The 122500-nt window shown below is 43.5% G+C and overlaps 3 protein-coding genes across 6 annotated transcripts; 2 read left to right on the top strand and 1 right to left on the bottom strand.

The window, feature by feature from the left end:
• Nucleotides 1-13276: 13276 nt before the first annotated feature.
• On the top strand, nt 13277-15862 carry LOC119775553. Its single transcript, XM_038273569.1, has 2 exons — nt 13277-13424; nt 15180-15862. The coding sequence occupies exons 1-2, from the start codon at nt 13376-13378 to the stop codon at nt 15746-15748; spliced, it is 618 nt and encodes a 205-aa protein (XP_038129497.1). The 5' UTR covers nt 13277-13375; the 3' UTR covers nt 15749-15862.
• Nucleotides 15863-26427: 10565 nt separating this feature from the next.
• On the top strand, nt 26428-73472 carry cep162 (centrosomal protein 162). Of its 4 annotated transcripts, none has more exons than XM_038273565.1 (31): nt 26428-26542; nt 27526-27579; nt 29715-29812; nt 30027-30129; nt 34427-34489; nt 36441-36536; nt 40440-40617; nt 40761-40807; nt 40889-40959; nt 42474-42498; nt 42748-42828; nt 45632-45811; nt 51917-51998; nt 53061-53298; nt 53364-53490; nt 53574-53701; nt 53771-53905; nt 55911-56042; nt 59861-59973; nt 60056-60137; nt 60205-60292; nt 60369-60508; nt 60597-60701; nt 60774-61001; nt 61077-61247; nt 61610-61907; nt 64292-64424; nt 64500-64641; nt 64720-64818; nt 67527-67661; nt 73250-73472. In XM_038273565.1, the coding sequence occupies exons 3-31, from the start codon at nt 29753-29755 to the stop codon at nt 73421-73423; spliced, it is 3654 nt and encodes a 1217-aa protein (XP_038129493.1). In that variant the 5' UTR covers nt 26428-26542; nt 27526-27579; nt 29715-29752; the 3' UTR covers nt 73424-73472. The 4 variants fall into 4 exon arrangements, with proteins under 4 accessions (XP_038129493.1, XP_038129492.1, XP_038129494.1 ...); XM_038273564.1 differs by having other exon boundaries at nt 42748-42852; XM_038273566.1 differs by lacking the exon at nt 34427-34489 and having other exon boundaries at nt 42748-42852.
• Nucleotides 73473-73886: 414 nt separating this feature from the next.
• Nucleotides 73887-98476, bottom strand: LOC119775552 (cytochrome b5 reductase 4). Its single transcript, XM_038273568.1, has 15 exons — nt 97925-98476; nt 97569-97722; nt 89811-89911; nt 87358-87442; nt 83027-83102; nt 82897-82954; nt 82729-82822; nt 82270-82302; nt 79501-79623; nt 79277-79417; nt 77846-77992; nt 76975-77125; nt 76810-76896; nt 76579-76740; nt 73887-74282 (listed from the first exon to the last, which is right to left on the bottom strand). Exons 1-15 carry the CDS (start codon nt 98006-98008, stop codon nt 74228-74230), a joined length of 1551 nt encoding a protein of 516 aa, XP_038129496.1. The 5' UTR covers nt 98009-98476; the 3' UTR covers nt 73887-74227.
• Between the last annotated feature and the right edge of the window lie 24024 nt (nt 98477-122500).

Genomic DNA, 122500 nt, shown 5'->3' with positions numbered 1-122500 from the left:
CATCCATCATCCATCCACCATCCATCTATCCATCCATCCATCCATCATCCATCTATCCATCCATCCATCCATCATCCATCATCCATCCATCCATCATCCATCCACCATCCATCCATCCATCCATTCATCCATCCATCCATCCATCATCCATCCACCATCCATCCATCCATCCATCCATCATCCATCATCCATCCATCCATCCATCCATAAAATCAATCGTGTTTTTTAATCAAAATCCTTTGGCTAAAATGCCATCAGAACTCTGATAATATTAAGTGTGTCTCTGCCCCCCCCTTCAGTGTCCACCATATTGGATCAGTCCATTTGCTGCACATGTTCAGAAAGGTCCAAACAGACAGCAGCAAACCATTTGAAAACAAACCATGCAAAGAGCAGTGTTGCCAACTTAGCGCTTTAGTCGCTATATTTAGCCACTTTTCAGACCCCTCTAGCACTTTGATTTCTAAAAAGCTCCTAGCGCCAAATCTAGAGACTTTTTTCTGCTACTGGAGACTTTGGAGACAACATCTAAAAGCAGCGAACTCTGCTCTCCAGAGCGAGTAGATTGGTAACCCCGCCTCCTGCTCTCTCCTTGATTTTCAGCTCCAAGCTAGAAATTAGGTTAATAATGTAAATGTTTGTCAAATTTATAAACACTTGTTAGCAAAAAATATATCTTTGACTTTGGTGCAGAAAGCTCGCCTAAAAATAGACATTAGGTGTAAAGATCCAACTGAGGAAACAAATAGTTCCTGTAATTTAAATGACTGAGTAAGGGGAGTGATTAAAGACATTTAATAGACTGACTGTTTTTGAAGCTAATGGAACATTTTGGATTTATTTGCTTCAGGATTCCCTCATTTTCAGGGCCAGTGCTGTCCTATAAATCACCCTGTTGGCTGTTTTCTCTCTCTGTCATTTAATGAGACTGAGAATAAAACCCAATCCTTATCAGGCACGGCGTCTGTGGTCAACCATTTCTTCTAAATGGGAACAATCTCCGCTTGTTTTTATAGCCCAATAAGGCCGGTTGGTACGGCTGAACGTAACTGCAAAGAAACCCAACTGGAAAACTAACAGTGATGTTTTTGATCAGTCAGTTTTATTCAGGCGCTTTCATAAACTATCCAAAGCCTGTAGCCCAGTGGTTTCCAAAGCTGGGCTCTTGGCCAGACCACAACTTGATGCTTGGATGCTACATTATTCTATATACTGCAAAAACAAATTTAAACACAAAACAATATTTTGAATTTGCCCTTAATTTAAACAGGAAAATAATATTAAACGAGTGTTTTTACTGTAAAAGTAAGATAATTAGATATCATGCACTTGAAATAAGACTGAGTTGTTCTTTTCAAAATATTAAATGTAAATCTGTAGATCTTCTATCAGTGCCAAGGCCGAGAAGAGAGGACCCAGTATTCAGACAGACAGATATTTCAGAAAACGTTTATTTAAAAACGACGGATCTGCAGTGAAAAACAAGGGCATCTAAGGCAGTAACCTCTGGTCTTAAAGTTCAGTCTGTGCCCACAGGAAGAGGTGGATTCCAGCAGGACGGCTGCCGACACGACGCAGCAAAACCTGCCCAGAGAGTCCCAGATACTAAAACATTGAACTGGCAGGAGATCAGATCCAAGCGGACGAAGGAAAGCAGGACAATCCAGAGGTTGAAGCCAAAGCTGGTGTCAGAGAGGTTCACAGGTGTCCAACCCAGAAGATCAGAGATCCAACAAGGTACGGAATAGACATCCAGGTTGGTGTCAGGAAGCAGTTCCAGGTTCTGTAAACGGGCAGAATCCAGCAGGAGTTAGAAGACAGCTCACGCAAACAGATCAGAACAGGAACAGGCAGTCTCAGAGGTCCACAGGCAGGATCAGGCAATCAGAACAAAACTTAGGTACGCTATCACCAAGAATTCCAATAATCTGGCAATGATGACTGGAAGCATCTGGATGGAGGGGAAAACAGTAATTCACGGAAAAATTAAGAAGAGTGGTCCACCTTGCCACCTAGAGAAAATATGAGGTTCTCAGGTCACTATCTTTGGAGCTGGCTGAAAGGAAACCGAAGGAGGTGGCAGGAAAGGATACACACTACCATTCAAAAGTATGGGGTCACATTGAAATGTCCTTATTTTTGAAGGAAAAGCACTGTACTTTTCAATGAAGATAATTTTAAACTAGTCTTAACTTTAAAGAAATACACTCTATACCAGACATGGGCAATGTGGAGTCAACAAGTCATCTCCATGTCATGTATTTGTTCTACCCAGCCACTGAAGCAGGTGAGTCCAATCTTCACCGTGAATTAACCTGTGCAGATTGGACTCACCTGGTTAAATGGCTGGGAAGATTAAATACATGACATGGAGATGACTTGTTGACTCCACATTTCCCATGTCTGCTCTATACATTGCTAATGTGGTAAATGACTATTCTAGCTGCAAATGTCTGTTTTTTGGTGCAATATCTACATAGGTGTATAAAGGCCCATTTCCAGCAACTATCACTCCAGTGTTCTAATGGTACAATGTGTTTGCTCATTGGCTCAGAAGGCTAATTGATGATTAGAAAACCCTTGTCCAATCATGTTCACACATCTGAAAACAGTTTAGCTTCGTTACAGAAGCTACAAAACGGACCTTCCTTTGAGCAGATTGAGTTTCTGGAGCATCACATTTGTGGGGTCAATTAAACGCTAAAATGGCCAGAAAAAGAGAACTTTCATCTGAAACTCCACAGTCTATTCTTGTTCTTAGAAGTGAAGGCTATTCCATGAGAGAAATTGCTAAGAAATTGATGATTTCCTACAACGGTGTGTACTACTCCCTTCAGAGGACAGCACAAACAGGCTCTAACCAGAGTAGAAAAAGAAGTGGGAGGCCGCGTTGCACAACTGAGCAAGAAGATAAGTACATTAGAGTCTCTAGTTTGAGAAACAGACGCCTCACAGGTCCCCAACTGGCATCTTCATTAAATAGAACCCGCAAAACTCCAGAGTCAACATCTACAGTGAAGAGGCGGCTGCGGGATTCTGGGCTTCAGGGCAGAGAGGCAAAGAAAAAGCCATATCTGAGACTGGTTAATAAAAGAAAAAGATTAAGATGGGAAAAAGAACACAGACATTGGTGTTGTGGATGGAAGTTTGAGGTGTTTGGATCACAAAGAAGAACGTTTGTGACACAGAAACTGGGCGGAGCTAGGCAGGTGAATAAAATGAGTAATCAAACCAGTCATCAGCACTAAGATCATGACTATCAGTCTGCTGTGGAGAGGTTGATCTCTTCCTCCATCTTCTGCTGAGGTAACAGCATCAGAGCTAATGGCTGAAAGAAGCTGATAAAGAAGGTCGGCTCTGTTCTAGGAACTCCTCTAGAAACTCTGGAGATGATTTCATAGAGGAGGATTCTTCATTAAGTGTAGAACATTCTGGAAAACAGTGACCGTCCTCTTCATCACACTGATAAACATCAACATAGCGTCTTCAGTCAGAGGTTTCTCCAGATCCTCTGTAAACATACCTCTACAGGAGATCCTTCCTGCCTAAAGCATCAATATCTACAACAACTGGATGAAAGAAGTTGATGAGTTATTGCAGAATTTCAGTTCTTTTTTGTGTCAGCAATGAATGAAAAATGAATAAAATGAATGTAAATCATCTCTTTCTATTGGCAGACTTTCTTATCTGCTCCAAACCAAGCAAAAAACATTTATTTAAAGGAAAAAATGACTTATTTCTATTTTATTTTAGCTGTGTTTGCCTGTCATTTAACAGTAAGTTTGTGTGTTCTTCTTTTTTCTGTATGGATTCTCCTAGTCTCCTTTTTGCTCATGAACATTTGGACGGGTCACCTCCAACCATCTGGTTCTCCCCTCCAATCTTTAACATCTTATCCAGCCAATCAGAAGGATAAAATAAACCATAACAGACTATTTCCTTTCATATGGTGAACATAGAGGGACGATCTCTCCTCAGACCTCCTCAGATCACCTCCGTTTTTATCTCGTCAACGTTTTTGATGACTGGTTTCTGAGCAGAAGGTTTTGTTTTGGTTTATTTCCTATCATTTTGTCTGTTCTTCTTTTCCTCCAAATATTTGAAAAATATTTTTTCTTTGTTTGGGTCACATACTTCTGTGGGATCTGAATCATGAAGTGATGAACACTCTTTAAGACTTTGCCTGCTGAAACGATGCTTAAATGAACAAGTTGCTCTAAACATCCCCAGATTGTTGGTCAATCTGTTTTCCAGATTCTCCCTAATAAATTCTGCTCATACACTGGATCATAATTATCAAATGATCTTTTTCCTAAAACCTGGTGATGATGAAACAAATTCATAGTGAATGAAGGTTAAAAATGTGTCGCCCAGCTCTCTGTGTTAGCATGGTACAAACTGCCGGCATCTCATCGGTGATCCTCCTCCATATAACAACAGCAGCTGATATGTCATAGCAGGATATCTAAAGGCATGTCAGTCTCCTCGCTGTCAGCTCAGCCCTGAGGGTGAACCCAGCGCTGCACAGACTGGGGCCCGATGTCTGCCGCTTCCCTGCAGTCATTTTTCTTTCACTCTCGGCGGACGTTATGTGGTTTGTCCAGGAAGAAAGTGATGGAGTAGACTCCTCAGGCATGGCCCTTCCTTTGCATGGGAGCTATGCAGACAGAAATAATCAGTCACTGAGCTGAACTTCAACATGATGAGTTCTGGACAGACTGTTAGTATCTCTGCGATGAGACATTTTCTCATCCACTGATCTCTTAGTTGTTTCATCTATCTTCATTTTATCCTCCATCTCACAGGTCACTATCTCTACCCTGACGGAGACGGATGAAAATCTAAATCTGTAAAACAGACAGATCTCTCAACACTTCTGGACTAAGCATCCATCAGGTGGTCATTACTGTCTGAACTAATATGTTTGATAGAAATGATGGAGAGGGGGTGTTACTTGGAGATTTTCGGACTTTGATTTTCCTCGCCAGTGTGTCTAAATGTTCATCATTTAACTGAACATCTTTCTAGTTCCTCCCTGTGGTGATGTGACAGTTAATCACACCATCTCTGTTGGAACATTTTACAGGTGCAGAGAGGTGCAAACACCCTGAAAATACATAAATGTGCAGAAAATTAAAGGAAAAGTCTGGTCAGTAAAGAATAATTAATGGATCATTACCTGTACCTAAAACTATCCAACCTGAATTCCATTAATACTCAATAAATTCATTATTCTGCATCTTGCTACGCAGAAGCAGCAAGAAAAACAGCAAGAAAAACAACAACCATGGAGGATGATGATGATCAGTTCAGTTTATTTATATAGCGCCAAATTCACAACACATCTCATCTCATCCAGTCAAATTGATTCAAAGTTTTCTATCTAAGGAAAACCAGCTGATTGCATCGACTCATTGACTCTTCAGCAATCCCTCACACTAAGCATGCTTGTAGCGACAGTGGAGAGGAAAAACTCCCTTTGAACAGGAAGAAACCTCCAGCAGAACCAGGCTCAGTGTGAGCGGCCATCTGCTGAGGCCCACTGGGGTTCAAGGAGACAGAAGCAGACATAGAAAAAGAAGCATAGATACAAAAGGCAACTGTCAACCAGCTCCACAGGCGGCCCCGTCCAGGAAACACACAGCCAGGCAGACGAGCTCCGAGCCAGCTCCCATGTCAGAGGATGAAGAGAGCACATCCAGTTAGTCACAGTCAGAGACACAGGACTACACTGGAAAACAGGCCAAGCTCCAACATCTAGAAACAAAGGTGTTGATGGCAGCAGCACAGCTGATATTTCTCTCCAGGATGGAGTCACAGCCAAACAGGAACAGACCAGATGAAGCTACTATGAGAAAAAGCAGAGAGAGCAGAACGTTAGAGATTGAACTAACAGATTCTGCAGAGTGGGAGAATAGAGATAGAATGAAGCAGAATTCAAAATCAATTCAATAATTTAGAGAGATATTTAGGGTTTAGGGTCTCATTTATAAAGCTTCTATACGCACAAAACAGGGCTTGAAACTTGCGTTCTCCCCTTTCTACGCAAAGGTTATTGTTTACCAAAAACTAATTTGCACGGCCAAAATCTGACCCAGGCCCGGCCCTAAACAATTTGGTGCCATGGGCAAGATTTTAGGTGGCGCCCCCTTGCATCACTGTACAGTACTTGCATGTCTGCTTGTGTAAATATACTCACAGGAAACTAAAAAGCTTTGTCTTGGACATTTTTTATTTACATAAAACAATAGTCACATTCAAAGAAGCAAAAAAATGAACATATGAAATGCAATATAAATGGCTTATATAAAGGATTACATTTAAATACCCCCAAAAAATTGTAAACAAGTGATAATAATTTAAATGCAATATAAATATTGCACTGTGCAAAGTAGTGAGTGGGCACAAAAAATAAAATGATTTAAATAAAAGAAAAACATAACATGATAGTTCTAGTGGTGTTTTTAGTCTCCCTTAACTTGAATTACTTCAAAAACTGTATACTCTCACATGACTACAGCTTTACTCTCCTGGATTTTCTTGAAGCAAAGTCATCTACAACATCATCATCTGACAGCTGATTTCAGACCACATGATTAATGCTTTGATGAAAGCTGAGACGTTCTTGCATCACAGTAGATCTCAGGTCAGTTTTAATCAGTTTAAGCTTGGAGAAGCTTCTTTCAGCAGCAGCCTCCGTAACAGGAAGAATGGCAGAGATTCTTAGAGCAACCCACATGTTGGGGGAAATTTCTGCTAGTTTCTTCTCATGCAGGAAGGCTAAAAGTTCCAAGTTTGTCATGTTCGTTGATGGCTGTCCTGGGTCAGAGCAGCACTCAAGGTTTGACACTTCTGCAGCAGCTCTTTTTCTTTCTAAGCTGGGGAAATCAAGGAGCACACCAAACATGTTATTCACTTCTCCAAGATTCTGAAATCTCTCATCAAGTGAAGAAATGGCAGCATCCATGACTACATTAAAAATGTGGTTTCCATTTTTTGTAGTGCATCTTGAATGGGTTCATCTGGACACTCAGAGCCAAAGTGAGTTTTTTTTTAGCCTCCACATTCATGTCTTCACACATCTCCTTTGCTATTGTCTGTGCATCAGAAAATCCAGTGTTTTGGTAACTGGTGAGGGAATCTCTGGTTTTCCTCAGCAAGTCGACAGCGACGTCAAGCTGCATGGCGGGTGATCAGTTTACTAACATGCCAGATTTTACAGAGAACGTCATACCAGAGGTCAGAATTTTGAGATTAAAGTCAGAATTCTGACTTTCTTTCCACACTAAACTGAAATAAAATTTAAAAATCAGTTAACTTTTTTTTTTCCAGTGGCCCTATTCCTCTTCCGTAGTTTAGGATGCTTTGACATGGGGAGATTTTAGATGCAACATAGACCGAAAACCTTTTTTTTTTTTTTTTATTAAAGGCTTAGTACACCCAAAACATGATTAGCCTTCATTTTCTACTCACCCCCATGCTGAACAACACCCTGGAGTACTTTTTTGATATCTCAAATGCATCTGGAGATCTGGGAGGCTTCTTGCTGTCTGCTGACATTCAAATAATGGAGGTCTATGGCGCCCGAGGCAGAAAGGTCCATAAAAGTCCACAAAAAAACGTGTCAATATTCCTCCATACTGCTCGTCCAATGTATTCCAAGTGTCCTGAGTGGGTAGCGTCCAGAATTTACTCGAAACGAAGTCATTTAGAATGTTTTTAGAGCATAAACAGTAGTGTATAGGATTTCCTGAAAGCGCGCGCCTGCGCGTTCACGACGCTACGGAAGCCGGCAGACCAAACCAGATGAAAGTGCGCATTCAGCGTCTGCTCTGCCAATAATGCAAGCGTAGAAGAAGAAATGTGCTGTTTACCTGTGCAAAGAAAGAAACAACGAAAGAAAAATGTCTGAGGACTTCAGTGTTGAGGAAGAGCATGAGTTCTTTGCCGAGCTGAATGCGCACTTTCATCTGGTTTGGTCTGCCGGCTTCCGTAGCGTCGTGAGCGCGCATGTGCGGGCTTTCAGGAAATCCTATACACTACTGTCTATGCTCTAAAAACATTCTAAATGACTTCGTTTCGAGTAAATTCTTGGTGCTACCCACTCAGGACACTTGGAATACATTGGACGAGCAGTATGGAGGAATATTGAAACGTTTTTTGTGGACTTTTATGGACCTTTCTGTCTCGGGCGCCATAGACCTCCATTATTTGAATGTCAGCAGACAGCAAGAAGCCTCCCAGATCTCCAGATGCATTTGAGATATCAAAAAAGTACTCCAGAGTGTTGTTCAGCATGGGGGTGAGTAGAAAATGAAGGCTAATCATGTTTTGGGTGTACTATTCCTTTAAGGTATAGATACTGGCAGGGCGCCCCCTGGTGGTTTGCGCCCTTAGCATTTGCCTATACTGCCTAAGCCACAGGCCGGCCCTGCAAACACTCATTGGTTAGCTAAAGGAAACCCTCAGAAGCAAGCAGGTGTTCTTCAAACTGCTAACGTGAATTGTCTATGCCATGCTACAATGTGGGATTCAGAAAAAGATGTTGAAATGTCTGAAAGGTCGGACACAGGCGAGAGCGTATCGGGAGACGGAGACGGGGGGGCGGGGTCATTGATGAGATTACGGGCTCGGGACACGCAGAGCTGGGATGAAATGTCTTTTATGGAGGGAAGAGGAGCCTTTATGCTCTTCTCTGCAGTAAATATATTTAATTGTTAATTTAGGATAATTGTTTCATCAAATTGATTCATGCATCTCAAGTCACATTAAAAATCAGTAATGAACAGTGAGTGACAGCGTTAGCAGTTCTACAAAACTATCATTGGGTTACGTTGTTTGAATGATCACATTTCACATCAAAAAAGAAGATAACATTTCCACGGCTTTAGTCTTGAAATAAAATCCAGAGTCTCTGTGTTGAAGAGCGAGTCAACATGTGACTGAGTCAGAGAAAAGACCATCAATACACGATGCTGCAGAACCCACTGAAGCAGAGCTTCAGCCCTAATGCTTTATATGCAGCGGTTCTAATTAGGTCTGCAACAATGAATCGATAAAATCGATAAAAATCGACTTTTAAAAGCGTTGGCAACGAATTTCATCATCGATTAGTTGTGTCACGCGATTAATGCGTCATCCGCCGCCATCATCATCACATCCACTTGACTGAAACGGGGGAAGAAAAAAAATGTGGCAGAGCGAGTCAGCGCTGCAGGTGCAGTGTTGCCAACTCAGCGACTTTTCAGACCCCTCCAGCAACTACACTATATTGCCAAAAGTATTTGCTCACCCATCCAAATTATTGGAATCAGGTGTTCCAATCACTTCCATGGCCACAGGTGTATAAATTCAAGCACCTAGGCATGCAGACTGTTTTTACAAACATTTGTGAAAGAATGGGTCGCTCTCAGGAGCTCAGTGAATTCCAGCGTGGAACTGTGATAGGATGCCACCTGTGCAACAAATCCAGTCGTGAAATTTCCTCGCTCCTAAATATTCCACAGTCAACTGTCAGCTGTATTATAAGAAAATGGAAGTGTTTGGGAACGACAGCAACTCAGCCACGAAGTGGTAGGCCACGTAAACTGACGGAGCGGGGTCAGCGGATGCTGACGCGCATAGTGCGAAGAGGTCGCCAACTTTCTGCAGTCAATCACTACAGACCTCCAAACTTCATGTGGCCTTCAGATTAGCTCAAGAACAGTGCGCAGAGAGCTTCATGGAATGGGTTTCCATGGTCGAGCAGCTGCATCCAAGCCATACATCACCAAGTGCAATGCAAAGCGTCGGATGCGGTGGTGTAAAGCACGCCGCCACTGGACTCTAGAGCAGTGGAGACGCGTTCTCTGGAGTGACGAATCGCGCTTCTCCATCTGGCAATCTGATGGACGGGTCTGGGTTTGGCGGTTGCCAGGAGAACGGTACTTGTCTGACTGCATTGTGCCAAGTGTAAAGTTTGGTGGAGGGGGGATTATGGTGTGAGGTTGTTTTTCAGGAGCTGGGCTTGGCCCCTTAGTTCCAGTGAAAGGAACTCTGAATGCTTCAGCATACCAAGACATTTTGGACAATTCCATGCTCCCAACTTTGTGGGAACAGTTTGGAGCTGGCCCCTTCCTCTTCCAACATGACTGTGCACCAGTGCACAAAGCAAGGTCCATAAAGACATGGATGACAGAGTCTGGTGTGGATGAACTTGACTGGCCTGCACAGAGTCCTGACCTCAACCCGATAGAACACCTTTGGGATGAATTAGAGCGGAGACTGAGAGCCAGGCCTTCTCGTCCAACATCAGTGTGCGACCTCACAAATGCGCTTCTGGAAGAATGGTCAAAAATTCCCATAAACACACTCCTAAACCTTGTGGACAGCCTTCCCAGAAGAGTTGAAGCTGTTCTAGCTGCAAAGGGTGGACCGACGTCATATTGAACCCTATGGATTAGGAACGGGATGTCACTTAAGCTCATATGTGAGTCAAGGCAGGTGAGCAAATACTTTTGGCAATATAGTGTATTTTTCAAAAAAGCGACTAGCGACAAAACTGGCGACTTTTTACGGTGTCACTGGCGGCTTTTGGAGACTCTTACGTGAAAGCATGTATCGTTCCTACTCTGCCGTGGGGCGCCTCCCCCATCCCAACCCTGTTCTCCTGCAGGAGTCCCTCTCAGCGCTGCAGTCAGAGCCGCAGGTTTACCCTCAGCGTCCAGACTGCAAATGAAGCGCGCATGCACCGGGATTGACGGCGCAAATTGATCACACTAATTAAAACAGCCTGCGCATTGTAAAGCGAAAAAAGTCGTAACATGCAACTTTTGTCAAAACAAATGAACATGGCGCGGAACCACCATGTTTGTTTGGTTTTAAAGTGGGGAAACGTAACGTTAGTTTCTCAGGTAGCTCATCTGATGCTTTCCTTACCGTGTTAGTAGGTTACAGACAGGGATAAGGTTGGCTACTTATTTTACTTTTAATTTCATTTACATTTGTTTAAGCAGCGTTTAGATTTACTTTATAAATAAATTAACTTGCAAATTATGAGGGCAAGGCTTTTAAAGTTTAAATCTTCTGGCAAAGATAAAGTAAAGAAGATCCTGCAATTTATGGAAGTAAAGCAGAATAAAATCCAGCAAGATCAGTAATATGTCAATTAATTATCTGCCACATTCCCATGTAAATATCTGTCTTTGGAGGATGTGTTTTTTAGCACCCCTAGTTCTCTCATTTTTATTCCAAATACAATTTATAATTTGAATCACAGGGCTAACTTTAACTGCTATACTTTCCTGTCTTAAAAGGCAGAACTCTTCTAGTCTAAAAAAACTAATTTGTTGAAATGGGGGGGGCCTATTGTTTGAACCCCTTAGGGGCTTTAAAAACAAAAATGTCTTTTTTTGCGCTTTATGAAACAAAGTAGCCTATATTTTGTGGATGTACAGCTACATTTCTCATGTAAGTTTGCGTAGTTTTAACAAACATTTATTTTTCATATTGCACCAGTACAGTTAATGAGCAACCTGTACATGTGTGCTTGTTTGTTCTGTCTAAAATGTTTATTTTGGAATAAAGAGGTTAATATAAAAAATATTTTTTGTCCGATTCATCGATTAATCGAAAAATAATCGTTAGTCGCAGCCCTAGTTCTAATGAATTACTGAATTAATCCACATTATGTTATAACCATGGGTGGAAAGGAACTAAGTACATTTACTTGATTGATGTACTTAAGAAAGTTTTTTAATTACTTATTTTACTTGAGTATTTTTTTTTGGGGCTGCTCATTACTTCTTCCTTTCGGCTCAGTTTAGCTTTTCAGTCCATTGTTGCTGTTTTTCTTTCTTGAAATGCAATTTTAACAATCCAAATAGCTTCCTTTAGGACTGAATTTGGACACCACTGGTTCAGAGATTAGCCTGACATTCCCCAAATGTGAGAAAACAGATATTATCGATAGTTTATTCATTTTATTAAGTTATTTTAGTAAGTTCTCAAATCAGAGTTGTAGTTTCTTCGTGGTAATAGATTAAACATTAAACCTTTACAGTTTGAGGAGAATCAAGGCTCTCCTGTTTTCTTTTTGGTTTGTTTTTGAATAATAAATAATAATCAAGATAGCTGTCTTTATTTTTTGTGCCGTTTTTATGCTGAAGTTCTTTACAAGTGGTGTAGAATTGGTAGCAGGAGGTTCTACGCATCAATACATCCGGTGGTTTCTGAAAAGTACAAAGTTCTTTAAAAAGACTGAAAATTACATAGAAAAATACTGATATTACAACATTTTGCCTGTATTTTTGAATACTAATACTTATTGAATCCTCACTTAAATATTTTGAAAATGTAATATTTCAACTTGACTGAGTAACTTTTAATTGTAGTAAAGTAAGATCAGACAATGAGTATAAATACTTTACTCAAGTACTACTGTTGAGTACTTCGTCCACCACTGGACATATGCAGTGGAGATTATTTTACTCCAAAGGTCTGAATGGGTGTGTATGGAAGCAAAGCAGAATGGCGATAGGGAAAGAAACACCTCTGTCATTCGGATTGAAATTTCTTTCTAAAATAAAATTTATTGCATAATATTTCAAGTAGAAAAGCTTAGAAAGCGGCCAGCGAGCTTTAGAACTCGCTCCTTTGCCTCATTAAAGCTACAGTGTGTAATTTTCGGCGACATCTAGCGGTCAGACTGCAGACCGCAGCAACATGATTATCTCCCCCCCACCGCTTCTCCCCCCCAACAGTACGGCGAGCGTTACGGGACAAAATGTCTTCCATGACGTCCGCATCACCTACCTTCTCAAGTGATGAGGTTTGTTTACATAGATAATTTTAATACTGCCATCTATTGTTCAGTACCGTCTCAGTTCATCTCTCTCAACTTGCCGTAGTTACTTTCGAGCGTAATGGGCGATCTCGCAATCGCTAGTTTGTTGGCTCTGCGCTGCCGTAGCGCAAAGATGTCTGCCTCCATGGCTGCGAGACCCGCTCCTATGTAATTATAAATAATGAATTCTAAGGCAACGCAAATATTAAGGTTAAGAGGCTGAGCTCGTAGATGATGATAAATAACATAGTTATGTATAATATATTACGTTTCTGACTGTATATCCCTGTAATTATTACACACTGTAGCTTTAAAAGCAGCTTTCACTGAATGAAACTATGTCATTGCACAAAAAACCTGCTTTTTTGTCGCTAATTACCTGCAATTAGCAAGTTTTTCCATTGACTCTCACGTACGCGCGCATGCGCACGCTCACCCGCTGCCATGGAAACCGAGCAGCTGTAAAAGCGGCAGCCATTTTTAACGGATCCTTTCTAACCTGGACCTGGAAGCTTGAACTGCTGCAGTCTGTGATTCGCTAACCTGTTAAAGATGTGCAGGCAACCAGAGGACAACAACTTGTGGGACGATCATCTGGAAGGTTTATTTCACTCCTTTACTATGTTAATTTAAAAAAAATTTAATTGAAAAATTATTATTTTAATGTTTTTTCATGAAGTAGTGACAGCTAGCTTAGCATCTAGCATCCATGACATCTCAGAGATTAAATGTGTTTTTTACTGCCTTTGTCAGAAATGTTAACAGCGATTTAATCATTTAAAAAAACATTTGTGTTTCAGAAAAACACCTTTGTTTAATTTTATGTGAAATGGAGCTAGGTGTATTATTTTTAAAAAATGCCCTGAAAATAAGTTTGCTCTGTATGGAAATGTTGTTGAAAATACATTAAATAAATATAAAAAGACATTAGAAGGACATTTAACATAATATATAATCAAGCCAAACTGCTTAGTTTCCTATTTAATAAAAGAAAAAGATTATTTTTGATTATTTTGGAATTTCACTGCATTTTAAATGAAAAAAAAGAGATGAAGATTCTCAAGTTGTTTAGTTTAGTAAATGTGTTTAGGAAATGATATGTTTTATAACCAGTGTTTAAAAAATATGTTTTTTTTTAAGGCGTATTATTATATTTGATTACTTTTCATTGGTTGGATATGGGAGGAATGATAACAGAGATGCAATGATGTAAAACAAAGACAAAGTTTGGTTTGAGAGAATAATCTATGATGAATTTAATGTGGAAATGGTTGAAAAAATACAAAAAAAATATTATAGGATCAAACGGATTTTTCTAAATATATTTGAACTTGAAAAGGAAGGTCTTTTTTAAAACATGCAGTGGTAAACATATTGGTCTCCATGGAAACCTTAGTAGAATGCATAAAATAACTTTAGGACTTATTAAGATGGCATATACTTGAAACTTTAATGGAAGGTCAAAGGTGTTAAAAAAAGGTTGATTTTAAAATCCTGATAAGCTGAGAAATTATAGATCTGGAATTTAAAGCTTGATGTTATCAAGCCTTTATTTCTGTTAATTAGGATAATTCAACGATTGATGATTATGTTACCAAATCAGCCAATTAAACTTTTTTTTTTAGAAATAAGGAAATCTTTCTAATAGACCAAAACTATTTCTAATTTGGTTGTGTGTGTTTAATGAAAACAGCTTTTACTGACAGTTTAAAATGTCCTTTAATCTGAACTAATCTTAATGTCTTAATTTCCAAAGTGGGGGTGTGTGCCCCCTAGTGGGAGCACAGTTTAATTGCAAGGGACGTGATAGAAATAAACTAAATAAATGAACCATTTTAGAGCTAATTATTTTTTTGTACTGATAACTTTCTGAAAATAAAATTCTTAGCCCTATTTAACAGTGAAATAAACATTTAGGTTTAAAATAAACTTCAAATTTCATGGTAGTCTTGTGATTTAAAGGATAGCTGGTGAGGAGCAGCAAAATTTTCCCCTTTACAACAATCAGTCCTCAGTGTGACGTTAGAAAAATGGTCCTCAGGCTGATGCAGAGACAGGAGAACACAATCATCTACACATTTGTCTCGTATATAAATGTTTGTCTTAATGTATTTTTACGTGTATGTGATCTTTTAAAATAGTATTTTATATCTTTACACTAACCAAACCACTAGCATTGTTTATGTTTTTTTATTGAGTTATTTTAGCTCACAGATTGATGTTCTTATAGATTAAATCTACTTAAACCTGACAAACTAACACAGGCACATCCAGCAACCTAAAATAAAGCATTTATTTCTTTTCATTTAATGTACCTTAATTAATGTTCCTGGTCTAATTATTTTTTTCCTCACAGTTCCTGACGCGGCGCTTCCAGTTGATCCTGACCCGGAGCCCCAGCTCTGGATAGAGGATGAGGGTAATTTAAATCTGTTTACTATGACAGTAGCGTACCCCGTTCTCAGTGAGGATGGTAATGAGGAGGTAGAATTCAGAGAAATAGTGGTGGAGTTAGAGTATGATGAGGAGCAGGTAGACATAGAAGCGTTGGTGCTGGAGTGTAACGAGGAGGGAGAGATCGTAGGCATGGACTTGGTGCGGAGGCAGGAGGTAGACGTAATAGTGGAGGAGGAGGATGAGGAGGAGTTAGATACTTATGATGATAATTTTAGGGCAGTTTTTGGTGAGTCTCCTGACACCACAACCTCTGAGGAAGAAGATCATGATGAAGACGATGGCCACCTTCCCCAACATCTTCAGTTCACCCAGAGGATTCCCTCCGACTTCAGCCTTCCATGGAACCACGAGGAGGCAGAGGAGTCCCTGGAGTGCCCAGAAGACCGCGTCTCCAGGAGGAGAAGAAGAGAGGAAGACCATGAAGAGGAGCTCCCTGCGAAGAGGCCTTGTCGTGACAGGGATGTTTAGGAGGACGAATTTCACCTAGATATAATTTATTGTTTGTTTTCATATCTGGCAGGTCTAGGGATGCCTTAGGTAGCGTCTTGCACCGTGGCTTTTCTTTACCCCGCTGCTAGATTTAGGTTTTTTTAGATGTTAAGGAGTCTGGCAGGTCTAGGGATGCCTTAGGTAGCGTGTCGCACCGTGGCTTTTCTTTACCCCGCTGCTAGATTTAGGTTTTTTTTTATGTTAAGGAGTCTGGCAGGTCTAGGGATGCCTTAGGTAGCGTGTCGCACCGTGGCTTTTCTTTACCCCGCTGCTAGATTTAGGTTTTTTTAGATGTTAAGGAGTCTGGCAGGTCTAGGGATGCCTTAGGTAGCGTTTTGCACCGTGGCTTTTCTTTACCCCGCTGCTAGATTTAGGTTTTTTTTAGATGTTAAGGAGTCTGGCAGGTCTAGGGATGCCTTAGGTAGCGTCTTGCACCGTGGCTTTTCTTTACCCCGCTGCTAGATTTAGGTTTTTTTAGATGTTAAGGAGTCTGGCAGGTCTAGGGATGCCTTAGGTAGCGTTTTGCACCGTGGCTTTTCTTTACCCCGCTGCTAGATTTAGGTTTTTTTTAGATGTTAAGGAGTCTGGCAGGTCTAGGGATGCCTTAGGTAGCGTTTTGCACCGCGGCTTTTCTTTACCCCGCTGCTAGATTTAGGTTTTTTAAGATGTTAAGGAGTCTGGCAGGTCTAGGGATGCCTTAGGTAGCGTCTTGCACCGTGGCTTTTCTTTACCCCGCTGCTAGATTTTGATTTAAGTTTTAGATGTTAAGAATTTTCTTTAGCACAGACATCTGAGGGCATGACAACTTAGTTTGGAACATGAGAGCTGGTTAAGGCAGAAATAATCTAGCATGTTCTACACCTAATATCAGAGCTGGATTGTCTGCCAGCTAACAGAAGACAACACAGACAAAGGATTGATAGAAGAACAAGAAGAATGTTCAACAAGAGGAAACACAGAGTGGAGGCAAGTTAACAAAAAAACAAATAAAAACACTAGAAGACAAAAAAGGAATCCTGGTTGAAAACCACAAGGAGGGAAACCAATCCAAGGAAACAGCTGGACGATGCTGCTGAGGACAAACTGGATACAATGGACAGAGACACAGCTTGTGGTGATCATCAGTTGAACCGGTCTCTGGGATGTTGGTGAAAAGGTAGAGAGACGACGCTTGGTAATTGATTTTAGAGCAGTTTGAGGCAGAGGACAGGACTGATGTAGTGATTTGGGTTGTGAGTCCGATGTGACTCGGTCTAGTTCTAGATGTTCCTCTTGTCAGTTTGTTTTCAGGCCTAGTTTGAGGGTAAAGAACCCTCTGCAGAAATCTTCTCCATATGATCTAGGCCTGTCCTGACCGCAGTGGATCTCTTCTGTGTTTTCTGAATCCCATGTCGGACCGAGCCTCTCCAAGCTTTGGGCCGTCAGAAGATGCTGATGAGATCTGCAGCGACCAAACCAGAGGAGCATCATCTGAGCTGCTGAGCTTTACAAAAAGGTAAGGAGCAACAATAATCCATCATTTAAACAGAAAGTTAACATTTCAGATGGCCTCACTTAGTTTTTAATGTTAATTTCAGACACTGTGGACGTCCTAAAGCAGAACTCCTGTGAGGAACCGGTACATCCAGGATGGTGAGGAGCTTCCCAGTCCCCACCTGAGGACGGCACAGAGAAAGACTGGAACAGAAAACACACGGAGTAAGACTTTATTAACATGACAAACCCACAACTCAAGCTTCCCAGGCCTGATTAAAAGCTAACAGTCACTCAAACACAGAAAGACCAAGATTATGATGAAAACAACATCCTGCCCAGATTTTAACTTGGTGTTGAGTCAATTCTGTAGATTAATTTGTCTTATTTTTTTCAGGGAAAGCTGGTTGAACAGCTAGCAGTGTTCTAGCAGTCGGATCACATTGGAACAGAGTCCATCCACTCGTGTTTGGAGGTATGTTGGTTGTTGTTTGACTAGAGAAGCATCACATGCAGACAGACTCTGAGGACACTTTGCTTTCATTGATGAAGGAGCTGAAGAAGAGGATGGAGAAACCAGACTCTCTCTCCAACGTTCTGGAGTCCTGGAGTAAAACAACGATGACGACCCCGCAGCTAAACCATCAGTCTGCTCCACCCAGTAGAAGAAGGTAACGAACCTTTATTGCTTCCAGATGTTCATCAGTATTGGTGAAGATACTAAAAACAGATCCAGAACAAACAGATTTAAAAGATACAACCATCCCATCAAGGCGGTTTAACCTTTAATCTTCATCTTTCCATCATGAATGGATGTTCACCTCTATTTGCATCTCTGTAACCAAGAACCAGAACCAGGAGTTCTGACTTTTCCATTAGACCACAGATAAACAGTCAGGAAGCAGCTTCTGATCCAATATGGGAGAATTTCCCTCCTGGTTGATCTCTGAACTTAGAGAAACAACCGACTGAAGACTCCAACAAATGCAGCATTTTCAGGCATTTTCTCCAAGCATCCATTGTTTACAGTTATCACTGCTGTTAACTTTAGTTTCTCCCTGTGTGTTTCCCTCTTCTATTGGTTAAAGTTTGACCTCTCCCAGTGTTCAGGTGTTTAAATGTCACAGATTAGCGTGTTGTTCACTAACTCCTGTTCTTCTTTCCCAGATGAGGTCATCTGCTCCTTGGCGTGGCGCCTCTGTGTCTGTTGGACGTCAGTAGATGGGCACTGACATGGAGCTGCTGGAGGTTCCTTCCTGCTTAAAGCTGGTTTTCCTCTCCACTGTCACCACTTCATTGCTCAGGAGGGACTGCTGCAAAGTTAACGACCGTCTGTGATTGGCTGAGCTTCCTTGGATTGAAGACGTTTCTCTGAATGTTAAACTGAATTTATCTTCACCATGTTGTAAATAGGATCTAATTGGATGTTTGTGTTTAGATTTGATTCTGTGTTCGTGTTGACTTCTGTTACGTGTTCCCGTATTAAAATTGTCATGTTCATTGCCTTTAGATGACATTTGTTAGGACTTGTTTCTATTTTAAGACTGATTTATATTAAATCCCCTTACTGGGTCTGGTTTTATTGAAGTATGCTTCCTGTCGTTCTATCTTTACCTGTTTTTCTCTCATAATAAAGGTTTGATTGCAGTAATGTGAACAGGATCTGTTTCTATTTTCTGGTAAAGTGTCTTGAAATAATTTGTTGTAAATTTGTTCTTTATAAATAAACCAAACTGAAGTCAACTGGAGAAAGTGTTTTTAATATTACTATATTCCAGCGTTTTGGCAGATTGGTGGTTATTATTGTTTCTCTGTTGGGGGGGGGGGTCTGACCTGACAGCTCATGTTAACAGAATAATTGTTCTTGTCACCTTGCAGTGTGAAAACAAATTAGCTCTAAAAAAGGACGGTGAGACGTTCCTCCTGCAGTTCTTCTCATTTTATTGACCTTATAGACAATCTGGGAGTTTAGCAGCAGAGCAGAAGGGAAACATCAACACTGAGCCACACAAAGAACAACAAACAAATATGGGAGAATAAATAAAGATTAATGTTAAAATAAAACAGTAAAAAATATAATCAACTAGGAAGATGGCAAGAATTAAATGTTTAGTGAACCCAAAGGCAAACGGCTTTGGTTAATTTGAATAAAACTTTTTTTCCCTTTTAATTATACATTTATATTTCTACCATACTTGGTCCCTCAGGGTTGCATTGCTCGCTCCTTTTAACAGAAACCAAGTAGTTCATGTTTGCGGCTCTATTTTCTATCAGAGGAAATGTGGGAAATGGATTTAAATGGATTGATGATCCCAAACTCACATTTAAACTGGTTTTGGAAGAGATAAATCAGCTTTAAATGAACATCTGGAACCTCGGCCATTGTCATGTCAGGATGAGCACGTTTAAGGCTGCGTTCACACTGCAGGCATTAATGCGCTGTTCCATTTTTTTGTTTAGGAAACCTGATTGTTTTGGGTGGTTGATCACATTTCCAATTATGTAATCTCCTTTGGGAACTGAATTCATTCAACTAAAGTGTCACAAAGGAACATGAAATGTGAACGGCAACGCAAAAAAAAATCAGATTCCACAAAGAATCAGAATTTCCTGCTTTTTGAACGTAGCCTGAGATTCTTCAAACTGACGCTCTGATTCTGTTGCCTGTCCTGATAGGGATGCAGCAGCAACACTTCCCTCTAACAGAGAGAACGCTCCAGCAGGAGCAGACTCAGGAAGCCGTCTGCCTGCACTGATAGCAGAAGCCGTTTGCTCTGATAACAGCATTGCTCACTCTTCGCTTCCCTCACCAGCTCTACGAGATAATCAGGAGAAGATTTCCTTCCAGTCGTCATGGAGGACTCAGGGCTCTGATTCCCAGCGGTGCCCAGCCTCTGCTGCTGCCTCCAGGCGGGGCCCTGTGGGGGCCTGGCTGATCAGATGTTCCTCTTTTACTCGTTTTATGTCGAACCAGATCCTATAAACATCACTGGAAGGTTTTATTACAGGGTTCTGACACCTTTACTTCTTTAAATGTCCTTGTTCTGCTGTTTGCCACAGAAATCATCTAAACTAAGAAAGGCCAGCGGCTCCTGTGGGCATTAGCAGCCATAACAGGAAGCCCAGGATTTCCTATCCTCTCAGGTGTTAATTGGATGGGCTGACACTGACCATCCAATGGGACCAGTCTGCTCAGAGCCTGTGCTCTACCTTCTCTGCTGGGAATATCAACCCTCTGCAACAGTTTTAACTTCTTCCTTGAAACTAGTAAAAGAAGACATCTGACACGATCACTAAACATGAGCAACCTGTTTGCACCCCGATACTCACCCAATCACTCACACAACTCTCTATCCTTGTGGGGACTCTTCATAGACTTCCATTCATTCAGCATAACTGTGACCCTTAACCTAAAGCTAACAGGTTGATAGATAACCCTAATCCAAACTAATCTCTGTTCACACCTTAGTGCCAATCCCATGGGGGGATTTAGGAAATTTGGGGCCCTAGGTAAAGGCAGGCAGGGGGCCCTCTGAATGGAGAAGACAGTACATAAAACGGACCCATTTTACAGATAGAGAAATGTTAATAGAATAGACATCCGTTATTTGTTCTAGGCTTTGTCTCTCTCGGTAGGTAAAGTGGCTAGGTTTGGCGCTAGGCGCTTCTTTGAAACCAAAGTGCTAGAGGGGTCTGAAAAGTGGCTAAATAAATAAATAAATAAAAATAAATAAATACTAAAGCGTTAAGTTGGCAACACTGCTCTTCACATATTATATTCGTTCTGATAGCTTTTTAAGGAAAGGATTTCTATTTTTTTTTTTAAAACATAATAAATGTGAATAAATAAGGAATAGTTGTATTAACGATACATATAAACTGCATTTTATGGGGCCCCTAGGAACTTTGGGCCCTAGGTAACTACCTACTATTGCCTAACGGTAAATCCCCCCCTGCCCAACCCTAAACCAGCATGGTACCCATGGGAACCAGGCATTAGTTCCCAGAGGAGCAGCTGGTCCCCACAACGTGCTATGATTTATGGAAAATGATCCCCACAAGGTGAGAAATCCCCAGCCAGCGCTGACTGGAGGATTGTGTGTGTTTGAGCTGATGAGGGAAAGAGCCCACAGGGAGGCGGGTGAAAACAGAGTTTATATGGATCCGTCCTGACCTCCGGGAGCCGCAGGAAAAGTGAGCACAGCAGAGTTTATCAAATTACTACTGATCTCTGGTGACTGAGTGCCCTTCAAGGCAAACACCTCAGAGGGAGGAACTCTGTGATTCACGGCTCCCTACTGCCACCAAGTGGACAAAATCTCATCAGTTCATCAGGGTGGTTTTTAAGAAAAGCGAATCTATTAAGCTGATTCATTGTTTCTAATTTCAGTCCATTATTTCATTGAAAAATGTCTAGAATTTATTCCCACAGCAATTCACCCATTCCCCAAGCAATTCCCCTGGAATGAAAGGAGGAAAGAGAAAAATGATATTATGATATTTGCTCCTTAATTCATTAAATAACAACTTTACATCAGTCTGGTAACTATTTACATTATTTACAGCCATCCTTTCTCCTCCTTTTTTATCCCTCTTCTTATCACCTCCTTCTTTTCTGCTCCATATTTTCTCCTCCTTTTTTCCTCATTCTTTTTACCTCCTTTTCTCCTTCTTTTCTTCTCCATCTTTTCACCTCCATATTTTCTCCTCCTTCTTTTCACCTCCTTCATATCTGCTCCATATTTTCTCCTCCTTTTCTCCTCATTCGTTTTACCTCCTTCTTTTCTCCTCCATCTTTTCTCCTCCTTCTTTTCTCCTTAATCTTTTCACCTCCATCTTTTCTCCTCCTTCTTTTTACCTCCTTCTTTTCTCCTCCTTCTTTTCTGCTCCATATTTTCTCCTCCTTTTCTCCTCATTCTTTTTACCTCAGTCTTTTCTCCTCCTTTTTTTCTTCTCCATCTTTTCACCTCCATATTTTCTCCTCCTTCATATCTGCTCCATATTTTCTCCTCCTTTTCTCCTCTTTCTTTTCTCCTCCTTCTTTTCTCCTCCATATTTTTTTATCCCTCTTTTATCCTCCATCTTTTTTACTCCTTCTATACACCTCCTTCTTTTGTCCTCCTTCTTTTCTGCTCTGCTCTCCAGCCTACAGAGGATGGTTTTATTAAATATGGACCAGACAGCTGTTTACCAACAGCTGCATTAAAGCAATAAACCAAAGACATCTTCAGAACCGGCCGCTCTGCATCTGGACAGAAAAGCTTCAGATAAAAACCCCCAGTGGAGGAATTTATAAAAGTCTCCAATTAAAAACCAACTGGTGATCTCCAATGGAGCATTTTACACGGCACCATCACCACAAACTGGTTTTTCTCGGTTATTAATGGGAGTGTTTTAAACCAGTATCCTATCTGCGGTCTGTCTGAAAATGTGTTCCATGTTTTTATGGAAAAAACAAGAGTAAAGACCATTTTTAGTGTTTTAATTAATGTTTTTAGTCTTTTGGGGAAGGTTTTTTCAAATGCTCTATTCATAGGAGGAGTTTGCCAGAACAGGAGAAATAAGTCAAAGGCGCGACTTCTAAATGTTTTAATCCGTGTAGCAAATATGTGGGTTTACCTGTCTGCAGAGACAGAGTGCAGGAGGGAGCTCACCTTGACGCCGTGGATCTGTGTAAGGTTAAACCCAGGATAAGGCTGGAGTTTAGATTCCACAGAGACTCACAGAACATGGAGGATTTATTCAGCTGTGGGGTTTTAACAACATTTTATGTTCTGTGTCAGATGAAGGAAAACTACAGTTTAACATTTAATGATTTTTAGCCGACACTTGTTTTTACCTTAATAGTGATTTTAATGTAAAATTGTGACACCGCGGTCTAATTCTGCATTATGAAAAATAGTGATTTGCAATATTCATGTTTTAATACAACGGTACGGAATTTAATTGTATTTAGTTCTAACTAAAATATTCCGACACATTTTTTTTTAAATTCATGGTTAATTGTAAAGATGTACTCATATTTGTGCAGGTCTTTCTCTCTGCGGGACGCCATTTCTCCTCTTGCTGAATGAGTTTGCAAAGTATTCTGGGAATCTACTTTGTTCCAAGGTCAGCTCCTGACCTCACTCAGTCTGAGGGATCATTTTAAGGGATGGAAGGCACTTCCTCCTAGCTTTTACAACTATTGGGACACACTACCCTTACACAGGAATGCACCAAACCGAGTGCAAGTGAGAGAAATGGGACTGAGCCTTCAATCTAGACTCAACTTTATTTATCTCCCACTGATCAGGCTCCTCTGTTGGGTGAAGACAGTGTGCAAAGGGTTGCTAGCATTGTCCATAATGTCCAGCAGTTTAAGTGTCCTTGTCTCTGCCACCGTCCTTAGAGGATCCAGCTTCCAGCTAATCACTGGCCTTCACCAGTTGGTCCAGTCTGGAGGTGTCCTTCATGGATGTGCTGCTCCCCCAGCACCCCACAGTGTAGAAGAGGACCCTGCATCTGCAGACTGGTAGAACATCTCCAACAGCTTATTGCAGATGTTGAAGGACCTCAGTCTCCTCAGGAAGTCCATCCTGCTCTCTGTCTTCCTGTGCAGGTGGTTGGTCTTTGTTAACCAGTCCAGTTTATTTTCCAGCCACACTCCAATCCACAGCCTCAGCCTCCGTCTCCTGCAGTAGTACCGGCTGCAGTCTTTGGTCCGCTCCTCCCAAAGTCTATGACAACCCAGTCTGTCTATGACCAGCTCCTTCATCTTGGAGATGTTGAGCTCCAGGTGGTTGGTGCGGCACCAGGTGGTGAAGTCCCTCACCAGACTCCTGTCCCTGACCCTGATACACCCTACAATGGCTGTTCATCCTTCTGGATGTGACACAGCTCAGAGTTGTAGCAGAAGTCTGAGGTGAATAAGAGGTGTGGAAGAAAAATAAATTACATTAGGATTTCTTCTCATCCGTAATTGGCGACAGTCAGAACAAACTGAGTCGCCGAGCGGCTGATTAGGGGAATCCTTGTTGACACGTTCAAAAGTTCAGTCCAACATGATCGGTCCAACACATCCTTTTGTTTTATCGACCTTCAAAACATGCAATGCAGCATACAAGAAAAAAACAAATCCACAGGTTCGAGCCGTGATAAAGCGCAGAAGAGAACTAAAAAAAACATCCAAAGCTTAAAGCCGTCAGCAAAAAGTAGACATCCCCATCACCACTCACTGAAACTCATCAGGTGAGCAAAACAGGTGATCTTACAAATCACTGCTGACACCATGTGATCAAACTATGCCTATCCACCACATCCGTTTTTGTTTCACTGCAAAAAGAAGGTTCTCCATTTTGCATTAAAACCACATAAAAAAATTAAAACTAAATAGCTGCTTGTTTTTTGGTTGGACATCCTGAGGGATAACGTGCAGACAAGAACTTTTCAGAATTTTGTTTTGGCAAGGCAAGGCAAGGCAAATTTATTTGTATAGCCCAATTCAGTACAAAGTCAATGCAAAGTGCTTTAAATGATTAAAATACAGGAAGATAAAACAGAATCAGAGCAAGTAGAAGAAAAAAATAAAAAAAACGCAGAAACAAGAAAGAACATTAAAAGCTGTTGGACTAAAGAAAATAAAAAAGTTGAACTAATGATGTTTCAGTTGAACTGTTTAACTAGAACAGTGGAAGGCAATCCTAAAAAAAATGTGTTTTTAGTCTTGATTTAAAGGAACTCAGGCTTTCCGCATTTTTACAGTTTTCTGGAAGTTTGTTCCAGATAAGTGGAGCATAGGAACTATTTTGGCTTCGTTTGTTTCTTTGTTCCCATTAAATAAATGTTGTAACCACTAATGGGCTGTTTCTCAATCTGTGTACTGGTGCGTCCTCGTGTGTTCGTGAAACGTCATCAGCCTCAGCCCCAGCACTGTTTTCAATGCACAAGAACAAAAAGACAGAGAACGTAAAAAGTCCCCCGATGTTGTTCTCGCCCCTCCCTCTTTACCCAGCATGCATCAGAGCAGCTTGCATCCGTTCTCCAAATTGACAGCTGTCCCAGCATGCAGCTTCCAGGTGAGCTTCCGATATCTGTAATCGGATTACATAGATCTGAAATTCATTTTTAGATATCCAGAATGTTTATTTTAGATAGGACTAATGTCAATTCGGATATCTGAAGGTAATAGCCCAATACACATGAATGGGGAAAGTATCGTTATTTGTACTAGTAAAAATCACATTTAGATATCTGAAGTCTTAATTTTAGATAGAAAATTCAAGTTAGAACTTACTTGTACAAATTTGTGTCTAAAGTAATTAAAATAAAAATTTTGCTGGTAAGAATGTAATTATTCTTCAATAAGATTCTAACTAGGATTGTTGAAATTGTGACCAATAATAGAAACTAATAGAAATGTGACTGTCAGCCTGCCTATTTGATCTTAAAATGGAGCCTCATTATTCTTTTGAAAGTTAGTCAAACAACGTTTTTAAGTATCTAAAACTGCATGTTGGATCGGCATTATTAAAATGTCGATATCTGAAATTCCAATTGAACTAGTCATATATCATTATTTGATATCTGTTAGGACATTTCTACAATTAGAAATATATGTTTGATGTCAATAATTGGATATTTAGAATATTATATTCATTTTTGATATCTGAAATAGTAATTTTGACTAGCAGTAAATCTATTATTGAGATCAGATTCAGGTTTAGATAGGAAGAATGTTATTTTAGAGATCTAGAAATAAAAGGCCAATACACATGAATGGAAACTGTGACGTCATTTGTACTAGTAAGAATTACATATTAGATATCTGAAATGTTTATTTAGACTAGGAAGAAATACTTTTGAGACATCAGAAATATATATTCAGTCAAGCTAATGAATGTAAAAACGCATACTTTGTAAAGATTTCTAGGCATCTGAAAGTTTATTCTTACTAGCACAATTATATGTTTAGCATCCTGAAATTAAATTTTCGTAAGCTAATATGTAATTTAGGATATCGATATGTTAATTTCTGACTAGTGGGAATTTAGTTTTGACCAGGAAGAATCTTATTTTGAAGATCAACAAATGGAAAAGAAGAAAGGACAGCGCTTCTGATAAATGTCAAAACGGCCTGCCATACAGGACCAGACAAAGCTCTATCTTCATTGGTCAGAATCACCTGTGACGTTTTCTTCGTAGCCAATCAGAGAGGCGTCATCCCGGCGGTTAGCGACACTCAAAACAACATGAGCAGAGCGAGGAAGATGAAGGTGTTGGAGCTGTTCTGAGGAGCTGCCATTACAGACATAGATCTGAGTGAGTAGAACAGCCCAGCAGTGAGGCCGCCTCCCCACCGAGGAGCCTTTATTAAAGCAACAGACCCGCTGAAAGCGATGCTAACTTCTGTGGCTAAGCGATTAGCATCTGCTAGCTGCATGAAGTTTAATAAACACAGAGGGAAAAGCGGCTGTTGTCCGTTAAATGAATAAACACCTCACCCACTGATCTCTATCTGTTCACTGAATAACCCGAAAAAAGTGAAGCCACTGGCCGCCATCTTGGTACTCCCCACTCCCACTGAGACGTGCCATAAAAATGCCTCCCTGTGATGCAAAACATTCACACTGATGATTAGCCTGAGTTATCCACTGAGTCTGATGTTAGGAAATAGGAAGTAATTCACTGTTAAATGTTAATTTAGTCATTCTTTATTCAGTGGATGATGCTGGAGTTTTTGGTTTATTTCATATTTAAAAAAGTCATGAGCTGAAATATATAAATATACTAATATATTGCTGGTTATATTGATGAAAAAATGAGCAACATTTTGAAAGGCTAATGCACAGACAGCATGGCAGTATATGGCCTCATTAATGCATCATCTGCATAGAGGGAAATACTGCAGCATTAACAGGCATGAAGTGATCATTCAGTCTGGATGTGAAATCTGGAAATGAAATGTAAGATCAGCTGATTGTGGAAGCAGCATCTGTACCCTAAGCACTGAGACAGAGGTATACTTTAGCTCTAACTTGTGTTTAACATAAAAAAGGAAATAAATAAATCCCATTTAGGGTTGGGTGATTTTCTGGCTTCATTTTTAATGTCTTCAAACTGCAGGACCTATAATATGGAAGCCCATTTCCGCCACTCTGAAAAAAGAAGACAAAAAAATCATCTCATTATAATGAGACAGTATCTCATTATATTGAGATACTATCTCATTATAATAAGATAATTTTTTTTTTTACAGAGTGGCGGAAACGGGCTTCCATACTATAATCTGCTTTTTTTAACAGGCATTTTTACAGCTTGGATGTAGTTCCACTTCTAATGCAGGTCGGCTCTCAGAGGTGATTATTGTTTTATATTTGATTTTATGATACAAAATTGAAAAAAAAAACTATTAATCTTATGTGGAATCAAAAATCGTAGATTTTATTGAAGCCATATCACTCAGCTTTACTTCCTTATATAGGTCATTACCATGCAAGCGTTGAGTTGCATATTATGTGTAGTTTCATAATGACTATGCAATGTGATGGGCCTATTTAATTTTTTTATTCTAAGTTAAAGTTAATCTACTGATGCTGTCAAACAGCCAGTATGTGTCAAAGTGAATAATTAATCTATATTTAAAATTCTTAAGTCCCCCTGAAAATTAGAACATCATAATTTTTCGATGCTGTAGCGCACTGATTGTTTACATTGCAATCGGTCTAACTAGGGAGTACCAATATGGCGGCGGGTGGCTTCACCATAACCCTGTACTACCAATGAGCAATCCAGTGAATAAACAGAGATCACTGGAGGTTTAACAGATAATATCTGCTTTAATGTGAACGTTTTATTATATAATCTAAGGTTATTTGCTTCCTTTTCTCTTCCTGTTGAAAAACCGCTAATGATTCACTGCAACATTTAATTTCACTTTGGGATTAAAGTGTTTTTTTTTTTTTTATATAATTGACTTGAAATGAAAGCATCAGAGATTGGCTGCTGGTAACCACAGTGGGATGACTGGTTTATTAGCTAAACTTCTAAAATGATTCATTTGAGATGATTGGTGAACATTAACCAGCAAGTTCTGATCTATCTGTGGGTTTTTAGTGCCTGAACTAACAGGCTGGTACTGCATGGAGTTCGCATGTTCTCCCTGAGCATGCGTTGGTTCTCTCCAGGTACTCTGGCTTCCTCCCACAGTTCAAAAACATGACTGTTAGGTAAATTGGCTTCTCTAGATTCTCCTCAGGTGTGAATGGTTGTTTGTCCTGTTTGTCTCTGTGATGGACTGGCGACGTGTCCAGGATGGACCCCGCCTCTCACCATAGACAGCTGGAGATAGGAACCAGCACCCCTCACCACCCCGCTTGGGATAAAGCATGATGGAAAATGGTTGGATGGAAATGAATGAGTCTGTGTGAAATATTCCATTACCAGCGTTTAATAGTGCAGGAGGAATAGCAGCCTGGGGGTTAGGGCGTAGAGCCTGGAATCCTGAGGTTCAGAGTTCGAGCCCCGCTCTGTGCGAGACCCTAAACCCCCCCAGGGCGCCTCACGATGGATGCCCACTGCACCCTAAGGGGATGGTTTAAATGCAGAGGTACATTTCTCCAATGAAATATCCATAAAGTTCTATTATTATTATTAAAGTTCAATGTTATCTGCAGTGAAGAAGCCGGTTCTCCAGTTTAATCCTAATTCCTTCACCACCCATCGGCGGTGGTAATAACCCACAGATCATTAACGTTACGTTCTCTGTCCCGACAGCAGAGGACAAAGGGAATCCAACAGAAATGCTTAAAATTCATCATAATCATCTTTTTTTAAAGTGTAAAAATAAAGTTTTTTATTGGTACCAGGATACTGGAAATGTGTTTCTTTTTTTCTCCGACACCTTTGATCACTGCTGCACTAAACACCATGAAAGCTGTACAAGATGAGATTAACAATAAAAGTTTCCTAAGTCTGAGAAAGTCTAAGGTGAGATAACCTTTAATCCGACTGGATGATCTGGTTGAACTATCTCTATAAAGTGCCTTCAGGCGACAGGATGGTGCTATAGAGATGAACAGAATTGAATTTATAAAATGCTTTTTTATTTCTTTCTTTGCCACTGAGACACCTAAAGATGGTGAGAACTCTTTAAAACTATTTTAGACAGATCTAAGATTAACATTAAAAAGAGTAAAACTGGAGTATTTTGTACCGGAGACCAAAAAGTGATGTAGGATTTTCCAACTGGAAAGAAACATAAAAAAATAAATTATTTAATAATAATATAAATAATAAACAGTTTCATTGGGTTTATTTTCTCTCCCTGTTTCCAGGCTTTTTCTGCAGAAATAAACTTGTTGTGAAAATGATCCATACTGCAGATAGGATGTTCCAATAGAAATTAAATGAATTTAAATGTTTAGACTTACATGTTACATCCCCTGATATGATGTTGTTTTAGACTATATAAAAGTCGTTTTTATTTTTTCAGTTTTGGTCCAGAACGAGAGGTTCAGGAGGAGACTTACGATGTCTCACAGGAGGAGCGAGGAAGAGCTGGATGCTGATTTTGAGAAGTTCCTGAAAGAGGTAGTCGTCTAGAAAACCCAACAGGAAGCCGATAAAATTTTTGCCAGAAATCCACAGCCGACAGTCAGCGAGCTCCAAACAGTCCTTCATGATGTGATTTCTGACATGATGATGATGGCGATGATGGCGATGATGATGATGATGATGATGATGATGATGATGATGATGATGATGATGATGATGTTTCTGTGGTTGAGGCTGGACTGTCTATCAGTCTGTTTCAGACGATTCTGTGGATCTAAGCAGCCCTGATCGTCAGACCAAACCGAGCCGCCAGAAACCGCCCTGGTGGTCAGATGACGAGCACAGCGGTGGAGGTAAGGACGCCTCAATCAGAGTCACCACCGGAAAACTAACAACTTACAATGTGATGGTGAGATGAAGCCTCATTGAACCGTTTAGCCTAATTGATTCAACGATCCCCACAGTTCATGAAGCTTCATGTCACCACCTACTGGTGGAGTGTAGAACTACAGTTAGTAATAAAATCTATTTGTTTTCCAGTTGTTTTTCTTGTTTTTTTTCCATTTTGGAATTGTTAATGATTGGTGTGTACAATGAAACAATAATAAAATAAGTTTTTTTAAGTGTAAAATGTCTTAGAAGAGAAAAATCATTTAAGGTTCACAGTTTTTCTGCCATTTTAGTGAAATAAATTGAAGCAGACAGTGAAAGTGTTTGTGCAAATTGGGCAATGATGAGCAAAATGAAATGTGTCATTTTTTTTCAAAATGAAAAATGTATCACAGCTTTTCGTTTTAATCGAGTTGGAAGTTATGTGTTCAACCAATCTTATGGCTAAACCAGCCAATCTAATTTTGCAGTGTTTTTAACTAATCTCTATTTGAACTAGGGCAAATTAAAACAAATCAGTCACATTAGCCAAAATACTTGTTAAGTTTTATCACAACTTTGAAGTCTAAAGTGGGTTTTGAACCAACAGCCTGAGGAATGGAAGTCAGTCAATGTCTTACAGCTGACAACTCCAGTTATGTTAACTATGCTCATGAAAGCAATACTACTTAAAACTAATGTTACAGCTGTAAGCGCTGGTTTGCTCTTATTTTGATCTTTACATGTTTAAACAAACTAGTTCTAACCAACTAGATTGGTTGTTTTTCCAACCAATCTATTCTTAGAATCTCCTCCAAACTCCCACATCTTGACTGAATAGTTTAAATGCCTGCTGAAGTTCCTGGTGATCTGAACCACTTCCTAAAGCGGTCACATGCTGTGGCGGGGTTGCTAGGCTTCGGACGTCATCTGTTTTGGCTCCTCCCCCAAATGAATCCCGCCTCGATACGCACCTCACGGAAACGCCCCCCTCCACTAATTGAAACATGCCTCGCAGCCTCGGCTCATCTCATGACATCACTACTAACAAGTAATGAAAACATGAGAAAGAGTTGAAGCAGGGGAAGTTTGCAGTGGTAGAAGTTGGAAATGTAGAAAAACGATGCCATCAGTCGTTCATCAAAGACTTAAACCTTCAAATTTCCACTAATGTCTGTGAGATCTCTGCTTAGCAGCCAGAAGGACGCCATAGAAACAATATCTGTCTGTAGTTAAAGTTTTCTGTCATTGTTCTAAAACCTTAGAAGACTGAGAGCCGTTTCTTTTTTTATTGCGTCGTTTTGTGGTTTAAATTTAATCACGTTACGTCTCGATAAAAGAAAAAATAAAGAAAATCAGTGGATCAGCTAGACTCCTGCGATGGTCCAGACCGATCAGCCTCCCAAGGTTTGCTCCTTCAGTGCTCTGCCGCTGGTTTAAAGGTATTAGGAGGATTTTTTACCTCCACTTAAAAAAAAAAATGCGTGAGTGTGCACGGGCCCATTGCTCCTCGTGCACGCCCTGTTTAAAATGTGCGGTTCTCGTAGCTCATACAAGCTTAATGTGTCCACATACAGCGGGGACTGTATAGTGAACTTTATAGTGAACCCAGTTAACTGCCCGTTCAGACAGATGATCACTACTTTTTACTCTGTTAGTCACGTAACTCCTCCTCCACTGCACGGTAACTGCGCCATCTTTAATATTAGTCGCTGGTGTCGGGTAGCGGCAGCCTATGGTGACAGCTGTGACAGCAAATCCCAGAATGCTTTGCAAGGAGAGCTCTCCATGCAAAGCATTCTGGGATATATCTGCCTCTTCTGAGGCCTTTCTTTTCTTCTCATACACTTTGTAGACACTTTTTCTCTTCCGACCCTCGGCCATTTTCAAAGAACCACGGTGAGAAAGGTGAGCTTCAATGACTGTCTGAAACCGTAGCTCAGCACAGATAACATGGCGAGCATGAAGGACAGCCTTACATGAACATATCACCAGAATGATTGACAGTTAGGAGGACCACTGATTGACATGATGCACACGGACATAAAAGATCCTCTATACCTTTAACACAGCCGTCAGTGACAATCAAAGCTTCTCCATCAATGCAGAACAATCATGATCTGAAGCACCTGCTGTTACCATTTTAATGTCAGAGTTTAACAGGACACTAAATCTAGTGTGTGACCTTAAATAAGCAGAAATTATTTGTTTTGGAGAATGACAATTGTCCACATATAAAAGGAAAAATCCGCTCATATTCAGAATCCAAACTTCTGAAATTACTTTAAATCTGAAATGATTCCATCCTGTTCAATAAATGATCAGTGTTTTTAATTCAGAGTCATTTTCATGTGAATGTGCTTTACTGGAGGCATCCATGTTTGTCAAAGAACACTAGAACACTACAGCGGTATCGGCTGTTGATCAAGTCCCAGTGTTGTATCTGGTGTTTGTCACAACGCGCTAGGGGTGGAACGGTTCACAAAATCCACGGTTCGGTTTGGTTCACGGTTTCATGGTCACGGTTTTCGGTTTGGTTCAGTATATGTTGATTGTTAGCATGACATGTTGGTCATGTTGCTGTTAGCATAAACAAAACGTGTTGCACAATGCTTGCACACTGTTGCACTTTTATCCACGACTTTCTTTCCGCCGTCATCGTAGGTCATTCTAAATGCAAGTGGTCCCATACAGCAGACCTATAAAGTGCTTCTGGCGCGTCTTCCAACTCCTGTTCTTTCCCACTCGCCATACCCACACAATTCTCCACAACAACTGATTTTTTTCTGCTACACCCGGCTACGCTGCTTCGCTTCTTCTTCTTCTTGTTTACTACTGGTGGTTGGCTTTGGTCGCAGTACCGCCACCTTCTGCTCTGGAGTGTTAACGCTTCGCCTATGAGAAAAAGGAGCAGCGCATGAACCCAACGCAACACACACGAACCGAGACAGTCGAACCGAACGGTTCGGACGGTTTTCATAAACCGTTCCATCCCTACAACGCGCTATTATCCAAGTCATCTTGAAAACATTCTTCTTCCAAATGTTGGCTACATATTACGGGTTTTTTCTCTGGCCAGAAGTTCGATGGCAAATCCTCCCTCTTCAAGTTGGCGATCCAACGACCAACCCGTCCGTGGAGGATCAGGAATCAGAAAGGTGGAATAAATAGTGTTGCGCCGATACCAGTATCGGGCGGGGCCCCAATCCAGCACTAAAAGGGCGGTATCGGTATCGGCGAGCATAGGGATGGAATGATTTATGAAAACCATCCGAACCGTTCGGTTCGACTGTCTCGGTTCGGTTCGCGTGTGTTTCGTTCGGTTCATGCGCTGCTCCTTTTTCTCATAGGCGAAGCGTTTACACTCCAGAGCAGAAGGTGGCGGTACTGCGACCAAAGCCAACCACCAGTAGTAAACAAGAAGAAGAAGAAGCGAAGCAGCGTAGCCGGGTGTAGCAGAAAAAAATCAGTTGTGGAGAATTGTGTGGGTATGGCGAGTGGGAAAGAACAGGAGTTGGAAGACGCGCCAGAAGCACTTTATAGGTCTGCTGTATGGGACCACTTGCATTTAGAGTGACCTACGATGACGGCGGGAAGAAAGCTGGGGATAAAAGCGCAACAGTGTGCAAGCATTGTGAAACACGTTTTGTTTATGCTAACAGCAACATGACCAACATGTCAGGCTAACAATCAACATGTACCGAACCGAACCGTGGATTTAGTGAACCGTTCCACCCCTAGGCGAGTTCCAACAAATAGGGCACTGATACCATTTTTAGAGTCAAAACTGTATTCCAGCATCCAGCTGCCATGCACGTGGGCATTGTCAGTTTCACTATAGCTCTGGTGAATTTCAATGGTGAAGTCCTCTGGAAATCTTCAATAATTGTTGTTGATTGCAGATGTGTCTAGTAGTTCCCATTGATTTAGCTTGGAAAGCGGGGAGAATGGCGCTAGGCTTACCGCACCGTGACGTCACTGCTGGAAGATGGCAGGAGGGAGGGGCTACTATATTTGGGCAAAGATGGCCGCTCCAAGACACCTTGATTGCGACAAAAATGATTGTTTTTATTTTTTCACTGATTAACGCTACATTCCTTAAATCACCATGAACGCATTAGTTTAAGGTATAAATGATGATTCTTTGATGAGCGGACTTTTCCTTTAACTGATTAGAACTGATCTGTTTATAGGTGAGTGTTTCCTTTGGACGTGGCTCTGGTTCACGTTCAGCCTTTCCTCTTTGATTCCTTTTCTCTTCTTCTCCTCCATTTTCCACAGCAGCAGAGTCATCCCAACGGCGGTTTATCAAAGACCCAAAGCCCCCGACTGACAACAACCAGGGTGAGCTCACATTGACCAACAGCTGTCCCTCCATCCACATGACTTTGGCTCCACTTCAGTCCAACTCTTAGTTAAAACCAGACTGTTGATGCAAAGCTGGGTGGTTTCCTGGGAGCTTTTATTGTCCAGCGCTGACCTCTGACAGCCTGTCATCATTAGATCTGCTGCTGTCTGAGGTCAGAGCTGCAGGATGTTCATTCGTTTAACTGACCTGTTCTAGATGCAGCTGTAAGTTAATGATCCTTTTTTCAAAGCAACATTCAGCTGGTAGGAGGCTGTTTTTAGGGGCTTGTAGTCGTTCTCTCTCCCACTGAACCTTTCCATCTTTAAGACGTCAGCCTCTAGGTCTTCTGTAGCTTTAGACGAACATGTTTGGTAGTGTAGTTGACCGTTTTGCTGTAAAACTTCTGAAGACACACAGATTAACATAATTAGATGTTCTAACAAATAAACTTCCTATTTTCTGTCTTTTAAAAAGTAAAAACCTTTAATTTTTACCTGCCAGTCATAAAACCCAGAGGTTTGTCCAAACATGTGAGAAGAGGCGGATAATTCAGGTCCAGAAAGTAATCACGAGGCTACGGAAGCCGGCAGACCAAACCGGAAGAACGTGCGCATTCAGCGTCTGCTCTTCCGATAATGCAAGCGTAGAAGAAGAAATGTGCCGTTTACCTGTGCAAAGAAAGAAACAACGAAAGAAAAATGTCTGAGGACTTCAGTGTTGAGGAAGAGCATGAGTTCTTTGCCGAGCTGAATGCGCACTTTCATCTGGTTTGGTCTGCCGGCTTCCGTAGCGTCGTGATCGCGCATGTGCGCGCTTTCAGGAAATCCTATACACTACTGTTTATGCTCTAAAAACATTCTAAATGACTTCGTTTCGAGTAAATTCTGGACGCTACCCACTCAGGACGCTTGGAATACATTGGACGAGCAGTATGGAGGAATATTGACACGTTTTTTGTGGACTTTTATGGACCTTTCTGCCTCGGGCGCCATAGACCTCCATTATTTGAATGTCAGCAGACAGCAAGAAGCCTCCCAGATCTCCAGATGCATTTGAGATATCAAAAAAGTACTCCAGAGTGTTGTTCAGCATGGGGGTGAGTAGAAAATGAAGGCTAATCATGTTTTGGGTGTACTATTCCTTTAACTCTGATACTGCGTTTCAAGCTTCAAAGACGCTTAAACACAGAAACAGTTGCTTTGCCGCTCTGGTTGTTTATCTGCTCTGTTCTGTAGCTTCAAGCTAGAGAGCAGCTCGGCTTTATTTACTGCATGAGTTGGAAAATAGTTTTAAGTCGTGCATACACAGTACGATTTTTTTGCTGCACGCAGCTACAGCTAACACTCTACGACGAAACCGCAGGTATAAAGGTTCACAGCTCACCATGTTTGTTTTGACCCGACGCTCTGATGCGATCTACCTGCTCACACTGTACGTCTAAAAACCAGGTGGGACTCAGCTCCGCAGTGAGATGGCGCTACTCGGACTAGACAGATTTATTTAGTCATTTTGTATACACGAGTGTAAACAAAATGAATACATCAAGACCGTTCCCTGCTAGGTTAATATATCTTTCACTAGCCAGAAACCTCAAACCAGCAGTCCCCCCCTTCATGCCATGAGGGAGGCTGTGTGACTCGTTCTTATCTCTCATGACCTTCCTTGGCAGCGTGTGATGCTAAGAACAGACATACCTCAACATTTTTTACTTCACACAGGATAATTTGGCGTCTGCGTCCATGTTGAGAATGTGACACTAGAGGGCAGTGTAGGTTTTTGGCTCCGAGTCCAATCAGCCCTCAGAGCATCTGAAGCCGCCGTAGGTCATAGCGGTTGATCTAAAGAGGTGTTGTGGAGTCTGAGTCGTAGAGCAGACGTATAGACATGGCAGCCAGAGGCTAATGAACGTTTGTACTGATGTCTTCTCTCATGTTTCTTAATGTCCAGGTCTCACAGGATCTGGAAAGGTTTTCAGGAAGTCTCTGAGAGGCTCTCAGCCTACTGAGGAAGAGGGGGACGTTACCGGCGGCTCAGAGAGAGAGCGTGAGTTCATGCTAACCAGGAGACGCGCTGGTGACCATCTTCATTCTGCTCCATTGTCCTCATCTATGGGGCCAAAATGGTAGCTTTAATATTTGCAAATGTGTGTGGAGAGTTGTGTGTCTGTATCTCGATTTGTGTGTGTGCAGTGGGATTTGAAAATGTGTAAATAAATCTGTGAATGTGTGAGGAGATTTGTGTGTCTGTACAACAATCTGCAAATGTGTAAAACTACTTGTGTGAAATCCGTTTTGCAAATGTATAAAAAATCCACAAATCTGTATTCAGATCTGCAAATGTGTACTGAGATTTGCAAATGTGTAAAAAATCCACAAATCTGTATTCAGATCTGCAAATGTGTACTGAGACTTGCAAATGTGTAGATCAATCTGTAAGCACACACAGAGACACTTGTGTCTGAAGTATTTTCGCTTCAAGACCCAGAAATACAGACAAATCATTGGTTACAAGTCAAACGGTTTTTCGGTTGGCTCTCTTTACACACGTGATTTTTGCTACTCTTCTGCTGCGTGAGATGCACAAATGCGTAGAAGGATATGTATGTGTATTTTCGCGATTTGTAACCCCTTGCGCAGGCTCGCAGGCTCACAGACAGCCTCTCTCTGCTGCGACAGTTCAGCACAACTTGCTTCACATACAGCCACATACATTACCGCCATCTACTTCAGTGGAGTGTGGATCGGGATGCTATGTATTTTCCCACTAAAAAATAAAAATAAATATTAACAATATTTACATAAATAAACTTATATCCTTTCTATCAATTTCGTTTTTTTTTCAAGATTGTTTATCAAATTACAAAAATAATCATAAGTAGATTTTTTTTCCAAAATATCTTGTATGTTTAACTGTAATTTATTTTCTTGCAACCAACTTAATAATTCCCTTCTCTCCATAAAATATTTATAACAAAACATGCTCCACCGTCTCCCCTTGATAACAAAAACCACAACCTCCTGTTCCCATTCTAAATAAGTTTCCATTTAACCCCGTGTTTCCGAAACTTAATCTAGATATAACCTCTTTTTTATTCCTTTCCGTTCTCCTCATTTCACCAATTTTCCTTTGAATACTATAAAGCCAACTTCCAGTTCTATGCTCTTCCCACAGCTTCTGCCATCTTTCCGTAACCTTTTGTTTAATAATAGATTAAATTTTTTCCTTACTGAATGGTATCAATATATCATCCTTGTCACGTCAACTCCCGCAGCGGAGGGAAAAAAAAGGTAGAGGCTGTCTGTGAGCCTGCGAGCCTGCGGTCAGGGCAGCATGTGAGCCTGCGAGCCTGCGCAAGGGGTTACAAATTGCAAAAATACTCATACAAATCCTTCTATGCATTTGTGCATCTCACGCAGCAGAAGAGTAGCAAAAATCACGTGTGTAAAGAGAGCCAACCGAAAAACCGCTTGACTTGTAACCAATGATTTGTCTGTATTTCTGGGTCTTGAAGCGAAAATACTTCAGACACAAGTGTCTCTGTGTGTGCTTACAGATTGATCTACACATTTGCAAATCTCAGTACATATTTGCAGATCTGAATACAGATTTGTGGATTTTTTACACATTTGCAAATCTCAGTACACATTTGCAGATCTGAATACAGATTTGTGGATTTTTTACACATTTGCAAAACGGATTTCACACAAGTAGTTTTACACATTTGCAGATTGTTGTACAGACACACAAATCTCCTCACACATTTACAGATTTATTTACACATTTTCAAATCCCACTGCACACACACAAATCGAGATACAGACACACAACTCTCCACACACATTTGCAAATATTAACGCTACCATTTCGGCCCCATACTCATCACCCTGATCCTTATTTCACATGGCGCTGCCTTCAGGGACCGTCAGTCAGGATGGGAAAGCCCAGAATCTCTGGTCAAAAGCAGAAGGGACCCGTTAGAGCGCCAGAATTACCCATAATGCAACAGACGGCAGCAACTGAGGCTGTTTCTCAATTCTAAGAACGCGAGTATGGACTGGTGTTCTCACTAAGTACGTTCTTGACAAGAACAGAGAAAGTATGGACCCAGCAGCGCGCTCGTGACGTCACCACATTCAAAGATAGTCCGGAGCTGCATTTTACCTCATGTTATTAATAGTCTCTGGATAATAATAAATTATTGCTTTTTTAATCTAGTGTGGTAATAATAATGAACACAGTCAGATAAACACAAATCAAATGAACATTTTTCCAAATAAAACAATCAAACTCGCCATCAGAGCCAACGGTCCTTCACACACGGCTATGCTGAGAGAGGACTGCAGCAGCCAGAGCTAACGTTAGCCCTGGCTGCTGCAGGCGGGCTAACGTTAGCCCTGGCTGCTGCGGACGGACTAACGTTAGCCCTTGCTGCTGCGGACCGACTAACATTAGCCCTGGCTGCTGCAGACGGACTAACGTTAGCCCTGGCTGCTGCGGATGGACTAACGTCAGCCCTGGCTGCTGCGGACGGACTAACGTTAGCCCTGGCTGCTGCGGACGGACTAACGTTAGCCCTGGCTGCTGCGGATGGACTAACGTCAGCCCTGGCTGCCGAAGACGGACTAACGTTAGCCCTGGCTGCTGCGGACGGACTAACGTTAGCCCTGGCTGCTGCGGACGGACTAACGTCAGCCCTGGCTGCTGCGGACGGACTAACGTTAGCCCTGGCTGCTGCGGACGGGCTAACGTTAGCCCTGGCTGCTACAGGCGGGCTAACGTTAGCCCTGGCTGCTACAGGCGGGCTAATGTTAGCCCTGGCTGCTGCAGACGGACTAACGTCAGCCCTGGCTGCTGCGGACGGGCTAGCGTTAGCCCTGGCTGCTACAGGCGGGCTAACGTTAGCCCTGGCTGCTACAGGCGGGCTAATGTTAGCCCTGGCTGCTGCAGACGGACTAACGTTAGCCCTGGCTGCTGCGGACGGACTAACGTTAGCCCTGGCTGCTGCGGACGGACTAACGTTAGCCCTGGCTGCTGCGGACGGACTAACGTTAGCCCTGGCTGCTGCGGACGGGCTAACGTCAGCCCTGGCTGCTGCGGACGGACTAACATTAGCCCTCGCTGCTGCGGACGGGCTAACGTTAGCCCTGGCTGCTGCAGACCGGCTAACGTCAGCCCTGGCTGCTGCGGACGGGCTTACGTTAGCCATCGCTGCTGCAGTCGGACTAACGTTAGCCCTGGCTGCTGCGGACGGGCTAACGTTAGCCCTGGCTGCTGCGGATGGACTAACGTTAGCCCTGGCTGCTGCGGATGGACTAACGTTAGCCCTGGCTGCTGCAGACGGGCTAACTTTAGCCCTTAGTTAGACGCGGAGCTCCGCTGGTTGCCACGGTCCTCTCAACACCTGAACTTTTTTTTTTTTTAATCAGTAAATGGTCCATATAGTGACGCTTAAAGTATAATTTTCTCGCCTCAAATGATCTATAAACGTACTTTTATTGAACAACAGCAACAGAAAAGAAAACTTTTAACTTAATCCTCTGAGCTCTGTGAGCGCTAACCTGGAAGCTGCTGCTGCCGCAGTGCATGCTGGGACAGCTGTCAGTCTGGAGAACGGACAAGTCTGCTCTGATGCATGCTGGGTAAAGAGGGAGGGGCCAGAACAACAGCTGGCGATTTTCTCTGTTCTTAGTCTTCTCAATCATGTGAATTGGAACCGTACTCGGGCTGAGTCTGATGACGTTTCACGAGAAGGCACAGGTACACAGATTGAGAAACTGACAGGGTGTCTCTGTCTCTGTCCCTTTGTTCCCTCCTTCGTCCCTCCCCCTGTGGTCCAGGCACCATGGAGCTTCCCTCAGGCAGGCAGAACCTTCCTCTGAGGATCCTCCCTCCATCATCTCCACTCTGCATTTCCTCAGAGACTGAACAGTTGTTGTTTGTGTGCAGAATCCGTGCTGGCAGCAGCTGGGAGGGTGAGCAGGATGGGTCTGGACACCCTGGAGGAGGAGGAGGAGAAGGCCCGGTTCTTCGCCCAGATCGAGGCAGGAGCTTCATCAGCTGTATATTACTCTCAGCTGAACAGAGAGATGGACTCCAGCCTTTCTACCTTCACCATGGACCTCAGGTTTGTAAACAGCTGGAGTCTGATGGAAGCCAGTCAATGGATGCTACCTGGACTGGTGTCATAAACTAGAGAACCATCTGTTGGTGTGAAGTTCCAGCTCCGCTTTGAGACTTTATGGACTGAAGAAGATTATTTCCTTCTAGAAAAGTGGAGAAAGAAGAAATGGAGCAGAGGGAAGCAGGAGCAGCAGGTAGGAGGAGCCTCCAGAGGAGCATCCTGGTCCTGGTTGAGCTTCTCTCTCCGTCTCTTCATCAGATCTCTGTTCTTGCAGCCCCTGCCATCTCCCCACACTACAGTGAGGATTTTGAAGATGAGGAGCGTCTAAAGGAGCCACTGGGGCAGGTTGGGAGATCCACTCTCTGTTCAGCCTCAGAAATGTCTGAGAAGCAGCTTCTCTCCAACATCAGTTTCTAACAGAAGGATCTGAACTCAGGCTGATGGGGATTCATCCAGTGTCATCCAGGAAAATAATCCCACAGATTGAAGCTTTCTCTGACAGTGACATATTTCTGTCCACCAGGTGGAGACACGTCCTTATGTGACATAATCTCAGCATCTTTAGCAGAATAGCGTCAATATTTCAGCACAAACAGAATCAAAAAGCTCATCAGATAAACCAAACACAGCCAACATGATAGATTAGAAGAATTCCCATCCGGCTGGATCCCAGCGATGTTCAGCATATTTTACTGGGCAGGTTGGGAGCGCTGACTCTTCACCATTAGACGTTTCTGCTCTTCATCTGCTGGAAACGCTTTCTGGTCCCTCATACCTGCTGCTCTCCATATCTGGAAGTTAATTAATAAACCCGATCCGGGAAATGGACCCGAGGAAGCGTAGAGTAGTGAGGAATCAAATGCTGCACTGGAAAACATCCAGTTCTATCCAGGTCTTTTTTTCTTTAAAAAACTGCATTTGTTCTTGAATTGAGGAGGTAAAACAGACATTTTGCCAACAGAACAAGACAATCCACATTTAAAATAACAAAATAATAAATATACTGATATTAAGAAATTGTTACTTATTTTTAGATTATTTTTCCAGTGTGATTGTCTGCGGCGTTAAAACAATGTTAAATTTAGTAGGTAAATAAGATGATTTATATTTTTACTCTTACAATAGATAATATTTAGATAATATGCACTTGAAATATACATATCAGCTGTGCTGCTGCCATCAACACCTTTGTTTCTAGATGTTGGAGATCGGCCTGTTTTCCAGTGTAGTCCTGTTTCTCTGACTGTGACTAACTGGATGTGCTCTCTTCATCCTCTGACATGGGAGCTGGCTCGGAGCTCGTCTGCCTGGCTGTGTGTTTCCTGGACGGGGCCGCCTGTGGAGCTGGTTGCCTTTTGTATCTATGCTTCTTTTTCTATGTCTGCTTCTGTCTCCTTGAACCCCAGTGGGCCTCAGCAGATGGCCGCTCACACTGAGCCTGGTTCTGCTGGAGGTTTCTTCCTGTTAAAGGGGAGTTTTTCCTCTCCACTGTCGCTACAAGCATGCTTAGTGTGAGGGATTGCTGAAGAGTCAATGAGTCGATGCAATCAGCTGGTTTTCCTTAGATAGAAAATTTTGAATCAATCTGACTGGATGATCTGGTGAACTGGAAAGTGACCTGAGATGACATGATGTGAATTGGAGCTATAGAAATAAACTGAATAGAAATTAGACGATGCAATTGTTTTTATTTTTTTTTTTTTAACTATAAATTGGCTTGTTGCATTGGCAGTGTCTTACTTACCTCCTCAATGAAGAAAAAAAGATCTTAATTAGGAAAAACGGACTCATCCAGACTTGTGTTCTTTGCAGTGTGATTTTCTGATCTTCACTAATCCGCCATTTTTTCTCCGTTACAGAAAGCGTCTCAGATTCTGGCCAGAGGTGAGAGCTTTAATATTCACTGCTGATGACAGGTGGCCCGGTTTGAGAGCAGACAGAGTGGGTTCTGACCCGGTTCTCTCCTCCTTTGAGCTCTACACACTGGGTCCACTGCCCCTCATTAAAGGAGTTTCTAGGAACATCGGTTCTGATTGCTTCACCATGAAGGAAACAAAACTCAATGAAATGTGAGATTTTCTTTCATCAGTTTGAACAATAACACCAGATAACAGATGGATGCTTATTTCTCAGTTTCTCTCTACGACTCTTTGGACGACACCTGTGGAGAAGACAGAGGGACGGACGGAGGGAAGGACGGAGGGAAGGATGGAGGTACGGACGGAGGGAAGGATGGAGGTACGGTCATCTACCTGAAAAACCGCTTTAACAGAAAAACCTGACCAGAACCATCAGAGGGGCTGGAAGTCTGCTTCTGTTTATGGTTTGACTCCACTGGTTTGGTTCCCTAGCAGCCGAGGTCCGACCCGCTTCAGCCACTAGGGGTGCCAGACCTGTCGCTCCAGGTTTAGCTCCTTCTCTCACATGTTGATTTTAAAACATGAGGCTCTGAGAAAGAAAACCAGGTTTTCTGAGGAGCTTTAAGGATGCAGGTTCTGGATTTCAACGTCGGCTTATCAATAAGAACAGAGGATTTATATTCCATTAGGTTTTAATGGTTTTGATCCATTAATATGTTATATGCATTTGGACTGAACAAAAACATGATTTTGCATGTTTAACATGTTTACATTTACAAAGTTTCACTATCAGATTGAAACATTTTCAGCTTCAAAATCTGCTGATCACTTTAGCTGAGCTGAGTCCCACCTGGTTTTTAGACGTACAGTGAGCAGGTAGATCGCATCAGAGCGTCGGGTCACAGCGTGAGAACAAACATGGTGAGCTGTGAACTTTTAAACCCTGCGGTTTCACCGTACAGTGTGAGCTGTAGCTGCGTGTAACGATTGAAAAAAAACAGGTGAACACATCAATCAGAACCTTTCGAAAAAAGTTAAAAACAATCCACTGGACTTTGTTTCCAAGTTTGAAGACGTTTCTCTTCCATCCAGGAAGATTTTTTAATCCAAAATGTCAGAAATAGCGTTTAGTTCCAGGTTTTATCCAGCAGCCCAACAAAGCCTGGTTTTAGTTTAGAAAACATGCAAATAGAAACGGATGAACGGGTCCCCCCCTTTGGAATGGGGGTCGTTTGGCTCCTTTGTTAGCCTGCAATGCCCGATGTTGCTCTATGGCTACATTCACACTGCAGGCCTTGATGCGCAATTCCAATTTTTTTGTGAAATCCAATTTTTTTGCAGTTCACATTTCCAAATATATGCGACTTGTACATGATCTCCGGTGTAAACTACATTCACACAGCTTGTGTCCCGCATTCGCAGTAGAGGACGCAATGACGTCACAAGCCAGCGTGCTCTGTGTTTACGGAAGTAAACATGGATGGTAAAGCTGGAGCGCATCTAGGGATCCTTCCAAACCTTAAAACCTACATTTTTTCTAGATGGTTAAAAAGAATACTGCTCTCCTCATCATCGTCCGCCATGGTTGTTGTTTTTGTTGCCGCTTCTTCACAGCAAGTCCCAGGATAGTGACCCTTGTTGGGTTGCATTCATCCGACCTGGCCATTCAGAAGCAGGTCGCATTTGAAAAGATCAGATTCGTATCGGATTCAGGACCACAGAGCCAAGCGGCCTGGGTCGGTTTGAAAAAAATGGGATCTGTGTTGTTCAGTCATGAAATGATCAGATCCAGGTCGCATATGGGCAAAAAAAATCAGATTTGGGTCACTTCAGGCTGCAGTGTGAACGTAGCCTTAGTCTCTAAAATGGGGGCCTTTGGGCGTCATTGTTGGCCTGGCTGAACCAGCGAGATATTCTGGTCCCCTGTACGGGGGTGGGGGGTTGCGATGATATTGGGAAGGAATCAACTCGCAACAACGCTGCATCAGTCAGAACATTTTTAGTTTCAAATAGAGGGGCACAAATTGGTCCGGGAAAGTTCCTAAATGGGATGTTAACCACGGTGGGAAGCCTGTCAGGGTTAACAGTTATGCTACGTTCAGGCCGCAAGCAGCAGAAGCAGCAAGCTAACATGCTAAGTCAATGGTTGATTGATCAAGGCCCAGCAAAAGGTCCTGCAGCGCATTTTGAGCTTCAGAGCATCTGACGCGCTTCAGAAGCAGCAGCTGCTGGAGTGGAAAAATGCAACTTTAGCTGCTGGACGCCTCATCAACCAATGAGAGAAGCTGATCTGGGAGCTGGCAGGGAGTCAGACACAGCACTGCTGATGCAGAGCGCTATGATCACTCCTCTGAAACAGTTTATTAACGCCTAAATTAACTTCAAATGTAGAAACCTGCCGGCAGAATTTGTTGGCTTTTATTATCCTGCTGCCTGCAGTTTGTAGCACAGACCTGAAAAACGCTAACATCTACTTCCAGCCGCCACCAACAGGAGGGGAAAACCCCCAAGAGGCGAGCGGGCCTGAGGCAGCTGCTGCTGGGGATTCCCAGTGACAGCGCAGCGCCGGTATGTGGGGGTCTGAGCGGCTCCCACAGAGAAATAATCTTTGAAGGCAGGATGGTAATCTGGATGAACTGATGCACAGACCATGTTTTCAGGAGGACTTTCTCACTTCAACATAGATTCTAACTACTTTCTACCCGCTGATCACAGCTAATATAGCTGCCATTGTTCCAGGCAGAGAAAGGATAGAGTAGCTCCGCCCAACATGCATCAGACCCACTTTATCACCGCGCAGCTAGAGCAGCAGAGATGCTTCAGCCGCGCGTCAGAACTAAACTGGTTCAAGCATCAAAAATGAAGCAGCGCACGTGTTTTAGCTGCTCCTGCTGCGCACGCTCTCAACGTAGCATTAGAGTCAAGTTAAAGCAGTGAAGCTTTGTCCTAATTTGTAAAAGTACATAAAATACAGTAAAATTCCTCATTAAGCTACACTTGTTCCAAAAGTTAGTGAAGTATTTGATGAAAAGGCTTCTGAAGTCCAGAGTTTGGCTGAGAGGCTTTTTAATGAAACACGAGGATGAGTGGATTGAAAAGCAGACATGAAGCTTTTCTGGCTGTTTGTTAGTTTAACCGTCTGCTTGTTGTGTCTTCAGGGCAGCTGTACACACAGAGTGGAGGCTCAGAGGTGGAGGCTCTTCAGGAGGCATACAGGCAGATCCACTCTGTGGACGACTCAGACCATCACCTGGGGGATAGAGGGGGGGCTGAGGGGGCGGCGCCTCCCCCCTCTCCCCCTCAGCAGTCTCTGCAGCCGGCTTCCACCAAGGACTCAGGTCAGACTCCGCTTAGACTGGAGCAGGGCTTCAGCCTGGCGTCCCAGCTCTGATCCCTTCTGCTTGAATCGCATTAAAATGTTCCAGCCAGGTTCTCTAGGAAGGCAAACGTCAACGACTGATCATCACCAACTAAACTTCATCAGTTCAGATAAATCCTGAAATAACTGAAAAACATCAGACCATCAGGACAGTAACGGACCTCTCTCTCAGTCTGCTGTGCTGTGATGTCAGAGGACGGCAGGTCGCTGCTCTCCATCAGATATAGACTCTGGGCTGAAAGCATTATTAATAAAATAGATTTGATCTAAATCCAGGCTAAGATCTAGATCTCAAAGTTCTATAGTCAACAAAACAGAATAAAATAAGAAGAAATTCTAAACTAATTTAAAATTCACAAAACTGATCATTTAAAGCAGGGGTCTTCAACGTGTTCCAGGCTAAGGACCCAAACTGATGGCGAGATGGAGCGGGACCTCCTAATAATATTGTATGAAATAGTGTTATATCAAACTGGTCCTACAGGTGCTGGTCATAAAATTAGAATATCATGAAAAAGTAGATTGATTTCAGTAATTCCATTTAAAAAGTGAAACTTGTATATTATATTCATACATTACATACAAACTCATATATTTCAGATGTTTATTTTGTTTAATTTTGATGATTACAAATGACAACAAATGAAAATCTCAAATTCATCATATCAGAAAATTAGAATATTGTGAAAAGGTTCAAAATTGATGGCCCCTGGTGCCACACTCTAATCAGCTATTTAACTCAAACCACCTGCAAAAGCCTTTAAATGGTCTTTCAGTCTAGTTCTATAGGCTACACAATCATGGGGAAGACTGCTGACTTGACAGTTGTCCAAAAGACGACCATCGACACCTTGCACAAGGAGGGCAAGACACAAAAGGTCATCGCTAAAGAGGCTGGCTGTTCACAGAGCTCAGTGTCCAAGCACATTAATAGAGAGGCGAAGGGAAGGAAAAGATGTGGTCGAAAAAAGTGTACAAGCAAGAGAGATAACCGCACCCTGGAGAGGATTGTGAAACAAAACCCATTCAAAAATGTGGGGGAGATTCACAAAGAGTGGACTGCAGCTGGAGTGAGTGCTTCAAGAACCACCACACACAGACGTATGAAAGACATGGGTTTCTGCTGTCGCATTCCTTGTGTCAAGCCACTCTTGAACCACAGACAGCGTCAGAAGCGTCTTGCCTGGGCTAAAGAGAAACAGGACTGGACTGCTGGTGAGTGGTCCAAAGTCATGTTCTCTGATGAAAGTAAATTTTGCATTTCCTTTGGAAATCAAGGTCCCAGAGTCTGGAGGAAAAGAAGAGAGGCACTTCATCCACGTTGCTTGAAGTCCAGTGTAAAGTTTCCACAGTCAGTGATGGTTTGGGGTGCCATGTCATCTGCTGGTGTTGGTCCATTGTGTTTTCTGAGGTCCAGGGTCAACGCAGCCACATACCAGGAAGTTTTAGAGCACTTCATGCTTCCTGCAGCTGACCAACTTTTTGGAGATGCAGATTTCATTTTCCAACAGGACTTGGCACCTGCACACAGTGCCAAAGCTACCAGTACCTGGTTGAAGGACCATGGTATCCCTGTTCTTAATTGGCCAGCAAACTCTCCTGACCTTAACCCCATAGAAAATCTATGGGGTATTGTGAAGAAGAAGATGCAATACACCAGACCCAACAATTCAGAAGAGCTAAAAGCCACTATTAGAGCAACCTGGGCTATCATAACACCTGAGCAGTGCCACAGACTGATCGACTCCATGCCACGCCGCATTGCTGCAGTAATACAGGCCAAAGGAGGCCCAACTAAATACTGAGTGCTGTACATGCTCATACTTTTCATGTTCATACTTTTCAGTTGGCCAACATTTCTATAAATCCTTTGTTTTTATTGGTCTTCAGTAATATTCTAATTTTCTGATATGATGAATTTGAGATTTTCATTTGTTGTCATTTGTAATCATCAAAATTAAACAAAATAAACATCTGAAATATAAGAGTTTGTATGTAATGTATGAATATAATATACAAGTTTCACTTTTTAAATGGAATTACTGAAATCAATCTACTTTTTCATGATATTCTAATTTTATGACCAGCACCTGTATAGTCCCTCTATTACAGATGGAGTAATGTAACTAAAGTAATCCCTCCCTGGGATTATTAAAGTATTTCTGATTCCTGGTTGATGGGACAGGTGTTGTGAATGAAACGGTGGCCAGCTTGAAAGAGCTCCTGTGTGTCTCTGAATGTGAGCATTGATGACTGAAAGACATCTTCTGCCTCCATTTATCTGTTTACTACAGTCTGTTGGATTCATGTTAATGTGGATTTAAAGACATTTCAATTAGAGGAAAAAATTCCAGGGGGGAATATAAAAAAATAGTCTAATCAACCAAAAATTTTGCGACCCCCATGCAGTACCTCCGTGGACCCCCTAGGGTCCTGCCATCTTCCAGCAGTGACGTCACGGTGCGGTAAGCCTAGCGCCATTCTCCCCGCTTTCCAAGCTAAATCAATGGGAACTACTAGACCAGGGGCGTCTCTAGGTTTAAGAGACAAGGGTGGCTCAGCCCCTAGAAGATAAAGCGCGCGCCGAATTTTTTCAGTGCACCTGCTAAGGCGTTGTCTAAGACAAGGGTGTAACTTTGTGTTGAAAGTTGGTGGGGACGGCTCATAAGGAAAGGGAGCTACCTGCGCGACGCCTTTTTTTTGTTGTTGGAAAGGATAAAGCCAAAAAAATGCGAATAACATTTATCAATTTAATGCTTACAGTTGAAAACATAACTGTTACAATATTCACTTATATATTTTGTGCAAAAAATATCACATAAATCTAAACAGACAGTACAAATCAAAGAAATCAAATAAATATATCAATTTTGTAGAACATTTATTGACAGTCAATTTTAGGTCACTTTTTAAAATGTATTTACTTTTAAACCAGGACTCGGACGAGATCTTATGGGACCTTAAGCAGAATATGATTAAGCAACTCCGTCTTTCTGTCAAGAACATCCACCAGCAGGGTATCCAGGGGGGATTTACCATTAGGCAATACTAGGCAGTTGCCTAGGGCCCCAAGTTCTGGGGCCCCATAAAACTCTGTTTCCATGTATGGTTAATACAACTAATCCTTATTTGTGCACATTAATTATGTTTTTGATAAAAATCCTTTGACTAAAATGCCATCAGAACGCTGATAAATAGAGAGGAAAAAGGGACAAGAAGAGAGGGACAAAACCTAGAACAGATAATGGATGTCTATTCTATGAACATTTCTCTATCTGTACAATGGGTCTGTTTTATGGGTTTACTTCTCAGGGGGCCCCCTGCCTGTCTTTGCCTTGGGCCCCAAATTTCCTAAATCCGCCCCTGAGGGTATCAATACTGATGATAGAATCTGGGAGAGCGGACTATGTTCAACCATCCATTTTCTTTAACCTTATCCCTCAGTGGGATCAGGAGGTGCTGGTGCATATCTCCAGCCACGTTCTGGGTGAGAGGTGGGATCACCCTGGACAGGTCACCAGTCTGTCGCAGTATGTTCAACCAGCTTAAAAGTAATCGCTAATCAGATTTATTATTTGCACTTTTACTAAGTGAACTTTCTAACTCCCTTAAATCTGAAATTCCAATGCCAAAATTTTTTAAATATTTTATCTTTGGACCCCCTGCAGAGTGACGTCACACCTGTAAGATCCTATCCTTACCTCCCTGCTAGATTGCAAAAAGCAGCTTGCTCATGAGTTGTCAACATAACACGCTAAATCTTAAATGTACATATAAAAGAAAAAGGGGCGCAGTGCTTGCTACTGAATGGCAACACTATCAAAGTCAGGAAAAAGTTTTAAGTAAAGCCGGGATTAAAACAGTAGCTACAAGAAGCTTCAAATAAAAGGTGTTCTTTATGTTCAACCTAAACACCAACTCCGATAGACCATCAGTAGAGCAGGTGTTTAAATTAATCAATCACTGCTGCGAAAGCTTATAGCAGTGAAAGCTAATATACCACAGCCATCACTTAATAAACGCAACATAAACAACCCTCTAAAAACGGAAAACTGTAATGGACTGAAAGTCCTGTTTTTTATGTGGGAAATTATTTGCGTGTGTTTTAGTATAATTCTGATATATTGGCGCTGTTGTCTGTTTCTATGGCAACGATACTGAATGTAGTGTAGCTTAGAGACCTGCATGGGTCGAGTTTTACAAACCCGCACCCGCCCGAACCCGTTAGGATGACTACCGAACCCGACCCGTCACCCGCGGATATCTTCAATTCAAATGTTATGGGGAGAGGGCGGAGGGGGGTGATAGGGAGAAAGCGAGAGGCAACAGATTCTTTTTTCTGAGTTTTTTGTCGGGGTTTGTGGACGGTGAGCAGCGGGGAGAACTTTTTTATTTTCTTTCTGAGGAGCGGCATGAATGGGGTTTTAATCAGATATACACAGCACCGAAAGCAAAATACGTGGACAAAATATTGGTGGGGACATGTCCACACCAGTCCTTAAGGAAGTTACGCCTATGATTGTTTAGATCAACTTGTCTTCTTTATGGCTTTTATTCGGTGCTTTACTGCATTTGTTTTGGGAAAATATGAGGGAAAAATAAATACAGAAAAAAATATATTTTTTTTTAAATCGCAAAATAATTATAGGGTGGCTAATGCCAAAGAAAGGGTGACTGAAGCCACCCTTAAATAGGTCTAACGACGCTTATGTACTAGACACATCTAGCCTCGTGAGACCATCCTGATCTCACGAGCTTTCAAGGTTTCACTCGCAGATCAGTCTGGAGACTCTCCGTTAAAGAAAATTTGGAGCCGTTCACCAAACGAACGTCCAATCAGCGTTGGCTTTGAGGCGGGTTGAGGTGTGACGCAACGAGAAGCGCGACAGTTCAGTCTAAAGAACATGGCGGCTTCAGCCGATGAAACTAGCGTTAGCGTGGCTATCGAGCAAGTTTTATGGGAATTACAGAGTATTTCTTCACTGAAAGAAGAGCAAAACACTGCTCTGGAGGCTTTTCTCAGAGGAAAAGATGTTTTTGCTCTTCTCCCGACTGGTTTCAGCAAGAGTTTGATCTATCAATTGGCTCCTCTTCGTCGTCGCTCTGTTAGTACGTCATATGCTTCGTTGATCTGATTGGTTTATTTGGCCCGTCTATGACCAACATAGGCCAATCAGCTAACCAGTATTTTCGCCCCTTCCCAAAATTACTTCAACGGAAGGTTTCTAGATGGATATGCGGAGCAAATCCATCTGGCGGAGTCAGGTTAAGACACATCTGCAATCAACAACAATTATTGAAGATTTCTTGAGGACTTCACCATTGAAATTCACCAGAGCTATAGTGAAACTGTTTAACAGTTAAACAGTTATTCCACCTTTCTGATTCCTGATCCTCAACGGACGGGTTGGTCGTTGGATCGCCAACTTGAAGAGGGAGGATTTGCCATCGAACTTCTGGCCAGAGAAAAAACCCGTAATATGTAGCCAACATTTGGAAGAAGAATGTTTTCAAGATGACTTGGATAATAGCGCGTTGTGACAAACACCAGATACAGCACTGGGACTTGATCAACAGCCGATACCGCACCGGACCTTTCCTTTACAGGAGACCTTTAAAAATATGGTATAAAAAGGAAGGTTTTAAAGTTTTAAAATGAGACCCAGTCTGCAGACCCCCCAGATGTGGGAGGGGACCGGTCTCCCTTGGTCCTGGGAACGGGCAAAAGGTCCCAGCTAGAGGAACCAGAGTACAAGAGTGACCTTTAGATAATGTGGGGCGTTACCGTGGAAGGTAGGCAGAGAGATGATGTTAATCATCCAGATACAGATGGGAGGAGCATGTTCAAGTTTTCACCACCACCAGGATGCTGGCTGCACATTTCTTAGTGTGGAGGAAAAAAAACAAAGTCAGCCGTTCTGCATCAGAGAGGGAAAGTAAAGACAGCTTTGAATGTTTCAGGATTCAGTGAGCATTTCCACAGCAGTCATCTAAATTCTTCATGTCTTTCCTGATGAACGAGGCGTTCACTGATGTGGGTAAACGATGCTCTCATGTTTTTCAGATTTGCCAACTGCAGAGGAGCTGATGAAGCCCATCCGGCCAGAAAACCACCGAGCTCAGAGCTTCAACCTGCCGGCTGCCTGGTTAGGAGTTACACCTCAGATCAGCTCACAACTGCTGTTATGGATCATAACCTTCTGCCTCTTAGCTTGGAGGGAATTTATATGATATGAAAGTGAACGTATGAGGATGTTTGAGTTTGTGTGTTGGAGAAAATCTTTGCCTTAGTTGTGTTTTTCTGAAGGTGAAGGTACCAGACCTGCTCGGGGCCCCGCCCCTTCTTATGACGTCACCTTATGGCAACTCCACTCGGACAAACTCTATTGCGCCCGTTTCTTAAGGATCAAGTCTCTTTTGGAGTCTTAACATATTATTACCTATATTTGCTATTATTCTACACTTCATCTGCGATCTAAAGTTACTGAAAGTAGAAAACAATCATTGTCAGTCTGGAAGGAAAGTCCCGCGTTCTAAGACAGACTGAGCTCTGCCATTTAACAAGGTGACACAAAAAGTCTCAGATTATTTTTATTCTTTTTATTCAGATCTGAGGTCAGAGGAGAACAAATGGAACATAAAGAGCAGAGATTTTAGACAAAGAAAACAGTTATTCTACTGGTAGAAAACGAACTGTTGTTGTTGACACAAATTTAAAAGTCGTGTAGCTTAATGTGGCTAACTGAGCGAGCTAAAAGAGGCTAACCTGTTAGCTACTGAGCACAGCTAGCCACAGCGCTACCCAGCTCTTTATATCGTGGTCTAACAGTTACTTTGTTCACCAGAAACAGAGTTTTTTCAGTTTTGTTTTCAATCAGGTAAAACTTCGTCAGTCATTAGACGCGTGAACACTACAGATGCTCCTAACTAGGAACACTGATGCTGCGGGATGTTATCATCGTTGTCTGGGCAACCACAGCCAATCATGTAGCGTAAGGTCACTGACAGGAAGCAGGACCAGAGCAGATCTGGTTCCTGCAGCGGCAGCAATTAAATGAACGTAGAGCTATGATAATAGAATCCCGGATCAGGATGATGAGGTTTCTGGTTATCAGTGGGAAGAGGTGGAAGCAGCTCTTTAACCATCAGTGATAAAACATCGGATTCTGGTTCTGAAGATCCGCCACTATCTGACCGCCTGCTTTCAGGGCAGCAGAGCTCCATCCTGACCTCAAGAAGACTTTCCTGGTTCAAACTCCTTCAAAGGAGCCGAGAAAGAGCGGCCCCACCGCAGGACTTAAAGGAGCAGCGAGGTCCTCCATCCACACCAGGTCCAGGTCCCCAGAACCTCCCCACCCAAAGCTGGCCTTCAGGGAGGGAGAGCAAAGACAGAAAAAATCTTCTTCTCAATCTCTGCCTGAGGCTGGAAACGCCAGGAACCAACGGGTGAGGAACGGTGACTCCACCTCCCTCTGCATGCTCCCCCCCCTTCATACATCCTCTCCCCACAGACGTCCAGGAGCTCCTCCATGGTTCCGGAGAGGAAGACGGCCGCTGGAGTTAAGGCTGGGGGTGGGAGGGCAGCTGGAAGGAGCAGAGCCGCCCCCTCCAAGCCCCCGTCGGATGGTGGTGCTGCAGGTCTCTGTTGTTCCTGTCATGATCAGCTCCTCCAGCAGGAGGCTTCCGTTCCTTCCAGGCTGATTGTACTGTTTGGTCTGCAGAGGCGGGTCTGGAGGCGAGCGGCGAGCTGGTGGCGTCCGTTCAGTCCCTGTTGGCTGTCCTCCAGCAGCAGATCCACACCGGCAGCCATGAAGCTGCGCAGGAGGTCAGAGCCCCTCTTCAGGCCGCGGTAAGAAAACGACTAACAGTGGAACGGTCAGAGCTGGACGTGTTTGTTCAGTCAGTTTGGCTCTTACAGGCGGTTCAGGACAGTTCTGGCGCCGAGGCGCTAAGAGTCCAGCTGGCTCAGAAGGAGGAGGAGCTGCAGAGGATGAAGGATGAAGTACAGGAGATGAATCTGCTGAGACAGCAGAACTACCTGCTGCAGAGCAAGGTACAGCACACATGTAGAACCGCTTCCGTAGGACCTGAAGGAGACCAGCAGTCCTCAGATTACCAGATGGGCTCTGCTTCCTCAGACCCCACTAAACAGAAGCCCCTTTTTCCCAGTTCTGTGCAAAAGAAGCAAGGTACCACCAGGCATGATAATTTAAATCAGTGCAGAGGAATCTATGAGGGTGAGAATCTATGAGAACGATTGTTAGAATGAAATGCATCCAAGAGGACTTATCAGAACTTACAGGATTAGGCCTCGGAGGAAAGAAGAGCAGCCGGATAAGATAAATGGAATCACAGAAAGATTTCCGTTCACCAGAGATGAGTTCAAATCTGCAGCCAATTAGATTTCAGTCAAATTTGATGATCTTCAGGACAAGCAGAAGGGACCTAAAGCACCCAGAAACAATGATGGAGGCACATGTGCTCACAGTCAGATCGACTGAGGCATCAGGTTATCCTTAGTGAGCCACTGCCCCCTGGTGGAAGCACAGAAGCAGACCATCTGCAAGCACGAGCAGAGGCATCAGGACCTTGGAGAGCTCAAACAGTGCAGTGGAAAGAAGGACCTTAATCTGCTACAGGAACAGCTTTCCCTCCCACAGGCAGGAGGAGCCTGATTCTGGCTGCAGGGCTTTGAATGCTAGTTAGCAGAAGCCTGACATTCATCCTGCTACATCAGAACATGCTGTCAGCTCCTTTGTTTTCTTTTCTCCTTGTCGAGTTAAATCAGTTCAGTTTAATTATATTAACCTCAGCACATGTCATCTCAGGTCTCCCTACAGAGACAATTCAATCAGATCAAGAAGTCAGATTAAAAGCTCAAAGTTTTCTTTTCTATCTGAAGGAAACCTGAAGCCAGTCTTTGACTTTACTGGATTCTGTCTTCCTGGATGAACAGGTAGTCAGAGGATATTCGATTGCATTGTCTTGTTGTCTCTTCAGCAATCCCTCACAGTGAGCATGCAGGCAGCGACAGTGGGGGGAAAAAGACCTCCAGCAGAACCAGCAGCAGGCTCAGTGTGAGCAGCATTCTGCTGAGGTCCACTTGGGATCAACTAGACAGAAGCAGAAGTACTAAACGAACATAGAAAGAACTGATGATTTAATACTTTCTATGTTAGAAAAACATATTAAGCTAGCTCCACAGGTGGCTCTGTCTGGGAAAGAACAGTTTTCATGTCAAAAGGATGAAAGATAGAATATCCAGTTAGCCACAGAAGAAGGTGATCCCATAGCTATGACTGGGAAACAGGACTAAACACTGAAAAACAGGCCAAGCTCCAACATCTAGAAACAAAGGTGTTGAGATTCTGCAGAGTGGGAGAATAGAGATAGAATGAAGCAGAATGATGAAAAAGGGGTCCCTATGTCCTCCAGCAGTCTAAGCCTATAGCAGCAGAACTATAGAGATAGCTCAGGATAACCTGAGCCACTCCAGCTGATGAATAGCTAGTAAAAATCCATCTCTGTTTGGTGACGTCAGAGGACGAACCCTGTTGGGAGTAGCTCAACATTCTATAATAGATACGGATGTAAACACTGAGGATTGTTCCAGAACATCCAGTCTGGATTGGTTTGTACGGTTGAACCATCAGCCAGTTCTGTCTCAGGTAGTGATGTATCACACCTCACAGATCAGAACCATCCAGAGCGGACCTCTAGCCTACAGTCACACTCTGGACCTGAGGGCAGGCCGCAGCAGCCCCGGTAGAAAACACACGGCAGGGAAACATGGCTGCTACGGGTAGTATACCTCCTCCACCACTGTTACAAGCAATCATCTACTATCTTCTTCAAGGTGCAGCTAAAAACTCCATCCACCCTTCACTGCCAGGGTTGTCAGGTCTGCCTGTTTCCAGCCCAACCCCTCAGTAAAATAAACAGCATGAAGTCCTCCCAACCTTCCGTTAAAACCATGAACATCAGATGATGTTCCAGATATTACGGTAACATGAAATGAAAGCTGTCTTAAAGCCATTTTTCCCTCTTTCATCCCTCAGCTGCGCCTTGCAGAGGAAGCCAGTCAGAAGAGGAGACGGGTGGAGCCTGCAGACCTCAGCTCTGAGGAGAAATGTCAGAAAATAGAGAAGGAGATCCAGGAGCAGGAGACGCTCCTCAGAGGTTACCAGCAGGTTGGTGTCCTCATCCGTTCCTCTGAACATGTCCGGCGGTCGTACAGCAGGCCTTCTAGAACATCCTTAGCTCTCAGGAATAAATGCCTGAGCACAGCCAGTCCCATCCGACAGAAAACCGTGACGGACGAGGTCGTGGTTTTCAGCGCTCATTGAAAGTCACCCGACAGGATTTTAGGCAAGGCTGCATGGATCCTACAGAGAGAGAGCTCAGGTCTGTTTTAGTCAGACTACGCAGCAATTCAGCAGCAATTTCATGGATCTGACAGGAAGAGAGACGCGTTAACCCTTCATACCCTCACAGAAACCAGAATAAGAAGGAGCAGACAGAGCAGGTCAGCGCAGCGTATCTCTCTCACCTCTTTAGGAAAAAAGAAAGAAAAACTGTGATAAACTTCCCAGATCTCTCTGAGAATCACCTCTCTGTCTCAGTCACCATAGAAACCGTCCCACAGAGTTTATTGCTGCGTTTTTCTTTTCTCTAGATGTAGATCTAATTATGTTTTTAACAGAAGTAAATAAAATGTGCTCACCCTGCCTAGACAGAGCCTCTCTATGCGCAGTCAGTGTGACATGGAAAGAAATCGTATCAGAGATTAAAAGTCATACGCTGCCGGTGTGTTCAGGCCTTATCAGGTCTCAGGGAAACAAGGCACCAGTTTTTGTTTTTTTATTCAGTGACATCTTTACCGGATATATTTGATATTAATCAAAGTTCCTTCTCACTGGAAAACATGAAAGCATATTAAAGACATCTTTCATCACAGTCATTGCGACCATTACCTGCCATTGATGTCCAGGCTTGACTAATATGTTTTCAACCACAATGAATCATGGGAAATGTGGTCTATGAGGGATAGCTCAGAGCCACCCTATAAATTTCCACTGATATGTTGCAGCACAGCGATGTGACGCGTTTCACAAGCAGCAGCTGCTGGACGCTCCGCATCAACCAATCAGAGAAGCTGATCTGGGAGAGACAGCACTGCTGATGCAGAACGCTATGATCACTACTCTGAAACAGTTTATTAAAGGAAAAGTTCGGTCAGCAAGAAATAATCAATGGATCATTATTTATACCTAAAACTAATAAGTAATTAATTTAATTTAGCTTTAATTGGTAAAAAAATAATAATAGGTTTTTGTTGCGATCACTGAGTCTGGGAGCGGCCATTTTTGCCCAAATATAGTAGCCCCTCCCTCCTGCCATCTTCCAGCAGTGACGTCACGGTGCGGTAAGCCTAGCGCCATTCTCCCCGCTTTCCAAGCTAAATCAATGGGAACTACTAGACACATCTGCAATCAACAACAATTATTGAAGATTTCCAGAGGACTTCACCATTGAAATTGTCTACTTTTAAGGCTAGGCTTAAAACTTTCATTTTTGATAAAGCTTATAGTTAGGGTGGCTCAGGTTATCCTGATCTATCTCTATAGTTATGCTGCTATAGGCTTAGACTTTTGGAGGACATAGGGACCCCCATTTCATCATTCTGCTTCATTCTCTCTCTGTTCTCCTATTCTGCAGAATCTGTTAGTTCAATCTCTAACCTTCTGCTCTCTCTGCTTTTCCTCAGAGTAGCTTTGCCTCGTCTGTTCCTGTTTGGCTGTGACGTCATCCTGGAAAAAAACATCAGCTGTGCTGCTTCTATCAACACCCTTGTTAATAGATGTTGGAGATCGGCCTGTTTTCCAGTGTGGTCCTGTTTCTCTGACCGTGACTGAGTGGATGTGCTCTCTTCGTCCTCTGGCATGGGAGCTGCCTTGGAGCTCGTCTGCCTGGCTGTGTGTTTCCTGGACGGGGCCGCCTTTTACAGCTGCTTTTTGTATCTCTGCTTCTGTCTCCTTGAACCCCAGTCGGCCTCGGCAGATGGCCGCTCACACTGAGCCTGGTTCTGCTGGAGGTTTCTTCCTGTTAAAAGGGAGTTTTTCCTCTCCACTGTCGCTACAAGCATGCTTAGTGTGGGGGATTGTATTTGAGTCAATGAGTCAATGCAATCAGCTGGTTTTCCTTAGATAGAAAACTTTGTATCAATTTGACTGTATGATCTGGTTGAACTGTAAAGTGCCTTGAGATGACATGTGTTGTGAATTTGGCGCTATATAAATAAACTGAATTGAATTGAATTGAATTGAAATTCACCAGAGCTATAGTGAAACTGACAATGCCCACGTGCATGGCAGCTGGATGCTGGAATACATCGGGTAAAAGTGAAAAAAAGAGTTATTCCACCTTTCTGATTCCTGATCCTCCACGGACGGGTTGGTCGTTGGATCGCCAACTTGAAGAGGGAGGATTTGCCATCGAACTTCTGGCCAGAGAAAAAACCCGTAATATGTAGCCAACATTTGGAAGAAGAATGTTTTCAAGATGACTTGGATAATAGCGCGTTGTGACAAACACCAGATACAGCACTGGGACTTGATCAACAGCCGATACCGCACCGTGACAATGTCACTAACCAGTAGGTGGCAGTAGTGTTCTTTGACAAACATGGATGCCTCCAGTAAAACACATTCACATGGAAATTACTCTGAATTAAAAACATTGATCATTTATAGGGCTGGGTATTGTTCAAAAATTTTCGGTTCCGGTACCAATACCGATACCTTCACTTCGATACCGGTTCCTGAACGATACTTTTTTCGATACCAGTTTTATAATATCAATTTGAGAAAAAAAAGAAAATTACACAACATAAAAAAGTACAAATCTTGAGTTTTATTTTAAGCACCGCTGGTATGGGGGGGTCTGAGCGGCTCCCACAGAAATATTGGAAGGCAGGATGAACTGACTGCACCGATTAAGTTTTCAGGTGTATTTCCCCACTTAAAAACATAATAAAACTTCTTTATTCCCACTGATCACAGCAAATATAGCTGCAAGGCAAATAAAGGATAGAGAAGCTCCGCCCAACGCGCGTCAGAGCCACTTTTGCACCGCAAAGCCAGAGCAGCTTCAGCCGCGCGTCAGAACTAACTGGTACAAGCAGCAAAAAGGAAGCAGCAGACGTGATTTTGCTGCTCCTGCTGCGTCCAGTTTGAAAGCAGCATGATTCACTCCGCTCTGGCTTTGCTCTGCCCACGGGCTGCTGAGAGGAGGATGGTGGCGCCGGCTGCGGTCCGCTCTTCTTGCAGTCAAACACCGAGCAACTTTCTGCTCTTAAATTGTTTCCGTGCACGATATATTGCAATGCGCACTATTGGCATCAGTCTTAATAAAGTGAAGCCACACTTTTGACCTGGGGGGCATTTTAAAGGGGTTCCGCGACGCTCACAACCAGTTCACAACAGATACACATGAACCCTGGCTGTAGGCGTGACCACCTGTGTATTTTTCCTGGATGACGCAATCACGTTAAGTGTTACAGCCAATCACCGAAACTTGGTACCGAAAGACGAGGCATGTTTCGATACTCTGTAGAACCGAAGCATTTCGGTCGGTACCATAAAAGAACCGAAGTTCGGTACCCAGCCCTACATCATTTATTGAACAGGATGGAATTTAATATTTAAAGTAATTTCAGAAGTTTGTATTCTGAATATGAGCGACTTTTCCTTTAATGCCTAAATTAACTGTGGGGGTCTGAGCGGCTCCCACAGAGAAATAATCTTTGAAGGCAGGATGGTAATCTGGATGAACTGATGCACTTCAGGAGCATCAAAGATGAAGCAGCGGGCGCCTTTTTGCCGCTAAAAGTGTGTGCGGTGTGGACGTAGCATAAGGGTTCTAGAGGGGCGATCAGTGGGAGTACTGGTTTCTGGTTCTGCTTTGGGTACCGTCTGTCTGGAAGCTGTGAATCTGAACATGTTTTCAGGAGAACGAGAAGCTGTACCTCCAGATGAAGGCCCAGCAGGCCCAGAGCAAAGCCAACCAGGAGGCCATGTTTACGGAGAACCAGAGGCTGCTGAACGAGCTGGCTCACACGAGGTGGCATTAGTTCATGGGAGCAGAATCCCCTCGCTCGTCCTTGGTGTCCGCTCACCATGTGTCTGACCTCCATCCCCATCAGGGAGCAGCTGAGGAACACCTGGAGGCCCGTGGATCAAACCAAACAGATCTCTGAGCTGCAGGCTGAGATCCGCCTCCTTCAGGTCGGTGACGGTGCAGCTGAGGTGGATCCAGCGGATCTCCTCCTACCATCTGTGTTTGTGTTTGCAGAAGAAGCAGGCAGAGCTGTCTGAGGAGAAGCGCTCTCTGGACGTGGAGCTGCAGCTGCTGAGGAAGGAGCGAGACGAGGGAAGAGCAGGTGAGCTTTCCACTGTTGATGGTCAGCCTCCCTGCAGGTCTCTGCTGTCTCCATGGTGACTCTCCATGTGTGGCAGGAGAGAAGCTCTCTGAGGCGGAGGAGGTGGCGGCTCTGAAGAAGAAGCTGCAGTGGTTTGCTGAGAACCAGGAGCTGCTGGACATAGACGCCCGGAGGCTGAAGGAGGCGACCGCTGAGATCCTCCGCCTCCGAGATCAGGTGGGGTTCCCTCTTTACCGGAACCCACTGGGCTTCAGAGAGGGAAGCAGGTCGTTTACCGACGATCAGCAGCTGGTTTCTGTTACAGGTGGAGAAGCTGAAGCAGGAAACGGGCCAAGGAAGCAGGAAGCAGCAGAGGAAGATCAGAGACGGATCTGCAGACAGGAGGAAAATGCAGGAGCTCCAGCGACAGGTTTGAGATCAGAGCGGTCAGTCAGTGCTCCTCCACAGGCCTTCATCACCTCGCTGTTCTTTCCTCCACCAGGTCAAGGAGCTGGAGCAGATCCTGAGGAGCAGGAACCCAAACTCTCTCCCAGCTCTGATTTATGCCGCAGCCACGGAGGACGGCGCCTCCGCCGGGACGCCGCCGCCCAGCCGGGTCAACGCGCTGCTGGAACGCAGAGTTCAGCGCCTGGAATCTGAACTGGAGAGTCACGACGAGGAGGCCAAGCGCAGCCTGAGGGCCATGGAGCAGCAGTTCCACCGGATCAGGGTAACCAGCCTGGGTCTGTGCTCTGCCCGCCCGCCCTCTACCTTCCTGTTGGATGACTCTCTCTCTGCTCTGCAGCTGCGCTACGAGCAGCAGATCAGTGAGCTGGAGCAGCAGCTGCTGCAGAGACGGCCGACCGAAGCAGCGGCACCTGCAGCGGAGCTGCGGCGGGAAAAGATCAGCCACCAGGAGAAAGAGGAGAGTCTGCAGGAGCAGATAGAAGCTCTGCAGCAGCAGCTCAGACCAAAGGTCAGCAGCTCATGGTTCGTTCACATCGACCAGGCCTAACGCCACCGCAGGTAGAGGCGCCTTCAGGAGCGAAGCAAAGCCTGCGGTGGAAAGTGTTTAAAGAAGAAAGAGAGTTTAAAGATCTGAACCTTGAAACGGAGATGAAGATGCAAACTAAAAGTTCTAGCAGTCCGTCAGGAGAACCCTTAGATCAGTCATCATCTCCTCAGCTGCTCCTGTCCTGTGGGAGGAAGCTGGAGTACCCAGAGAGAAGCCACCCTGATCCAACTGCATGTTTAGGATATTCTCTCTCAGAACAGAAAGATGGATGACGGATGGGTTAGGATATGTGGTCGCTAACCTAACTAACTCCTCCCATCCAGGTCCAGTCCAGCCCAGGCCGGCACCAGCGCCAAGCTGAGGCTGCGTTCGGCGCCAGGATAGAGCGACTGAACCGAGAGCTCGCCACCAAGAACCGAAGAATTCAGGAGCTGAACCGGACCGTGGAGAGGCTGAAGGGAGAGCGGCGAGGCGCGCCGTCCGCACCGCGCCGCTCTGCGGAGAGCGGACCATGCGCCGGGCCGACCGGACCTCAGCAACACGCAGCAGGAACCAACATGGAGGAAGAAACCTTCCCTGCTGCCCAGAACGAGAAGACTTACCAGCCCACCGTGTTCACAGGTCTGACATAGGAGATGATGGAGCATCAGTGGAAGGCTTTATGGCTCTGAGGGCCCAGTTAAACCAGTATACTGGGTTTCATTTCTCCATCTATCTGAACAGACTCTCCTCTGGGTCTCCATGGAGACGGCTCAGTAATGGATGGGTCTAAACTCTAAGCAGGATCAGGTCTGCAGTAACGTTTATTGGAGCAGAAAGTGCCCCGATAGGTTCTGGTTCCGACCGTCATGAAGGATCCAGTTCTGTCCCTCAGAACTGGTCTTGGTCGTCCAAGGAAGCCGGTTCCATTAAGTTCAACCAATCAATGTCTTTATTGTCAACTACAATTTACATTTTAATCAAGATTTCAGTTTCAGTACAAACTGTTCATCACATAGAGTGGGGTGGGGGGGCTGACGGGGGAACTATTTACTGAGGCCATGTGAGCAGTTCTTCTGGGCCCTTCCACCATAACATCCAGGGGAGTTTTGATAAGGGGGGGGGGGGGGGGGGAATCCAGAATAACACTTATTGTTTTGAGACCAGGCTGCTCAGGAATGTTCAGCCTTGACTCTTTTCTTGCTGGCTCTATGTGGCAAATCCTTTATTCCAAACTTTTTGGGCTTTTCCGCCTTGAAGCGAGCGTGCACATCCAAGATATTATCCCATCTCACCTTTGAGTTCAACCAGCCTGCGTTCAATCATAGCCAGCATACGGCTCATCTACCAGTTTTACTCATTCACAGCTTTCTGAGGGCGTCAACCGCTGCCGGCAGCCTCATCATCGCCCAAATTCCAGCCAACATCCTCCGTAATTGTAGATAGATTGTAGATGTCCTCCAAATCCAAACAGGAGAAATCAGAGTATGATAAATCAGGAATTCATACATCTTCAATATCCTCCACTGAAAACATTGTGAAACACACCATCCTCCAAGCCTTGCAGGAGTCCATGGTGTATCCCATGAAGTATGTCCCAGCAGAACAGGACGGCTCCCCTTTCCCCTGTCTTCCAGTTGAATAAATGAGATTAATGGCATTGAGAGAACAACAAGCATTGTTTGAGTTCAGGTTAAATGAAGAGAGCTCAGAAAGACAAGACACAGCAAAGCAGGGACAGAGCAGGAACATGTGACCTTCATGAGTCAGAACAGATCATCCAAGTTCTGGGCTTTACATCAGTCCTGTTCTTGTAGTCAGTTCTGTGGTGATGAAACTGAGTCTGTCCAGTTAATGGCAGCAGTAGATCCACCAGCACCTTCATCTACTGGACCGAATGCAGCAGAGTCACTGCTGATATCTATGGGTGTGATGTCGGTCCTACAGAACTTACCTGGTACCGCCCTGTTGGTTCCGTACTCTATTTTCTCTGGTCCCCTCCCTGATCTGACCAGTGATGACATGTTTAGCCGCATGTCGTCATTCAACCGCTGGTTGTCTAGGTGGTGCCCTGAAAGCAACGTGGGCTACATTAATAATTGGCAATCCTTTTGGGGAAAGCCTGGTCTGATTCGGAGAGACGGCATCCATCCCACTTTGGATGGTGCAGCTCTTCTTTCTAGGAATCTGGCCACATTTATTAGTCCTCCAAAACCCTGACCCCCCAGGGTGCAGACCAGGAAGCAGAGTCCTAGTTTAACAGACCTCTCTGCAGCTTCTCTACTGTTACCCACTCTTTACTCCATCCAGACAGTGTCTTGCCCACGACCAAAATCTAATAAATTAGCAAAGATTCCCAAAGGAGTAAATCATGATAATCTAATTAAAATCCAAATAACTCCAATTGCTGAAGAGTCAATGAGTCGATGCAATCAGCTGGTTTTCCTTAGATAGAAAACTTTGAATCAATCTGACTGGATGATCTAGTGAACTGGAAAGTGACCTGAGATGACATGATGTGAATTGGAGCTACAGAAATAAACTGAATTGAATCATTACAGCAACTTCTTTTTTGGGGGGAGTTTTTTTCTGACAGTAGGCTGACAGCAGAGGGGGGATGAGAGAGGGGGAGGTGGGACCACAGGTGGGATTGGAACCCGGGTCGGCCGCGTGGAGGACTAGGGCCTCTGTACATGGGTGGTGCACGCTAACCACTTGCTTATTTTGCATTTTGGTCGTTATAGAGATTAATCCATCCCAGCCCTGTTTACTGGTATTCCTTTATCTGGGAAGTAAATTATTAAATGTGGAACCAGTATCCCTGGTTGGGAACCGGTCCCTGGCTAAATGAGGACTGTGAAGGGAGGAGATGCACTTCTGGACCAGAAGGAGCCTCTGGTGGACCACAGCTCCTGATCTAATGTCTGATCTGTGCCTGAAGAAGACTAAACTGTCTGATGATGCGATGCTTTTAGAAGCGCAGCTCCTGTGGACTGATCTCTGGACCTTCTCCCACCTTCTGGTAGGAAGCCACATCTCCGAGGTGCTGCAGGAGAACGAGGCTCTGAGGGAGCGTGTGGAGCAGCTTCAGCTGCAGAGTGAGAAGGATCAGGAGGAGCTGCAGGCCAGAGCTGCTCGGGCAGAGGAGGAGCTGTCCAGGTGAGTATCCTGCCTCTGACGCCTTGTTCACCTCCAGAAGGAGGCTAACCAGCAGGCTGGGACGCTCTGCTGCAGGCTGAGGGAACGCTCTGCGGAGCAGCTGTCCTCCATGAAGGCGGAGCACCTGAGGGTTCTGGACCGCCTGCGTGCCGCCCATGCTCTGGAGCACTCCTCATCCAAGGTGGCAGAACTGAGCAATAAGCTCCAGACTCAGGAGGTACCGGTTCCATCCAGCCCAACGTCTGCAGCACAGCAGGAACGGAGCTCACTGCCTCTGCTCTGCATCTCCTGACAGGTGGCCATCAAGCACCTGCAGCAGCAGCTGAAGGAGCTGCAGGAAAGTAAAGAGGCCCTCTGCATCTCCAGGAGGAGAGAGGAAGCTCTGCAGAAGCAGGTCAGCTGATCTCCACTTCCCTATGAGCTTTGCTAGGTGACCTCTGAGGACTCATCATCTTCAGGTTCTGATTTGTTTGGTCTCTGACTCTGATTTGATGTCCCTGAACAACAGAAAGCAGAACGTTTGTGAGTCAAACACAAGTTTACAGGTTTAGATCTGATGCGGGGCTGAAGCTTCTTTGCTGCTCTAGCTGCGCGGTGACGCGCCTCAGATGCTCAGAAGTTAATGAGGCGCTCAGAACGTGCTGCAGGACGTTTAGCTGCGCCTTGATGCGCGTCAACCATTGACTTTGCCTGTAAACCTGCTGCTTCTGCTGCTCGCGGTCTGAACGTAGCATTATGAGTCAGGGGCTTCTACTGGCTGGATTCCTGGGAACTCTCCTGTGATTGGCCCATAAACCAGGAAGTAATAAAAGGTTACACAGCGTAGTTCCAGTGCATCAACGTTGTTGATGGAACGCACTGACTGTTTATAGGAAATGGAACTATCATCAAACCGGATGATTTGGCTTAATTTTACAGTAAATGTATCACTTCTTGGATTTCTATAGAATGATTTAAAGAACAGTTCTTGTCTGAAACGGTAGAAAATAACTTTTCGACTGTTCTGAATCAAACACGCTTCACACAGCAGGCTGCAAATGAGCCTAAAGCGGCTGGTTATCGGCGTGGCGTTACCAGGTGATGGAGCTGCTCCCTGGACAGTAACCAGCATCCATCAGGGGTTCAGGAGCTGATTACGCCTCCTAGTGGCGCTTTTAGCCAATCACAGCAGCTGGCCTATATCCCATTCTTGGTTGGTTTTACGTCTCGCAGAGTTAACTGATGAATCAAAGTCGTACCAAATCTGGTCAGCAGGATCACGCAGACATCTTTCCTTTGGCTCGTCTGGTAAAGGAAATAGAGGCTATTCCAGCTCCTTGTTCGCTTTGCTCCAGCCGCCTCTGGATGAGGTCATACATACCGCTGCTTTTCATTGGTCCAAATATTCCAAATGTTTGGACCAATGAAATGTATTTTCGTGAGTTGATGAATTTCCAAATCTCGCGACCAATCATCTTGCAGGATTAATAAACCAATGAATTGTTCTGTGTATCTGAAACCACGGCTTTGAACCACTAGTTTGTTTTTAGGATTAGTCATTCCTCTTTTATTGAACTATAGTGTGAATAAAAACGTACTGCTATGGTTATGGTGCGTCCTTCCTGGGTCCTCAGGTGATGGACTGAGCATGTCCCCCCCCCTCTGCAGCTTTTGGTTTATGCTCCTGTCCTCTGATGCTGACTGTGGGTCTGTCCTCTGATGCTGACTGTGGGTCTGTCCTCTGATGCTGACTGTGGGTCTGTCCTCTGATGCTGACTGGGTCTGTCCTCTGATGCTGACTGGGTCTGTCCTCTGATGCTGACTGTGGGTCTGTCCTCTGATGCTGACTGGGTCTGTCCTCTGATGCTGACTGTGGGTCTGTCCTCTGATGCTGACTGGGTCTGTCCTCTGATGCTGACTGTGGGTCTGTCCTCTGATGCTGACTGGGTCTGTCCTCTGATGCTGACTGGGTCTGTCCTCTGATGCTGACTGGGTCTGCCCTCTGATGCTGACTGTGGGTCTGTCCTCTGATGCTGACTGGGTCTGTCCTCTGATGCTGACTGGGTCTGTCCTCTGATGCTGACTGTGGGTCTGTCCTCTGATGCTGACTGTGGGTCTGTCCTCTGATGCTGACTGGGTCTGTCCTCTGATGCTGACTGTGGGTCTGTCCTCTGATGCTGACTGTGGGTCTGTCCTCTGATGCTGACTGGGTCTGTCCTCTGATGCTGACTGTGGGTCTGTCCTCTGATGCTGACTGGGTCTGCCCTCTGATGCTGACTGTGGGTCTGTCCTCTGATGCTGACTGTGGGTCTGTCCTCTGATGCTGACTGTGGGTCTGCCCTCTGATGCTGACTGTGGTTCTGTCCTCTGATGCTGACTGTGGGTCTGTCCTCTGATGCTGACTGTGGGTCTGTCCTCTGATGCTGACTGGGTCTGCCCTCTGATGCTGACTGTGGTTCTGTCCTCTGATGCTGACTGTGGGTCTGTCCTCTGATGCTGACTGTGGGTCTGTCCTCTGATGCTGACTGGGTCTGTCCTCTGATGCTGACTGGGTCTGTCCTCTGATGCTGACTGTGGGTCTGTCCTCTGATGCTGACTGGGTCTGCCCTCTGATGCTGACTGTGGGTCTGTCCTCTGATGCTGACTGTGGGTCTGTCCTCTGATGCTGACTGGGTCTGTCCTCTGATGCTGACTGGGTCTGTCCTCTGATGCTGACTGTGGGTCTGTCCTCTGATGCTGACTGGGTCTGTCCTCTGATGCTGACTGGGTCTGTCCTCTGATGCTGACTGTGGGTCTGTCCTCTGATGCTGACTGGGTCTGCCCTCTGATGCTGACTGTGGGTCTGTCCTCTGATGCTGACTGGGTCTGCCCTCTGATGCTGACTGTGGGTCTGTCCTCTGATGCTGACTGGGTCTGCCCTCTGATGCTGACTGTGGGTCTGTCCTCTGATGCTGACTGGGTCTGCCCTCTGATGCTGACTGTGGGTCTGTCCTCTGATGCTGACTGTGGGTCTGTCCTCTGATGCTGACTGGGTCTGTCCTCTGATGCTGACTGGGTCTGTCCTCTGATGCTGACTGTGGGTCTGTCCTCTGATGCTGACTGTGGGTCTGTCCTCCTGCTTAGCTCACCCAGCTGCTGCAGGAGCTGAAGGAGGCCAAAGAAGCTCAGAGCTCCGAGGTGAAGCTTCTCTGCAGCCTGGAGAGGAAGATCATCAACATGGAGCTGAGACAGGAGCACAGAGAGAAGGAGCTGCAGCAGGTACCCTGAACGTCTCCTCAAACATGGCTTCCTGCAGCAGCTTTTCCCGTTAGACCAGAATGACTGAACATCAGAAACACACTTTCACAGAGGAGGAAGGAAGCCAAATGCTGATAGTTAGCAGGTCGACCCAGGATTGAAAAACATGTTAACCCGATATTTTCAGTGACTTTGCCTGTAAACCTGCTGCTTCTGCTGCTCGCGGTCTGAACGTAGCATTATGAGTCAGGGGCTTCTACTGGCTGGATTCCTGGGAACTCTCCTGTGATTGGCCCATAAACCAGGAAGTAATAAAAGGTTACACAGCGTAGTTCCAGTGCATCAACGTTGTTGATGGAACGCACTGACTGTTTATAGGAAATGGAACTATCATCAAACCGGATGATTTGGCTTAATTTTACAGTAAATGTATCACTTCTTGGATTTCTATAGAATGATTTAAAGAACAGTTCTTGTCTGAAACGGTAGAAAATAACTTTTCGACTGTTCTGAATCAAACACGCTTCACACAGCAGGCTGCAAATGAGCCTAAAGCGGCTGGTTATCGGCGTGGCGTTACCAGGTGATGGAGCTGCTCCCTGGACAGTAACCAGCATCCATCAGGGGTTCAGGAGCTGATTACGCCTCCTAGTGGCGCTTTTAGCCAATCACAGCAGCTGGCCTATATCCCATTCTTGGTTGGTTTTACGTCTCGCAGAGTTAACTGATGAATCAAAGTCGTACCAAATCTGGTCAGCAGGATCACGCAGACATCTTTCCTTTGGCTCGTCTGGTAAAGGAAATAGAGGCTATTCCAGCTCCTTGTTCGCTTTGCTCCAGCCGCCTCTGGATGAGGTCATACATACCGCTGCTTTTCATTGGTCCAAATATTCCAAATGTTTGGACCAATGAAATGTATTTTCGTGAGTTGATGAATTTCCAAATCTCGCGACCAATCATCTTGCAGGATTAATAAACCAATGAATTGTTCTGTGTATCTGAAACCACGGCTTTGAACCACTAGTTTGTTTTTAGGATTAGTCATTCCTCTTTTATTGAACTATAGTGTGAATAAAAACGTACTGCTATGGTTATGGTGCGTCCTTCCTGGGTCCTCAGGTGATGGACTGAGCATGTCCCCCCCCCTCTGCAGCTTTTGGTTTATGCTCCTGTCCTCTGATGCTGACTGTGGGTCTGTCCTCTGATGCTGACTGTGGGTCTGTCCTCTGATGCTGACTGTGGGTCTGTCCTCTGATGCTGACTGGGTCTGTCCTCTGATGCTGACTGGGTCTGTCCTCTGATGCTGACTGTGGGTCTGTCCTCTGATGCTGACTGGGTCTGTCCTCTGATGCTGACTGGGTCTGTCCTCTGATGCTGACTGTGGGTCTGTCCTCTGATGCTGACTGGGTCTGTCCTCTGATGCTGACTGGGTCTGTCCTCTGATGCTGACTGGGTCTGCCCTCTGATGCTGACTGTGGGTCTGTCCTCTGATGCTGACTGGGTCTGCCCTCTGATGCTGACTGTGGTTCTGTCCTCTGATGCTGACTGTGGGTCTGTCCTCTGATGCTGACTGTGGGTCTGTCCTCTGATGCTGACTGGGTCTGCCCTCTGATGCTGACTGTGGTTCTGTCCTCTGATGCTGACTGTGGGTCTGTCCTCTGATGCTGACTGTGGGTCTGTCCTCTGATGCTGACTGGGTCTGTCCTCTGATGCTGACTGGGTCTGTCCTCTGATGCTGACTGTGGGTCTGTCCTCTGATGCTGACTGGGTCTGCCCTCTGATGCTGACTGTGGGTCTGTCCTCTGATGCTGACTGTGGGTCTGTCCTCTGATGCTGACTGTGGGTCTGTCCTCTGATGCTGACTGTGGGTCTGCCCTCTGATGCTGACTGTGGGTCTGTCCTCTGATGCTGACTGTGGGTCTGTCCTCTGATGCTGACTGTGGGTCTGTCCTCTGATGCTGACTGGGTCTGCCCTCTGATGCTGACTGTGGTTCTGTCCTCTGATGCTGACTGTGGGTCTGTCCTCTGATGCTGACTGGGTCTGTCCTCTGATGCTGACTGTGGGTCTGTCCTCTGATGCTGACTGGGTCTGTCCTCTGATGCTGACTGGGTCTGTCCTCTGATGCTGACTGGGTCTGCCCTCTGATGCTGACTGTGGGTCTGTCCTCTGATGCTGACTGGGTCTGCCCTCTGATGCTGACTGTGGTTCTGTCCTCTGATGCTGACTGTGGGTCTGTCCTCTGATGCTGACTGTGGGTCTGTCCTCTGATGCTGACTGGGTCTGCCCTCTGATGCTGACTGTGGTTCTGTCCTCTGATGCTGACTGTGGGTCTGTCCTCTGATGCTGACTGTGGGTCTGTCCTCTGATGCTGACTGGGTCTGTCCTCTGATGCTGACTGGGTCTGTCCTCTGATGCTGACTGTGGGTCTGTCCTCTGATGCTGACTGGGTCTGCCCTCTGATGCTGACTGTGGGTCTGTCCTCTGATGCTGACTGTGGGTCTGTCCTCTGATGCTGACTGGGTCTGTCCTCTGATGCTGACTGGGTCTGTCCTCTGATGCTGACTGTGGGTCTGTCCTCTGATGCTGACTGGGTCTGTCCTCTGATGCTGACCGTGGGTCTGTCCTCTGATGCTGACTGGGTCTGTCCTCTGATGCTGACTGGGTCTGTCCTCTGATGCTGACTGGGTCTGTCCTCTGATGCTGACTGTGGGTCTGTCCTCTGATGCTGACTGGGTCTGTCCTCTGATGCTGACTGGGTCTGTCCTCTGATGCTGACTGGGTCTGTCCTCTGATGCTGACTGGGTCTGCCCTCTGATGCTGACTGTGGGTCTGTCCTCTGATGCTGACTGGGTCTGCCCTCTGATGCTGACTGTGGTTCTGTCCTCTGATGCTGACTGTGGGTCTGTCCTCTGATGCTGACTGTGGGTCTGTCCTCTGATGCTGACTGGGTCTGTCCTCTGATGCTGACTGGGTCTGTCCTCTGATGCTGACTGTGGGTCTGTCCTCTGATGCTGACTGGGTCTGCCCTCTGATGCTGACTGTGGGTCTGTCCTCTGATGCTGACTGTGGGTCTGTCCTCTGATGCTGACTGTGGGTCTGCCCTCTGATGCTGACTGTGGGTCTGTCCTCTGATGCTGACTGTGGGTCTGTCCTCTGATGCTGACTGTGGGTCTGTCCTCTGATGCTGACTGGGTCTGCCCTCTGATGCTGACTGTGGTTCTGTCCTCTGATGCTGACTGTGGGTCTGTCCTCTGATGCTGACTGTGGGTCTGTCCTCTGATGCTGACTGGGTCTGTCCTCTGATGCTGACTGGGTCTGTCCTCTGATGCTGACTGGGTCTGCCCTCTGATGCTGACTGTGGGTCTGTCCTCTGATGCTGACTGGGTCTGCCCTCTGATGCTGACTGTGGGTCTGTCCTCTGATGCTGACTGGGTCTGCCCTCTGATGCTGACTGTGGGTCTGTCCTCTGATGCTGACTGGGTCTGCCCTCTGATGCTGACTGTGGGTCTGTCCTCTGATGCTGACTGTGGGTCTGTCCTCTGATGCTGACTGGGTCTGTCCTCTGATGCTGACTGGGTCTGTCCTCTGATGCTGACTGTGGGTCTGTCCTCTGATGCTGACTGTGGGTCTGTCCTCCTGCTTAGCTCACCCAGCTGCTGCAGGAGCTGAAGGAGGCCAAAGAAGCTCAGAGCTCCGAGGTGAAGCTTCTCTGCAGCCTGGAGAGGAAGATCATCAACATGGAGCTGAGACAGGAGCACAGAGAGAAGGAGCTGCAGCAGGTACCCTGAACGTCTCCTCAAACATGGCTTCCTGCAGCAGCTTTTCCCGTTAGACCAGAATGACTGAACATCAGAAACACACTTTCACAGAGGAGGAAGGAAGCCAAATGCTGATAGTTAGCAGGTCGACCCAGGATTGAAAAACATGTGTTAACCCGATATTTTCAGTGAATTAGAGGCTTTACTACAGTGGCCCTGAAGTGCAAACTGCAACTACAAATCTAAAAGTGCAACTACATTAAGGAAAACACAATTACATTAACCTACCGGAAAAGGTAGGTACCAGTGGGAAACATGAGACATCGCTGATTAGACGACGGCGCCGTTTGAACCTTGAACCGGCAGTCATTCTGCCTGCTGCGGCTTTTTTGAAAACATGGATATTGTCGGCGCCCCGAACATAGCTGCCGTTATCCAGGAATATTTGGAATCAGGACATACGTACGAGGTGATACTGGATATGCTCAAGACTAATCACCAAATTTCAGTTAGTTTGCGTACACTGAAGACACACTTAAAAGAAGCTGGACTGTTCAGACGACGCAACTTCCGGTTCAAGGGTCAAACGGCGCCGTCGTCCAATCAGCGATGTCTCATGTTTCCCACTGGTACCTACCTTTTCCGGTAGGTTCATGGAATTGTGTTTTCATTAATGTAGTTGCAGTTTGCACTTCAGGGCCACCATACTTTACAGACCCCAGTGGGGTCTAGCACCCCTAGTGGCTAAAAGTTACAGTGATGTATTAGGCAGAAAGCTTAAAGCTACAGTGTGTAATTTTCAGCGACATCTAACGTCCAGACTGCAGACCGCAGCAACATGAACATCTGCCCCCCCACCGCTTCTCCCCCCCCAACAGTACGGCGAGCGTTACGGGACAAAATGTCTTCCACGACGTCCGCATCACCTACCTTCTCAAGTGATGAGGTTTGTTTACATAGATAATTTTAATACTGCCATCTACTGTTCAGTACCGTCTCAGTTCATCTCTCTCAACTTGCCGTAGTTACTTTCGAGCATAATGGGCGATCTCGCAATCGCTAGTTTGTTGGCTCTGCGCTGCCGTAGCGCAAAGATGTCTGCCTCCATGGCTGCGAGACCCGCTCCTATGTAATTATAAATAACGAATTCTAAGGCAACGCAAATATTAAGGTTAAGAGGCTGAGCTCATAGGTGATGATAAATAACATAGTTATGTATAATATATTACATTTCTGACTGTATATCCCTGTAATTATTACACACTGTAGCTTTAAATATTTATTTTCATCAGCAGTAATAGATTATCAGCTTCATTCTATTCAGGGATCCATCAGTGCTAACAGTTAGCATTAGGAAATCTGAGGAAGGAACGATCAGAGTCTGTTCCTTTCATCTGATGAGTTTGATCTTTTGGACCAACCAAAGTGCATGTTTACCACAGTAAATGAGAACTGCTCCACTCTAGAGTTCTTTGAATAGTTTTTAAATCAGCGGCGTCCCATCGCAGCTCCTCTTTTAGAAGAAGTACTGACCGCCATGTTGGGTTGGTATGAGCTGCCTGATACCGTCACCTGTAGCAGCTCAGGGGGTTGTAATGAATGTCTAATCAGCTTTGAGTGAACTGAGAGTTTTCCCATTAGAAAGCTTTAAAAAGCCTCCAGGACCAGCGTCTCTGGGAGCTGCAGGGCGTTCCTGCTCACCTTTAAACTGATGCGCTGCCTTCAGCAGGCAGAGGCTCCAAACGTTTCCTCACTGTGTTTACAAACCTGATCATCACCCAGAGAAAATGTTCCTGCTCTTATGGAAGCAGAGTAAAACGCTCAGTCCGTCTCCCTCCTGGTCTCTGCAGGTGGTCGCCGACACCTTTCACATGTCGGCGGCTGATCTGCAGTCAGAAGTGGAGCGATGGCGGCGACTGGCGCAGGACAGGAGCAGAGAGCTGGACGCTTTCCGCTCAGAGCTGGACTCCATCCTGGACATCCTGAGACACCTCCAGAAGCAGGGGGGGTCCTCCCACCCCTGAGATAACAGCCCGCCTGCTGCAGGACCGTTAGCGGCCATCAGAGGCGCGGCTGCCGCTCTCTGATCAGTGACTCTGAGCCTTTAGATGTTTTCTACCTAATTTATTATTGATGTAATAAATAAACATTAAATAAATGATACTTTAACAGACTGCGGATTATTAAACTGGAATTTAAAAACCTGCAAACTTAGCCAGTCTGGTCCAGTATGGACCCAGTCTGAGTAAAGATGGCTGCCTTCTCCAATGGGATCAGTAACAAATACTTCCCCTAAATTCAATCTGAGGAACATTTCCACAAACATTCAGAATATATAATTTATGAATATACTAAATAACTCTGAAGATGCAGATAAATTTCCATAAACCTGACAGCAAAGTGAGCTCATGTCGCACCATCGAAGTTAAGATGAATTCAGCTTCATCACTGATGGATTTTATTCCAATAAAGCAGAAAAAAGATCAAAGATGTTCATTTTCTTTTATTAGGCAAAGAGTTATTAATAGAAACCCGACTAAATAAGGAGACCTGAGACAGTTTAAAGAGTCCTGATTAGACAGAAGCACCAGAGGACGAAGAACAATCGCACCAACATCTGGAGAAACATCAGCTGTGAAGAAACCATCTTTCTTTATATAGAAAAGTCTTTTTAGCAGAAAGTCATGCTGCTGTTTCCATCAGCGGCAGGCGGCCATGTTCCCGCTGCCTGTAGGAGCTCGGCGGTCGGACCTGCAGCCTCTTTATCCTCCAACAACCGTCGTTATAAATAAAAGACTTCTGTTTTTCTCTCTGGGGGGCGGAGCTTGTCAGCCCTGGAAGGCGTGGTATTCCTCCTCGCTGAAGCCCAGCCGCTTCAACAGTCTGAATGAAGAAGAAGAAGAAAAAACTCAGTGTTTTCCTCAGCATCTTATCAACCCATTTAGAGTTCAAGACAGCTTTTCATGTTATTATCATCACATTATTAGGATCAAATCACTACCAGGTCTCATCCAACCATGACTCAGCAAGTTCTCTATGCAGCTGCTGCCATTTCTGCCTCTAATGAGAAGGACCCCACGTTAAAAAGTCGAATGTTGGTTAAAGAAACCGACTTCCAGCACAGAGAATAGAGGCAGAATGGCTACCCTGCTCATGGTGCTGCTGATTGCTTCGTCACCTTCATGGATGAACTGCAGGCCTGTCTGTCCCACATGCTGGAGCTCAGTGGAGGAGCTCTGAAGGTTATCAGCAGAATGCTGCTTATGGAAATAAGGTGTTATTGTTCAGATAGAGGAGCCTTTAGCTGCACTGCTGGTTCCTCTGACCACAAACCCGACACTTAAGCCTCGCTCTGACAGAACTCAGCCTGAACAGGAGTGGAACGTCTGTGGCAGAGCCTGAAGCAGCTTAGTGGGACTTTAACCTTAAAGTCGGAGGGAAGCGGCCGTTCCAACCATCGCATTTCTTAACTCTCCCGAGTGGTGCACGACTTTACCCGAGTGAATACAGTGAATGTGATTGGTCGATTATCAAGGGGGCGGGATTGTTGTGGCTGAAGGTTCACAAGCATGTTTGGTTGTGGCCGTTTTGTGGGAAACATCTTGCTAACCAGTTAGCATCTTAGTGCTAGCAGGTTCCCGATGGGAAATTCCATTGGGACCAAGTAGCGCTAAATTGGTGACTTAGAAACGACGCTGTCAAGGAACGCTATGGACAGCGGAAACACGCAAGAGGAGGAGAGTTTAGTGTCGGAGGTCGTGGATGAGTCTCCTCCGTCATCCATTTTTTATTTAGAGGAGGAAAGCGGGGACGAAGATGTTGTGGAAGAGGACGCCAGGGCGGCAGAAGCTTGGTTTGGTGTAAAAGGCTTCCAGCCGTACATGTTTGAGCCCTTGCCTCGCAACGCTGCCAGTTCTGTTAGCTCTACGCCTGCCGAAGACACAGACGTCCATCCCCGTGGACACTGGGACGCAACTCAGTGGGAAAGGAAAGGATTCTGGTTTCAACCGTTGCGTATATTAGCTGCGACACATGAATCAAGATGCTATGACTGAAAAAATTTGATTGACAGATGACCGTTGATATATGATTGGCTGATTTTAGGTGTTCAGGCTGACGGAGAACTAACTGGCCTGCAGGAGATAACGAATAAAAAACACTGATTTTAAGACAAGATTTTTTTTTAAATAGAAATTTCAGAACAATATGGTCTGATAAAGAGACATAGACAGGTATGGGGCATTGCAGGCTAACAAAGAAGCCAAACGACCCCCATTCCAAAGGGGGGGACCCGTTCATCCGTTTCTATTTGCATGTTTTCTAAACTAAAACCAGGCTTTGTTGGGCTGCTGGATAAAACCTGGAACTAAACGCTATTTCTGACATTTTGGATTGAAAAAGCTTCCTGGATGGAAGAGAAACGTCTTCAAACTTGGAAACAAAGTCCAGTGGATTGATTTATAATTTTTTTGGAATGACTTTACTTTGATTTCTAATGCATTTCTACAGCGACAGATTGTTTCCATGGTACAGAGGTAAATATTTCACTATTTCTCTGCTTGTAAAGCTGTAGAGCAGCAGCCTCCTCCTTAGATCCTCTGAGGCTGCAGAGGCCAAGCTTTGGGAGTCCCTGAAACACAAACAAGGCTGTTTGTTGATTTCCAAGGCCTCATAACATCCAGCTCCTACTGCTGGTGGAGATTCTCAGTCATCCAGGTCACAGTCGTTCCAAAGAAGTTTAAAAAATCAATCCACTGGACTTTGTTTCCAAGTTTGAAGACGTTTCTCTTCTCATCCCGGAAATCCATCAGAAATAGTGTTTAGTTCCAGGTTTTATCCAGCAGCCCAACAAAGCCTGGTTTTAGTTTAGAAAACAGGCAAATATCCCACAATGCATTGCAATATGCTGCTGAAGATTCTCCGTCATCCCTCTAAATGTTTCTCATAATATTACAACTTTATTGCTATAAATTTTATGACTTTATTCTTGTAATGTTAAAACTTTGTTCTTTAAATAGAGAAACTAATCTCTATCCCGGCCCTAACACTCGTCGTAGGTGACTGAGTCCTGTTTGTAGCAAATTAATTTCCTCCTAATAAACCGACAGAAGAAAGACCTTTCCATTTCTAACATCTAAAACGTGTTGGGGTTAGATTCCCGTTGCTCATCAGCTCCTACCCGGTGGTTTGCTCTGTGAAGCCAGAAGGACCACAAACACAAGCGTAACATCTGGATCCATGCGGCCTGAGGAGGAAGGCCGTCAGCGCGGCCTCATCCACCCGACCCCTCCTGCCGCTCCAGCTGTCAGACGGCTCTGAGAGGACGTGCTCCACCTGAAAGCTGAACCGCACACAGTCAGACCAGGCAAACCCTGACCTCTGACCTCTCCTCCCTCCATCCTCTCCTTACCGTTCCTCTTTAGCTGCCAGATCGTCCAGCTGGTGGCGCCACAGCACATCCTCCTCCCTCTTGTTGAAGAACAGCAGCTGTATTTTGCTGTGAACACAGATTGAAGGATCGTCTGTTTAACATCTGAACTCCATCAGAAACGCTCAGAGCGAAGCGCTTCCTGACCTGATGGAGTCACTTTCCCGCAGCGCCAGGCTGATGAGACGAGCCATCGGCGTGAATCCTGTCCCTGCTGCCAACAGGTAGAGGTGAGTGACATCACGCAGGGGGCGGAGACTGAAAGGACCCTCCGGACCGCTGACCGAGACATTTTCACCTTGGAAACCACAAGAAACGCAGCTTAGATGGTTTGATGGAAGTGGAAAAATAAAGGTTCGATTTGAAGAACATCAACAGGAAAAGGTTGTAATACTGATGCTAACAGGAGAAGCTAAAGATGACAAAGGTCCCTTATTCTGCTTGTTTAAACCTTTAAAGGCAAATATGAGAAGAAATAACAGAAAAGCAGCCTTCAAAGTGAGGCTGCCTCATCTGTCTGTGTTTCACGACGATGCCGCATCATCAATCCAGACCAATCAGAGGCTGCTGTGCACCATAAGACATGTATAGACACCTCACAGCTGCACTAATGTCACTATCGTGTGATTTTTAGCTATCAGGCTTCTGGAGGAAGGAGAGCGTCTTGATTCTGGGTTGGACTAAAAGCTGAATATGGAACATGGCTCTAAAGGCCATCATCAGTGTGACGAAGCAGATAAAGGAGCTTTAAAAAGGAATGAAACTCTATCCTGGTTTTACAGAGACGACCGTCTCCTCCCTTAAAATCCTGAACGGATCAGAACTTTAAATCACAGACAAAACCATCAGGGCAGCCATGTTTTTTTCAGCTTCTTGTTCTAAAGTTAATAACCTAAAGAAAACAATGAAGACAGAAAAAACGAAGGCTGGTTTGAACCAGAAGAATGGAAGATAAAGGAGCTTCCAGTCATTATCTGAGCTTCAGATGGGAGCAGAGGAGCCGCTGGCTGAGACGTACCGATCTGCAGGCTGTCCAGGTACGGGCTGAGGACGCCATCAGGGTAGACTTTGACCATGAGGTAGAGGTCGGACCCCTGGGAGGACGGCGGCGAAGCAGCAACCAGACTCTGGTCCACTGGGGTGTACGGCCTCACCACCTCAGCACCTGGAAGGACCAGCAGCTGTTAGGGGAGGAGCTCCGCTGACCTTCTACTGCAAACGTTTAGTCTCATTAACGATGGCGGTTAGAGAAAAAAAAAAAGATCTTCTGAGTTAAAGGTTTGAATAAAAATCCATGAAAACCTTTTAGATTTCTTTCTGCTAAATAGAAACAATAAAGAGGAAATGGATCCTTTTGTCTCATCAATATTTATGGAATTAATCTCAGACCCAGTTAGGAACGTCTCCATAGGAACCGATGCTCCCCCAGTCTGAAAATAACTGAGACGTAAAGGAAAATCCGCTCATATTCAGAATCCAAACTTCTGAAAGTTCTTTAAATGTGAAATGATTCCATCCTGTTCAATAAATGATCAGTGTTTTTAATTCAGAGTAATTTTCATGTGAATGTGCTTTACTGGAGGCATCCATGTTTGTCAAAGAACACTACTGCCACCCACTGGTTAGTGACATTGTCACGGTGCGGTATCGGCTGTTGATCAAGTCCCAGTGCTGTATCTGGTGTTTGTCACAACGCGCTATTATCCAAGTCATCTTGAAAACATTCTTCTTCCAAATGTTGGCTACATATTACGGGTTTTTTCTCTGGCCAGAAGTTCGATGGCAAATCCTCCCTCTTCAAGTTGGCGATCCAACGACCGACCCGTCCGTGGAGGATCAGGAATCAGAAAGGTGGAATAACTCTTTTTTTTTCCACTTTTCCCCGATGTATTCCAGCATCCAGCTGCCATGCACGTGGGCATTGTCAGTTTCACTATAGCTCTGGTGAATTTCAATGGTGAAGTCCTCTGGAAATCTTCAATAATTGTTGTTGATTGCAGATGTGTCTAGTAGTTCCCATTGATTTAGCTTGGAAAGCGGGGAGAATGGCGCTAGGCTTACCGCACCGTGACGTCACTGCTGGAAGATGGCAGGAGGGAGGGGCTACTATATTTGGGCAAAAATGGCCGCTCCCAGACTCAGCGATCACCATGAAAATTATTGTTTTTATTTTTTTACAAATTAACGTTAAATTCATCAAATCGCCACAAACATATTAGTTTAATGTATAAATAATGATCCATTGGTTATTCTTTGCTGACCAGACTTTTCCTTCCTTTTCCATCTTCTGGAAACATCTGGATTCATTTTTCTTAATTTCTATTTTTACTGAAATGAAAACAGAAAGGTCTCTAAGCTTCAGCGCTGCCTTTATAGGACGACTCTGCTTCCCCACAGAGACGTCCTGAACAGGAAGCTGTTAGTTTGGTCAGATGGTGGCGCTGCTGACCTTCAACCACAGCTTTGAGGTAGACGTGTTTCCCTACAGGCACATGCATGACGGTCCCTCGTGGAAACTGCAGCCTGAAAACCCGGGTGTTGTAGTTGACCTGGGTTTTAGACACCAGCGAACATTCCCGATAGACGAGCCCTGAGAGGAAGGAAGAGTGAGGAGGAGATCAGGAAGGTTGGATCTGAGCGGCTGAAGGATCGCTGCTGGATGCTGAATCTCACCTCGGTCCTTCTTGCATAGAAAGGTGTTGTGAGAGTCCAGCGGCTGACCCAGGCTCGTCCATTTAGCTTTGCTTCCTTTGGGAATGGAGACCTGGATCTTCCCCACGGAGGAAGCAGAGCGGACTGGAGGAGATGAAGACAGTTTGATGTTAGCAAGGAGACATTCAGCCACATCTGGGTAAGAATGACTGGAAACAAGGAAGGAACACATCCAGAATCTTCTGCTAAGTTTCCTTTAAGAAGCTGAAGGTTGGAGGCGGATGACCTGCATCTTTTAGATGATCCTCTGCTTAAACGGGCCTGGATCAGGACTCCAGAGAACCGGACTAAACCGAGGAGGTCATTCATTCATCGTGTGACTCAGGTGCCTAATAGGGGTGTAAATCACATCCATCATGGCGATTCGATTCAGTATCGATTTCCTGAACCAACGATTCGATTATTTTCGATACTTAAGAATACACCACGATTCGATTCGATTAATCGGTTAATTTTTTTTTTTATTATTATTATTATATTTTTTTTTTTTACACCTTACAGGCTAAACAAAGTTTCAAGTTTGAAATAAATCAATGAAAGCTGTAATATCGTTATGCATTTTCTTTAGAAACAACAGCAAATAACAGAAGTAGAAAAGTTGCATCAAAAAATACTACAAAAATACTGCACAATATCAGTGTAATGAGTTCAATGCAATACCTCGGCTCCAAAGAAACTGTCCAACATATTTTTTTAGAATTTAATAAATATACTCAGGAAAGAGAGATGTTGTGTAGAGAGTTAGACAGGAATAAAAGTAAACTAGATATAAGGGAATTGTTTCAAAGGTCATCTGGGGATGTAGTTTTTGGTAGTATTTTTAATTTTCTAAGAAAAACGGGTATTTTAGGGAGAATATAATAGTTTGTCTGGTCCATACTCCATTCTGGAAGGTGGCGGTAATGCACCTATAAGTTGTTTGCCAACCGCCATTAAAAAAAAGAAGAAGAAGAAGGCTTCAGAGTGTCGACGTCACCGCCCCTTGAGAGACGCTCCGCTGCTCCTCTCCCAGATTGTAGCTGACCGCAAACAGCGCACCAGACAGGAGGGCGGCTTGTTTTGTTTTTATGACCGAAATTGCGGAAAACAACTCGTGAAGTTTGACCCGCTAGAAGAGCGAGGTGCGCGAGAACGCTGGGAGCCTTTTTCCAGCTGAATCTCCGCTCTTTTTTCCCTCCGTCGTCGGACTAAACCCGCCCCCACTTCCTCGCCGCCTCGGCCGTATCTAGACCCACAGCGTGTAGCTCAGACCACGCTTCCATACTGAGCATAATTTAAAAATGTCTGTGTGAAGCTTGCTGCAACAAACTGCTGTAAGAGTATAACCAGGAAGCGCGGTAGGAGGGCAAAATAGGTTTAGCGCCACCGCAGGGAGGGAGGAGAGTTACGCCCAGGAGCAAATGGATAAAAATAGACCGGATCGATTATCTTGCGGACGTGTCGATGCATCGGATCGTCGGCTTTTGGATCGATGCATCGATACAAAACGATTATTATTTACACCCCTAGTGTATAACAGGCGCCGGTACCGACCCTATAGAACCCGAGTTTGGCATCCCAGAGGCTTTCAAACCCCGTCCACCATGTCCCTGCCTGTCCTTCTTAGGACATTTAGTCAATCAATCCTATATTCTCCAATCAGGACCAATCAGCAACCTTGATTTGTCCCAAATGTGTCCCTCCTCTGCAGGAGTGGGCTGCTCTGTTAGCAGAGACGTTAAAAACCTGGAATAAAAGGCTAAATCTAGTCAGTTCAGAGAAGCGTTACCTGAAGAATTTGATCTGTTACCAAAACCCAAACAGTCTTAGAAAATAGAAAAGATGAACAGCAGTTTTCTGCCGACGGCGTCAGAGGCAGCGGTGAGAAACCAGAGCTACTGATACGGAGGTAACAAACGATTCCCCTGGGTTTCCTCTGCTTTACGTTCTATATTCACCCACTTTGGTACCTGTAAGTGTTTTCATCACTAATAATAATAAATACAATTATCTGTAATGCACATTTAAGAAAAATCTCAAAGTGCTACAGCTAAAATCATCATTATTATTATTAGTCCTCCTGTCTGTGGACTTCAGCGCCGATTTTAAATAAATTTACTGACCTGATGTTTGCTGTTCAGACTAAATGCCTCATTAAGTGTCTCATTAAAAGCCTCGGTAATGCTGTGCCTCACTGTGTCGCCATTCAAACTTTCCTGAGGTTGTCAGTTTTTTTTATTCTATAACACATTTTTAAAAACTTCGGGGGGGGAAACCAAAGTGCTGCACATAAAAACAGGGACCAATGAGAACCGAGGGGCCGCAATCTAAGGGGACCTAAACCAGTTTAGAGTCAGTCTACACTAACTAGACTAATTAGAACAAGAGAAATTAGAAAAAAATAAAACAACGTAAGAGTAGATTTTCATAAATCCCTGGCTAATAAATCCATATAAATATTGATATGCATTTTGTCTAAGTTGGTTCTGCATAATAAAATGGCTGCAGAGACACAAAATGTTCCCTTCTTCCCCATGAAGCTGCTGGTCTGGAGGCTCTAAACATGTTCAAATGGGAACAACAAATCACAGGAACAGGAGAATATGGGTCATGAGTTTGGAAATAAGTCATCAACCAACAGACCAACATGAGAAAGCCTGAAGAAAAACTCAAACATTTATTTTTTCATCAAGAGAAAAGAAGCAAACAGAATCAGCATCAGTTACATCAAGTGTTTAAAGATTTTCTTACCTGAAACATTTTCTTCAACTTCGTCAGCGAGACCTGGAAATAAATAAATAAATAAACTCCTTTAACAAATAAAAGGTGTTAAAATCTGAAATCTGGAGCCGAATGATGCTGCGACAGCATGATAGAAGGGAAGAACGATGAAGGCTAATGCTAACATGCTAACATTAACAAGATGCATGAGTCATTCTGGTTTCCTCCTAACCCCATTTGGACCAAAGTGAATTCTTTATTAACGGATCAAAACTCAAACCGTCTACTGCTTTCTTTAAGAAGTTCATTGGTTGAACTAATAAATTGTGCGGAATAGGAGAATAGAGATAGAATGAAGCAGAATGATGAAAAGGGGTCCCTATGTCCTCCAGCAGTCTAAGCCTATAGCAGCAGAACTATAGAGAAAGTGAAAACTGATGAAGTCAGTTTATTGGATCAGCTGCTCATAGACCATAAACCGTTACGTACGTAAATGTATCAGGTAGGAGAGTTTCCCCAGCAGAGCTTCCAGCCGAAGAACTCCCGCTCTGAGGTCGACGGTCACGCATCCTGAGCTGGGGATCTGAGACAAACATGGAGACGTCTGATCAGCAGCAGCTCAGACAGCAGATGAGCAGACAGAGCTCCGGTCTCTACCTTTCTCTTGGCGTAAACCACCAGATGAACGGCTGCATCCGTCTGGAACCAGTCGTACCTAAAACAGACGGCACACGGTGAGCCAGGAGCCGTTAGCTGCATCAGATCACACATTAAGCCAGTCTGATACCGAGGCCGTGAGTCTTTGTTGGGTGGAGGAGGGCCTGCAGAGGGCGGGGCCAGGCTTGATAGAGGCGGAGCCAAGGCTGGGAGGAGAAAACAGAAACAGAGGATGAGGAGCAGCACAGCTGACAGGTAACCAGTTTTTGTTGCTGGGATGTTTGGGACTTTTTCTCTGAATCAGCTCAAGATTCTAATAACTTAAATGAGAGGATTCAGAGGAGAGTCGAGAGAGCAAACGGCCTGTAGCACCGATAAACAGGGCTGTAACAACACATCCATCCATCTTTAGGATATGCTTTTGTTTTGAAGTTCACTAGGAAACATGGTGAACAGCTGATCCATTCCATTTTCTTCCGCTTTGTCTGGGGCCGCTGTTGTGTCAGACCAGCGTACCCCGTCAGACCAGCATACGCCTTCAGACCAGCGTACGCCGTCAGACCAGCATACGCCTTCAGACCAGCATACGCCTTCAGACCAGCGTACCCCGTCAGACCAGCATACGCCTTCAGACCAGCGTACCCCGTCAGACCAGCATACGCCTTCAGACCAGCGTACCCCGTCAGACCAGCATACGCCTTCAGACCAGCGTACGCCGTCAGACCAGCGTACGCCGTCAGACCAGCGTACGCCGTCAGACCAGCGTACCCCGTCAGACCAGCGTACCCCGTCAGCCCAGCGCACGCCGTCACACCAGCGTACCCCGTCAGACCAGCGTACGCCGTCAGACCAGCGTACGCCGTCAGACCAGCGTACCCCCTCAGACCAGCGTACGCCGTCAGATCAGCGTATGCCGTCAGACCAGCGCACGCCGTCACACCAGCGTACCCCGTCAGACCAGCGTACGCCGTCAGACCAGCGTACGCCGTCAGACCAGCGTACCCCCTCAGACCAGCGTACGCCGTCAGACCAGCGTACCCCGTCAGCCCAGCGTACGCCGTCAGCCCAGCGTACGCCGTCAGCCCAGCGTACCCCGTCAGCCCAGCGTACCCCGTCAGCCCAGCGCATGTCGTCAGACCAGCGTACGCCGTCAGACCAGCGTACCCCGTCAGCCCAGCGTACCCCGTCAGCCCAGCGCATGTCGTCAGACCAGCGTACGCCGTCAGACCAGCGTACGCCGTCAGACCAGCGTACCCCGTCAGACCAGCGTACCCCGTCAGCCCAGCGCATGTCGTCAGACCAGCGTACGCCGTCAGACCAGCGTACGCCGTCAGACCAGCGTACCCCGTCAGACCAGCGTACCCCGTCAGCCCAGCGCATGTCGTCAGCCCAGCGTACCCCGTCAGCCCAGCGCATGTCGTCAGACCAGCGTACGCCGTCAGACCAGCGTACGCCGTCAGACCAGCGTACCCCGTCAGCCCAGCGTACCCCGTCAGCCCAGCGCATGTCGTCAGACCAGCGTACGCCGTCAGACCAGCGTACCCCGTCAGACCAGCGTACCCCGTCAGACCAGCGTACCCCGTCAGCCCAGCGCATGTCGTCAGACCAGCGTACGCCGTCAGACCAGCGTACGCCGTCAGACCAGCGTACCCCGTCAGACCAGCGTACCCCGTCAGCCCAGCGCATGTCGTCAGACCAGCGTACGCCGTCAGACCAGCGTACGCCGTCAGACCAGCGTACCCCGTCAGACCAGCGTACCCCGTCAGCCCAGCGCATGTCGTCAGCCCAGCGCATGTCGTCAGACCAGCGTACCCCGTCAGACCAGCGTACGCCGTCAGACCAGCGTACGCCGTCAGCCCAGCGTACGCCGTCAGCCCAGCGTACCCCGTCAGCCCAGCGTACCCCGTCAGCCCAGCGCATGTCGTCAGACCAGCGTACGCCGTCAGACCAGCGTACCCCCTCAGACCAGCGTACCCCGTCAGACCAGCGTACCCCGTCAGCCCAGCGCATGTCGTCAGACCAGCGTACGCCGTCAGACCAGCGTACCCCGTCAGACCAGCGTACGCCGTCAGACCAGCGTACGCCGTCAGCCCAGCGTACGCCGTCAGCCCAGCGTACCCCGTCAGCCCAGCGCATGTCGTCAGACCAGCGTACGCCGTCAGACCAGCGTACCCCGTCAGACCAGCGTACGCCGTCAGACCAGCGTACGCCGTCAGCCCAGCGTACGCCGTCAGCCCAGCGTACGCCGTCAGCCCAGCGTACCCCGTCAGACCAGCGTAACCGTAGTCAATATGCATGCGAACACGTCAGATTTGCTTTTATCCCTTTAGTTTTGTACGAAAAATAAGACTTTAAACTACCTCGATGGGCGTGTATCACTTTAGTCATGCACAAAAAAAAAAACAATTAAGGTGAGATCACCATACGCTTTAAAAAACACCAAAAAGTAAGTAATTAAATGAGGTACCGTAAATCCTCTAATATAGGACGGGGCCTTTAGTTCACTCAGGTACATCTTGGTCCAGGCCATTATTGGAAGGAGGCCAGAATTAGAGGCAGGCCTCTATTTCTATTTGATCAAAACAGACGACCAGTGGAATGAATAAAAAACAGGTTTTGTTTCTCTTTGAACCTATAAAAGGTTCATTTATTGAAAAAGTACAGTTACCATAACGGCAAACAGAACATTATTCAGACTTCCAGACTTCATCTTCCAGAAGCTGCAATTTTTCTGCACGGCAATAAGAAAAAAAGAAAGAGAGAGGAATCTTGGCCAAACTCACTTGCAAAACAAAGTTTTTTAAAGAATTAATGGAAACTGTTCTGCCATCACAGCAGAATTATATTTGAGGCAGGCTAAGTGGAAGTAGGCTAGCAGTATCGTATATTTCAAGGGAAATTCAGAACAACAAAGGCCAACGTAATTCTGTCATTTTAACGCTGTATGGTTACCACCAGACCTAGCGGTGATCACATTTGTCTTTCAGATCGGAACGATTGGTTAAGGTCACTACGATCTCTGTGTAAGGATGGGACCTCCCATGCTAATGGCTTGGACTCGGTAGCAAACATTGCCCCCCTGTGGTACTCGTATGTTACTATCACAAGTTGTTGAGGACTGCCCAGGAACATTGTTGGTTCTATTTATAGCCCCGGCCTGTATAAGAGTCCGACAGCGAGACCGCCATTATTAGAGACCCGGCCGCTAATGGAATACAGGCCAATATTAGAGGATTTACAGTAATTTAATGTTGATTTTTCTTACAAAACTAAAGGGATAAATGGGTTTTGACTATGGGTATGCTGGCCTGAACGGGAGAGCAGTTTAAGCAGAGATGCCCAGCTGATACATGGTCGTTATTTTTTTTTTTATAATTTTTTTTTTAACTGGAAGGATTCCTGTTAAAATGGTGTGATCGTGGACAGCCACACGATCACAGCACACCCACAGAGTTCATCTGGCAAAAGTCAGCGAGGAAAATCTCACTTAGTTCAGAGTGAACATGGCCGACGATGAAGAAGCAACAGAGATGCTAAGTGGGCCGATTCTGACCTGACCAAGGAAAAACCATTTCAGGAAAGCCTCTTTCCCACTGAAAACAATCGGGTTGACATGTGTTTTTCGATGATGGGTTGACCCCCTATCTGTCATTCCTTCCCGCTGGCAGTAAAAGCTGGTCTAACCCCTCGCTGGCAGCTGCGGGGTCTCTGTCCCCCCTGCCTCTGCAGGGGATCATCACACTGGGTTGCATTGATGATGTTACCAGAGTGACAGAAATCAGGGAAGTAAACAATGGAGAGCAGCATGGCAGGAAGCCATGGCGTAGTTAGCGTGCTTTATTGTTTCTCTCTATTATCTGTCTGAATCCATCTCACCAGAGCTGCTCCAAGTTTATCCAAAGTAAACAGAGTTGATTCTGCTTGTTAGATCAGAGGCGAGTGGTACGGTGTATTGACATCCGTATGATGCGTTCAATGGCATCACGTAATTTAGCGGGTCAACCCGCTGTAGGAACCAGATCTTCTTGGGTCCTGCTTCATGCCAGTGACTTTAGGTTACATGATTGGCTGAACGTTGCCACATGATGTAAAACGTTGTTGTTGCCCTGACAACGACAATAACGTCGCTCAGGCCTGGATAATCCCAGCAGACCAACCACTCTGAACACACCATCAGCCCAGACACCAGAGAGTAAATATGCCTGATCCAGACCCCTGTAGGTTTTAGCTTTACTTGGTTCAAATTCTATATAAAAATCTGCTGCAGCCCATCAGTTTACTGTAGATGACATCAGCAGCAGCTCACTGTGAGTTCATGCTTCCATTTTCTGCTATATTCCACGTCCTTATGAGGTCCAGCCAGCCTCATGGGGGCCGAGGCCCCGTCCTTCTAACAGGAGACCAGGGTGAGGCTATAGGGATAGAACAGGCATAGAAAAAGAAACTTAGATGTGTTTGTACCTTTAGCGGCTGCTGCAGGTTTAGTGGCCATTCGTCCAACCAGGCACTCTTTCAACATGGACTCATAGTTCACCCAGCGATGGACCTGTGACACAGCGAGGGGGGAAACCAGTGAGGCTATACAGGTGGGCCTCTGGGGGGATCAGATGAGCTGAAGTCTTTCAGGTTTAATAGATCGGGGTCAGACAGGAAACCAGTTCTGATACTGAACTGGTCTGATTACGAGAGCAGAGCTGCATCCTGAGGAGAGCCTGAAAGGATCGAGCCGATGAAGGGAGGCCGAAGGCTTCTGGGCTGGATGGAGAGTTAAAGCCAAAAAGAACCAACGGGTCCCCGTGCTGCATACCCGGTCAGACCAGCATACCCATAGTCAACACCCCTTTATCCCTTTGGTTTATGCCTTTGGTTTATGCCTTTGGTTTATCCCTTTAGTTTATCCCTTTAGTTTATCCCTTTAGTTTATCCCTTTATTTATGCCTTTAGTTTATCCCTTTAGTTTATCCCTTTAGTTTATGCCTTTAGTTTATCCCTTTAGTTTATCCATTTAGTTTATCCCTTTAGTTTATCCCTTTAGTTTATCCCTTTAGTTTATGCCTTTAGTTTATGCGTTTGGTTTATGCCTTTAGTTTATGCCTTTAGTTTATCCCTTTAGTTTATGCCTTTAGTTTATGCGTTTGGTTTATCCCTTTAGTTTATCCCTTTAGTTTATCCCTTTAGTTTATCCCTTTAGTTTATGCCTTTAGTTTATGCGTTTGGTTTATGCCTTTAGTTTATGCCTTTAGTTTATCCCTTTAGTTTATCCCTTTAGTTTATCCCTTTAGTTTATCCCTTTAGTTTATCCCTTTAGTTTATCCCTTTAGTTTATCCATTTAGTTTATCCCTTTAGTTTATCCATTTAGTTTATCCATTTAGTTTATCCCTTTAGTTTATGCCTTTAGTTTATCCCTTTAGTTTATCCATTTAGTTTATCCCTTTAGTTTATGCCTTTGGTTTATCCCTTTAGTTTATCCCTTTAGTTTATCCCTTTAGTTTATGCCTTTAGTTTATGCCTTTAGTTTATGCGTTTGGTTTATGCCTTTAGTTTATGCCTTTAGTTTATCCCTTTAGTTTATGCCTTTAGTTTATCCCTTTAGTTTATGCCTTTGGTTTATGCCTTTGGTTTATGCCTTTGGTTTATCCCTTTAGTTTATCCCTTTAGTTTATGCCTTTAGTTTATCCCTTTAGTTTATCCCTTTAGTTTATCCCTTTAGTTTATCCCTTTAGTTTATCCCTTTAGTTTATCCCTTTAGTTTATCCCTTTAGTTTATCCCTTTAGTTTATCCCTTTAGTTTATCCCTTTAGTTTATCCCTTTAGTTTATGCCTTTAGTTTATCCCTTTAGTTTATCCCTTTAGTTTATGCCTTTAGTTAATCCCTTTAGTTTATCCCTTTAGTTTATGCCTTTAGTTAATCCCTTTAGTTTATCCCTTTAGTTTATCCCTTTAGTTTATGCCTTTGGTTTATGCGTTTGGTTTATGCCTTTAGTTTATGCCTTTAGTTTATGCCTTTAGTTTATGCCTTTAGTTTATGCCTTTAGTTTATGCCTTTAGTTTATGCCTTTAGTTTATGCCTTTAGTTTATGCCTTTAGTTTATGCCTTTAGTTTATGCCTTTAGTTTATGCCTTTAGTTTATGCCTTTAGTTTATGCCTTTAGTTTATGCGTTTGGTTTATGCCTTTAGTTTATCCCTTTAGTTTATGCCTTTAGTTTATCCCTTTAGTTTATGCCTTTAGTTTATCCCTTTAGTTTATGCCTTTAGTTTATCCCTTTAGTTTATCCCTTTAGTTTATGCCTTTAGTTTATGCCTTTAGTTTATGCCTTTAGTTTATGCCTTTAGTTTATGCCTTTAGTTTATGCCTTTAGTTTATGCCTTTAGTTTATGCCTTTAGTTTATGCCTTTAGTTTATGCCTTTAGTTTATGCCTTTGGTTTATGCCTTTGGTTTATGCCTTTGGTTTATGCCTTTAGTTTATGCCTTTAGTTTATGCCTTTGGTTTATGCCTTTGGTTTATGCCTTTGGTTTATGCCTTTGGTTTATGCCTTTAGTTTATGCCTTTAGTTTATGCCTTTGGTTTATGCCTTTGGTTTATGCCTTTGGTTTATGCCTTTGGTTTATGCCTTTAGTTTATGCCTTTAGTTTTTTACGAAAAATAGACCTTATACTATCTAAACGGGCGGGTAACCCTTCAGTCATGTACAAAAAAACTATTTAATGACTTACTTTTTGGTGTGTTTTGAAGTGTATAATGACCTCACCTTAAATGTTATTATCTTTTGTATTGACTGGTCTATATATGGTCTATATATGCTGGTCTGACTGGGTAACACCAGCCTGTGGCCTCCATCCAGGTCAGATCTCAAACATCCAGCCCTGCTTCTCAACATGGACCCACTGCATACTGAGCTGAACTCTGTACCTGGTCAAAGAGGTCGGTGCCGTCTATCCCTGCTGCCTTCATCAGCTCCTCTTCTCCACCCGGATGGTAGTCCATGTAGGGCGTCACGTTGTAAACCATCCCTGAAAAGACAGAAATGCTTCATCTCAGTTTTGTCTGGATCAGTGTTCAGGATTTTTCCCAACGGTGCGTTTTGGTACTAAAACATTTGTTCAGCTCAAGCGACTGCAGCCGTGCTGGAAGCGGTCAGAACCGGTGCTGCTTCATCCCTCTCTGCCCTGATGAGCTCCTGCCTGATCTCCAGCTGACTGATAGTGATGGTCCATTAACAGCGATGCGTCGGTGCATGCGTGGAGCCCATAGAGCTAAACACTGCATCGCCGCGCGTGTCGTTTCCAGAAAGTCATGTGACCGATCCAGGAGATGTTTCTAACTGACTGATTCACGTAACTGTGTTTGAAATCATATTTGTCAATATGATGCATCTGCTAAAAAAATCTTATCTTTTGCGGTTTATCATTGGGTTTTTATTTTAATTTTCTCATGTCATCCTTTTCCTCTCAGTTATCACTCAACTTATCTGAATTAAAGTTCATTTCAAATTGATTCTTAGTTTATTTACTGTTTTTACTGCACTTATTGTTTTAAAATTATGATTTAAATGCTAGTCCACATCCTCATTCACATTTTCACCTCAATATTCACGCTATGTTTACATTATCTATTGGCTGCATCAAAAAATATTTTTGGGTTAAAGGGGTCATAGAATGCAAAACCTAGTTTGCATTGTCATAGATGAATAACGATAGTTCAGTGGGTGAAATGGACGTACAGAGAAGTTCAAACCACATCAGCACCTCCTTTCTCTGCAAATCTCACCATTCTAAACTTCCACCATAAAACGGGTGAATTCAAACAAAGCTCGGAGTTGGCGTAAACTCTGGGATGTTGCCTTATTTGGTTCTGGCCTGGACTTTGTCACGCCCTGAAATGTACATCCAGACCAGCCCACTGGTTCACTCGCCTAACACCATGACTAGAGGAAGATGGAAGACAGCAGTTTAGCTGTTTAGCTACAGTTGGGTTTACTTCTACAGGAATTACAAAGCAGGAAGTTTCTCTATTGAAAATGAGCCAGAACCACGGGTGGAAATGCAGCGTTCCAGGCTGACCGGAGGAAGGGGAACATTTTCACAGTCTTCCCAAGGATCCAAAGACTCGTCAGGAATGGATTATTATTGTCTATCAGAAGATCCCTGCAAAGTTTGATGCTCAGCTGTTCATTTGCTCGAAGCATTTAACCGAAAACAGCTTTGACAATCTTGGACAGTTCAAAGCAGGATCTGCTAAACTTCTCTTACTGACCGTCACCGGGTCAGGTTCAGTCGCTCCGGACCAGCCCCAGAGCTGACGGCTCGGTTCTGCTGCACTGTATTCGACCAAAATCCCGGACCATTTTGAAATTCCCCCCGGACATTTTTTATGTATGAAAAGTAGGACATGTGGGGGGAAAAGAGGACGTCTGGTCACACTACCATATCAACAATCTGATGTTTCAGTGAGTGAGTGCTTGTTGCTTTGATGCGTCTTTGCTCAGCAGCTTTGCTCGTTGTAAACCAACCAATCAGAGCACAGCTCATCTAAATATTCATGATCAAACCATAAAAGGAAGAAAACCTGTGGTTTCATTCTAGGGCTTTTAACCAGGCTGCATTAGGGCTCATAGAACAGCTAATATGACATTTTCAGCCCAACCAATGTTACACACCCTATTAGAGACCTGAAGGACCAGATACCCTATAGAATCATTCTATCACCCTATTAGAGACCTGAAGGACCAGATACCCTATAGAATCATTCTATCACCCTATTAGAGACCTGAAGGACCAGATACCCTATAGAATCATTCTATCACCCTATTAGAGACCTGAAGGACCAGATACCCTATAGAATCATTCTATCACCCTATTAGAGACCTGAAGGACCAGATACCCTATAGAATCATTCTATCACCCTATTAGAGACCTGAAGGACCAGATACCCTATAGAATCATTCTATCACCCTATTAGAGACCTGAAGGACCTGATACCCTATAGAATCATTCTATCACCCTATTAGAGACCTGAAGGACCAGATACCCTATAGAATCATTCTATCACCCTATTAGAGACCTGAAGGACCTGATACCCTATAGAATCATTCTATCACCCTATTAGAGACCTGAAGGACCAGATACCCTATAGAATCATTCTATCGCCCTATTAGAGACCTGAAGGACCAGATACCCTATAGAATCATTCTATCGCCCTATTAGAGACCTGAAGGACCAGATACCCTATAGAATCATTCTATCGCCCTATTAGAGACCTGAAGGACCAGATACCCTATAGAATCATTCTATCGCCCTATTAGAGACCTGAAGGACCAGATACCCTATAGAATCATTCTATCGCCCTATTAGAGACCTGAAGGACCAGATACCCTATAGAATCATTCTATCACCCTATTAGAGACCTGAAGGACCAGATACCCTATAGAATTATTCTATCGCCCTATTAGAGACATGAAGGACCAGATACCCTATAGAATCATTCTATCACCCTATTAGAGACCTGAAGGACCAGATACCCTATAGAATCATTCTATCACCCTATTAGAGACCTGAAGGACCAGATACCCTATAGAATCATTCTATCACCCTATTAGAGACCTGTAGGACCAGATACCCTATAGAATCATTCTATCACCCTATTAGAGACCTGAAGGACCAGATACCCTATAGAACCATTCTATCACCCTATTAGAGACCTGAAGGACCAGATACCCTATAGAATCATTCTATCACCCTATTAGAGACCTGAAGGACCAGATACCCTATAGAATCATTCTATCACCCTATTAGAGACCTGAAGGACCAGATACCCTATAGAATCATTCTATCACCCTATTAGAGACCTGAAGGACCAGATACCCTATAGAATCATTCTATCACCCTATTAGAGACCTGAAGGACCAGATACCCGATAGAATCATTCTATCACCCTATTAGAGACCTGAAGGACCAGATACCCTATAGAATCATTCTATCACCCTATTAGAGACCTGAAGGACCAGATACCCGATAGAATCATTCTATCGCCCTATTAGAGACCTGAAGGACCAGATACCCTATAGAATCATTCTATCACCCTATTAGAGACCTGAAGGACCAGATACCCGATAGAATCATTCTATCACCCTATTAGAGACCTGAAGGACCAGATACCCGATAGAATCATTCTATCACCCTATTAGAGACCTGAAGGACCAGATACCCTATAGAGTCATTCTATCACCCTATTAGAGACCTGAAGGACCAGATACCCTATAGAATCATTCTATCACCCTATTAGAGACCTGAAGGACCAGATACCCTATAGAATCATTCTATCACCCTATTAGAGACCTGAAGGACCAGATACCCTATAGAATCATTCCATCGCCCTATTAGAGACCTGAAGGACCAGATACCCTATAGAATCATTCCATCGCCCTATTAAAGATCTGAAGGACCAGATACCCTATAGAATCATTCTATCGCCCTATTAGAGACCTGAAGGACCAGATACCCCATAGAATCATTCTATCGCCCTATTAGAGACCTGAAGGACCAGATACCCTATAGAATCATTCTATCGCCCTATTAGAGACCTGAAGGACCAGATACCCTATAGAATCATTCTATCACCCTATTAGAGACCTGAAGGACCAGATACCCTATAGAATCATTCTATCACCCTATTAGAGACCTGAAGGACCAGATACCCTATAGAATCATTCTATCACCCTATTAGAGACCTGAAGGACCAGATACCCTATAGAATCATTCTATCACCTTATTAGAGACCTGAAGGACCTGATACCCTATAGAATCATTCTATCACCCTATTAGAGACCTGAAGGACCAGATACCCGATAGAATCATTCTATCACCCTATTAGAGACCTGAAGGACCAGATACCCTATAGAATCATTCTATCACCCTATTAGAGACCTGAAGGACCAGATACCCTATAGAACCATTCTATCACCCTAGTAGAGACCTGAAGGACCAGATACCCTATAGAATCATTCTATCACCCTATTAGAGACCTGAAGGACCAGATACCCTATAGAATCATTCTATCACCCTATTAGAGACCTGAAGGACCAGATACCCTATAGAATCATTCTATCACCCTATTAGAGACCTGAAGGACCAGATACCCTATAGAATCATTCTATCACCCTATTAGAGACCTGAAGGACCAGATACCCTATAGAATCATTCTATCACCCTATTAGAGACCTGAAGGACCAGATACCCTATAGAATCATTCTATCACCCTATTAGAGACCTGAAGGACCAGATACCCTATAGAATCATTCTATCACCCTATTAGAGACCTGAAGGACCAGATACCCTATAGAATCATTCTATCACCCTATTAGAGACCTGAAGGACCAGATACCCTATAGAATCATTCTATCACCCTATTAGAGACCTGAAGGACCAGATACCCTATAGAATCATTCTATCACCCTATTAGAGACCTGAAGGACCAGATACCCTATAGAATCATTCTATCACCTTATTAGAGACCTGAAGGACCTGATACCCTATAGAATCATTCTATCACCCTATTAGAGACCTGAAGGACCAGATACCCGATAGAATCATTCTATCACCCTATTAGAGACCTGAAGGACCAGATACCCTATAGAATCATTCTATCACCCTATTAGAGACCTGAAGGACCAGATACCCTATAGAACCATTCTATCACCCTAGTAGAGACCTGAAGGACCAGATACCCTATAGAATCATTCTATCACCCTATTAGAGACCTGAAGGACCAGATACCCTATAGAATCATTCTATCACCCTATTAGAGACCTGAAGGACCAGATACCCTATAGAATCATTCTATCACCCTATTAGAGACCTGAAGGACCAGATACCCTATAGAATCATTCTATCACCCTATTAGAGACCTGAAGGACCAGATACCCTATAGAATCATTCTATCACCCTATTAGAGACCTGAAGGACCAGATACCCTATAGAATCATTCTATCACCCTATTAGAGACCTGAAGGACCAGATACCCTATAGAATCATTCTATCACCCTATTAGAGACCTGAAGGACCAGATACCCTATAGAATCATTCTATCACCCTATTAGAGACCTGAAGGACCAGATACCCTATAGAATCATTCTATCACCCTATTAGAGACCTGAAGGACCAGATACCCTATAGAATCATTCTATCACCCTATTAGAGACCTGAAGGACCAGATACCCGATAGAATCATTCTATCACCCTATTAGAGACCTGAAGGACCAGATACCCTATAGAATCATTCTATCACCCTATTAGAGACCTGAAGGACCAGATACCCTATAGAATCATTCTATCACCCTATTAGAGACCTGAAGGACCAGATACCCTATAGAATCATTCTATCACCCTATTAGAGACCTGAAGGACCAGATACCCTATAGAATCATTCTATCACCCTATTAGAGACCTGAAGGACCAGATACCCTATAGAATCATTCTATCACCCTATTAGAGACCTGAAGGACCAGATACCCTATAGAATCATTCTATCACCCTATTAGAGACCTGAAGGACCAGATACCCTATAGAATCATTCTATCACCCTATTAGAGACCTGAAGGACCAGATACCCTATAGAATCATTCTATCACCCTATTAGAGACCTGAAGGACCAGATACCCTATAGAATCATTCTATCACCCTATTAGAGACCTGAAGGACCAGATACCCTATAGAATCATTCTATCACCCTATTAGAGACCTGAAGGACCAGATACCCTATAGAATCATTCTATCACCTTATTAGAGACCTGAAGGACCTGATACCCTATAGAATCATTCTATCACCCTATTAGAGACCTGAAGGACCAGATACCCGATAGAATCATTCTATCACCCTATTAGAGACCTGAAGGACCAGATACCCTATAGAATCATTCTATCACCCTATTAGAGACCTGAAGGACCAGATACCCTATAGAACCATTCTATCACCCTAGTAGAGACCTGAAGGACCAGATACCCTATAGAATCATTCTATCACCCTATTAGAGACCTGAAGGACCAGATACCCTATAGAATCATTCTATCACCCTATTAGAGACCTGAAGGACCAGATACCCTATAGAATCATTCTATCACCCTATTAGAGACCTGAAGGACCAGATACCCTATAGAATCATTCTATCACCCTATTAGAGACCTGAAGGACCAGATACCCTATAGAATCATTCTATCACCCTATTAGAGACCTGAAGGACCAGATACCCTATAGAATCATTCTATCACCCTATTAGAGACCTGAAGGACCAGATACCCTATAGAATCATTCTATCACCCTATTAGAGACCTGAAGGACCAGATACCCTATAGAATCATTCTATCACCCTATTAGAGACCTGAAGGACCAGATACCCTATAGAATCATTCTATCACCCTATTAGAGACCTGAAGGACCAGATACCCTATAGAATCATTCTATCACCCTATTAGAGACCTGAAGGACCAGATACCCGATAGAATCATTCTATCACCCTATTAGAGACCTGAAGGACCAGATACCCTATAGAATCATTCTATCACCCTATTAGAGACCTGAAGGACCAGATACCCGATAGAATCATTCTATCACCACTTTAAACATGAAATAATACAATAACTTAAATGATATCTTGTTGTAGGTTATTCTGTCCAATCAGTGTGTTTAAATGTCCAGCAGGTGTCAGTATTCTGGGAGACAGTACAGTTTGGCAATGTGTGGAAACGCTTCATGATGCCTCATTAACCATCACCAGAGGCGTTTTTAGCCTATTCCTTTGGGGCGTTGAAGCAACCCTAATTTGAATGAACCCCAGCAATACTGTATGCGCTTATTACAATAAAAACCAAAGAAAAAGCAAAGAAATGTGATATTGTAAAAACTCTACAGTATTTGGTTATTTAACCCCTTCAATTATGTTCTGGTTCATCAGAAAAAATGATAAACAGACAGAAAAACAAGCTAACCAGCCTGATGGAGCTCCTTAACTAAAATGTTGAGCAACACTTTGAGGAAAACGCTGCATTCAGGTGTTTCTGACATGTTCAGTCAGATTTCTGCACCTATTGATGGTGTGTTGGTGAAATGTTCACCAGCGAGGTGCTCTAATGTGTCTGAGACTGCTTTGTTTCATTATCTTAAAAAACTACAACTCAATATCAATATTTTAATTTACTGAATCATTACTATATCATTATCATTTTTTCAGTTTCTAGATATTAGAATTTATCCTCTAAAGAGGGAGAGGTGTAAAGGAGGAGCAGAGGAGCAAAGTGAAAGGTCAGAAAAACCAGGTGAGAAAACAGACAGAATAGCAGCAGCTGTTAAACTGGCTAAGAAAGAGCATTTCATTCGGTGGGATATTTTACATTTATCAGGGAAGTAATGTTGGCAAACAATAGTGGAATAAGTTAATCTAGTAGATAGAAGTTCCCTGTAATCAGAAGTTCCCTGTAAAAAAAAGTTCCCTGTAGACAGAAGCCCCCTGTAAACAAACGTTCCCTGTAGACATAAGTTCCCTGTAAAAAGAAATTCACAGTAATCAGAAGTTCCCTGTAGACAGAAGTTCCCAGTAATCAGAAGTTCCCAGTAATCAAAAGTTCCCTTTAATCAGAAGTTCCCTTTAATCAGAAGTTCCCAGTAGTCAGATCCCACCTCGTATGCAGGTCCAGCAGTCCTCCCTCCGGTTGTGCCTCTGCAGCTCATCTGGGGTGACCTCCAGCAGCCGCCCCCTCAGGCCTGTCAGGTCCTTCCCGCTCTTAGCGAACCGGATCCAGTCCATCAGACTGTGTCCAGGTTTCAGGGCCACCTGCCGAGCACAGGGAGGTCAGCAGCTCCACAACAACAGGCGGACATGTTCCACCAGCTCAGGCTGAATAAAAGCTGCTCTGTGTTTATAAATGTGCTGCCTGGCAGTGTTATAAACACAGGTCGGGTTTTCTCTGGGTTCTGGGTGACAGAGACCCAGAGCTGGACCCAGAGCCCCGCTGCTCCCTACCGGCCGGTGGTACCTTGTTTCTCCCGGACTGTCCGGACGGGGCGACCCTCTGCTGGGAGCCCGGCGCTGGGAACGCCTGGCTGGGGATGTTCAACATGGAGGCGGGTCGGAAGCAGCTCCAGCTCCGAAGGAAACCTGTCCGACAAACACAGCAGCAGCAGCGGCGGCGGAGGGGTTAGACGGTCCGGCTGCTCCCAGCGCTGTGATGAAACATCCTGATGCTAGGCTAGGCTAGGCTACGGTTACATGACGCCTAAACGGCCACATTCACTAGAACTAAAGATAAATAGTCAGAACTGTCACACGGAGATACATGTAGAATGTAAAAGAAGTAACCATGAGTTCTTAAATAGATCTGTCACTCTATATTTAAGGGTCAAATACGAGTTAATTTGTTTTAGCTTATCTCCGGTAAAGAAAACTACAAAATGGCCCAGGCTCTGACGTCAACAAATCGCGACTGCGTCTGCTACGTCATCTGTTACACAATTTCCGAAAGCAGCAGCACTAAAACCAGAGTTCCTTTCAGCGGAATTTCCCTTTAAATGAGCCTTTCTGTCCCTGACAGCAGCTCTAAGCTCTATAGGTCTATACCACACACTGACACCAGGGGGCGACCAGCTGACACCTGGGAGGAAACGGATGAAAAAACCGCTGAAGGTGGACGCGCTTCCTCCTCCACATGATCCACTCTCAGTGTCATCTTCCTCCTCCTCATCATCATCATCTGAGTGGGTTTCCATGGTGGGATCATAGAGCTGTGCTGCGCTGATTCAAATATATCAACATCTGACCTTCTCGGCACCCGTAGAGTTAGAGAAAGATTAATCTGCTAAGAGGATTCCTAGACAGACGTCCTCTTCAAACTAAAGGTCAGAACAACGGACTGTGAATAGGGTTGGCTTTTAAGATTAGCTTTACTAAATAAATGTTGCAGTCCTATTCCAAATAAAGATCCTATTCTTTTCCCAGTGAGAGTTTCCCATTGATAACCAGATGGTTTTATGCATACAGGACTGTGGAGGGATGAGCATATCTCCATCAAGCACTCAGACCGGAGGACCATTTAAAATGAGCATTTGATCAAACATCCATGTTTTTCAGTGTGGGGGGAACCTGAGAGAACCCAGTAATGCACAGGGAGAACTGTGCAAGAAGACCTGTCACCATGGAAACCCAGAACCTTCCTGCTGCAGCAGCACCAACAAATAAAATAAATCTTAAAGAAAAACCTTCAGAGGGATTCCTTCCATAAGAGCGTGTACTGAAAGCACAGCTGGAAAATGACAACAAACCACTATGACAACAAACCACTATACACATGGTTAAAGCATCAATACATCAAAATGTTTTCATCATGCAGTGAACTACTGTCTGATAAAAGCTTTATGAAGATAGAGGGAAGGAATCAACTCAATGCTAAATGATAGCGGGAATCAACCCTTTAACGACCCCCTTTAGAGACATAGACAGGTATGGGGCATTGCAGCCTAATAAACAAGCCTAATGACCCCCATTCCAAAGGGATGGACCAAATAAACCTGGAACTAAATGCTATTTCTGACATTTTGAATTGAAAAAGCTTCCTGGATGGAAGACATACTTTAATAATCCCAGAGGGAAATTACAGAAACGTCTTCAAACTTGGAAACAAAGTCCAGTGGATTGTTTTTAACTTTTTAGGAATGACTCTGACCTGGATGACTGAGAACTGAGTAATTAATTTGTCCATCGAAAGCGGGCAATTCCCTGCACCCTTGAAACAGGCTAGAGTTATGCCTATCCTTAAGTCAGGATCCCAAGGCCAGGCCTGTAACTATCAGCCCATTAGCATCCTGCCTGTATTTTCTAAGGTGTTAGAAAAAATTGTCTCCAATCAGTTAATGGCGTACATACAGTATCATAAAATCTTACCTCCTCTACACTTTGGCTTCCGGCCTCATTATTTAACAGCAAACTGTTATTTTGTTGAACAAATAAAGTTGGCAGTAGACAGTGGGGAAATAGTAGGCGCAGTCTTTTTGGATCTCAAAAAGGCATTTGATACGTTAAATCATAAAATTCTAATTGCAAAATTATCCTAATTAAATTTTTCACCTAAAACTTTAGTGGTTTGAATCCTACTTAGAAGGAAGAGAGCAGTGTGTCACAATAAACAACGAAAAATCATCATTTTTAGAGATAAATACAGGAGTGCCACAGGGATCCATCCATGGCCCTCTACTCTTTACATTATACATTAATGACTTGCCAGAGTCTTGTCCAACAGCAGGTTTTCAGTTATATGCAGATGATGCAGTAATTTATGTTCGTGGAAACACTGTGCAAGCAGTTTCTAATGAACTGGCAGGACATCTACAAACTGTGTCAATGTGGTTTCATAATGCAGGGCTGTCGCTGAATGTCTGTCTGTTTCTCTTCTAGGACCAGGCCCATATCTCAGGAACAAAATTTACAGATAAATGGAGCTAGAATCCAGCAGGTCTTAGAAATCAAGTATCTAGGACTAATACTTGACTCACAATTGAAATTTGACAGCCATGTAAAAAAAAGTGTTTTGTGCACTCCATGATGTTTTCACATCTAAGTTACTGCATTAGTTCTTGGTCACAGGCCACAATCACTACTATCAAGCCTCTTCAGATGATCTATAATAGAGCTATAAAAATCTTAGATCAAAAACCAATCAGGTCCCATCACTGTGTTAATCTGAACAATTTAAAAATGCTATATTTTAAAAACTTTGTCAAATTTGCTCAGTTAAAACTGGTTTACAAATGCTTGCATGATAAGGCCCCGAGGTTTAGAGTGACTGTAGTTCCTCTCAGAGCTGTGGGCACCGTTCACAGGAGGAGCTCACAGTGGAAACTGTCAAGTACCCAGATGCAAAACCTCCTTCGGTCAATCAGCTTTCACTGTACAAGTCAAAACATGGAATACATTACCTGCAGAACTGAAGGGAGGGTCAAACGGGGTCTTTTTAAACATAAACTTAAAGTCTTTTTATTGAGAGGTCAGTCATGTGAACATTAATAATCTAACTGACCTGATCTTATTTCTGTGATGTTTTAGTGTGTAATTTGTTCTGTTGTTTCTTGTGTACAGTCACTGTGTTTTGTGTAAAAGCCTAACTGGGGACAGGCATTGAGAATTAGCCTTAGCTAAAATTTTGTAGTGTGTGACATGATTCATGAAACATAGTTGTCCCTATCAAATAAACAAATAAAAAAAAAAAATAAAAAACCTTCACCAGCACAGATGGGTCCTTCTGAACAAAACAATCAAAGGATGCGTAAAGTTCACCCCTCTGGTAGAACAAGCAGCTTCTGATAAAATAGATCTATTAAAACATTGTCAACCTTTATCTAATAGAAGAATCTATTCTGCTACAGTCCATGTGATGTCTTTCCTTGCTGCCTCCTGCAGGTGGCAGCAGAACCCTGAGATGATCTGTTGGTTTGTTTCTCTGCTTGGTTTGAGGCGTTTGCTGCCTGTCAGTTAGAAACAATCAGCATTCATTAAGAAAACACAAACAATGAACTTTGTTCTTTATGACGGTTATCAGATTTCTAGTGATGTAGAAATAATGTGATCAGATCCAGCCTGGTAGTCCCCCCCCCAGCTAGACCCAGCTGAGGGGCAGATAATTACAATTTCAAAACCATTTGCCAGATCATTACCTAGTAATCCTGCTTTTGGTGTGATGAGTCACGCGCCTCGTTTGCCACGGTGAGGGGAGTCTTTGGGTCCTTTTTCAAACATCGGCCAAGGAGTCCAAGACCCCGGGGGAGGGGGGGACTATAGGGGCCCCAGTGATCAGGGGGTCCCATCTGTACTAAAATAAAGAAAAGCCAGAGAACTAGTTATAGTTGTGATTCTTTTATCCATTTGTTCAAAACCAGAACTTGTTTTGATCGTTATATTTGATCAGTCTTTATCACTGATGGTGGGGCATAAAGTATTTAGTCAGCTGATGTTCTCTACCTAAGTTCTCCTATTTAGAAAGGTCAGCCAGGCGGTCATTTCTATCATAGTTTAAGGTAAAAGTTATATTCAGAATTCAAACTTCTGAAAGTTCTTTAAATCTGAAATGATTCCATCCTGTTCAATAAATGATCAGTGTTTTTAATTCAGAGTCATTTTCATGTGAATGTGCTTTACTGGAGGCATCCATGTTTGTCAAAGAACACTACTGCCACCTACTGGTTAGTGACGTCACGGTGCGGTATCGGCTGTTGATCAAGTCCCAGTGCTGTATCTGGTGTTTGTCACAACGCGCTATTATCCAAGTCATCTTGAAAACATTCTTCTTCCAAATGTTGGCTACATATTACGGGTTTTTTCTCTGGCCAGAAGTTCGATGGCAAATCCTCCCTCTTCAAGTTGGCGATCCAACGACCAACCCGTCCGTGGAGGATCAGGAACCAGAAAGGTGGAATAACTCTTTTTTTTTCCTTTTACCCGATGTATTCCAGCATCCAGCTGCCATGCACGTGGGCATTGTCAGTTTCACTATAGCTCTGGTGAATTTCAATGGTGAAGTCCTCTGGAAATCTTCAATAATTGTTGTTGATTGCAGATGTGTCTAGTAGTTCCCATTGATTTAGCTTGGAAAGCGGGGAGAATGGCGCTAGGCTTACCGCACCGTGACGTCACTGCTGGAAGATGGCAGGAGGGAGGTGGTACTATTACTATTACTATACTATAGTAATACTATTACTGCTAAAAAAATCTTGGTGTTGTTTTTGATCAGGACCTGTCATTTAAATCCCAGATCAAAGAGGTTTCTAGAATTTCCTTCTTTCATCTGAGGAACATTGTAAAAATGAGCAATCTCCTGTCCAGGGGTGATGCTGAGAAACTAGTCCATGCATTTGTTACTTCAAGGCTGGACTATTGTAATTCTTTACTATCAGGAAGTCCACAAACTGTAGTTAAAAGCCTTCAGCTGATCCAAAATGCTGCAGCCAGAGTTCTGATGAAAATGAAAAAGAGAGATCATATCTCTCCTATCCTGGCTTCTCTTCATTGGCTTCCTGTTAAATCCAGAATAGAATTTAAAATCCTCCTTCTCACATATAAAGCCTTAAATGGCCAAGCTCCATCTGATATCAGAGATCTGATTGTTCCTGATGTTCCTAACAGAGCACTTCGCTCTCAATCTGCAGGTTTACTAGTGGTTCCTAGAATTTCTAAAAGTAGAATGGGAGGCAGATCTTTTAGTTCTCAGGCTCCTCTCCTGTGGAACCAACTACCAGTTTTAGTCCGTGAGGCAGACACCCTGTCTACTTTTAAGGCTAGGCTTAAAACTTTCCTTTTTGATAAAGCTTCTAGTTAGAGTGGCTCAGGTTATCCTGATCTATCTCTATAGTTCTGCTGCTATAGGCTTAGACTGCTGGAGGACATAGGGACCCCTTTTTCATCATTCTGCTTCATTCTATCTCTATTCTCCCACTCTGCAGAATCTGTTAGTTCAATCTCTAACGTTCTGCTCTCTCTGCTTTTTCTCATAGTAGCTTCATCTGGTCTGTTCCTGTTTGGCTGTGACTCCATCCTGGAGAGAAATATCAGCTGTGCTGCTGCCATCAACACCTTTGTTTCTAGATGTTGGAGCTTGGCCTGTTTTCCAGTGTAGTCCTGCCTGGTCCATGTATTGCAATCTTGGGAGCTGCTTCTTTGTCCTGGTAGCCAAATGCAATATGATGTCAGTGACAGTGTTTCTGAATGCTTGCCTAATTGTCACATTCTGTCCTGTTAATTATGACTGCTAGGCTGAAACTGAATTGCCTTATGAGGATAAATAAATTTGTTTGATTTTATTTCTGATATTTCTGACATGAGGATCAACAGGAAGCAGTTTTTTAATGTTTCTAGAGATCAGGTTTTCCAAGGTGGAGATGAAACTAAGGTAGGCACATCGCAGATTTCTTTATTTGATGAACAGGGAGAAGCTTGTACTGTAGTTTTGGTTGGGACAGGAGATAAGGTCCAGCAAGTGAATCTTGGGAGCAGCAACCGGAGGAGCAACCGGAGAAGCAACCGGAGGAGCAACCAGAGAAGCAACCGGAGGAGCAACTGGAGGAACAACCAGAGGAGCAACCGGAGGGGCGACTGGAGGAGCAACCAGAGGAGTGGTGAGGAGAGAACAAACAGGCAGAGTCTTGTAATCAGTAAAAAGACAGAGGGCTAAAGACTATCCGATACCTGGATCAGATATGGTGATTTGATATATGATATTAGACAACCAATCAGTGCACTTTGCATGGAACTGTTCCTGCTTATTTGTTAATAAATAATATGAAGTACATTCATATCTGCATTTATTTGTTACCATTTTTATCAATGTTTATGTCAAGCTAAAGCCTTCATTCACATGACAATAAATATAGTTCATTCGGTATCGGATATCGACTGATACGCTTAGCCTAGTTGTCGCGATCGGATTGGATCTGAAAAAACTGGATTGGCGCTTCTCTACTGAGGACTAGAGACAGTTTTTTCTTAAAGCCAAGAGCTTAATTTAGATAATGGAGAAGTAGATGGTAGCAAAGAGAAGGAGGTCTAACTTCCACTTCGATGGTTTGAGCGATCGGGCATCTGCCTCAGGGAATGCGCTCCTCCATAAACTCCTCTCTGTTTACATAGATGACACACAGACACACCAATCTGCAAACGGCACTGAAAATATGACAGGAGCTGAACAAACTGACCATTTTTAAGAACTATGATTTAAGCCAAAGAGTTTTCAGCAGGACAATTAGCCCAACGAAACAAGCATTAGCATGACATGATTAGCTCTGACAGAACTGATGCCAACAGAGAAACTGTTTAGACCCTTTTAGAAAACATTTAATGCACTTTCAGGTGCTTTTGCTTTCACATAATTTCTTGCAACATATGAAGTGTTTTATAGCTGAGATCACAGATGACTCGCATGCATCTAGAATACAAAACAAAAAACCAGTTCTTGAACATGTCGACAGACAAGGAGAGTCCAATCTGTGGTAAACTGGGCTTATTTGATCTAACTCTGTAGAGGTCAGGCATCATTATTACCTTAAATTATTTATTAAACAGGATGTTCTCATTTGTAATGCCTCCTCACCATGTTTTAAGCAGTGAGTGTTCTGGCGGATCGTTTTTAGGCATTGCAACAATTTATCTTGGGTATAAATGACATGCTCTGCCAGCTTCATCAGTCAAACAGCATCTAAATGCCAAGAATGTGTCTGCACAGGTCTCCTGGGACCCAGGGATGTCAGTGCGACCTAACTGCCGTGAAAACCGCTGTTCATCATGGTGGGTCAGCAGAAGGAGGAGGAGCAGGGAGCAAATGGACTTGTCAGAGTGAGAGTGACATGAGCAACCCCACAGAGAAACTCTCAGCAGGACAAAAACAACTGAGAAGCCATTAGTTGGGTGGGAGGGCAGCATCTGCCAGTCATTGGTGAGCTACGCTTCTTTGGGCGGGGAAGTTTACTTTAGCTGACAGCAATAAAAGATCAAGAACAATTTAGATGGTTTTTGATTTATTTGACCAACAATTTATCTATCTATCTATCTATCTATCTATCTATCTATCTATCTATCTATCTATCTATCTATCTATCTATCTATCTATCTATCTATCTATCTATCTATCTATCTATCTATCTATCTATCTATCTATCTATCTATCTATCTATAGGATAGTGTTGGAGAGGACAAACGGAGAAAGAGGAAGACAAAATTAGATCAGATAACTGACCTGGAACTTACTAACCCACATATGCCATATGCTGACATACGGCGTGAAATTATACTCGCCGTATGTCGCTGTGTACCAGCGTGTTTCAGGTGCTCATAACTCATCCAACGTATGCCAGCGTTTTTGACAGATTTTTCATACGACAGGCATACGCTGGTCTAAATCGTCAAGGTGTGACAGGGGCTTTAGGGTGTTTTCCAACTTTCTGCAGTGCTTGAATGGACAAGAGGAACCATCCATTTTGGATGAGTCATCTGTTCTTTACATGACCGTGGAAAGGATATTAAAGACAGACAGTTATGTCTGCAAGCTTATTTCTAAAGTCACGTTTGTAATGCACTAAAAGGCATCTCTCTAACATCTGTAAATATAAATATCAGTGTGTTGTGGTCTTGTGTTCACAAAAAATGGGAAAAAAATTCATTAAATATATGTTTGAGCTCATATTTGGAAAATTAGCCTAATGAAAGTGTAACTTTAGGTCCATGAGCCTCCACCCAAGTGTCCCCACCAACTTTCATCACAGAGTTACACCCTTACTGTATGTTCACGGTAGCCTGGACACCGGTGGCCCCGTGCTCATTTTATTTGTTTACTGATGAGTAAAGTCAAAGCTAACAGGATGGACTGCATGCTACGCTATGCTACAGTAATACGTTTTGATCTGTTGTTGAAGCTTGGACAAGCTTTATTTCACTAAGGGTTAAACACTGATATAACATTAGTGTTCATGTGTTCCTCACATGCTTGTTACGTTTCCATTACCAAGTATGACCAAGAGTCATTTAGTGGAATCCTGATGTCTATTCACTGCTAGCTATTTCAAAGAGGGTAAAGAATCATTTAGCTAAAGGTTATTGGTTCCTGATTAAGAAAATCATTTAATAAAACATTATTTGGCCAAATAATGTTTTATTCACCTCATGGATTTGCATTGTCAATTGGTCTGAAAACATTCCAATTTCTCTAAATTAGTGAAAAGCTAATTTGATCAGTTCCCAAATTATTCCAGATAAACTTTGGTTTTCAAACACAGAATCCATCTTAAACTTTAATATGGTTATCAACCATGTTTCCCTTCCTCTTTATACATAGTAGTTCAGTTTAGTTTAGTTTAGATTAGTTGAGTTTCACTAATTTTAGTTAAGAGTGTTAAACTCAAATATGTTTGACTTGGAGCTGAATGATTTTTGTTAATAAACTCATATTTTAAACAGAAGTTGTGGTGAATTTATTACATGTGCAGAATTAACTGTTTGACCATGATTAGAGGTCGAATCACTCTTTCATCTATTGTTCTAACACAGATAGTAGGGCGTGTGTAATCAACAATGTATAACAGCCGGAATAATATCTGATTAAATAAAATATTTTACCACCCCTACCAAGGAGGGCATTACACATCCTAAAGTATCAGAAATATAAATTCCCCGGTGGGTTTAGACTGCTTTGATCCAGTTAAACTTCCAGAGTTAGCAAAACTGTTGTTTTTATCTAAGCCTTCAACTTGGATGTTAGATCCAGTTCCAACCAGGTTATTTAAGGAGGTATTCCCTTTGATCTCCTCCTCCATTTTAGATATGATTAATCTATCTCTGTTACAGGGATATGTACCTAAAGCTTTTAATTCAATTCAATTCAATTCAGTTTATTTATATAGCGCCAAATTCACAACACATGTCATCTCAAGGCACTTTACAGTTCAACCAGATCATACAGTCAAAGGTTAAGGTTGCTGTAATTAAACCTCTGCTTAAGAAACCGTCTCTTGACCCAGATGACTTGGTCAATTATAGACCTATATCCAATCTTCCTTTCTGATCTAAAATTCTTGAGAAAGTAGTTGCCAAACAAGTGTGCGATCACTTCCACCATAATGAACTTTTTGAAGAGTTTCAGTCTGGCTTTAGAGCTCATCATAGCACTGAAACAGCTCTGGTAAGTCAACCTTCTTTCCCATGAAAAAATCGGGTTAATGCATGTTTTTCAAACATGGGGCGACTCACTAACAATCAGCATTTGCCTCCCTTCCCACTGCCCATAAAAAGCTGTTCAAACCCCTTCCTGGCAGCTGCGTGGCGTCTTGATTAGCGTTGATGATGTCACCAGTGAGACAGAAATCAGGAAAGTAAACAATGCAGAGCTGCATGGAAGGGAGCCAGGGCGTAGTCAGTGTGCTTTATTGTTTCTCTCTATTATCTGTCTGAATCCCTCTCACCAGAGCTGCTCCATATTTATCGAATGGAAACAGAGTTGATTCTGTTTGTAGATCAGAAGCGATTGGAGCGGTGCGTTCAATGGTATGACGTAAATTAGTAGGTCAACCCGGCTCTGGTGTTCCCACAGCATTCCAATCAGAGCCGAGGAGAATTTAACCTCGGGTCGCTCGCCGAGTCATTTTACCCGGGTAGACACGCGTCAGTGAGCTGTTCCCACTGCCGCTAAAAGCCCATTGTTCCAGGGTTTTTAACTGGTTTTTCGTCCCGAGAATAACCCAGGAACAAGGAAAAGGAGAAAACAAAAAAACAATAGCCTGATATTTATACACTGATATTTTGAATGAAATTTATTTAATGCAATGTGAGTCTGCTACAAAGCAAAATACATAAAAATAATTCTGTATTATTGTTGAAGACAATGTGTGTTATGAAGAACCAGATATGTTTTTGAATGCCTGTCTGATACAGCAGCAGGGCGGGAGTGATCTGAGGTTAGTTGGTTAATCAGTCAGAGGATCTGTTCAGTTACAGCTTAAAGTCATCTGCATAATGGTGTTTGGCTGGTGAGCGAAGGGAAAATGTAGAATCCAGGTGGTTTCTCTGTCTCAGTAGGACAAAAGGAAACCTCTACATTATACTTCAAACAGCTGGAAAAAGCCTTGGTCAGTTTCTCCCATATGTCAATGGAAGGCTCTCAAATCGGTTTTTTTTTTAAAACATCTATAAACCTTTAGATTTTGAAGTTTATGACATGTTATTAACTTGAATGAAACCACAATTAGCTGGTTATTTAGACTCCTTCATAAACTGCATCAGACCAAGTTTTATTCTATACTAAAAGTCTCCAAATGTTAGTCAATCAAAATGTGTAATATAATAATACTACTTCTGCTATAAAGGGTTGGCCTGCTGTTAAAGATTAGAAACAGTAATAATGTTGACAGATTTGAATGTTTTTCTGTCTTGAGCCTGAATGAGAGGCAGCTGCTCTGATGCTGCTGTCCGCTTTAATGACTCTGACCTTTGATAGTTTCCTAAATGTTTCTCCAAATTAATGGAAGTGACACGCTCACACTAATTACTTCGTGATTTGTCACTGACAGTCCTAATGAAGACATCAAGATTTAATAGCTTGTGTTGACTGGATGCTACCGATGTCACATGCAACCTCAGAGGTTTGGGTCAAATGCTTTAATCCCGCGGTTCTCAAAGTGTGTGGCGCGACCCACTGGTGGGGAATTGAGACGTGACAGGTGGGGCGCGCCAAGTTCCGGTGTGTGTGTGTGTGTGTGACTATAAATGTAGAATGTGTATGTAGAATGTGTGAGAGCAAACTGTCCTTATAGCTGTATGTTGCCGCTTTTTAGACCAATCAAACCCACAAAGTAATCATTACTAGCCTACATGCAGTCTAATTAAAAGAACATTAGATATGAGAAACATTTCACCTGGAACTGAAGTGCCAAAATAATGATTGACGTGACGTCGGCATATTATTTGTAACGGAATAAACTTTCGCGCCCCAGTGTTGCCAACTCGGCGACTTTGTTGCTATATTTTAGACCCCTCCAGCGACTCTTTTTAAAAAAAGCGACAAATCTAGCGACTTTTGGAGACTCTTACGTGAAAGCACGTATCGTTCCTTTTCTTGTCCTCCAGCGGCAGGTGCTGCCGTGGGGCGCCTCCGTCCCAACCCCGTTCTCCCCCGCTATCGCAGGAGTCCCTCTCAGCGCTGCAGAGACACAGCATGTTTACCCTCAGCGTCCAGACTGCAAATGAAGCGCACATGCGCCGGGATTGACGGCGCAGGTTGATCATAAATAACTGAATTTGAAATATTTTATCTTAAATAAATAGGACCAGTTTATTGAAATGACGTCTGACTCCACCCTGAGGCTCAGGTTTAATGCTCAGACTAGTGAATTCTGGTTTGGAGTGGAGAGGGAGTATCCACTCATCGGGCAGAGAGCTGTGTGCATTCTTCTTCCCTTTGCCACATCATGTCTCTGTGAGATGGGCTTTTCAACAGTTGCTTCACTGAAAACAAAATACAGATCTCAGCTGAACATTGAGCATGACTTGAGAGTGGCAGTATCAAGCCTGCAACCCCGTTTTGAGAAACTGTGCAATGCAAAACAGGCTCATCGCAGCCACTAATGCAGGGATAAATAGACCTGTCTTGCCAGATGGATTTCACTTCTTTTCTTTTATTAACAGATTGCAGAGTGGCACTTTAATTTTTTCTATCTTTGAGCTTGATACAAATTTTGACACAGCTGCATTTTTATTTTCTTTATTTTTGAGCTTGCTGTTATTTGATGTAGATAGTTTGTATTTAGATACTACTTGTTACTTCAATAAAATTGGAAAATTTTAAGATTGTTGCATATTTCATTAGCATTGTGTTGGGGCGATGGGGACAGGCGGGGCTTGAAAATTCCCCCTTGTCCAAAGTGGGGAATGACAGAAAAAGTTTGAGAACCACTGCTTTAATCACTGTTGAACGGATAAACTTCTGCTTTAGTGATAAGAAAAAAAAAGTCTAGAAATCATTCTGCCTGCTTTAGGTCACAGGGTTAAAAGCAAGCAAATTATTTTCTATTAACAATCAAAGAATTTTGAAACTTTTCTGTTACCCTCTGTTGGTTGTTTAAGATGTTTAACATCTTTGACAACCAACCTCTCCTGGATGAGGAGGTAGAGGATATTCACTTGCATTGTGTTTTCTCTAAAGGGATCCCTCACACTGAGCATGCATGCAGCGAAAGTGGAAAGGAAAAACTCCTTTTCACAGAAGCAGGCTCAGTGTGAGCTGCCATCTGAGGTAGACTGGGATTCAAGGAGATGCAAGCAGACATAGAACATAATCATAGAAGCAATGATTAATGTTAGAAAAGCTAATGCTAAACTAGCTCCACAGGTGTTTCTGTCTGGGAAAGAAACTGTCAATAAGACAAGCTCTGAGCCAGTTTCCCTGACAGACAATGAAAGAGACAACATCCACTTAGTCACAGTAAAAGCTGAGGCCATTGCTATTTCGAGGAGAGAAACAGGACTAAAACAGTGAAAACAGACCAAACTCTGTCTTATCAATAATATTCTCGTTCAGGATGGCATGACAGCTAAAAATAACCAGACCAGAGGAAAAAGCAGAGAGAGCATAAAGTTAGAACTTGACCTCATAAATAATCCAAAATTGAAAAACGTTTGAATGAATGAAGAGAGAGAGGAGAAGTGGTCTCTACGTATGTCCTCCAGCAGCCTAAGGTTATAGCAGCATCACTGTGGAGCTCAGATAACCTTAGCTATCCTAACTATAAGCGTGATCTTATAATTCAGTAAGCTAATCTTTTGAATGAATCATTTTAGTGGACTGATTCTGGTGATTCAGTTCACTTAAAAGAACTGCTGTTCCATTACTACAACATAGGGTGTTCTTGGCTTTTTGTTTTCATTAATGTCTCGGTTGGAAATCCAAACCTTTCCATTTTCATAACAAGAAGGTCCTAGTACATCTCATCATTGCTTCAGTTGACATCCTTTGATGTACACCAACTTATATTACAACACAGTGTTTCACCTGAAACTTTTACTTCTGACATATTTTTGAGACAAACTCCAGGTCCTTCTCAGTTCCCAGCATAGTGTTCCTTGGTTCTTTGTCCTGTTTCTCTGACTGTGACTAACTGGATGTGCTCTCTTCATCCTCTGACATGGGAGCTGGCTCGGAGCTCGTCTGCCTGGCTGTGTGTTTCCTGGACGGGGCCGCCTGTGGAGCTGGTTGACAGTTGCCTTTTGTATCTATGCTTCTTTTTCTATGTCTGCTTCTGTCTCCTTGAACCCCAGTGGGCCTCAGCAGATGGCCGCTCACACTGAGCCTGGTTCTGCTGGAGGTTTCTTCCTGTTCAAAGGGAGTTTTTCCTCTCCACTGTCGCTACAAGCATGCTTAGTGTGAGGGATTGCTGAAGAGTCAATGAGTCGATGCAATCAGCTGGTTTCCCTTAGAAAGAAAACTTTGAATCAATCTGGATGATCTGGTTACATTGTCTCTGTAAAGTGCCAAAAAAAGAGCCCAACAGATTTTACTTTCACCAGTGGAGCAGTACGGCTATCGCCATAGTGTTCCGCTTGATTTATGCAAATAAATAGCTTTTTTTATAATTATGCAGGGAGTTTTACAGATTATGACACTGCAATGTAAGTAGAACAGGAAAGGAAATGGACATGGTACGAGACATACAATAAAGTAACACCCTGATACTATCGCTGAAGTATAAGTAGTATTATTTGATCTGACATGTATACCGTGGTAGCTCAAGGTAAGAATATGGGCTTTCTGTATGGAAGTGAATCTCTAAGTACCTAGAACCAAGCACCTGCAGTGGTTTGTGAAAGTGCACTTGTTTATGTAAAGTTTATCCAAAGAAAAAAATGCTCAATAGTGTTTGTGAAGACCCGCAGACGTGCCCCCCAGAGCACCGAGGCGAGCACCGGGGGACCCAAAGCCCCAGATGCCCAAAGGGACCCCAAGATAGAAAGGCGCCAAGGAGGGGCCAGCCCAGGAAATCCGGCCCCCCACCCAGGGAGGAGGAGATATGGCCCCGAGGAAATCCCCCAGCCACCGCAATGCCAGAGCCCCAAGGAGCCGTGGGAATGAGTCCGTGGGCTCCGCCGGCAGCCAGCCACCCCAAAGGGAATCCGGCCATGGGCCCCAGGGACCCGAGGCCTCAGGGGCGCCCCTTCCCCCAGGCCCCATGGAGCAGCTGCCAGGAATAAGCCAGTACATGCCCTGGCATCCACCCTCAAACAAGGCGAACCTGGGGGCCAGCCAGCAGAGGGATAGCAGGACATGGGGGAATGGGCTCACTTGACTAAATAAATAAAAAATACACAGTCTCAATAACGCCTTCCTACCCTAGTGCCCCCACTCACAACACACAGTCTCTGTGAACAAAAAAAAAAAAACATGGACGCATATTTTCACATAACACTCACATCCAATAATCCCAGGACTGAGGACTCGGTGGCACCGGTTGTTGGTCCTGGGATTACCGGACAACCCAATTAGTGAACCACACTAACCTATCTAGTTCCTGCTTCGGGCCTGGCCCCCCATCCCGCACGGGACGAGACTGCTACCAGCAGAAGCCCCCCCGGGGATGAGGCCCACTTGTCCTGCACAGGCCACCCAACCAGAGCCCCGCCCCTAAATAATTCACCCAGCCACTTCCTCTCCCTCAATTCATTATTTGCCCCTCCCTCCAACCCCCTTAGGGGAGACCAGAAGTGACAGCTCCAGCACCGGCAGGCCACCCAAGCCCCGCAACAGCCCCCCGCCAAGACCAGGGACCAGGCGGCTCGTTCTTCCTCCACGCCCCAGACTCTGGGTGGCAGCCGGAGAACAGGGGTGTGAGAAAGACCCTGATCCTTCCTGTGCCTGCTCAAATGTTGTGTTGTTCTCAAATGCAATTAAAACTGGGATTACAAAAGGGGGTGTCCGGGACAGTGCACCCCCCCTCCGGAAGACAGGCGGTGCCAGCATCTGCCATAAGGTGTTAATGTCCATGCCCCCCACAAGCTCAACATTCCCCGAGGCCCCCCAGGACACCAGAGGCCACAACCGGGCTTACACTGGCCCAGACCCCAAGCAGCCTACCCCACAGAACCTGAACCCCCGATGCCCCACTACGGCACCCGCCCGAGGGCAAAGCACCCCAGGGACCCCAGACCCCTGGACCCACCCAGCAGCAAACCCAGCTACCAGGCCAGTAACCCACCTCCACCACCATGGAACCCCCCCAAGAGCACTGCAAGCGGCCGCTGTAGGACGCCGTGAGGAATGCTAAGCCCCACCCCAATGGGGGCAATAGACCCTGGGATCAGATCTGCCAGGCACCGCACTCCGTGCACCCCCAGAGCCCCCAGGAACCAGGGACCCCCGAACCAACCACCATTGTCTGGATTTAGTCATTCCAATAGACGATGAAAATAGATAATAAAAAAAAAAAAAAAAAAAAAAACGGTCTGAAAATTACGGCATCTCAACTTTCACTTTCTAACCGAATGTAGGTGTAATTCGGACGTAAATCATGCCATCTTCACAACCAATGTCTTATTTGTTTTCCTCCTTTAACAAACCTCCATCCAATGACCGCTTCTCCAAGAGGAATCTGAGAGACTTAGAAAATAACTCAGCCATGGGCGTAGGTTTGCATAGGGACCATAGGGACATGTCCCTACCAAAATGTTGAACCGACCTAATTGTCCCTACCAATAATTGGATGTGAGCAACATGTTTATAATTTACAGCAGTAGTTGTTGCAGCAGTGGCTTCTTTTCCTCTCGCAGCTCCTCTGCCTGGTCTCTCCTGTCCCTTTCACGTAGCAGCGCATGGAACTGTGCTGGGCTGTTTAACTCCACTCTCATTGGTTGTTCTGCCTTAAGTCCCGCCTTCTCTCTCCTTGATAGGCTGTTTTCTAGTCCGTCCGTGCTTGGAGCACAAAATTGAAAATGTATTCACACTAGAATGCCGCGGTTACTGCAATTAATATTAGGCTGCCGAACTAGTCCCAAAAAAAAAAAAATATATATACATATATAATGTGAATATCATGTGCACTAAAAAACAAAAATCCTTTTTTTTGTTTTTTAAAACGAAATATTCTGAGTCAGCCAGGTGTTCTGAAGACTGCTGGAAAAATGGGCAAATAAAGGCTGTAAGCCATCAACATTTCTGATTCTTAGCCACAGCCAATTAAGAAAGAAAATGTGAGGGTTTCCTTTTTACCAATATTTAGTTGCTATTACTGTTTTCATTTTTTGATGACTCTTTCAGGTATAATTATTAGCAGGTGTTATTTCTTTTATAGAGTAGCCTACAACAACAAGAAATGGTGGCTAAACATCTGCTGTTTTTCGTTTAAAAAGCATAATTAGGGTTCCACATAATAACAATAATTTAATTGACTATTTATACTTCTAGAAATAGGATAAATACAAGAACAAACAGAGGAAGAATATTAACATTGATTTGATCTTACATAGATTTCCACACAGTATTTAAGTAAATTAGTACAAACATTAATGTCTGGTAAAAATGCTTGAATCTGACTGTTTATTTTGGATATTATTAAATTACAGATAAAATAGTGTTATATTTTCTTTTATAATTGTTAAAAGGGATTTTATAATTCTATAAACTTACGCTCATGCTTAGTGTTGTGTTTGTAGATGATGCCACTAAAAAAGAAAATAGACATAAGGAGCTATTTAAACAGTCAGACAGTAGCAATATAGGACAATGATAAGAGGTTGTGTTACATTTAATCCTTTACTATTAAAAATGCACTTATACATTATATGATTATAGGAAAGACAGATATCCAGTAATAATGATGCAGGGCAGCTTGTAGGTGAAGCAGCTGGCCCTTCAGTGCTTCAGGTGATGTCTAAATAAAACAGGTGACACTAAAATATTTCCTCTTGATGAGTTCTGGATGGAGAATATTGACAGACAAAAACATTTTTTTAATCTTATATATTATATATATATATATATATATATGTTGTATTTTAAAAATGTTGGTATAATTACTGATCTAAGTGGGTTGCTCTGTCGGAGAAAGGCATATTTTACATTTTTATTATGTCTTAGAGTCTCTATTCTACAGTTAATGATGAATCACTCACTAAATTAGTTGACGGTTATTGAAATAAGCAATTAATACGATTCATTTTTTCAGCCCCAGATAAAATACATGAAATGTTCTACACAGAGTAACTACAGCCCAGATGTTCAACTTTTATAGTGAACTTAATATTTTAATGAATGTATTATTTCGCTTGATACAGAGAGAGCATAGTAGGAAAAATATAAGAGTGGGGTTAACTCTGCACAATTCTATATCTTCAGAAGAAAATACTGTATTTACCTTCTCTCTTAGTCGTTCAAATGAAACCATTTTCAAAGTGGAAAACAGTCCTAATTCCACATTCTTCAGAGCCGGTGATACTTCAAACATTCATAAACAGCATCTAATGAGTGTAGTGCTTATACAATTTTTATTAATGTAGCAAAATGCTGCTTTTCTCTTTTAACAATGAATTCCTCTTATCAGTACGGATCCTCACACCGTGCATAAAAAAGGACATGCATATTGCATAGCACCAATGACAACCGACTGATAGTGTCCCTACCAAAGTTCAAATCAAACCTACGCCCTTGAACTCAGCCATCTAAAACCTGCAGGAAGCTTCATCTCACTGTTAACGGTTGACTCCCTACAGGACTCTGCAATGCAGAAAATTTGAAAAAAGTAGGTACAACCTTCTTGAAATAATTTCTTGCACTTTATTTAGGTAAGTAAAATAATCTGCTAATAGAATGAAATGTTTGCTTTTAGAAATAGAAAGAAAACCATCTATGTCATCTTATCTAAAGGAAAAGTCCGGTCAAAATTAGAATACAAACTTCTGAAAGTACTTTAAATATGAAATATATCACATACTGTTCAATAAATGATAAATAATAATAAAGTGTTTCTAATTAAGAGTAATTTTCATTTGAATGTGCTTCACTGGATTTTTTTTTCACTATTATTATTGAAATCTTCAATAATTGTTGTTGATTGCAGATGTGTCTAGTAGTTCCCATTGATTTAGCTTGGAAAGCGGGGAGAATGGCGCTAGGCTTACCGCACCGTGACGTCACTGCTGGAAGACGGCAGGAGGGAGGGGCTACTATATTTGGGCTAAAATGGAAAACTAAATCAGTCATTTGTTCTAAAAATAAGTGCATTTGTTCTTGAATTGAGGAGGTAAGTGAGATGCTTTGCCAATGGAACAAGACAATTTACATTTAAAATAAGAAAAAGCAACCGCATTGTCTTATTTCAAGGGCATATTATCTGATAATCTTATTTTAAGAGTAAAAATACTCATTCCATTGGCAAATCATCCCATTTACCTACTAAAATGAAGGGTAAATACGCTTGAATTATACATTTTTACCTATTTCTAGACCATTTTTGCAGTGTTTAAGTTGCATTATATCTAACTACTAACTCTTACTGTTTGGCAGATCATGTTTCTTTACTGCTCCAAAAAGGAACAACTTTACCCATTTCAAGAAAAGTCAACGTTTTTATAAATATTTGTTTTAAAGTGTCAGTGAAGGTTGGATTCAGTTCTTTTTACAGCAGAACTCTTTACTCTCCTACTGGTGTCTGTAGAGCAGTAGATAATCTATGGATGCAAACTCAGAAAAACAACAAGAAAACCTAATAAATGTGTCCAATCAGACCGAGGTTTAGTGAACAATAATGTTGCTGGGGTCCGTTGAAGGACTGAGGGGAACTTTTAGCTCCGTTTACCATCCTAAAGTCAAACAGGGATTATCAGAATAATTGCCTTTGAAGTTCAGCATTTGTTAATGTTGAACTTCTCTGTGCAGGGCTGTAACACTTTGATCAGGTGACCCCAGAGTTAACCCCTCACTGTTATACTGCCAGCCCGCTCTCTTTGGAGCGACTGTTGAGCTGGTTTAGCTGCATCATCAAATTATGGTGACCTCTGGGGCTGAGCTAACTAGTGCAGGAAAACTCACATCCTGCAGCACTTGACAAGTTACTTCAGCTTCTATTCAGTGAGGATCTGGGATGATATCTCCAGATGAATCTAAAGCTGATAAACAGGCACTGGTCAAACATCCAAACTCGTTTATTTCATGCCTTGAACACTAAGCCTGTCTTCTACCAGCAGAAAGGCAGAGAGCATGTGGGTGACGTTCAGAGAAACAGGCTCTAATTATGCTGTAGAACAGCGCTGGAGGCAGCAGAGAAGAATGCGGCTCCTACAGAGGCAGAGGGAGACGTCGTAACTTAAACACTATCAGCTGTGCTCACACCTCTGTTTACACCCCAAATCTGGCCCCATTCTCACCCAGTCATTATCAGCCTGTCTCTGCCCTGCTTTATCTCTCCCACAGATAGTGAAGTGTGGGAGAGTACATATTTACCTCTACAAGGTGAGAAATGCCACCATCAGCTGTTAGTAAATACAGACATCTTTGCTACAGCAGTCAAAGACAATCTCACTGGAACAATAACATCTTCACCAAGAAGTAAATTCCTTTAAAAACGGTCTATGATTACTATCCGCGCCGACATGCTCCAGGTGTGTAATTCATGTAAACTAAATATTCTATTTAATTAAATCAGCTCAGTATAAACTCTGGAACTAGAAGGTATAAAGCTTGGAAAATCAATACAATATCCCCAAATTGTTTTTTTTTAAGTGTAAACAGGTCCACTGCAAAAAAATTAAATCTAAATAAGTAATTTCTTCCTAAAATAAGTGCATTTGTTCTTGAACTGATAAGTTAAGTGAGACACTTTGCCAATGGAACAAGACAATTAACATTTAAAATAAGAAAAAAAAACTGCATTGTCTTATTTCAAGTGCATATTATGTAATTATCTTATTTTAAGATTTAAAACACTAATTTCATTGGCAGATCATCTTATTTACCTACTCAAATTAAGGGTAGATACACTTATTTTAAGACATTTTTAATTATTTCTAGATTGTTTTTGCAGTGTCCTTTTGTATGCTACACAGTGGTGTGAAAAGTTCCCACATTTGTAACTAAAGTAGAAGTATAGATCCTGCAGTTTAAAAGCACTCTGGTAAAAGTTGAAGTATCAACTTGACCTCTTTACTCAAGTAAAAGTGAAAAAGTATGCGCTCCAAAAACTACTTAAAGTATAAAAGTATAAAGCAACCTTTAAAAAAACTATATGCCGCTATATGAACTGAAAGCTCAATTTTTCAACTATTTCTATAATTCTCTGAGATAGGGCCGAGGATGAGGGAGGTCTGGTTGGTCTCCGTCTCCCGATACGCTCTCGCCTGTGTCCGACCTTTCAGACATTTCAACATCTTTTTCTGAATCCCACATTGTAGCATGGCATAGACAATTCACGTTAGCAGTTTGAAGAACACCTGCTGGCTTCTGATGATTTCCTTTAGCTAACCAATTTTACGGGAAATAAAGATTTAGAAACATTAAACCAGAGGAACCAATTAAAAATCAGCAGGTCTGAATAAAGAAAATCATCAACCAGTAAAGGTCTGGAGACATTTTTAATGATCTGTTACTTTAAACAGAATTTAACACTGAAATAAAATGAGGTATTTATGCATTCATGTTATACATTGAATTTTTAAATAAAATAAAAAAATGCCATAAATGGCATCCCATGCTATCTTAGAGGAGTTGACTCTTGTATGACTGTATTCCTGTATATCCATCAGTAGTTAAAGGTCAAGGGTCAGCAAATGCAAATTCTGCCTGTAAAACAATGACAGCATAATTGTTGCTTTATGATCTGAAGCCTCATTTGGTTTTGAAAAACTTTGATAATTTGCTGCTGTAATATTATAGATTTTTTAGAATAAAAAGCTAGCAGATGTGCATGAACAAAAATTAACAGAAATATGAGTATAAGTTAAGTTCTGTTCCGTTTAGTGAATGCATCACACTGGTCTGTGTATATGCGTGTTTGATTTTCCGCTCAGCAGGGATGCATTTTTTGGCATAACACCGGTCCTCTAATCCGTGACCTCTGCATTAAGCCGAAGCCAAGAGCAATGAGTAATGATTGTTTTAAAAATGTAAGGAATAGAAAGTACAGAAACTTGTGTGAAAATGTAATGAGTAGAAGTCAGAAGTATAAGGAAAAATAAGTAATGTAGTAAAGTATAGATACCTAAAAAGTGTACTTAAGTACAGTAACGAAGTATTGTTGCTACATATTTAGCTGATAAAGAAGGAAAAACTGTGCAACTATCATGTAAAAAAATACCTGTTTTTTTTCTTTAAACGCCTTTTCTTTCTTTTTTTGTTTGTTTTTTTATACATGTAACACAACTAGAAATATGCACATTTCAAATGAAAATAAATCAAAGATATAATGAAATAAAAGAGCTTCTATAGAAAAACTGAATGACAGATAATTATGTTGTTGCTCCACCGGTTTATTCAGCTTCCATCCTTCTTCGGTTCACACCTCATCAGTTGCACTGAAAAACGATTAACCTATTATAAAGTTCAGCTGATGTTTTTTAATTCATTTCCTCGTTAAAATCTTCTTACATCGCCCCCCCTCCTCATTAAATTCCTCCCACCACTTAAGGCATACACGTCTGACTTAGTAGCGCTCCTCAACCCACCATTTTATTTCCCATGTTTTACATTTGAGCTATCTTTGCTATCTGCAATTCATTCTGAAGCACTTTGTGGTTTTTATCTACTGATAACTAATAAAAGTAATTCCACAGAATCTGCACATTTCAAAGACGATCTAGAAATAAGGAAAAAATTCTTAAATTAAGTTTATTTACTCTTAATTTGAGCAGGTAAATAAGAAGATTTGCTAAAGGAATGAATATTTTTCCTCCTAAAATAAGATCATTAGATAATATGCACTTGAAATAAGAAAATGCAATTGTTTTTTTCGGACTTTAAATGTAATTTGTCTTGTTCCATTGGTCTGACTTGGTGTCTGACTTACCTCCTCAATTCCACAAAAAACACTTATTTTAAGAAAAAAATCAATTTAGGTTTACATTTTTTGCAGTGTATCCATGTGTGATACAATAAAGACAGCAGTTATTTTCCAAAATGAATAGAAAGGCCAAATGGTTTAAAGGAGGCTTCCAGGAGGGCAAATCAAGGAGATGCAAGAATTTCTGAAAAAGACAGTGGAGAGTTTTCTGTTTTTCCAATAATGGACGAACGTCTGAAAAGGACCAAAAACCTGCCTTTCTTTAACCCCATCCTTCAGGTATGTGCTGACTCTTCAGCAATCCCTCACACTAAGCATGCTTGTAGCGACAGTGGAGAGGAAAAACTCCCTTTGAACAGGAAGAAACCTCCAGCAGAACCAGGCTCAGTGTGAGCGGCCATCTGCAAACACTCACACCTAAGGAGAAATTAGAGAAGCCAATTAACCCAACAGTCATGTTTTTGAACTGTGGGAGGAAGCTGGAGTACCCGGAGAGAACCTATGCATGCTCAGGGAGAATATGAAGACTCCATGCAGAAAGACCCTGGGTCGGGAATAGAACCTGGAACCTTGTTGCTGCAAGGAAACAGTGCACATAGTTTATTTTTCAAAATAGGAATAAGAATTGGGCTTATTGCCCCCATGCTTTGGATCTGGGCTCATTTCGTCTGTCCTGCGGTTTGTTTTCTGTCTCTACAGTGATGTTTCTTTTATATATATATATATATATATATATATATATATATATATATATATATATATATATATATATATATATATATATATATATATATATATATATATATATTGTGCTTGTATAGCCTTGCAGTTGTACTGTACCTCTGCCCACAAATAATATTCCTCTGGGAACAGGAGATCTTATGACTTAGACTTATGCTACGTTTAGACCACAAGCAGCAGGAACAGCAAAAACATGTGTGTTGCTTCATTTTTGATGCTTGTACAAGTTTAGTTCTGACGTTCAGCTTAATGCGTGTCAACCATTGACTAGCAGCTTCTGCTGCTTCTGCTGCTTGTATACGAAACAAAATTTGATTTTGTACAGCTTTCATAACATTTCCATTTCTTGAAGTGCAGCAAGGATTAAATGTAAACAGTGTGGGAAAAAACAGTGCAAAAAAACTAACTGATATGGAAGTTCAGAGCATTAATATATATGTTGTAAATAGTAGTGTTGCGCCGATACCATTTTTTGGCGCTGATACCGATACCCGATACCTGGCTGTGAAGTATCGGCCGATACCGATACCATCTGTTTGAAATTGATGTGTGTGTATATATGAAAAACTGCATACTGCTTGGATGTAAAATAATCACCATCATGGCTTCATGTCAAGCTGCTGCCTTCCTTTGTGAAGCAGGAAAAATAATAATACTACAAAGTGAATCCAGTAGAACTTTTTATTGCTTACCTGGAATGGGTGACAATAGTTGAAGAAACTTTTGGCTCTCAAAATGGTATCGTTGCCCTATTTGTTTGTACTCACTGATACCGATACCACCATTTTAATGCAGTACTGGGGCCCTACCTGATCCAACGGTATCGGTATCGGTGCAACACTAGTAAAAATGTGGTGTTTTGGTTTGGTGTTATCAGTGCGATGCAGAGTCTGAGACATGATTTAGAGTTTTCTTAGCAGTTCATCAGTGTGATGGCGGTGGGGAAGAAGCTGCTGCAGAACCTGCTGGTCCTGCATTGAATGCTGGGAAGCCTCTTCCCAGAGGGCAGCAGGGAGAACAGTCCATGGTGGGGGGGGGGTCATTGATGATGTCATTTTGATGATGTTATTTGGTTGAAGTTTATAATGTCTTTAGTGTAAGGGGAAAAGTTGTGCAGAGCTCCATGAACCTGTCTGGATCTTTGTGACCTGTTGGATTTATCCCTGACGCTCCGCTGGAAAACTGCCAGCCTTCCAAGATGAACCATCTGGCAGCTTTCAGGAGAGCGACATCTTCATCCTGAAACATCTTCCTACATTCATAGTCTCCCCTTCCCCTGCTGTAAATGTCCCGTTCAAAGAGGGTTCACAGATGAT

This window comes from Cyprinodon tularosa, unplaced genomic scaffold (genome assembly GCF_016077235.1).
Source record: "Cyprinodon tularosa strain WSP-4 unplaced genomic scaffold, ASM1607723v1 ctg877, whole genome shotgun sequence".
In the NCBI taxonomy this organism is placed as follows: Eukaryota; Metazoa; Chordata; class Actinopteri; order Cyprinodontiformes; family Cyprinodontidae; genus Cyprinodon; species Cyprinodon tularosa.
The sequence above is the reverse complement of the archived record's forward strand: the minus strand, read 5'-3'. Positions and strand labels throughout refer to the sequence as shown.

What these genes read in the sequence shown, in the direction of transcription:
- LOC119775553 (XM_038273569.1), top strand. Translation starts at nt 13,376, where the DNA reads ATGTGCAGGCAACCAGAGGACAACAACTTGTGGGACGATCATCTGGAA. An exon ending in GTGGGACGATCATCTGGAAG is followed by an intron (nt 13,425 to 15,179) that starts GTTTATTTCACT and finishes TTTTCCTCACAG; the next exon opens with TTCCTGACGCGGCGCTTCCA.
- LOC119775552 (XM_038273568.1), bottom strand. Translation starts at nt 98,008, where the DNA reads ATGTTGAACATCCCCAGCCAGGCGTTCCCAGCGCCGGGCTCCCAGCAG. An exon ending in CCTCAAAGCTGTGGTTGAAG is followed by an intron (nt 77,993 to 79,276) that starts GTCAGCAGCGCC and finishes TGGTCCTTCCAG; the next exon opens with GTGCTGAGGTGGTGAGGCCG. An exon ending in TTCACAGAGCAAACCACCGG is followed by an intron (nt 74,283 to 76,578) that starts GTAGGAGCTGAT and finishes TTCTTCATTCAG; the next exon opens with ACTGTTGAAGCGGCTGGGCT.
- cep162 (XM_038273564.1), top strand. Translation starts at nt 29,753, where the DNA reads ATGTCTCACAGGAGGAGCGAGGAAGAGCTGGATGCTGATTTTGAGAAG. An exon ending in GGACGGAGGGAAGGATGGAG is followed by an intron (nt 42,853 to 45,631) that starts GTACGGTCATCT and finishes TTGTGTCTTCAG; the next exon opens with GGCAGCTGTACACACAGAGT. An exon ending in CTGAGATCCGCCTCCTTCAG is followed by an intron (nt 60,138 to 60,204) that starts GTCGGTGACGGT and finishes TTGTGTTTGCAG; the next exon opens with AAGAAGCAGGCAGAGCTGTC.